Below are 121,896 nucleotides of genomic sequence, written 5' to 3' on the forward strand. Positions count from 1 at the left end.
AACCAGCAAACTACTGCCTGCATCATACATGATCGGCAACTGTGAAATACCTTTCAGACAAGGCCACCTTCATAGTAGCATGAGTGTTTCCCCAATAAGATAAGCAACTGGAGGCTTGTGGGGATCATAGAAGTTTAGCATCCATGTTTAACAGATTGTTTTGCCATTAGTCTCATAAAACAGATTTGTCTGTTTTAAAGTTGGAAACTGGGTTTTGACGTCCAGGCAATGGAAGTGGACCCCAGCCATTCCCCCATTTCTAATGATTCTGAGGGTGATGGGTCAAACCAGAAAAGTGCAAGCAAAGTTGGGTTTGGCGACACTAACTTGGAGATCACAAGCTAGGCTTCCAGTTCTTCTTCAACTTTCATGAGATTCTTCAGTCACTCTACCCAGTCTCTGATTGTTCTGAAAAAAACGAAAAACCCTGAGAAAACAACATCCTTTTGTGAAAGCTTGTCGCTTTTCCCCAAGTGTTAGGAGAATCTTGGGAAATGTTGGCAAGCACAGGTCCTTTCAGAATAAAATGCATTTTGCATCCAGCAAGCCTGATCAAGAGGGATCCACAATAAATATTTTCAGCCTAGAAACCATGATCTGGTCAGTGTGGGATTTCAGTCCTATGGGAATAGATGAATCAATGCCCTCACCTTCCTCTTCAGGTTGGCTGAAAAAGGGCTGGCTTTAGGATCCATAAATATTTAATGGTCTGACATTTCTCTACCACACCTTACGTGTGGCTGGAGAACATAACTTTGTTTGCTCACTTAAGCAGTATTCACCTATTAGTACTTCCAGAACTCCAATACTTCAAATTGGTAGAAATGAACATAGTTCTACATTTCTGAAGAAATGGCTTGCAAACAAAGATTTATGGTGGAAACAAATATCAATAAAGATTCATGTGAGTTTCCTATGTTTGCAGTATAGATTTAGAATAAAGGAAGTTTATTCTATAAGGTTTTTTTTATAAGTATTGCTATGAGGGCAAAATATAACACCAAATAAACGCCAAATACATTTTCTTATTTTAGTTTTTTCACTCCCTTTGTTATATCACATCTAATGTTCGAGTTATTGTTTACTTGCATAATTTACTGGAATTCGGGCCTGGACTGGTAAATAATGTATACATATTTTATTTCAGGGAATGAACAGAAACGTAAGTAGAAACAAAGAACAAATGATCGAAAGCAAGAGTGGCTGTGTGGAAATTGAAATTCATGTAAGTGACTTTTGTCTTGCTGGTCAGAAGTTATGGATTTTGTGAATGTAATTTTAGGCCATGTGACTTAGGGCCTCATTACAAGTTTGGCAGTCCAACAGTCGGACCGCCATGGTGGCGGTTTTTCAAACTGCGCTTGGCTGACGGTCCTAGGTCTGCCATATTACAAGTTCTACATGGGGTTGGAGTGACTGGCGGGCGGAGGCATGAGGCATTACAATGGAGCTACTGCCGGCCATGCCCTCTACTTGTCAGCACGATGGGCAGCCTGTTGCCCATGCACCATGCCATGCACAGTGTGCCCCTGATCCTGAAATTGTCTGGGGCCCCACATGGGCACCCACCTCACCCTCCATGCAGCCATACACCCGGAGTTCCCCGTTTGGGGCCTCTTACATGCCTGACCGCCAAGCTTTCCATGGTGATGAAATTTACAATGAAAACATGGCGGTCCAGCAGGACATAATAGCCATAGCGGTCCTGATGCTAGGATCTTTAACATTGACTGCTGCTGTGATTTACCGCTGACTGACAGTCACTATGACGGGACCGGCAAAGCGCTGGTGGTCTTTTGGTGGTCCCATATCCAAACTCATAATACGGCTGTTTGACTGCCAGAGATTCGGCGGTCGGTCCGCCTCCACCAACATGCCGGCTCATGGACCGCCAAACTTTCAAGGAGGTCCTTAGAGTTTTTGGCAATGTATACTCATGAGAATCAAAGTTTTATGTTGTTTTTCAAATGATACTGTGGTTTTCTAATTAAGAATATTTTTATTAATTTTGCAAAAAACAAAAGTATATTCATATAAAGTTATGAACCAAACTTGCACATTTTTCTTGGTCTCTTCATTGTGGCTAAATTGTAGGAAAGTGCAAACCTTAATCCTCACTTCTCTGTTCTAACAAATCTAAACTTTCTATCCGGAAAGATAAGAAATGTTGCATTCCAGGGCCTTGAGCCCTGGTCTTTGGAACACCTTCTATCCAAGTGAGTTGTGTTTGTAGACAAAAGCATCATGCATTTGGGATAAAGTTTGCTTGAATGGTAAGTTTTGTTAATTCTTTTGCCAACAATCGGAGACTGTTAGAAATTAGCATCATGGTGCTTATCCTACCATACCCCTGCCATTGTAGGCAACTAGATGTCACCTACTCCTGCAATGTGAAATAAGGCCAAACTTTGAGCCGGGGTTCTCGCCTCAAGTCCTTCTAATGCTCTCAAAGATTCCTCCAGATTGATGAATATGAGTCGGTTGAGCTTTAAGATCATGGCTCAAACTCTAGCTAGAGCATCCTGCCTGCAAGAGTGAGACACAAAGTAATTGGCAGCTTGTTCCTGGACAGTATAAAAGTAGCACATTCTGTTACCTTTCATAGTCATCCCCCATCCGAGCCCAATACTTTATTCCAGGGAACCTTGCATTCTAACATAGATGAGAAGGCAAGCTCCTGCCCTTCTAATCTTTTCATCCAGACAGTTTCCACTATCGGGAATGACAATTCAGTGCAAAAAAGACTGATGAAATCAAATGCATATTGCTTCCATTGTCTCTACTAGGACACCAGCATTAAATAGATTTAGTGTGCACGTTGTTTACATTTTATCCCAGCTTTTCCTTGATTTCTGTGTTTTGCCCAAACTGATTTTATACAGGTCTCCACAAGTAATATTGATTCCCATTCCCGAATGAAATATCTGTGTAGCACATGCATAAATGGAAAAGACAATTCCCTTTCCAGGATACAGATGAGCCATAAGGGGTGAGGTATAGACTAATTATGGGGCAACCGAGAATCACTGAAGAATTTCCCATAGCACTGGATTTGGGGTTTAACTGAACAACCCCAGCTATATCACCTATAATTTATTTAACAAAAAATACCTTATCCACTTAAGTGCTAGGCCTCGAACATGGGATCATCCAAATGATACACAATGATCTGTTTGTTGATGATGTTGAAAGCTGGTGATAGGCCTAATATTAACTGGTCAATGACACTACATCTAAAAAAAATCTCAATGGTACCTTTTTACCTAGACTCAACTTAATACCTACCTTTACTGATTTGAGGAGTGCATTTGCTTCCACACAAGTCTGCAACTGATTTTCAAATGTCTTTTTTAGCATCCTAGCAGGAGAGATTGTTACCTCTGAAAGGTTGCAGGTGTTTCTGACAAATCTCTCTTTTTGTTTATGCCTTTTTCTCCGTCTCATCTCAATAACTCCAATTGGGCAACTTCATTCTTCAGTGAATTTAAGAGTCCATTGCAATCGTGTTTGAAGCTACCCAAGGCATCTACTGTATTTATTGCCAAAAAGTTTAAACATGCCCACAAACCTGCTTGCCCACCATAGTGTAATGAATGGCAAGGAAGTTCATGAAATTTGAAGGATACAAATATGACCTACTTTCCCCTCACAAGGCGTTGGTGAATCTTTAGGGTAGCAGCATCATGAGCCTACATTTTGTTAATGGGATTCATGAGGTTCTGCTAGTCCTGACTTGAATATATTTGCCCCGCTCCCCTTTCATGAGAAGATGATCTCCAATGACATAGTAAAATGATCACTGTTTACCCATTTCATAGAAATGATTAAGGGGGTCATTCCGACTCCCGCCGGCGGCGGTAACCGCACGCCCGGCGGGAGCCGCCGAATGACCGCACCGCGGTCAAATGACCGCAGCGGCCATTCTGGCTTTCCCGCTGGGCTGGCGGGCGACCGCCAGAAGCCCGCCCGCCGGCCCAGCGGGAAAGCACCTTCAACGAGGAAGCCGGCTCCGAATGGAGCCGGCGGAGTTGAAGGTGTGCGACGGGTGCAGTGGCACCCGTCGCGATTTTCAGTGTCTGCTTGGCAGACACTGAAAATCAATGTGGGGCCCTGTTAGGGGGCCCCTGCAGTGCCCATGCCATGGGCATGGGCACTGCAGGGGCCCCCAGGGACCCCACGACACCCGTCACCCGCCATCCTGTTCCTGGCGGTGAAAGCCGCCAGGAACAGGATGGCGGTAAGGGGGTCGGAATCCCCATGGCGGCGCTGCTTGAAGCGCCACCGTGGAGGATTCCCTGGGGGAGCGGGAAACCGGCGGGACACCACTGGTTTCCCGTTTCTGACCGCGGCTGTACCGCCGCGGTCAGAATGCCCATGGAAGCACCGCCAGCCTGTTGGCGGTGCTTCCGCGGTCGTTGGCCCTGGCGGTCGGTGACCGCCAGGGTCAGAATGACCCCCTAAGACTTTATAGCCTTGAGTCAAATGTTGACTATATCTAGGACAGGGTAAGTGTGAAGTGTGTGTGACAGGTAAGTATAGAATTACAAAAAGACATTCACCTACCCATTACAGATACATACTTTTCACCAACTAAAGACCAGGGGGGTGCACAGCTGGTAATACAATTATAACACATCATTATTTGCCTTTCAGTACCATACAACCTTTGTTTGTTTATAACATTCCAGTCAAAATCAGAGAACCCATGGTCAGTGCACAACATGCATTATGTTAAGTGAGATAGTGAAGTGATCACAAAGCAGAGATGCTGTCTGCATTACCCAGTAGGAGTTCAGAAAAAGAAATTGCATTGTTCCCATATCCCTTCAACTTCAGACACTAAACTTTAAAAAAGGTCGGGTCATATGAATCTAAAATCATCCAAACAATCTGATGATTCATGTTCATGAAGGTTTTATTCTCCCTTGACTATCCTTCAACACAAAAAAATTACAACTGACGGACTGATTCTGGGCAATATTATTACCCGAAACACAGATTCTTTTTAAAATTTGTACATTCACTGACACTTTTGGAATGTTCCTCCACTCAAAATCGATTAGGGACACCCTAAAGTGCTGGAAGCCACCCTCTGCTCTAAGACAAAGCCTTACTTTCTTCACTAAGACAAATAATTCTCTCTGAACCTAAGACAATGGCAGACCTTCCATCTTCCAGTGGTCCAGATCAGTGAGCAAACAGCTGATGAGGGTTTTGTTACGCACGCATTTATACATTAGTTCTGGAAATCAGTGGCTGTTGTCACCAGACCTACAGTGGCTTGACTTACTCACTTTATGTTGGAGACATGTATCCAGTGGGGCAGTCCACCACACTTAACAGCAGTGTTCACCAGAAGAATCACCTGGAAAGAACTCTTCCAGGCTGACTCAAGGCACGTTCTCCAGTCACATAGTCAACATGGTTAGAAACAGAATGCATCACTTCAGCCAATAGTTTACATTAGTCAAGGACAATATCATCTGTTATATTCACAAGTGCAGCTGCAGGCAGTGACAGAATTCTCATAATTCCCCATCAGTTCTTCATGAGGGCAGAGTCCAGTCTTTTAATCGGGAGTGCTTCAAAGACACATCAGAACAAGTATTTGCAATGCAATAGGTCTTGCATTTGTTTGTGTTACAGCTATTGGTGTTATCAATGCATAACTGGACTTTTTTGCCACATAAATTGGTCAACCATGCCGCATAATGTGGTCCTCTCTGCCGCATAGTTCTAGTGGCCCTGCATATAACTAAAGCAGTTCCATTTTCCTTCTTCCTCTATCTGCAGCAAAAAATGAAAATGTTGTCATTATTTACTATATTTTTTATATTATTTAGTGTTTTTTCATAATACTTCTCAGATTAAGTTTTCAGACCAATTATTAATGTAGTAACATGGTATATTAACATACTTACTGCTGAAAATGAACAAACATGGTGCACATTAATGACGAAAACATGACCAAATAGAAACCCTAACACTTCAGCCCATCTACCACGTAAATCGCAAACATTGATTCCCTTTTCCATCACTAGTAACACTAGCTGCAACCAGAGACGCCCCTGTTTCATAGAAGAGGGCCCAAAATAATAGTTATTTGTGTGATAGTCTTACTTTGAAGCTCAGCACTTAAAATAGCAGAATTAAAATAAGCACAAGCTGGGATGATAACTTCACAGGGGCTCATAATTGGCTACAAAATTACATCTTGTAAAAGCAAGACAAGCATCTCTATTTCCTACGAATAACGCCATCGTGAATGGTGGCAAATCAACTGGGACTCATAGTTGAACATGAAGATTTACAAAAACAAGATCTGGAGGGATCCCATTTTACACAAGGTGCTCTGCTTTTGTGAATAGAGCGGCTGTGAGCAGTGGTATATGGGGCTGGCAGCAGCAGTTAATTAAGCAGGTTTTATCTGATGTCTGGTGGTTCGTGTTACAGCAGAGGAGCAGAGCACCTTGTGTTTAGGAAGAGCACTGCTCTTTACGCTCTCTGCCTGCGCGGCAAAGTACATGTTGAAAGCTGCATTGTGCATTTTATCCACCCCTCCAAGAGGACTCTTGCTAGTATGTTCCCTGTTTAGCGCAGTTACTCTTCCAGGCTCCCGGTCGAGTAAAAGTGAGCAGCTGTGAGCAGTGAGCTATGGGGCCGGCAGCAGCAGAGATAATTAAACTGCTTTAATCAGAGGTCGCATCGCTCGTGTTACAGCACCAAAACAATAATACAAACAAGCATTTGAACTGCAATGGGTCTCATGTTTGCTCGCGTTTCAGCTATTAACGTTTTCCTGCCACACAAACTGAAAATAAAAAGTAAAACAATTGACATCAGCGGCCGGTTGAAAGCGCTGCCGTGAGCTCGCAGAGACAGACAAAAGGAACAAGCGGGAGCTGGTGGGGAGGATGGACTGAACACACACCCACAGTGTAAGACAAACAGACAAATACTAAAAAAAAAGTCCCTTACAGAAGAGATAAATAGGACATAGTGGAATTCTACAGTACTTTGTGCTGCTCCCAAAGAGAAAAAGGCAGGACAAAGATGCAGAACTGATCACTAGCAAGCAAGGATTGTTAAAGGACAATGGAACCAACAAATGAAATGGCTTGAATTTGCTTGAACACATATTATTATAATAAATATACATAAAGGTATACAACACGTCGACCTAAAAAGGGGCAGAAGATCAGGCAATTTCAAAGAGGTAGATGCACAACTTTGCCATCTTGAATTTCAGAGTAATATTATTTGTTCCACTACACCTGAAACTTCTGGTCTGTAACTGGAGTGGAATCTCTGGTCAATTTGTAAAGCTAAGCACAACAACTTCATGATTTGGTTTTTGAAATAAGTGCCACAGTTTGTCTATTGAGGAAGCGGTACACTAAATCAAGGGGTTCATTCCCTCAATAATAGTATAGTAACAGTGAGACTATCACCCCTCCTGACTGGGTTTTCTTCAACCCAGCAGGAGAAGAGAGAAACTGTTAATAATATAGAAAAATTCCACTGTAAACGGGCATTTCAACAATGCCCCACTGCATGTGCTTAACAGGACAATCAGACGTCCTGTTGTGAGTTATGGTTACAACCTTTATTTTGCCCGCATTTAACTGCTGGCAAGTGCCACCTTTGATACAAATTCTCAGCAATGAACTAAAATTGTGGATTGTACCAATGATTTTGAGAGGTGAGGACCATAGTCTCACTCTGACTCTTTACATATCCAGACCGCACACACTTTTCCGTCTCTGCTTTTGGCACTGTAATGTTTTTCAATTCATCATAAATATGTACAGCATTCTTCAAAATAAAATGCTCACTGTGCCACTGGAGTCAGGCTAGTCTGGCAAAAATTAGCAAAACTTGCGAATAGTGAGCAGTTCTAGCGAGTTTTGCTATTTTTTTTCAAATAGCTCAGGCTGGATATCAGACACACTTTCCAAGTGCACAGGACCTAAATACACTTTTTAGAAAGCTCAGATCGGATGGTTTCAAGCGGCATATATCCCTTTTGGACTATATGAAGAAAAAAAATCACCTCCAGCCAAGTGAAAAACTTACACGACTTGGAGTTCCATACCCTTTGGTAGAAAAAGTGACTTTGTCCCCTTGAACCTGAACACTTCAAAATGTCCCAAATGAGATTCAACCAGGTACCAAGCGGCTAGAAATGGGTCCTAGACACCCCTGCCATGTCATCTGAGTCATAATATTGGGTCTTGGGGCCCACAAACAGTCATGAGGTTTGATCACAAAAATTAGCAAAACTCGCTAATAGTGAGCAGTCCTAGCGAGTTTTGCTAATTTTTCAAATATCTCAAGCTGGATATCAGACACACTTTCCGAGTGCACAGGACCTAAATACACTTTTTAGAAAGCTCGGATTGCGTGCTTTCAAGGGGTATATGTACCTTTTGCAATATACAAAGTTGTTTTTTATTTTTCTCCTCCGGCCAAGGGAAAAACGTACCCGACTTGGAGCTCCATAGCCCTGGGTAGAAGGAGTGACTTTGCCCCCTTGGAGCTGAAACACTCATTATATCGAAAACATTACTAAAACAGGTGCCTGGAGGATATAAATGGGCCAGAGACACTGTAGACCTAAATCTGATACTGTGAAGGTGCTTATGTACCTTATTGGACCATGGAAAGTGTTCTTTTGTTCACATCCAACCAGGGGAAAAACCTGGAATCTTACCCGACGTGGAGCTCCATAGCCCTGCGTGGAAGGAGTGACTTTGTCCCCTTGGAACTGAAACACTCATAATGTCGAAAACATTACTAAAACAGGTCCCTGGAGGGAATGAATGGGCCAGAGACACTGCAGGCCCAGATCTGATACCGTGAAGGTGCTTGTGTATCTTATTGTACTATGTAAAGTATTCTTTTGTTCACATCCATCCAGGGGGAAAAACTGGAATCTTACCCGACTTGGAGCTCCGTAGCCCTGTGTAGAAGGAGTGACTTTGCCCCCTTGGAGCTGAAACACTCATAATGTGGAAAGCATTACTAAAACAGGTGCCTGGAGGTTATAAATGGGCCAGAGACACTTCAGGCCCAGATCTGATACTGTGAAGGTGCTTATGTACCTTATTGGACCATTTAAGTGTTCTTTTGTTCACATCCACCCAGGGGGAAAACCTGGAATCTTACCCGACTTGGAGCTCCATAGCCCTGGGTAGAAGAAGTGACTTTGCCCCCTTGACCCTGAAAAAGTAAAAATGTGACAAATATTAGTAAAACAGGATGGAGGAGGTTAGAAATGAGCCAAACACATTGAAGGCTCAGATCTGACAACCTTTTTGGACCATGTGAAGTGTTTTTTGCTCCCAAGGGAAAATGTGAAACTATTCCCCACTCGGAGCTCCAAGGTCTAGGCACTGAACGGTGGGGGTGGGGAGGTTAAGCCCAGCCCAACCCATACCACAACCTCTCCCAGGGGCCTGCATGCCCATTACCCACGACTATTAAGTCCCCCATGAAGTGGGGGCTTATAGCACCTAGAAGGAAGACAAAAAGCGAGTAAGCCCGGCTGGCTGGCTGTCTGGCCATCTGGTCGCCCTCGTGTGCGAACAGATGGCCTAGCGCGATGCGCGACCAGATGGCCGGACAGCCAGCCAGTGGGGTTAACTCAACTCTTTGTTCCACCACAGGTTCTGTAAGCCCAATATGCAAGAATATGGGCAAGCATAAAGAGTGTGTGGAGTGGGCCTATGCCTCCCTGGTTTCACAGGAAAGGGATCTAAGAAGGTGGAAGCCACTCGGCAAAGGCAGCACCCTGAACCCACAGCACATAGGTGTGTAACTTCCCAGGGTATGGCTCTCCTACTCCCCTAGACTTGGTTTGGGCACAGCGCGTAAACCAGCCCGGCACGAACGCCGAGAACTCTCTGCTCCCCAAGACTGGGTGTAGGCCGAGAGAGCAGCCCAGCCCAGCCCAGCAGGAAAAATGTAAAAAATGGTATTGCACATACACAGCTCTATTATGACCCCGTGGGCGGCCATGAAAAGGGCCTTTTAGGTTGTTGTTTTTTTACGTTCTGGCCGAGTAGCGTTTGACCGCCAAATCCATAGAGAGTACTTCCCAGGCTCTTCAGGGTGTAGACCACGTCCATGGCGGTGACGGTCTTTCTCTTGGCTCGGTATAGGTGACGGCGTCCCAGATTACATTCTCCAGGAAAACCTTCAGCACACTGCGGTACTCCTCGTAGGTGTTCAGGCGACACAAATGGAACTTTGAAAAACACACCACCCCCTCGGTGGTTACTCTGGCCTGAAGTAAACCTAACCTTGGTAGCCTGAGAGAGACCAGTGTACAGGATCTGTTATTCACTGTGTATGAACAGTCTGAGAGAAACCGGTGCACATGGTCTGTTATTCACTCTACCTGCAAAGCCTGAGGGAAAACAGTGCACATTATCTGGTATTCACTCTATATGGCTAGCCTGAGAGAAACCAATGCCTGGATAGTGTGAGGGAAATAGGTGCGGGTCTGTTATTTACTATATCTGGATAGCCTGAGAGAAACCAGTGCACAGGATCTGGTATTCACTCTGTCTGGATAGCCTGAGAAAATGCAGTGCACAGGATTTGTTTTTCACTCTGTCTTGATAGCCTGAGAGAAACCATTGACAGCATCTGTTATTCACTCAGTCTTGATAGCCTGAGAGAAACCAGTGCACAGGACCTGTTATTAACTCTATCTGGATAGCCTGAGAGAAACCAGTGCCTGGACAGTGTGGGAGAAACCAGTGTACAGGATCAGTTATTTACTCTGTCTGTACAGCCTGGGAGAAACCGGTGAACAGGATCTGTTATTCACTTTATCTGGATAGCCTGAGAGAAACCAATGCACCAGATCTGTTATTCACTCTGTCTGGATAGCCTGAGAGAATCCAGTGCACAGGATCTGTTCTTCACTCTATCAGGATAGCCTGAGAAAAACAAAACAGTGCAGAGGATCTGTTATTCACATTATATGGGTAGCCTAAGAGAAACCAGTGCCTAGATAGCTTGAGAGAAACCCGTGGCTAGGATCCATTATTCACTGTCTCTTGATAGCCTAAGAGAACCCAGTGCACAGGACCTGTTATTCACTCTACCTGGATAGCCTGAGAGAAACCAGTGCACTGGATCTGGTATTCACTCTATCTGGATAGCCTGAGAGAAACCAGTGCACAGATTCTGGTATTCAATCAATGTAATCCGTACCTTATATGACCATGTAAAATGTTCTTTTGTTCACATCCATCCAGGGGGAAAACCTGGAAACTTAAACGACTTGGAGCTCCATAGCCTTGGGTAGAAAAAGTGACTTTGTCCCCTTGAACCTGAGCACTTCAGAATGTCCCAGATAATAGTCAAACAGGTACCAAGCGGCTAGAAATGGGCCCTAGACACCCTTGCCATGTCATCTGAGTCATAATATTGGGTCTTGGGGCCCACAAACAGTCATGAGGTTTGATAACCAAAATTAACAAAACACGCTACTAGTGAGCAGTTTTAGCGAGTTTTGCTAATTTTTCAAATAGCTCAGGCTGGCTATCAGACACACTTTTTGAGTGCACAGGACCTAAATACACTTTTTAGAAAGCTCAGATCGGATGCTTTCCAGGGGTATATGTACCTTTTGGACTATATGAAGTATTTTATTCACCTCCAGCCAGTGAAAAACGTACCCGACTTTTATTTCCAGAGCCTTAGGTAGAAAAAGTGACTTTGTCCCCTTGTAAATGTAAATTAGCACTTGTATAGCGCACTACTCACCCGTTAGGGTCTCAAGGCGCTGTACTCATACCGCTATGGAACCCCTCCTGGCTTTTCCCTGTGAGGCGCCCACTCCTGAGCACCCCCAGGGTGAAGCCAGGCATCCAAGCGCTGTTGGGGCTGTTGTGAAGATTAAGCAAGCTATTGCCCAGAGTTGCAGAGTGGGACCCATGAATTAGATTAGGCACCGAGGCGAGAATTATCTGGTCAAGGGGAATTGAGCCCAAGACCTGCCGAAGCTGGACTTGAACCCTGGTCTTGAGCCAGATCTCTGCTTCAGGGTCTGCCGCTCTAACCATTGAGCCACACTTCTCCACTATCTCCTTGAATCTGAACACTTCAGAATGTCCCAAATAAGAGTCAAACAGGTAGCAAGCGGCTAGAAATGGGTCAAAGACACCCCTGCCATGTCATCTGAGTCTTAATATTGGGTCTTGTGGCCCCAAACAGTCATGACGTTTGATGACAAAAATTAACAAAACTTGCAAATAGTGAGCAGTTTTAGCGAGTTTTGCTAATTTGTCAAATAGCTCAGGCTGGGATATCAGACACCTTTTTTCAGTGCACAGGACCTAAATACACTTTTTAGAGAACTCAGATCGGATGCTTTCCAGGGGTATATGTACCTTTTGGACTATATGAAGTTTTTTTTTCACCTCCAGCCAAATAAAAAACTTACCCGACTTGGAGTTCCATACCCTTGGGTAGAAAAAGTGACTTTGTCCCCTGGAACCTGAACACTTCAGAATGTCCCAAATAAGAGTCAAACAGGTACCAAGCGGCTAGAAATGGGTCCTAGATAGCCCTGCCACATCATCTGAGTCATAATATTGGATCTTGGGGCCCACAGCATTCATGAGGTTTGATAACAAAAATTAACAAAACTCGCTAATAGTGAGCAGTTTTAGCGAGTTTTGCTAATTTTTCAAATAGCTCAGGCTGGATATCAGACACACTTTTTGAGTGCACAGGACCTAAATACACTTTTTAGAAAGCTCAGATCGGATGCTTTCCAGGGGAATATGTACCTTTTGGACTATATGAAGTATTTTATTCACCTCCAGCCAGTGAAAAACGTACCCAACTTTTATTTCCAGAGCCTTAGGTAGAAAAAGTGACTTTGTCCCCTTGAATCTGAACACTTCAGAATGTCCCAAATCAGAGTCAAACAGGTAGCAAGCGGCTAGAAATGGGTCATAGACACCCCTGCCATGTCATCTGAGTCTTAATATTGGATCTTGTGGCCCCAAACAGTCATGACGTTTGATGACAAAAATTAACAAAACTTGCAAATAGTGAGCAGTTTTAGTGAGTTTTGCTAATTTATCAAATAGCTCAGGCTGGATATCAGACACCATTTTTCAGTGCAAAGGACCTAAATACACTTTTTAGAAAGCTCAGATTGGATGCTTTCCAGGGGAATATGTACCTTTTGGACTATATGAAGTTTTTTTTCACCTCCAGCCAAGTGAAAAACGTACACGACTTGGAGTTCCAGAGCCTTCAATAGAGAAAGTGACTTTGTCCCCTTGAAAATGAACACTTCAGAATGTCCCAAATAAGAGTCAAACATGTACCAAGCGGCTAGAAATGGGTTGTAGACACCCCTGCCATGTCATCTGAGTCATAATATTGGGTCTTGGGGCCCACAAACAGTCATGAGGTTTGATAACCAAAATTAACAAAACTTGGTAACAGTGAGCAGTTTTAGCGAGTTTTGCTAATTTTTCAAATAGCTGAGGCTGGCTATCAGACACACTTTTTGAGTGCACAGGACCTAAATACACTTTTTAGAAAGCTCAGATCGGATGCTTTCCAGGGGTAAATGTACCTTTTGGACTATATTAAGTTTTTTATTCACCTCCAGCCAGTGAAAAACTTACACGACTTGGAGTTCCATACCCTTGGATAGAAAAAGTGACTTTGTCCCCTTGAGCCTGAACTCTTCAAAATGTCCCAAATGAGAGTCAAACAGGTATCAAGAGGCTAGAAATGGGTTCTAGACACCCCTGCCATGTCATCTGAGTCATAATATTGGGTCTTGGGGCCCACAAACAGTCATGAGGTTTGATAACAAAAATTAGCAAAACTCGCTAATAGTGAGCAGTTTCAGCGAGTTTTGCTAATTTTTCAAATAGCTCAGGCTGGATATCAGACACACTTTTTGAGTGCACAGGACCTAAATACACTTTTTAGAAAGCTCAGATAGGATGCTTTCAAGGGGCATATATCCCTTTTGGACTATATGAAGAAAAAAAAATCACCTGCAGCCAAGTGAAAAACGTACCCGACTTGGATTTCCAGAGCCTCAGGTAGAAAAAGTGACTTTGCGCCCTTGAATCTGAACACTTCAGAATGTCCCAAATCAGAGTCAAACAGGTAGCAAGCGGCTAGAAATGAGTCCTAGACACCCCTGCCATGCCATCTGTCTCATAATATTGGGTCTTGGGGCCCACAAACAGTCATGAGGTTTGATAACAAAAATTAACAAAACTTGCTAATAGTGAGCAGTTTTAGCGAGTTTTGCTCATTGATCAAATAGCTCAGGCTGGATGTCAGACATCCTTTTTCAGTGCACTGGACCTAAATACACTTTTTAGAAAGCTCAGATCGGATGCTTTCTAGGGGAATATGTACCTTTTGGACTATATGAAGTTTTTTTTCACCTCCAGCCAAGTGAAAAACGTACACGACTTGGAGTTCCAGAGCCTTCAATAGAGAAAGTGACTTTGTCCCCTTGAAAATGAACACTTCAGAATGTCCCAAATAAGAGTCAAACATGTACCAAGCGGCTAGAAATGGGTTGTAGACACCCCTGCCATGTCATCTGAGTCATAATATTGGGTCTTGGGGCCCACAAACAGTCATGAGGTTTGATAACCAAAATTAACAAAACTTGGTAACAGTGAGCAGTTTTAGCGAGTTTTGCTAATTTTTCAAATAGCTGAGGCTGGCTATCAGACACACTTTTTGAGTGCACAGGACCTAAATACACTTTTTAGAAAGCTCAGATCGGATGCTTTCCAGGGGTAAATGTACCTTTTGGACTATATTAAGTTTTTTATTCACCTCCAGCCAGTGAAAAACTTACACGACTTGGAGTTCCATACCCTTGGATAGAAAAAGTGACTTTGTCCCCTTGAGCCTGAACTCTTCAAAATGTCCCAAATGAGAGTCAAACAGGTATCAAGAGGCTAGAAATGGGTTCTAGACACCCCTGCCATGTCATCTGAGTCATAATATTGGGTCTTGGGGCCCACAAACAGTCATGAGGTTTGATAACAAAAATTAGCAAAACTCGCTAATAGTGAGCAGTTTCAGCGAGTTTTGCTAATTTTTCAAATAGCTCAGGCTGGATATCAGACACACTTTTTGAGTGCACAGGACCTAAATACACTTTTTAGAAAGCTCAGATAGGATGCTTTCAAGGGGCATATATCCCTTTTGGACTATATGAAGAAAAAAAAATCACCTGCAGCCAAGTGAAAAACGTACCCGACTTGGATTTCCAGAGCCTCAGGTAGAAAAAGTGACTTTGCGCCCTTGAATCTGAACACTTCAGAATGTCCCAAATCAGAGTCAAACAGGTAGCAAGCGGCTAGAAATGAGTCCTAGACACCCCTGCCATGCCATCTGTCTCATAATATTGGGTCTTGGGGCCCACAAACAGTCATGAGGTTTGATAACAAAAATTAACAAAACTTGCTAATAGTGAGCAGTTTTAGCGAGTTTTGCTCATTGATCAAATAGCTCAGGCTGGATGTCAGACATCCTTTTTCAGTGCACTGGACCTAAATACACTTTTTAGAAAGCTCAGATCGGATGCTTTCTAGGGGTATATCTACCTTTTGGACTATATGAAGTTTTTTTTTCATCTCCAGCCAAGTGAAAAACTTACACAAATTGGAATTCCATACCATTAGGTAGAAAAAGTGACTTTGTCCCCTTGAACCTGAACACTTTAAAATGTCCCAAATATGAGTCAAACAGGTATCAAGAGGCTTGAAATGGGTCCTAGACACCCCTGCAATGTCATCTGAGTCATAATATTGGGTCTTGGGGCCCACAAACAGTCATGAGGTTTGATAACAAAAATTAGCAAAACTCGCTAATGGTGAGCAGGTTTAGCGAATTTTGCTTATTTTTCAGATAGCTCAGGGTGGCTATCAGACAAACTTTTTGAGTACACAGGACCTAAATACACTTTTTTGAAAGCTCAGATCGGATGCTTTCAAGGGGCATAACTCCCTTTTGGACTTTATGAAGAAAAAAAATCACCTCCAGCCAAGTGAAAAGCGTACCTGACTTAGAGTTCCAAAGCCTTAGGTAGAACAAGTGACTTTGTCCCCTTGAACCTGAACACTTCAGAATGTCCCAAAGAAGAGTAAAACCAGTACCAAGAGGCTTGAAATGGGTCCTAGACACCCCTGCAATGTCATCTGAGTTAGAATATTAGGTCTTGGGGCCCACAAAACAGTCATGAGGTTTGGTAACAAAAATTAACAAATCTCGCTAATAGTGAGCAGTTTTAGTGAGTTTTGCTAATTTATCAAATAGTTCAGGCTGGATATCAGACACCTTTTTGGAGTTCTATACCCTTGGCTTGAAAAAAGTGACTTTGTCCCCTTGAAGCTGAACACTTCAGAATGTCCCAAATAAAACTCAAACAGGTACCAAGCAAATAGAAATGGGTCCTAGACACCCCTGCCATGTCATCTGAGTCATAATATTGGATCTTGGGGCCCACAAGCATTCATGAGGTTTGATAACAAAAATTAACAAAACTCGTGAGCAGTATTAGCGAGTTTTGCTAATTTTTCAAATAGCTCAGGCTGGATATCAGACACACTTTCCGAGTGCACAGGACTTAAATACACTTTTTGGAAAGCTCGGATCGCATGCTTTCAAGGGGTATATGTACCTTTTGCAATATACAAAGTTTTGTTTTTTTTCGCCTCCGGCCAAGGGAAAAACTTACCCGACTTGGAGCTCCATAGCCTCAGTATTCATAAACTTTCCTTCCCATAACCCCTACAACCGATATATCCCAAATCAAATCAAATCAAATCATTAATATTTATAAAGCGCGCTACTCACCCGTGCGGGTCTCAAGGCGCTAGGGGAAAAAAGGGGGGGTTATCGCTGCTCGAACAGCCAGGTCTTTAGGAGTCTCCGGAAAGCGGAGTGGTCCTGGGTGGTCCTGAGGCTGGTGGGGAGGGAGTTCCAGGTCTTGGCCGCCAGGAAGGAGAAAGATCTCCCACCCGCCGTGGACCAGCGGATGCGAGGGACAGCAGCGAGTGCGAGGCCAGAGGAGCAGAGGAGGCGGGTGGGGACGTAGAAGCTGAGGCGTCTGTTGAGGTATTCCGGTCCCTTGTCGTGGAGGGCTTTGTGTGCGTGGGTGAGAAGTCGGAAGGTGATCCTTTTGCTGATTGGGAGCCAATGCAGGTGTCTCAGGTGTGCGGAGATGTGGCTGCTGCGGGGTATGTCGAGGATGAGGCGGGCCGAGGCGTTTTGAATGCGTTGCAGGCGGTTTTGGAGTTTGGCAGTGGTCCCGGCGTAGAGGGTGTTGCCGTAGTCCAGGCGGCTCGTGACGAGGGCGTGGGTCACGGTTTTTCTGGTGTCGGCGGGGATCCAGCGGAAGATCTTGCGGAGCATGCGGAGGGTGAGGAAGCAGGCGGAGGACACGGCGCTGACTTGCTTGGTCATGGTGAGAAGAGGGTCCAAGATGAAGCCGAGGTTGCGGGCGTGGTCTGTGGGGGTCGGTGCGGTGCCGAGGGCCGTAGGCCACCAGGAGTCGTCCCAGGCGGACGGGGTGTTGGCGAGGATGAGGACTTCCGTTTTTTCAGAGTTCAGCTTTAGGCGGCTGAGCCTCATCCAATCTGCGACGTCCTTCATACCCTCTTGTAGGCTGGTCTTGGCGCTGGCGGGGTCCTTGGTGAGGGAGAGTATAAGTTGGGTGTCGTCGGCGTAGGAGGTGATGATGATTTCGTGCTTGCGTACGATGTTGGCGAGGGGGCTCATGTAGACATTGAAGAGTGTCGGGCTGAGTGATGAGCCTTGGGGTACGCCGCAGATGATCTCGGTGGGTTCTGAGCGAAACGGAGGGAGGTAAACTCTTTGGGAACGGTTAGAGAGGAAGGAGGCGATCCAGTCCAGGGCCTGGCCTTGGATTCCGGTGGAGCGGAGGCGGGTGATTAGGGTGCGGTGACAGACGGTGTCAAAGGCAGCTGAGAGGTCGAGCAGAATGAGGGCGACTGTTTCACCGTTGTCCATCAGGGTTCTGATGTCGTCAGTGACTGAGATGAGGGCGGTTTCAGTGCTGTGGTTGGTTCGGAATCCGGTTTGTGAGGGGTCGAGCAGGTTGTTGTCTTCCAGGAAGGTGGTCAGCTGTTTGTTGACGGTCTTCTCTATTACTTTGGCTGGGAAAGGCAGAAGAGAGATGGGCGGAAGTTTTTCAGGTCGCTCGGGTCAGCCGTAGGTTTCTTCAGTAGGGCGTTGACTTCGGCTTGTTTCCAGCATTCGGGGAAGGTAGCAGAAGAAAAAGAAGAGTTGATGATGGTCTGGAGGTGCGGGGCGATGATGTTGTCAGCTTTGTTAAAGATGAAGTGCGGGCAGGGGTCCGAGGGGGCGCCGGAGTGGATAGAGTTCATGATGGATTTGGTTTCTTCCGTGTTGATGTGGGACCAGTTGTTGAGGGTGATGGCCGTGGATGCCGGTTCGGTGGTGTTTGGTTGGGTCCCATACCTTACCCGTACAATATTTTTTAAAAATGAGTAAAAATTTACCAAACTATTTAAAATAGTACCTAAGTATTAATAAACTATCCCACCCATAACCCCTCCATCCCATCTATCCCGTCCCTTATCCCACAATTTGTTTTTAAAAAACAAATAAAAAATTAACCAACAGTCTAAATTAATACCTAAGTACGAATACACTTCAACACCTATAAAAAGCTGCAACCCATATATCCCACCCCTTACCCACATAAATTCTTAAAATTACAATAATAAATTATCCCAAAGTATAAATTAATACCTGGGTATTAATACACTCCCCCACCCATTCCATCCCTTAATCCACACCATATCATATATATTTTTTTTTAATACTCAAAGTCCTAATAAAATACCCAAGTATTAATACACTCCCCCACCCAGATTTCACAAAATAAAAAAATACCCAAGTATATAAATTAATATACATTTAAACACATAATAATTAAAATCTAAACCAATAAAATACAAAACACAAAAGTTACCTTATAATTCGTTGTTAGAAAAGCACTTACCTTAAATTTTGTTGTTCTGGCATTCATTGTTAAGGCAAAGTCATTGCTAAGGCAGTAGTTGTTCTGAACTTCGTTGTTAAGACCTAGTAGTTGTTCAGGATTCGTTGTTAAGGCAAGTAGTTGTTCCAATGTAGTTGTTCAGGTTGTTTCCCGTATGAGACCTTTTGCTAATGAGAGAATGGGGTGAGACTTGTCTACCATGACTTCCCCATCAAAGCCATAGAGTGTCATGTTTCAGTCTGCCACAAAGCACCTTATCTTTCAGGTTTGGGTGAGGTGCTGCTAGCTAGACCCTAATCCAGCAGTCTTGTTCTAACAACGGGAGTCCTATGACACCAGACCTAACTATAATGGCACTTTGACCTTTGTTTTTTCTGTGAATTTCAAGGTTTTGTTTAACATGAAGTAAGAAATTATTACAAGACCTAACTACAGAGTCACTTTATCCTTTGTTTCTTTCAGTAATTTTTTAAGTTGTTTTAATGTAAAGTGAGCTCCTATTGCACGTAATTATATGTAGATATTCATACCCTCCTTGATCAAGTCCATGGTGGCTGAAATGCATTGGATACATTTTTGACACTGGTGTACACAAGAATAAAGCAATAAACATTTTTCAAATCATCTACATTTGGAGTGTCTACCATCTTCTGTTAGTAACAGTAACAGACCTTTGTTTGGATTGGAACGAGTTTACTTGCATTCCCTAGCTCAAACACTACCTCCTCGAGGAATGAAATAAGGGGTCTATAAGGAATAAAAGGGAGCCCCTGGATTATAAATATAAACATTTGCTAAAAGGTTGAAGTAATGCTATAGTTAGGTGAATATGTCAGTGACAACATTAACATTTTGAATAAAAAACACAGTTGTAGTTAGCAGAACTAATACCTTGCGTCCCCACAATGCACTGCTTATGACCCCACATATTACATCACTCATAAAATGTTCTGACTTAAATTATGACATTTCAGATGACATGTCAAATCACATCATTGATGCCATCATCCAATGAGTTTGTTACTTTGTTTTATAGTTTATATACATGTAACTACCATAGTACTTCTTATTACAGCCTGTGTCCAGCTAATGGGTGTATTACAAAACACATGTGCTCCATATGCAGCATAGCTATGTACTGGTACTGAATATGTTCTAAATGTTTGCATTGATTAGTAACCTTATGCAGGTGACGGTTGACAACTTGCATTCAGCATGTTTCACATATGTTTTTAGGCTCTGTAGAAAAGGGTTGCAACACACAGGGCAAAGATTCTACACACAACATACTAAGTACTCTCAGCAGCCTTCAGTTTTTAATCGTCTCAGCACGGCAATTTCTATGTAACTTAGAGGACTGTATGCACAAGGTGCTAGCTTATGTAAATGTACTTGTTTTACTTCGGAAGATGGTTTATCTGGAAAGATTTTACCACAATATGAAGGATGCAGGAAGTTTAATTTTTAGCATTTTCAGATGTTGCTATTTTAATTGAACAGTGTCTTTTTTGACAAGTGTTGCATAAAGTCTACACTGGTCTTTGCAGATTCTTTTTATTGCTCTGTAGTGTATTTCTTGTGACAGTTTCACTATCTGAAAACAGTGTAGCACAGAATAAACTCTCCTTATAGTGAATACTGTTTACTGTTCCCATGACTCTGCTCATATCAACTTGAAATTTATGTGACAGATAGTCAAGCAAATAAACAATAAATTCTCGCAAGCGGCCAGAGGGGAAGGCGATGATTAAGGAACAGGTTGCTGATGAACTGTTAGAGTATCAATGAACTTAATAGCCAATGAAGAGACTCCTACCTGGCTCTCTATTTTGAATCACCTGTTTGAATGAAATCTACTTTTAGAATTCATAACTCACTTACAGAGGCTTAGATATAGGAAACAGATAACTACATTTAAAACACATGTATTTTATTGGATTTCTTTGAGTTTTTGATTAATATTGTATGATGAGGGATGAGGGATAGTAATCTTATATGGATGCAAGCACTACTAAACCATATTCAACTTACAGAACTGATAGAACTGCAAACATATGTTTATGCACTTTGCTACTTTGAAGATACATGGAACTCAAAAAAAAAGTAGGGACGTCTACAACTGCATATGTATTTGTTAAGTTACTTGTTGCTAATATTATTGTTTTTAAGCCTGGGTAAATTTATGTCTGCACATTGAAATTGGATAGTTTGTTGCTTTTACAGTTTTGTATCTCTTTTGTAATGGTTTTAAATAACTGATACATATAAAAAACATACTTACTCATATCAACTTAATTTCTCAATGTAGGTTTGGTGACTTTCAGGGATTTGATACAGATAAAAGCTGTTCATAGTAGAACACTGGTTTTGGAACAGATGTTAAAAATGTTTAGGAACTTAGCTTTCTCTGAACAGTTGTGTACAGATTATACACCATATGCACTGAGGGTTTCCAATATGTCTGTGGTTGATTGTTAATGTGAACTACACTACCAGTGAAGTGCATGGTATATTGTCAATGTTGCACATAACCCATGCTTTCTAAACCTAAAGGACAAGTATTTGTTATGATAGTAATGATGCTTCCTGTTCCTCTGAGCTATTTTGTATTTACGTTTAGGCCTCTAATGCCATACTAATTTATAGAGCAATATGTGCAACAACAAAGCTTAGATGATGCTATCCGTGATATCATCAGTGATTTCATCAATGATGGAATTGAGATGCCATCTGTGATGTCATAAATAATTATCATAGAACATGTTGTGAATGTGTAATATGTAAAGTCAAAAGTAGTGCATGGAAGGCGCAAGTTATAATCAGCTTTGCTGACTATTTTAGTTCAAAATATTAATGTTGTCACTAACATAGTCACCTAATTATAATGTTACTGTTTTTTTCTGTGAATTCCTAGGGTAAGACATTATGGGCCTCAGGGAGCCCACCCTAAGGCCAAAACATACAAAAATGGGAGGGGGGCATGTGGCCCCCTCCCCAAGTCCCTTTAGGCGCTGGGGACCCCATTACCAGGGCCTTTGTTTTATTAAAGGGAGGGGGCCATGTGGCCCTAAGCTTTGTTAGGCCCTGGGGACCCCATCACCCAGGACCACTACTTAAAAGACAGTGGATGGAACTGCAAGGCCCCACTCCCTAAGCCTTAACTGGCATAGGGGACCCCATCCCCTGGCGCCCACATTACTAAAGGTGGGTGCCATGGTGTCCACCCAGGGGGCCCCACAGGCTCAGGCGGCTCCCCACATGCAGCGGTAGCCAGGATTGCTCATGCCTGCAGGGAGCAGCTACTTTTTCTGCTACCTCAAGGCAGATGCAATATTTTGATCTGTGTCCATACCAACATCAGTGAGGGCAGGTAAACAGATCAAAAGCCTCCTTCAACTGGCAGGAGCATTTCTCAAAGTTTCTGCCTGCTTGGAATAGACTTTGTGTTTGTTCCCATGTGCTGGGAGATTCAAAAATGTTCCCAGCAAACACAGGATTCCCTGCCCACGCCGGTGCGGGCAAAGAAACCGCTATGTCCCAAGGTGGGCTCCATGGGACACAGCTAGTGAGTCGTGGGATGGGGTCCCCAAAGCCATTAGTGGCTCATGGAGGGTGGCCACGCACCCCCTCCCTTTTACTTAGTCTAGTAGCCTGGGGAGAGGTCCCAAGAGCCTTTAGAGATTCCTCCCAATTTTGACTCTGGGTCTGGCTCCCCAGGGCCTGTGATAGCTCAGGGATGGGGGGTGTGCAGCACCCCCCATATTCAATAGATTCAGCCCTGGGGTGGACTCCCCTGGGACATTGATGGGCTGGGGAGGGAGCCCATGCTTCCCCCCTTTCATTATTCAATAATTCTGGCAGTATCTTCCAGGGGTGTATAGAGACTGGGCGAGGGGATCATTAATAAAACGAAGAGGACATGGCTGCCATTTTTTCCCATGTGATTGAGCAGAAATTGTTCTTTTTTTTTATTTTGGCCCCGGGAGGGTACCTTTGTGGACCCTATGGAGCTTAGGAGGGAGGGTATTCCTATCCTACCCACATATTTTTGGTTTTTGCATAGCGATAGGGGACTTAGGGCCAGATGTAGGAAAGGATTTGCGCCTCGCAAACGGCGTTTTTCGCCGTTTGCGAGGCGCAAAAGCCTCTCCGCAATGCAGAAATGCATTTTGTGAGTCGGATCCGACTCGCAAAATGCATTTCCGACTCGCAAATAGGAAGGGGTGTTCCCTTCCTATTTGCGACTCGCAACGCTATGCAATTTCATTTGCGACCGCGAAAGCAGTTGCAAATGAAATCGCAGTTACCATCCACTTGAAGTGGATGGTAACCCAGTCACAAACGGGAAGGGGTCCCCACGGGACCCCTTCCCCTTTGTGAATGGAAACAAAAATATTTTTTCAGAGCAGGCAGTGGTCCTATGGACCACTGCCTGCTCTGAAAAAACCCGAAACTAAAGGTTTCGGTATTTTTTTCCAAGTGCAGCTCGTTTTTCTTTAAGGAAAACGGGCTGCAGATGGAAAAAAAAAAAACTGCTTTTTTAAAAAGCAGTCACGGACATGGTGGTCTGCTGTCTCCAGCAGGCCACCATCCCCGTGAGTGCCCATACTCGCAATGGGGTCGCAAACTGCGACCCACCTCATTATTAATAATGAGGTGGGTCTTTGCAACCCCATTGTGAGTTGCAGAAGGTGTCTGAGACACCTATCTGCATAGCAAATTGTGACTTGCAATTTGCGAGTCGCACGGACTCGCAAATTGCAAGTCGCAATTTTCAGCCTACCTACATCTGGCCCTAAGTCCCTGGGTCATTTAATGGCTGCCAACAACATTGCTCTTATGTTGCTGGTAGCCACGATAGATAGATAAATAGATAGATAGATAGATAGATAGATAGATAGATAGATAGATAGATAGATAGATATATAGATAGATAGATAGATAGATAGATAGATAGATAGATATAGATAGATATAGATTTAGATTGATATAGATAGATATATATCTGGATAGTTTTAGACTACTTTTTATAAAAAGAAGGGATGCAGGGAGGTTTACCTCCCCAAAGCAACAATCTTGCATACATAAATTTATACGTATAGGAGTGTAAAATTAAATAACTAGTATTATATTTTAAAAATACATTTTAAGAAAAGTATATTGATTATTTTAATTCACAAAAAAATGAAAAAAGTTTTTAATTAATCTATCTATCTACGTATATAGATATACATTTAATTACACCTTAAATTAATGGAAGGTTATTTTACTGAGGTAAAATCACTTGAGGTAAAATCACTTGCAGCGAAATTATCACAAGAATGATTTGAGATGTATAGTTAACAATTGACATTCCATTCACATGCAGTGGATGAGGCCATTCTATTTCAGGAGGGCTATTATATTTCAGGTGGGGCTGTTATATTTCAGGAAGGAAAAATCATGGTGCCTTTCTGGGGTATTATTGTAAACAAACAATTGCCTGTGGGTGAGATTAGTCCAATCATTCCTTACATCACTTTATTGTTTGTTGCAGTAGATGCCATAAGTCCAATGGGAAGGTCCAGATATGGAGATCCTGTGCGCACTGTTCCACAGGACTCAAGCTATACATCACTGACAAGGACTAAATGGGATGAAACCAATTTACTAGTTCAGACAGGACTATTCCTAGTGGAGAAGAGAACCAAGAGTGATGTGCAAATTGCAGGTTTCTGTTCAGATATACTGGGTGAAATATGGTAGACTGGAATGTAGCCGGAGAGATTGCCAGTGGTAGAAATAATTTTAAGCACTCCTTCCATTACCTTGTTACCCCTGTCTTGATCTCTTTCCTTTCCCTACACTCTCTCTGTTCAATGCTTAGCAGGTTGGTTAGCTCATTGCTTGACATGTGAAGGGTGGATATCATTTCACTCAATACACCAAAACTAGTTAAAAGCTGCCAGTGACCAAAATCCAGCAAGTAGTTGGTGCATCAGGTGAAAGGATCCCCCCAACTAAAAGGCATTTTCCCTCTCTTCCCATAGTTAGTAGCAGCAACGTTATCAATGCAGAACATCAGTCACTGTAATAAAGGAGGCGAGATCCTCAGGAGTTACACCTCCCTCTTCATGTATTCCCCTGTCATACTTGCAGGAGCATGCATGAAAACAGTGGTCAGTCTTCTTCAGGATCTTGTAGTGTACTAGGAGGCAAATGAGTTAGCATTAAATATACAAATTAAAGTTTCTTGAAGCCCATTTGTGCCCACAAAAAGGACAAGGGATCAATATTGGAATTTAGTAGGTTTATTAAAAATTAGTGATCAATACCATATAAGTTCATAAGCACATTGTCAAGATATAAAATCAGAACCGGCAAACTGAAACATCTGAATAAATTCATTATCAGTAGCATAAGGCATATAAAGATTACATTCAGAGCAATACAGAAACTAAAAAATAAGAATTGATATTCTTTAAAAGAACTCAGATCAGTTCTCCTCAACAGAAACAAAATTAAGACCATCTAGCTAGGTGGTAAGCTAAATAGGATAAGGTCTCAAGGGTCTCAGAACAGAGAAAGGTAGATGTCAGCACCACAAAGACTCCACTATAAGTCTTCAAAGAAGGAAACAATGTTAGCATGAGGCTAAACACTGAAGGGAGAAAGGTTCGGAGAGATCTGCACCTCTCTAATGGCCATACATATGGCCCTAAGTCTAGAGAAATCTGCAGCAGCTCTAACAAGATGAACACTAACTTAAAGTAAATTGTTCCAGGCACAACCACATCTTTTGTCACAACATCTAGAGACTCCAATTATTTTGCATTCTCACAGAGCAAACGTGTAACATGGAGTGATTCTCCCATCCCACAGAATTCTAACGACCAGGTTAAACTTGAATCTCTTCTCAGATAGGCAATGAAGAGGAGGCTTCTTCTACTCAATAAATCATCCAGTCTGTGCCAAGATTTTCCTTCTCAGGCCTTGCCATCACTACTACAAAATGCAAAAGTAGAATCATGCAGAAGACGGAAAATACAATTCACGTTAAATGAAAAGCCTACTCATGCTAACTTAGCAAATAATGGTTAATGTGCACTTTTAATGCTCAATTAAATTGAAAGCATAACAATAAAATACATGCAAAACATAAACATTAATTCATGATTATAAATGTAATATACTTTTCAATAAATACAACATTTCAAAACCCAAGTGTGAGTATAAATGAGAAATACAATTTTCACACTAACGGTAAACATTAGAACACATACCCATACGTTAAATGCACCTTCAATAATATGTAGGTCACTTTACATTAATAACATTAAGTCCCACAGAATATATGGAATCAATTACGTATTGCGTTACTTCAGTAGCATGTGGGGTGAAGCCAAAATTATGTCTCTCCATGATTTAAGCACCGGATGAAGATGTCATTGTGCTCTGCCATGTCCCAGGAAGCCCCAGAATTAGGGCCTGCTAATTCGTCTTCTACTTTCCTGTCTTTCAGGTCTCCCTGATTTCTCATGACACGGTGGAGGTGTGTAGTACTAGAGATTTTCATTCTCAGGGTAATATAACAAAGAACTTGGCAAAGAAGCTGAAATATGAAAAGACATCTTTATTAAACTCAAATGAGTGAGACTACATCTCCCAGAAGCTGACCTATAGCAACTGAAAGAGGCAGTCTCCAGAAATGGTCTTAGCTCAGACCGTTTATATCATTTATTATGCCCTATGCATGCAAGGGGGCTGTACCAGTCACATTCCTAAACAAATGAGAAAAGCTAGAGAGGCAACATGTGAGTAGCCTTTGGGGTTTTAACAGGATTACATTTGACCATTCACATATTTCACTACAAACGAAATAGCAGGTTTATGATGATAAGCCCATATTTCAGTTTGTCCAGCCCCCAATCAATTACCCGGCAAGGCTTAGTACTTTCATCAGATATTGACGGACCCCCAACATAAACGGGCACCTCCTCCTTGTAAAGCAAGTCATAAAGAAAGAAACAGGGACAGGTGTCTGTAAGATTAGGCATGGTTTGTGTGTGATGAAAGGTTTTATGATGTGTTGTGCCTTGATACTAATCTCATTCGGCCACTGGGAAAGAAACTGGCTGAACAGGTTTGGCTTCAGGCAGTGGAGTCAGCTAGCCCAGGTCACAGAGGAGTCAGCAAAGGTGTACGTGTCCTTCAGACTCGTTTTCAGCATTAGACATTGGCCTATGTGAGGGCAATCATAAAATGGCTGTCGTTTAAATGGAACATGAGGGTTCAGGACGGAAACTCTGATATTCGGGTGATTTTGTTACCCGAATATGAATACAATGCTTGTGCATACTATTCTAATCATTCCCGGTCTGCTGATACCAAAATCGTTGTGATACGACGACGTTTATAACAGGGGTCCAGAATTTTCAGTACCACAGACCCTCCTTTTGCCCTTACATAGGCAACAACTATACTCATACTAATCTGAGTCCGGGTCTATATTCATAAGGCCATGGAGATGTTGCTGGAGCAAAATTCTAGTACTTGGTAACTCTCTCTAGACAGGTCTCCTCGAACATGAAGTAGCACAAAAGGCCACATATGGCAGGACAAAATAAGGAATACCTCTATCTGCAGTAGGTGGCATAAGATCACACACCCAACAATTAGTGATGTTCACTACTAACTAGTGTTGATGCAGAAGCTGTACAAAAGAATTGCTTACGAATTCTGATCTTCTAACCTGCTCATGTTCAGGAAAAGGGTGAAAAGAGTGCAAAGAAACAATAGTAGGAAAAGACATAGGTTGGGAAGTGGGTGCAGAAGTCAATTGAGTAGAGAAAAACAATCCCACCCATAAATGACAACGTCATGTTTAAAAGACACTAGAAAACACGTAATTAAGAACATATAGACAACGGGAGAAAGTAGTGACCACTATTACAAATGAAATAATAATTTTTCACAACCCTAACCAAAAAGCAAATCCTAAAATTATCTAGTGACATTTTTTAGGGCTCCTCTGCATTTCAGTAATTTTTGTATGTTCAGGTGGAACAGTGGTGACTCTCATCAATGCTCTAAGGTGAAAAGGGGTACTCTTTCCCCAGAAAATTGACTTTATTCTGCTTTTACTAAACAGAATAGTACTTTAAAACAATGGCAGCAAAACAATCAGTCTCCTAACACCTAGTCTATACAATCACACGGAAACCTCTTGTGAAACCAACTATGCCCAGAGTCCATTCAAAAAGCCTCTCTGGCAGGCTTCTATTGTCCATCAAATTTTCTTTTGTTGTTTTCTTTCGCATGGACCTCTCAATTCAGGCCTCTTCGTGAGAAAAGTACTGCTTAGTTGGACTGCCCTCCTGGCAAACACCCACAGCTCACTCGAAAGCCTCAATGTCTTAAAGCAATGCACCAGTGTCTCTCCTCTGTGGCAGATACTACAAACAATGTGCTCTTCATTGATCAAGGGCACAAATCATCTCGTGCAGACCCAAGCACCATTAATTGGGAAATAGCTCAAGCTCAGCAGCACTTTCAGACTCCAACACTCATTATTTAGTGTCAGAGGACGCTGAAGCTGCTCTTTCATGGGCACCACAATATAGTGCCTTTTCCCAAACTTGAAATCTCCGGTGCACTGCCCTTCTTCCGTTGGAGCAAAGAAAAGGGGGTGTGTGGCCAAAACTCAGGCCAAGGGGCTCAAGGGATTGCACACTGTCAGAGGTTACCAGCACATGACAGGTAGAGAAATGAAACCTCAAAACAGCTCTGCCATCAACAACAGGAATCCTTCTCTTTAGCTCTTTTACACTGAAACTTTGGTTTTGTGATGTCCAACGCCGTCTGATGGAGCAAGTACGATACCATGCGCTGGCGATCGCTGTCCAGCTTTGCTACTTTCTGGGTGCTGAGACTGTAGGGCCAAGACAAGTCTTTCATCTGTAGCTGTCACTGATGGGAATTAGGCTTAAATCAATGTCCTGCAGGTTATTATGACTTGATACCCGCAGAATCTAGTGATGTAGGAAATGTGCCACAGTTGTTAGTTTCCTTCAATTTAGTACAAAAACAGTTCATGGTTTTTAACAAGGGGACTGCAAGCAGGTGGTCTGCAATCTTCAAAGGAGTAGCCATACACCATGGGCATAAAATACAAAGACAAAGGCAGAAGGGCAAAACAGGGTCTCTGGCATCTTTAATTGGGTTCTCTCCATTATTCTCTGCCATCTATAGCTACATGAGAATTCTATCTGAATGGATTTCCTCACACAGTGGCATTGTCTAATGGGGTAAACACATATTTTCCTCAATGATTAAGTCTAGGTGTTCCACCTTATCTTAGAACATCTCAATAGAGAAATCACATGATACCGATTATCAGGGACATGTAGAAACCTTCCTTTAAAAACTGTGCATCAGGTGCACTATGCAATACACAGGCTAATAGTCAAATGTGCAAACAAAAAGACAAGAACTAGAGGGTCCTGATATTTGCATGATTAGGACACATCTGATCCCACCAAAAATTAAAGTAGCAGGAACAGAAGGGAACCGAAAACCAAATTAAAATAGACATTGAAAATTCGTCATGTTCAAAAAGGTAAACATAAGATATCTCCTATTGAGATGGAAAACTTGTCTTACTATAATATTGAGTCAGTTAACCAGTCTATCGCTACCCTGACAGTCAGGCTGGAAAACATTGAAGCAGGCCTAAGGCAAATTCTTGAAAACCAGGCTGGTCATACCAAAGGGAATTATACATAACATGGGGGTCCCTGGTACATCACTGCAGTCTGGAAATGTGAACCTGAACAATACATCAATAATAATAAAAGGGCTGACTGGTGAAAGGAATTTCGAAAAAGAGAAATGGGACTAGGACATAGCTAAAATCTCAATAACTAAGCATGATGCGACATTGGTCAGGGGAAGTAACAAAAGAAAAAATCTATAGGAAGAACAAAAAAAATTATTTGGGTGATAGTCAGGCATGTGACACAACACCGAGAGTACGGGTGATACACAAAGGCCAAAGTTACACAAATTTTAACTCTACCGTTGGCGACTATACCATATACGGTACTCCTAGCTAATGTTTCAGTTCCTTCTTCAGGAAAAAATTAAAACCTGGTTTTCTTTTAAGGAACAAAAGCCATATGCTACTTAGGAAACAGAACATCATTAACTAATGTAATATAGAAATTAGGCCACCTTGAGTCACAGATCTATAATTTCATCCTTAGGTCCAATCAAGGCTACATAAATGTAGGGCTGCCTGTTCCTTTAAGGGAAGGGGCAGTAACGTGACTAACTGAAGGTGACACACTTTGATCCTGTATATCTCTTTTTATTTTCCTTCAATACCATTATAGCCAAATAGACATGCACTGGTGAAGTGTTGTCTCTTATGTTCACAGCATGAAATATCATTATCTGTGGAATTTAGTAACCAGAACAAGTTCAACCAACTGTTGCGTAGCGATGGCCATCGTCATGACCATCCCCTCACAACACAGGGGAGCTTGTAATAGTATCAAAAGCAGCAACAAACATGCAAAAAACAAATAAAAAATAATAAAAACGCACAAAACGTCAAGCCATCAGATATACTTGCTGTGTATCAAGCACAAAAAGCATAGACAAAACAATAGCATGTGTGAATAAGCGGTGACACACAACACCATGTCATGTACTTTATGCACTGTAAACCTGCAGCCCAAAACCCAATATTTGGGCCTGTTTAATTTGTCAGGTTTAAAATCCTTACCCTCCTTTTGACAGTAGATCACCACGCAATGGAAATCTGCTGTCAAATATAACTTTACTGTTTCTCTTCTAACAAACAGGACCAGCAAGAACAATTCATGATAGGACCAAATACACGAAAATAAATTTCCATTACTTAACTGTTACCCTCTTGTCAGTTACTTCGCAACATCAAGCCACCTTAGTTTTACCTTTCTAAAAGTAAAAATTGTTACACTGACACTCCATATTAATTTGGCACCTACAATTTCCACTGTGAAAAATAAGTCTTAATTGGTAAATCGTTCTCATTAAGGCATGTAGCTTTCAAAATTTTAGAAAAGGGCTGCATCTTATTTTCTGTCTAAGACTTAATGCAACACTTCGTTTTCTGTCAAATAAAAGCAACTAGCAGGCATCATTTTATTTTTTTAGAGCGGAGACACAAATGTATCAGTTCTGCAGAGCATTTAACATGATGTTGGGACTTTCGAAGAAACCCCTTTTTTTTATATTTTCCCTTTGGAATTAAGTTCTTTAATTGTATTGATGTTCTTCTGGAGAAACCAGAAATCCCACTTTTAGAGGCCCGTAGGGTCATTCTGCATTTCACAGAGACAAGGCCCTAATTTAAAAGGTCACAAGTGTCAACATGACAGCCTCCTCCATTGTTTATGGGAAAACTAAAGATAGCATCTCAGCAGCGTGACTTGAGCCAGCCTCTGTAGCTCTCCTAGCTTCTGCCACTCTGAATCTGTCAAAGACAGTAGGCCTTCCTATTTTCCTTCTAACCTGCAATAATTCACTCTATTTAAAAAAATAATTTTTCCTTTTTAGGCACTAAAAAAAATTATCTCTATTTCCAGATTATTAAACTACATTTACTGTGAATAATTCACAAACCTTAATAACACACATACCAGTTGTTAGAATAAATGCTTGTTGCAATCCCATGCAATGGTACATATTTCATCAACCTCGAATGAATGAACGTCTCAGTAGGCCCAGCTGAAGTTAGAACCTTCAACCTCGATATTAAAACAAGCCTTTGTACTGGCACATTGACTCATTGAATCATAAGAAGGCACAACCTGCAAATATATATCAAACCTAAATGTATGCATTTACTGAAGCCTGAGACACTTTAAAAAGTACTCTGAATGAAAGAAAATGCAGTTTAAACAGTGCTTTTGCCCAAAACCGACTTTGATATTTTAGGCAATAAAAAATCAATATCCTACAATTTTCTTGCATAATATGCATTACCAGAATGTCTATTACACAATCCATGAGTCAGCCATTGAAAATATTAACTTATACTTTATAGAAATGAGCTTGTTTGCTCCTGCGCCAAGGGAAAATTGCACATACAAATGTCATTTTAGCGGTGCAACATAACTTAAATTAAATTTTAATGCTAGGAGGTCATGGTATAGGTATTAAGCTTTATAAATATAAAAAAACGATTTTGAAAGGCACTTATTTTTTTAAATAATTTTTCCATAATTAATAATTTTCTTTTTTAAAAAAATAAAAACCCAATTATTCTTTTTTTTGTGATAATTCCACATATAAAAGCAAGCTGCATCCCTTGCCTATTATTTGGGATACATTAACTCACAAGCCTAAGCGCATAAGCCTAACTTGAAATGCGTCACATTTTTGCGCCACTTTCATTTAAAAGGAAGGTTATGCAAAATTCCACCCATGTTTAACTGGGAAAGTGCTGGCTGAATTGAACATTCCTATCAAATATACTGCAGCTGAAAAGTTTGCCTGTGAACATCTAATACAATGCAACTAAGAAAAATGCTGTAAATTATTATTATTATTTTTTTTGCAAAAATAGATAATTTCGTTTTTTGGGGCCCTATTTATATCTATTGAATGTGTTTTCTAATTTATTAAGCATTTAACAGCAGTTTTGTATATGTGCACAATTGCTCATTCTATAAATTAAAGAGCAACATATAGCTATGTTAGCACATCACATGGTTCATTTCTGGATTTTTTCTAAGTTTCTACTTAATATTAATTAACCAACATTTTACTTAACAAACTGTAAACATCAAGAAGACCCACAAACACACATTGAGCTCATTTCAGATATAAACAGAAAACACTCAGTACACACAATACAGCGCGCTTTAGCCATTTTTCATAAATAGCGCTGTCGCAATTTACTTACAGAACCGTTTGCAGATCCTAGTTGTAAGTCATATTTACAAGAAAAAAGAAAACTTTTCTCAATTATTTCCAAGAATAGCGGACCCATACTTTATTAAACGTGATGGGGCCCATGCCGTGTTTAAAATAGAACTCATAATTTCGAGTTCCAATCGGAGGTATCAGACATGAATCCTCCAATCGGGAATCCCTGTTGCCACCAAAAACCAAACCAAGTACCAAATTTGCTACGATTAGGCATCTTCGCTCACTAACCGAGCTTCAAACTTCAAGGGGCTATCTCTATCGATTCACTCGCAAATGTACGAGACCCTCGGTTTTTGAAAATTGCAATCTTCAAATAAAACTAAGGACCAATACTAAGAACCAAGAACCAAAAACTAAGAACCAAAGGACCAAAGAACTAAGGACTGGGAGCGACCCACTTATACTTCAACTAAAGCAGATGGAGAAAAAGTCTCTTCATTACCTGCCTATACAAATTGCAATTCGCGTATACAAACCTATACAAACCTATCAAAGCTATACCAAACAAATAGTTGTCCAAATTCTAATTGCCAAGTTCTAAATGACCTAACAGTCTTTTTTTTTTTTTTTTTTTTACTTACGCCAAAAAGGTTCTCAGTCAGGGGTGACATCATGTGGAGGATCAAAATCAGGAAGATCAGAAATATACTGGGCTGCATAATCAAAGAATCTCCAGAATCCCTGCGCACAGAGTACCTTCTTGGTAGAATCCTGTTCTGTCCTCCTCAGTAGATTTCAATCTCCTGACAAGATCACTCCCACAGAAAGTCACTTCTCTGATGAGCCCCGCGTTGGCTGCGCCAATTGTAGTACTAGAGATTTTCATTCTCAGGGTAATATAACAAAGAACTTGGCAAAGAAGCTGAAATATGAAAATACATCTTTATTAAACTCAAATGAGTGAGACTACGTCTCCCAGAAGCTGACCTATAGCAACTGAAAGAGGCAGTCTCCAGAAATGGTCTTAGCTCAGACCTTTTATATCATTTATTATGCCCTATGCATGCAAGGGGGCTGTACCAGTCACATTCCTAAACAAATTAGAAAAGCTAGAGAGGCAACATGTGAGTAGCCTTTGGGGTTTTAACAGGATTACAGTTGACCATTGACATATTTCACTACAAACGAAATAGCAGGTTTATGATGACAAGCCCATATTTCAGTTTGTCCAGCCCTCAATCAATTACCCGGCAAGGCTTAGTACTTTCATCAGATATTGACGGACCCCCAATATAAACGGGCACCTCCTCCTTGTAAAGCAAGTCATAAAGAAAGAAACAGGGACAGGTGTGTGTAAGATTAGGCCTGGTTTGTGTGTGATGAAAGGTTTTATGATGTGTTGTGCCTTGATACTAATCTCATTCGGCCACTGGGAAAGAAACTGGCTGAACAGGTTTGGCTTCAGGCAGTGGAGTCAGCTAGCCCAGGTCACAGAGGAGTCAGCAAAGGTGTACGTGTCCTTCAGACTCGTTTTCAGCATTAGACATTGGCCTATGTGAGGGCAATCATAAAATGGCTGTCGTTTAAATGGAACATGAGGGTTCAGGACAGAAACTCTGATATTCGGGTGATTTTGTTACCCGAATATGAATACAATGCTTGTGCATACTATTCTAATCATTCCCGGTCTGCTGATACCAAAATCGTTGTGATACGACGACGTTTATAACAGGGGTCCAGAATTTTCAGTACCACAGGTGTTATTGGTGTCTTCTGTTGAGGTGCTATCAGGGCTGCAGTAGCAGAATTGTTGTTTTCTGCATGACAATATGGTAGCTGTTGAACCACGCCTCTACTCTTTCAGGTCTGCGTACTTACTCACCACCACTTCCTTAACTCCAGAGAAATCAGGTTTGCCATTTTGCCTATCAATATGTCAACTCTCATCATTATCTTGGTGTCTGCAATTTTTGCCAAGGTAGCATACTCTCTTTGGTAGTTTTGTAAGATGTCAACAACATATGAGGAGAAAGGTGTTCATTAAAGGGAGGAGTCTCAAACAGATTAAACCTTGGGCCTCCTTTTGAAATGTCTATCGTATGTGAGACAATCTTCAAGTGGGCCCAAGTGGATCATGATACCCCTTGCTCCTCAACCATGGTAATAAAAAGCTCATTTGGTTTATGCCTTGTTGTTTTGATATATTTAACTAGAAAGAATATGGGGTTTAATCATTCACATTGTGACTATTATAGCAGCTTACCATTGTTTAGAAATATGCATTTTCAAGGAATTCCATGTCAATGACACTTCATTATGATAATATCAAACTTTGAACTCTAGTAATAAATTTCTGAATGCACATTGATTGGTACACTTGTTCATGATAACATTACTGGGGCACATTGTTTTTACTGACACAGATAAAAATACATACTTTTGCCTCATACCTACCTTATTTGCTGATAAGATGGAATTTTAGTCTTGCCGACTCTAACTATACTTTAGGTAATACGTTCCAATCATAAAGGAGCACATAAAGTGGCAATACTTAATAACAAAAATGTCTTCTAAAGACCATAGGATATGTTCTGTTATCTGGCACAGCTAAATTTATTCTAATAACAACTTCAGTGGTCAATGGTTTTGCAGCAGATCACAATTTGTTTTATATATGCATATATTCAGAGACCTACTATGTAGCTCTCCGGCAAACATAGCCAGTGCCTTTATGGATTACAATAAGGTTACACTTGAAACTCAATTTTATATCTCTTATTCTTGAGGTGGAAGCCCACACTTTGGAATGTGGACAAGATAGGAGAGGATAGGAGAGGAGAGGACAGGAGAGGAGAGGAGAAGAGAAGAGAGGAGAGGAGAGGAGAGGAGAGGAGATGAGAGGAGGAGAGAAGAGGAGTGGAGTGGAGAGGAAAAAGAAAAAAGAAAAAAGAAAAAAGAAAAAAGAAAAAAGAAAAAGGGAAAAGGGAAGGCTAAGTTATGTTTAAATTAATCTTAAGTTAAGTTAATGTTGAGTTAAGTTAACTTTAAGTTAACTTTAAGTTAAATTTAAGTTAGGTTTAAGTTAGGTTTAACCCAAGTTTAAGTTAGGTTTAGGTTTAAGTTTAAGTTAGGTTTAAGATTAAGGTTAAGGTCTAGGATTTTTCCCTAATGGAAAATGGAGCACCCACAATTCAGTTTGTGTAGCAATCTTTAAGGATGGTCCAGCAAAGGTCGAATATCTCACAACAAATAGTGGCATTGAATGAAAGGTCAAATACTAATAGCCTGCAAGCATAAATTATAATGCTACAGAATAACTTTAGTGTAGCAGACAGGGTGTTTGGCTTTGCTGAAGGTCTAACTGGGTCTCAACCAGCCAGACTTTCCTGGATTGAATTCTTTGTTCCAGCATCCTTATTTGGTAGAGTTACTGGAGCTTGAAGAGAACTTGCGATTTCACTGCCTCATGTGATGCTAGCTGCAGTGAAATCAATTCATGTCCTTAACAGAAGATTCCTCAGGGTATTAGATCAAATGGCTTTACCTTGCCAGTTCACCAGATTACTTGGAAATTTGTTGAATACCGCCACTTACAAATTGGCTTTGGATGGAAAAGAGCCTGAACCCACCAGATATAACTTCTATCTCTTGCTGCTCCTCTTTCTGTTGTAAGAGAACGTCTGCCAATCAAGGCTTGGGTTATTGAGGTCCACGTGGCATCACAGAAGCCTACAAAATATTGTTGTATGCAGATGGCATACGTCTTCTAGAACCCTGTAGTAATTATTTTGAAAAAGTGTTAGGAACTATTTTGCAATTCATCAGGGATCAGGATATGTGGCCTAGGGGACATAATGGCTGACTTTTGAACTGGGGAGCTAGGTCTAAATCCCAGCCTCGGCTCAAGATCCTGTGATTCTGGGACAATCACTTTATTTCTCCATGCCTAAAAATTCTTAGAATCTGGAAAGAGCCCTAAAGCCCTTGGGCCAAGCTCACACCATATAAAATTGCAAACAATTACACAAATGAGCATTCCCTCAGTACTTGGAGTAAAAAATTAGGAACTACTATAGGATATCTTCCAGATCTTGGTTTAGATTGCCAAGCTTTATGAGCCAAATTATAAATGATTACTGCATTGAACTAAGGTTCAGTTTTCTGCCAGGAAACTTGTAAGTATCTCTTCTCTATAGCTAAAATGGTCAACACATATACATATATATACATGTTTTTTAGCCTGTCTTCAATATATCCACTTTCACAATCAATCAATCATTGTTCTTGTATAGCATACTAATTACCGGAGAAGGTATCCAGGCTCTGATTTAGCTGCGTCTGTCTCAGTCAAACAGCCATGTCTTGAGATTTCTTCTGAACCCCTGGATGGAGGGGAGGGTGATCACAAGGACGAGCAATGTGGGAAAAAGGAGCCTGGGAGGGTTGAAAATCCATGCAATGGTTGAAGCAAGTTGGTCTAGGGCTGTGGAGGGATTTGTACGCTAACATCATGAGGTTGAATTGGGAACCAGTAGGGGCATCGTAGGTGTAGGGTGATTAGCGTTCTTTTCAGTAGGTCCAGGATGAGTCTTCCTGCTGAGTTCTGGATGATTTGTATTTTATGTTTTAGTGTAGTGGTGAGTTTATAGACTAGTTGGCTTGTTATGAGGGCTTGTGTGAGAGTGCATCTGGTTTCATGTGGGAGCAATTTGAAGATCCTGTGTAGCATGCAAAGGGTGAGAAAACAGGTGGAGAGGATCGTGTTGACCAGGCGCTTCATGTTGAATTTGTTCTCTATGATAATTCCTAGGTTTCTGGTGTGGTTGCCGGGGGGTGGGTGAGGGTCCCAGCTTGGCTGGCAACCAGCAGTCATCCCAAGGTGAGGTGGCATTACTGAACAGTAGTACCTCCGTCTTGTCAGCGTTGAGTTTGAGGCATCTGTCCTTCATGCAATTCTGGAAGTCGGATCTTGTGGTAGAGGTGTCCTTGCAGAGCGAGAAGGCAAGATGTGTGTCATCTGCATAGGAGATTATGCTCAGTGCCTGGCTTCTGATGATGACAGCCAGAGGGGTTATGTAGGTGTTGAAGAGGGTGGAGCTGGGTGATGATCTCCGGGGGACACCCGAAGTGTTGTCTTTGGGCTGCAGAGAGGCAAAGGAGGATGAGGACAGCCCAGTTTCCTTGGTCCAGGAGGAGACTGATGTCACTCGTGGCTGTGATGAGAGCAGGTTCTGCGCTATGGTTAAAGCGGAAGGTGGATTGTGATGGGTCTAGGAGATTGTTGTATTCTCTGTAGGCTGTGAGCTGTAGGTTTATGGCTTTTTCAAGTACTTTCACTGTCCAAATGTCTATTTTTTAAAACTAAATTCAATGATCCCTAGGTTCATACTTGCCGATATAATGCAGAGAATTAGAATTGAGCAATGATTTAGGTAAGTGAAAAATGTTGAGTGAGCCTTTTCAGATCGTGTGGGGAGTAAAAGGTAGTTTTATGTCTTGGCAGCTTCCTATGTGCAAAGATTGATTGAACTGGTGTAGCAAGGGTCCATTTTAATGATGGCTTGAAGCATATGACAAAAGCTTACCTGCTTAAAGGATTTCTATCTAAATTTCAATACCAAAAACAAAAACATTGAATTTATGGTATTGCAAGTTTTGTTTAAAATCAGAGCTGCCTAGCTATCTGGTAGAATCCAAACATATCTGGTCAGGTTTCCTTAGAATCAAGTAGCACTTGGGAGTAAGCAGCTACTTTTTGTTTCGTCCAATTACTGAATTTGGGGCAATTAAAATAATTTTTGCAATAACAGGTGGAATTTGTGGGTGCTTCTTCAAGTTCTTGAAATTATTGATATTTGAAACCTCATTACATGTGAATAGCTAGGAAAATACAATAATTGTTTTGTTGACATATATGCTTCCTCATGACTCTTAGGGGCAGATTTATGATTTTTCACGAAAAGTATAGCGCCATTCCAAGACGCCGGCCGGGCGCCATATTTATGACTAATGCCCTGTCAGCATCCTTGGAAAGGACGCTAACAGGGCTGGGGAGGCGTAGGGGAAACCCGAGCTTGTGCGCCGAATTATGGCGCTACACTGTTCAGATACAGAAAAATTGCCTCTAAGCAGTGTAGCGCCATTTTCTGGCGCACAACCTCATGGGAATGGCTCCTGTCTTAGTAAAGACAGGAGCCATGCCCACCACCCAAATGGCCATGCCCAGGCGATAAATGTCCCCTGGGAATGGCTATTGGGGCCAGCGCCATGCAGAGGGCCCCGAGTCAGGGCTCCCGAGCGGTGTTGGATAAAAAAATATACATACTTACCGGGACTTACCTGGGATAGGTCCCCATTCCTTAGGTGTCCCCCTGGTGTGGGTGTGGGTGTCCCTGGGGCCAGGGAAGGGCACCTGTGGGCAATTGCCATGGTCTCTGACCATGGAAACATGCCTACAGGTCCCCTTACGCCTGCACTTACTCAGGCATTAAATAATGGCACTAAGCAAGCTTAGCGCCAATATTTTAGGCCCCCATTCCCCCTTGCTGGATTTTAGCAAGGGAGGATAAATATGGTGCAAAGGCCATATAGTCCTTTTCTAGACGGGAAAGCCTACCTTTGTCGCAAGGTAGGTGTTCACGTCCAGAAAACAACGTTAACTCCATAACTTTGGCGCTAGATGTGTCTAGCGCCAAAGTATAAATATTAAGTTAGCTTTGCGTTGAATTAGCGTAAAAGAAATGTTGCAAATTCAGCACAAACTGAGTATAAATATGGACCTTCATTTCTATAATATAGAAATTGATATACCCCATACCCTACTGCCAAATAGCGTGAATGTCGAACAGTTGAACAATTGAATCACGATCGGTGCACTTAAGAACTGTGCTAAAAATTAATGTAATATTATTGTACATATCCCCTATATTGAACTTCTGGGAATCTCCACAGAATATACTCGGGGTGAGTCATTTCTACCTCACTTGTGAAATCCAGGATAGCCTTTCAGGTGCAGAAAAAAAACCAATTAGCACTATCCAGTCTTACATCTCTAACTACATCCCTTATTGGTTTGACTCAATAAAACATTCTATATTAGGTCACTGTAGTATGGGGTGCTTTGCTCAAAGCGAGAAAAATGGAGAAAACTGGCTTAATGCGAAGAAAAGAGTCTCTTCGGAAGAAACCCACGACCAAGACGCAGCATCCGGCTCTCGGAACAACAGCAGGCTCAAACAACTTCCAAGGTTCCAGAACCAGATCACTACAAACAATGGCTGTGCAAGGAAAAAAAAGTGAAAAAAGAATATTCAAAACAAGAATATAATCATTAAATTTGGATGGCAATTTGACAGTTCTTAAACTATGGGTAGTTACAAGTTTTGATGAGGAATCAGCGATATCCAAAATAGGATCGCCAACTGTATTGTGCTGTGGTAGAAATTCATCTACAGAGTCAACATCATCATGTGTTACACAAGGAAGAGATCGGCCTGGAGAAGCAGGTGTGCCACACAAACGTTTATCATTAAGTAGGGAAGTTTGTTCATAACCCTGAGTTTTAGAATCCTCAGCCTCAGTTCATAACATTGAACTTTCACCAATCCTTACACAATACATGTCATTAAAGATTTGTACTTGTTCAGCAGCAACTGGAATGACACTATTCAGATGTTTTTGAGACCTTAACAATTTCTGAAGGCAAGGATTACTTAGATTCTCCTTTGCACACCTTAAACGGTTTTTTGATCAAAACCCAATCTTTCACACAGAAGTCAATAAGTTTAACATTTTTCTTGTGATCACAGTCATCTTTATGTTTCAGTTGTTTAAATGCAACTCTATTTCTTAAAGAGGAATAGTTCTCTGAAATTGATGTAGAAGACTTCCCCTGTATTTGACCAAACATCCATTTCGGTATAAGTTTAGTCCTGGGTTCTCTACCCCTGGGTAACCTGAAAGGAGTGACCCCAGTAGTAGTATTAGGGGTGGTTAAGTACGCCCACACTTTCTCCTGTAGGAATTCTGCAACATCAGAATTAGAAGATAAGGCAGTCTGAATTCCATCTTTAAAAATACGATTGACCCTTTCCACTAAACCATTCGAAGAAGGGCTATGTAACTCTACCTTTAGATGTTTAATATCATGCAGACCCAAGAAATCACTGACCTTGTTTGATACAAAATGTGTACCATTGTCAGTGACAATGGTATTAGCTGGACCTTCTAACCTGAATAATTGCTTAAAAACGAGATCACTACATCAGAATCTGCACTAGGTACAAACCCATAATATACCCACTTAAAAAAATAATCAATTACAACTAATAACTACCTCTGATCCCTAGGCAAAATATGAAAAGGTCCAGAGAAATCCAAGGCTATTTTTTCCCAAGGTTTCTATGGAAGTGGACAGGGTAAAGCAGTTTAGTGACAGTTTTCCAATGTTTGTCCGAAATGATACATTCAGGACACTTATTAATGAATCCTGCAACTTGTTTGTCTAAGCCTGGCCACCAATATGACAACTTTAACTTCTTGATAGTCGCTGATATCCCCATGTGACCTTCATGTGCAATACTAATGATTTTATCTCTAAGTACAATAGGTGGAACCACAATATCACCTCTCAAACATATATTATTTTTACATGATAATTCCCCGGCAATCTGTGCGAAGCATCTTAATTCATTTGATAACTTTTTCTCAGGTATCCATTTCATCTTCAAAAAGACTAGCACCTTAGACAACACCTCATCCTTTGTCATAGATGTCAACCAGTCTTGTTCAGTAATATGACTATCGGAAACAGCCAATACATCCATTAAGGCTACCACACATTCCTGTTCAGAATCTGTATCCTTTGAAGGATCACAAGGCAATGGTAAATGGGACAAACAATCAGCAGGAAAATTCTTTCCACCTTGTATGTATTTTATGATCAAATTATACTCTTTTAGTTTGTACAACAAATGAACTAAACGTGCTGACGCTTTACCTAATCCATCACCATTCAATAAGAATACAAGTGGTTTGTGATCTGTGTATAGATCACAAGTGGTTCCCCATATGTAAGTTTTGAACTTCTGAACAGCCCATATGCACGCCAGAGCTTCCCTCTCAATGGTACTATAGTGAGATTCAGCTTCAGACAAGGTTCTGGAAGCAAAAGCCACAGTATTTTCGTGACCTTCAATCCATTGACCAAATACAGCACCAATACCTTTCAAACTGGCATCAACCATAATGAATAGTTTTCCTTATGGGTCAAAAGCATGTAATGCAGGAGCATTAATAACTAAGGGTCGGATGTATCAAAAGATTTTACCCATTCTGTGTCAATGGGAAAATGCTTTGGTACATATGGCCCTAAATTCTTCACTTTACCAAAGACAGTGTTTAAATCATCAGACCATTCAAATCTTTTGCTCTTCTTGAGGAGGGATCTCAGAAGCTGTACCTCCATGGCATAACCTGGAACGAACCTGGCATAGCACTCACAAAGCCCTAAAAACAATCTTAAAGCATCTTTATCAGTGGGAGGGCTTGCATTTTTCATTGCATCCAAATTGCTAAATTTAGGTTTAATACCCTGCACGGAAATAATGTGACCCAAATATTCAACTTCAGTCACCATCAGTTTGCACTTACTGGATTTAACCGTGATACCTTTGTCTCTTAGAATGTTTAATACCTTAACCAGGACATCTATATGTTCTAGCTGTGTTTCTTTGTGAATTAAAATATCATCTTGAAATGCCTGAACTTGCGGTAATTCACAGAATAACTCATCCATGAGCTTTTAAAAAACACTTGCTGCAGAAGCAAGCCCAAACGGCAAGCGTAAATATTTGAAAGCTCCAAAAGGATTCATAAAAGTGGTTAAATGCTTAGATTCCTCAGACAAAGAAACTTGATGGTAAGCAGAATGAAGGTCAATAGTCTAAAAAAATATGGAGTGCCCAAGATTTGTGATCATTTCCTGGATATGTGGAAGAGGGTGACAATCCACTAATATATGCTGGTTAACAGATCTCAAATCCACACATAATCTTAAATCTCCACTTTTATTTTAGTGATCACTATGGGAGAAACTCACTAAGATGAATCAGTTGGAGTAATTATACCCTCATCTTGCAATTTACATAACAACTTTTTCAAATCTGTTCTGACTCTTAACGGAACTGGCCTAACCTTTTACACAACAGGAATTGAATTTTTTTAACTTAATTGAATGTTCAAAACGTTGTACAGTACCCACTTTATTTTTTTAAACTTTAGGGAAAGAAGTGACTAAGCGTTCCATAATGTTGTTAGACATATCGACATTTGCAATGTGATCATCCAAAACAAGATTTGGTACATCTCCTAAAATGACCAGATCATCATGTCCCAGATGAAGAATAATGCCCAGGCGGGCCAAATCCTTCCATCCTACAATGTCACGCCCTTTGACTGCAACATGGATTTTCGTAAAAATGGACCTTCCCAAGCACTGCAAATTGGACCAAAAGTACCCTAAAAGATCTATGTTGTGGTCACCAAATGCCTTGGGGTTGACGTCTGGAACATGTAGACTAATACTTTCATGCCAGTGTTTGAAAAAGGTATGATCGGCTAAAATGGTGATGGGAGCCCCTGAATCAGCTAAAACAGAAATGTTCTTATTGTGAATGATCACATCACAAATAGCATCTTTGATAACTTTCTCAGGTTTGCTACAAGATTCATTGACAAGATCAACAGTTAACAAAATATTAGAAAACTGATCAGAACATTGCACAATGTCCTCAGTCAAATTAACGTTGCTGATCTTCACTTTGTTTGAAACACTCTTATTATTCTTCTGTGCCAAACATACGTTTTGAAAGTGGTCAACTTTTCGACAAAAATTGCATCTCTTACCATTCGCAGGACATGAAAGATCATTCCCCAGATGCATTTCAGAACCACAACGGAAACACATCCACAAATGTTTACCTTCCTGACCACGAAAGGTTTTATCTTGTCTAACATGTCTATTATTACTTACAGAACAAACTAGTCCATTATTAAACACACAATTTAAAGTAGCATTCTGGTTAGCTAGAACTTTGGAAGTAGTAATAGATCTTTCTATTCCTTTAGCCAAATCAATACCTCCTCTAGTGTTGGATTGCGGCAAGCTAAAAGCCTTTCCTGAATTTTTTTATGGAAAAAATAAAAAACAAATTGATCACTTATATAAATATCAACATTAGGTCCAAATTCACAATGAGACACTAAAGCTCGTAGATTAGCTACAAACTCTTTAACTGTTTTATCACTTAACTGCTTACACATTGAAAAATTAAATCTCTCTAACAATACGCTAGAGTCATCAGAAAATTGTTTCTTCATTCTTTCTTTTCCCTCGATGTAAGTGTTCCACGATGAATCACCACTTCCAGGCAGAGGAATCATAGGTAATTATTCAAAAACAAGTTGGCCAGCCACACAAAGGTGATTAAAAAGTAAAGCCATCTTTCTCTGAGGAGAGAAGTCATTAGCGTCAATTGCCGTGAGATAGTTTTAAAAAAAGCGCAGCCATTCAGACCATTTAATGTCGGGCTTACCAGCCTTCTATAAAAATGGTGGCAGTTGAATGATACCTTGATTGGTTGCCATTATGAATAAACAGTTAAAGTGTAAAAACAAGCAAAATTTATCAACTCAGAACACAACAGTGTTAGATAAGCAGGTGTATAAAGAAAGTGGCGAAAAATTATATATATATCTATCACGTTAATATAAAATGTCACACTGGCTGTCGATACACTTTGATAAATTTTCCCCAGGCAACGTTTTCAAGAAACACTGTGAAGAAAGAAGACCATAAAATGGCTGCCGATTAACAAAAACAAACAGTAACCATGGAGAAACCAAGATACGATTGCTGGTGGATTTTCCAAAATGGCTGCGGGGAAAACGTAACCATAGCAACGTCGTAGTTCGGCCTATGAAATGGCTGCCGGAATTGCCAGAATATCATTTGCCTATATTGCCAAGGCAACGTTAAGGGCAGCGTCATTAGACCTGGAATGGCTCAGATCAGCGTCGCTGGAAGGCCAATGAAACGACCCTTTTGAATTGCGTCCGCCTACGCGAACCAAGGCGTAACTGAGTAATTGTGTACGTGAGGCCACAAAGAAAGGTTAGACATCACCAGGTTAAGAGCGAGTTGACGGTGCAAGGATCAGCAGGCTGTTGACAGTGCGAGGATCAGCAGGCTGTCGGAGGGTCCTTCTTCTTGTGGCACAGCGAGTCACCCCACTCCTGGTACCAAGTTGTAGTAGGGGTCGCTGTGCTTGAAGTGGGAAAAACGGGGAAAACTAGCTTGATGTGAAGAAAATATTTATTAATCTCTTTGGAGGAATCCCACGACCAAGACACAGCGTCCGGCTCTTGGAACACGGGCAGACTCAAACAGCCTCTAAGGTTCCAGAACCAGATCACCACAAACAATGGCTGTGGAATACATACATGTGTTACATCCAGAGACATAAAGGTAAGACTATAATAATACACTACACTCCCTTACTGTGATGTCATCATGGTATTATGATGCATCAAATCAAATGTGATGTTACCTTTAGCTACCCCTGAGTCAACGTCCATAATAGCGCAACTGAATTTCATTCATTGATTGATCTTCTTTTTCAGTCTTGAGGTTTTGAGTTATTTGTGTAAATTAGTTGTTTAACCTGTTTCCATATAGTTTATAAGTTTCCGTTTTTATTAGCTATCTGGTTACTTGGATCAGGACACCGGTCACTCTAAATAGAATATAGATAGAACCAGTTGAATTCCTGCACCTCTATGGGTTTGGTGGCAGAAATTGTACTCGTGGTTTAGAGTTTTCTCCAGAAATTAAAGGCAGTTTGTTTTACAAGGAACAACATTATGCATCCATACGCACTCACTGAAGTGTAGAGGCTGCAATGTGGCAGGAATTAACAGCTATTTGGTCTGATTTAGAGTTTGATAAGTAGGATACTCCATCAGAAATGTGGCAGATATCTTGGTCGGCATATTAAAGGTGCATTACAGCCTATGTCCTTGTAATACAGCAGACAGGATCCATTACATTTGTGATGGAGTATCTGATGTGCCAAACTCTAAAATGGGCCCCATGAGGAGCACTCTCCTTAGGCCTCCTGGCCTGGAAGGGTCCCAAATGATAGGGGTCCAGTCCTACTGACTCCCTGTGCCAGCCTTTGCTCTGGGGGCCCTCCTTTCCTTCTGGGCAGCTAGCTCACCTTGCCATAGCCCAGTCTTTCCCCCAAATAGTCCTATGGGGGAGCAAGGAGGCCAGCTTACCTGGATTGCGCTTCGCTGGGTGTGGAGTCCTTCAGGGGCAGAGTCCCTGCCCCATGGGGCAGTCAGGAGGTCTTCTTTCCAATTGTCCATGACACCTGTCTGCAGTCCCAGGGTCCAGCAGTGAAGCACACCCAAGAGAGAGAGCTCTCCCCTATGCAGGACCTTTTAAGTGGGAGCGGAAGTGTCCAGAAGGCCTGCACCTCTGGCCAATCCAGACGTGCCACATCACTTCCTTGCCTCTGTCCCCTCCTTCCTGCACAGTCTTTTGGGATAGTTCCAAAATGGCGTCGTCCAGGAGGTTGGGCCACAGGTGCTGTCAAACTCAGCCCCTCCCTCTTAGCATTCCTTTTGGGGCTTCTCCACCTATTTCCTGGCAGGGGCTGACAGCTGGCTGGTTGATCCAAGGCCCTTCTCAGGCAGCTGGAAAGAGCAGCAATTGACCCTAATTCTGAGCTAAGTCAGAGAAAGATGACATTCCTGGATGGCCCATAAATTGTACAACTATGCTTTTTTAAGCTACTGCATCATTCTTTTCATACAGGTGACAATGTACATTGGTGCCACTCTCGTTTCTGTGGGCCCTAGGGGACCTGAGTTATGCCCTAGGCCACTCTTTCCTATTGACATTGAATGGAGTGTCGCTACAGTGAAAAGACAGTAAGCACACTGATGTTGACATGTACTGGAGAGTCCCTACAGTAAAAATACAGTAAGCACACTGACTATCCCTCCCCTGGGCACACCCATCTCATGAGGCCTACTCCAGGTCACCACCCCCCCTGCAAAGTTCCTTCTGCGCCAGGCTCCCTAAGCGCAGTTCTTAAGCTGTGCACACCAGGATTCCACCCCGCGCATCCATTACAGGGGTGCAAACACATGTGCACACATGATCACGTTTATCCCACCCGGGGACTCCTACTCTTGCTGCGCCACAGCAGCCTTTCTTTAGCAAGGCGGCACCGGGGATAACACATGCAGTCCATATTACCATGAGCTTACTGTGAGGGAGTCCCTGACTAGGAGGGTCCCTCACAGTAAAAGGTAAAAAAACAGGTGGTCAAAAAGTGAAAAAAATAAGGGCAGACCAGATGGTGAGAACCATCTTCTCACACACGCCACGCCCAGCTGATTCCTACGGGGAAGATGTAGCCCCCACACATGGGTAGTTTTCCTTTGATCAGCGATAACAAGTGACAAGGGAATCTGACCAGACACCTCCCTTACCAGTTGTCCGCAACAATCCCAATACTTTACGTTGGTCATCTGCCCCTAGGGCCACCTCCTTTGCCCAACCACAAGATCACCTTACAAGGTCAGAGCAAACTTAGGCCTACCCTTGCCCTGGGTCGTGCAAGACTACGCCCTCCCTGCCTTTGGACAAGAGCAGTGTATCCCTGAACTGCTGCCTCCACATTGGGTAGGTGTAGAACCTACTTTTTGGGTCTCTGGCTGGTCTCCCTTCTGGAGTTTATTCCATCCAGTATCCTCTTTCCTCTGGGTCCCTACATCCTGAAAAATGCAGACTCATTGGACCCCCCCAGCATGCCATTGGGGTCTTTGCTGCCACCACCCTTTTGGGGCGGCTGACTCCCCACACAGAAGAACAGCCACTCAGACTCTCAGTACCTCTCCCTCACAAAGAAGCACACCTGGTCTGGATCCCAGAAAGGATACCAGACCAGTCTCACTGCCGCACCTGCGGTGTTGGGGGAGGAGCACTGGGGGTGCCTCGTCAGTCAACCAAGACATCCCTCCCACCATCTTGGTAGCTCCACACGGAATCCACCACGGCGACCTAGACCCTACCTTTGTTCTACACTGTGACAACAGGGCCTAGCCTCGCCTTCTCTAGGGAATTAGCTCTAACCCCTAGAGCACTATTGGAGGACCCTCGAGCCCTGGGTCAACTTCACCCAGGCCCACTTTCTTGGGCCCTCCTAGGTCTCCTAGCGTCACGTCAGGAAACCTTCCAGGAACCCTCCAGATCCCTGGCTAGCTAGCGACACCCTGCACAGGGTGCACAGGGTCCCTTCCTTAAGATAGGCCTCACCTGTCTCCCGGTGACTACTAACCGTGCCACTGCGGGTGGACCCGCTTTTGGCACCTTGCTGAGGGGACACTCCCCTCAGCCATCGCCGCCTTACGGGGTCCCAGGCCTCACCCTTGAGCTGGGACACCAACAGTGCCCCACGCAGGGATCCGCTAAGTAAAGGGCTCTGTAGCCAGTCCCTCATCGACAGCTCAGAGTGCCCCTTAACAGACATGGCCCCCTGCCCCCTTCCTTTTTGTCCTGGGGTCTGACCCCCAGGACCTACCTGGATGGTCAGTCGGTTGGGCACCGCCTCAACCACCACCTCAGGTTCCATCTGTCTTTGCTCAAGGATAACATCAGTTCGCTTCCTTTGGGTAGCTTCCTACCCTACCTTGATACCTCAGAGTCCTCTACTAACTCCTTTGGAACTCCTCAAGGTTAGTCACTTAGCCCACATAGGGAACCTAGGGGCTAACACTACCCTTACTTTGGGGCCACCCACTGCCATCAGTCACCCGTGGGCCACTCGCCTTCGCCTTCCTCACCAGATTACCTAGGGGGAACAAGGGGTTCACAACTGCAGGAACTCCTTGGGATTGTCACTTCCTGTGGGCATGAAATCTCCAGCCCCCCACCCTTCCAGTGGATTAGGCCTGTGCCAATGTGCCAGTGGTGGGAAAACAGAATATTTTCGTGAAGAATGACAAGCTGGGGCCCCTTCTCTTTGGGAACCAGTCCTGCCTTCAGCACCATAAATGCTTCCTAGAATGGGATACTATGTTTCCCACCGCTGAACACCAAATGTTGGAAAGTGGGTCCGTTTTGGGGAGGCAAAGATGAGGCCGGCTCCTGCAGCAGCAGATGGAGATAAGGCCGTGCGGGGAGCCGACGTGAGGGGCCGGAGGTGGGCTCCCTGAGCCGCTCCCCCAATACCACTCATCTGACAGGGGTGTCCGGGTGGGACCGGGCACCCTCCACTGATGCGGGCAGCCGGGGTGGGCTCCCCGCGCTACCCTCCAACAAGCAAGCAGCATGACGCCACTCGGACTCCCCCCATCAATAAGGGCAGCCGGGATGGGCTCCCCACGCTGCCCTCGCCCCAGAAACGCGGTGCGAGGCCGCAAAACAGAAAAGGAAATGTGAAGCAGCTCTCCCCGGCACAGCGGGAGACCCGCTCATTAAATATGCATATGGCCCAAAAGGCTTTGCAGGCCTAGGGCCTCCAGGACACCTTGTTCAGCTCGTGGTTCCCCAAGGAAGATGGGGTCACCATCAACCAAGTGCCCATTGTCAGGGGGAGCTGTAGGAATGGTGCAGCGTCTCCTCAACACCAAGTTTAAGTCCCCCACCCTAGCTTAGGTGGACCAAGGAAATATAACCCTCCCCCCAATGGTTTACATGCATATGTAAATCAATAGAGTGTTAGAATTTTTGTTTTTAGCTTGTGTAATTGTACTCTCTAGGGGTTCAAGTTAGTATTATACCAAAATTATCAAATGTGTGAGGTTGTACCAATGTAATCTGAAAATAATCTAAAAGTAACCCAAAGTAATGTTTATGGTTTAAAGTGTTTAATCATGTCTCCAGGTGTTCTTAATAATGCTGAGTTGCATAATAAGACTAATACCCATGCTCCTGTACAGTAATTGTTGATACCCACTATCTTGTACAGTAATTACAGTTATTATGCTCATTGTCAGACTTTGATGCATTCACTCTATATTACAGTCAAATGTTGCATTGGGTACCAGGGACTGATTTGCCATGTAGGTGGCTGGATTATATGTCCCCTAGAGGGCAGCATGAGAGATTACACAATGTCATCCCAGGGTACTTCCATCCATTTGTGTGTATTTGTAAATTGTTGCACAGTATTGAGTAGTGTGTGTGTGTAATAAATGTACTTTTACTTTATCAAAAGAAAAAGCACAAACTGGAGAATAATTTATTGAGTGCCATGCTTGTGTGCCCGGGAATGGGGATTACAAGCCAACACCACCTCCCTTTGTAAGCCTTGGACTGCTCAGCAACGCTACCCTATGAGAGTCAAGCGCTACAATGGGATGTTTCTTTGCCAGTGGTGGTCGTGTGCAGATCCATTACTTGTGCAGGCCACACAACTAATGACGCACTTTCCAACACCTCCAAAATCTAAATCCCATTATACCCTATGAAATTTAGATTTCGGCAGACAGGATATCTGTGACCTTTGTGATGAAGTACATCATCCACCAAGTTCTAAATATGGCCTTTAGTTGGGCTGTCCTGTAGGACTTTGTTGGTGGTGTACGAAAGGTGCTTAGGCTTTTGTGAGAAGGTTGGGCATCTCAGGAATAAATTTATGGTTGAACCTGGGGTTGGGGTGGTAGCTGAAGTGGAATGCAGCTTTGTTGCTGATAGATGGAAGACAATGAAATGTGTGTTCAGCAACTGCTTCCTTCAGGATTTATTCTTCATGCTACTCTGAATTTTGCATTAGACAAAACCGAGGCATTGGTAAAATGTCATCTCCTTGTCCATGACTGAGCATTTCCAGAAGAATGTCTCTCATCCCACATTTTACCCCCATCTGACTTCAGTGACGCTCTCTCTTCAGACCATAGACCTCCACCTCACACAGTGAAAGGGATTCCTTCCTCTCCGGGATGATGACACTGATATACCGACCCACCTTCCCATTGCAGCAGAACTCAACAGCATGGTAAACGGAGCTCTTACTGAAGGTGCCACAGCTACGGAGGAAGAGAGAAGAAGTCTCAATTAATTGGGTTCACTTTCATACTCAAAAAGTGTCAGTCAGTGTTTCATTTTGTGCAATTTTCTTTACAATAGGAGAACACAGGCTACATCAAATCAGGTTTACATTGGTTAAATAGATTAGCTTCAATCCAACATTCTTTTCTATACCTCAGACTGCCTTTTTGTAAATGGAAGGACCTTCACTTTCCAGCTTTATAGATCTAGACTGTTTTTATCCATACAGTGCTGTAATCATAGAGGAGGTAACTCCCATCATTTCTTTCATGAAGAGAGTTGCAGATCAGCCCAATGTCCACCATCTACCATTGCCAGAACCCCTGCAGAATTCAGGATCTACTATGAAACGTAAATGACACACAGTAAGATGCACATAAGAAAGCTGTCCCTTCTAAGAGTTACAGAACACAGAACAAGCTGTAACTAAGAAGCAAGGAGAAAGAATGAAATAAAACAATCATACCTCCTCAACAGTTGAACAGTTCATCTCTTTTAGAGAATGGTAATAATAGAATAACTAAAAAATGTGATGCACATTACCTCTGCTCACCTTTCTCTTCCATCATCTTTTTTAGGTCAGGAAAAACACACTTCTTCCTGGATCCGAGTTCCCTCTGGCTGTAATATATGGGACTTACACTGGGAGAAATGGCATCACAGTGCCTGTTATACGTCAGCACCTATTCCACTAAGAAATACCATTTAAGTCACTGTGGACCAGAGAGAAAACAGTCTACAGGTGTCTCCCCTATAGTGGGATCATGTCCCTGCACAGGGGAGATATTAATTATGTTTTTAGGATGAACACCATGCTTTTAGGGATTGTGAAAAGAATTTGGCCCTCATTACAACCCTGGCAGTCGGTGGAGAAATGACGGTAATACCGCCAACAGGCCAGCGGGAAAAAAATGGCATTACAAGCATTGCGGTGAGCGCCATGCTAAACCGCCATTTCTCCACTCCGACCGCGAGGGTGGTAACGACCGCTGGGATGGCGACTTCAGTCTCCAGACCAGCGTCTGTCACTACACCGCTGGCGGCATCTCGGCCCTGTATACTGCCATGGATTTCGAGGGGTTTTGTACCGCCACAAAATCCATGGCGGTAGGAACTATCAGTGCCAGGGAATTACTTCCCTGGCACTGATAGGGGTCTTCCCCCTCCCCCACCCCGAGTCCTTCCTCCACACCCCTGCCCCCCCTACCGCCACCCAAAGGTGGTAGTACCCCTCTCCCCACACCCCCCATATCGACACACCCCCCCCTCACGCACACAGACACCACCACCACAAATACCCGCACACATACTAACAAACATTCCAACAGACACACACAGTCATACACGCACACATACATACAGTCATACACGCACACATAGATACAGTCATACATGCACACATATTCACAGACAAACATACAGACACACACACATTTCCAAACACACAACACCCCCGCATGCATACCCACACTCACACACCCCCTCTATACACTCACACTCACAACCCCATGCACGCACACAACACACAACACTCCCCACCCACCTCCCCTAACAGACGATCACCTTACCTTGCCCTGTGATCCTCAGGGAGGGATCAGGATCCATGGGGGCTGCTCCCCCACCAGCATCCCATCACCAGAACACCGCCACACCGAATCATGGGACGTGATTCGGTGGGCGGCGTTCTGATGACGTGGCCGTGCAGGTGGAGCAGCCTCTACTTCCCCGCCGACCGCCAGTATGGCTGCTGGTGGCTCTGCATCTGAAAAAGGACAGAGGGCTCCCAGCAGTCATAATACGCTGCACGGAAAACCGCCTGCACTGGCGGTCTTAAGCGCAGCGGTACCATGGCGGTCTTTCAAAAAGACCGCCGAGGACAAAATGAGGGCCTATGTTTCTACTTGAAATCTATCCCATCGACGAAGTGGGAGCTGCTTAAAGGGACACAACGGCTGCCACTGAGGCAGAAAATTATAAATGTAGCCTAGGGTAGTTGAGATAGTTCTTGTACTACCTCATCCATACAGTGCCCAACCACCAAACTTCAACTGAGGTTTGAAGTCTTTAAATGGAGTGGTGTTCTGTGATTTCAAGAATTGAGTACCAACACTCATGTATCCTCTGTATCCTGCTGACAGTCTACATAAGTCTCTGCTTCCACGTTATGCTCCTCCCTCAATGGCAGCCCTACTGCTTTCATCCACATGTTTGTATTTCAGAAATGACCATAAATGCCAACATAAAAGAGTTAAACTACTTCACAGTACCATAGAAACAAATATCAGGATGAGGTTAAACCATGACCTGTGCCTACTTAAGTAACACTCAACAAGCACCAAAGCATTTTATTTATAATGGGAAAAAACTAAAATTGTACTAGTAAATCCACCTTATTCTTCCCACAGTTTTTTGGGTAAGGCAGCAGCCTGTAGTGGACACCGCCTAGCCTGAGATTGTTGAGCATTTCTTCAGTGAATAACACACCCCTTTACTCTTTTATCCAATCCATGGGTGCCAAAACAAAACCACACAACCATTTAATGTGTAAGGAACACACCAAATACCTATCACTGAATGAATCCACATACACAAACCTTCAAGCGACACATGATGATGAGATATGGTGTAAAATGTAAAATTATTTTACTCTAGACTTCAACACCAATGGAAAAAATTGCAGAAATATGCTCTCCCGAATCTACCTCGAGTGACTCCAGAGTATATAAAATCCTTCATCAAGAAAGCAAAATATCTTGACTACTCAATCCTATTCTCCAATGCCAAATGCCCTGCCATGAAACTACATTATTAAGCAGAATTTGACCCTAGCCCCCTGGGACTTATCTGCTACCAGTCCTCTCACCGATCAATGCATTTCAGACCTGGCACCAGTGACTCAGAGCACCTCGGACCGTCCGTCTCACTCTTTCTCTTCATCTCCACTGCAATCACCTGTTTCTGGACTTTCTCTCATCTAACAAGTATGTTTTCACTGCATTTCAGCGATCTTTGCTTTTTTATCATTTTTTTCTCTGCCTGTTTTGTGTTTCTCACTTCTCTTACCAAGTTTTTTTCACTGTATTTAATCTATCCTTGTTTCTTACCACTTTTTCTGCACCAGCTTAGTCTATCTCGCATCTCTTGCTAAATTACTTTTTACTGCTTTTAACTTGTTTTGTCTTTCTCTCATCTCCTGTTAAGTCTCTTCTGACTTATTGTCACATTTTTTCTGCCTTTTGCCTACCAGTATGCTTTTGTTTTTAACCTTGCTTTCATTTGTGTGCTTTTTCACCCATTTTCTTGACCTGTTCCCCATTGCTCCTTACCTGCTCCTCGTATCTTTTTCCACCTCTCACCCTTGTACTTCTCAGCCTTTGCCACCACCACCTGCACTCCTCCCCCTCTCCCAGAACCCACTTAATGGCAGCTGCAATGCAGACGCACGGTGAACACACTGGCGGCATGCCAATGACATGACAAAGCAAGCCATTTCTGCCTGCCCATGCCTGAAGCACCCACAGCAGAAACTATGGTCCCCCAACCCACCCTTATCCCTCTGCGCTCCTCCACTCCTTCAACACCGGCAGCATTCACAGCGCTGGTGTCTCACCTCACAATACAGAGGGAGGCTTTGCCTGCATCTCCTGCCATTTCACTTGCATTGCCACATCCACAACTCTCACACCCACAAAAACAACACAACTACTCTCAACACCCCACCCACACACAAATGGACACCTGCATCTCATCCCTCGATGTCATGCGTGCTCCTCAATTCCTAATCCCGCAGTATACATGCCACATAGATCTGGAGCCTACTGAACAACTTCTCCCTGGACCTCCATTTCCTCATCAAAACATGGCTGACAGAAGTACCAACACCAGACATCGCCTAAGTCATCCCTGCCGGCTACAAGATTATCATGCAGGACCACCATTGCAAACCCAGAGAAGGAATCACCACCATTACTAAGGACAATATCAGCTGCAGCAACAACACAGAAGCTGAAACTGACTACATGGAGCACCTCAACTTCAAGCTACACAGCCAACTTCACCATAAGCAGAACTCTGATCTACCAACCCCCAGCACCAACACCTACCTTTACCAGCAACATCCTGGACTTTGATGCCCCACCTCAGTGTCTACCTCCTTCTAGTAGACCTCAACTTCTACCTAGAAGACCTAATGACACCAACTCAGCCACGCTCATCAAGCGCCTCGGACACCTCAGACTCACCCAATGAGTCAGCCCACACCCATGTTATTGGACACATCTGGGACCCGGTCTTCAACTCATTCAAGTATATCATAGTCAACACACCCACTCCCATCACCCTGACCATACCATTGTGAGCTTCTCAATCAACTTTTCCCACCACATGAGAACCTCCACAAACAGCCCCCCTATCAAGCAACATCAACAGCTTCAACAAGTGGATCACCATCTGCTCTGATACCCTGGCACATTGGAAAAAAAGCCAAGCAGCAAGAATGCAAATGTTGAACAAGCAAGAACTCTGGATGACCAAAAGGCACTGCAAGCAATGAGTGCAAAGATGGAGAGCAAGCCAAGCAGAATTGCACAAGGCAATATTCAAATCTGCCCAGGGACAATCAGGAAATCTGGGAAACTAAAAGGAATGTCCCAGCCAACTACATTAACAACAGCTCAAACAACAGAAAACAAGTTTTCTCCATTATCAAGGACTTCACCACACCAGCAACAACCACCAGTCTCATCACATGAAATCAAACTGTGCAACGACTTCTACCCACAACCAGACCACACCAACCTCTCAAGTTTCTCTGTATCAAACAAAAACACCCTGAAAACCTGAAACCTATGAAACCACAGCTATCATGATGACCATCTACTAAGGGGCTTGTCCCACCCGACTCTCACCCTTCCCCCTTTTAACAAACTCTCAACCCACATCAGCAAAATGCTCACCACCATTCTCAACAGCTCTATCAACACAGCCACCTATCCAGATGCCTGGAAGTCCTCAGCTGTCAATGCCATCCTGAAAAAGCCCTCAGCAGGCTCAACCAAACTTGAAAACTACTGACCATTCTCCCTCCTTCCAAACCTGGCTAAGGTTTTAGAGATCCTCAAGACAGGAGAAACTACAGCCCTCATTCTACTTAACCTCTCTGCAGCCTCGACACAGTCTCCCATGAAATGGATATACACTATTCTTATTAGAAGAACACAAACAGTCAACAAACAGTCAACATTCTCCTTACTCCACAGAAACCCAGAAACTCATTTGCAGAGTCCTGCAGGGTTCCTCACTCAGATCAACTCTCTTCTACATCTTCATAAAGTCACTGGCAGACATTATCTGCACACAACATAAATATACTCACCTACACCGAAGACACACAATTGATATTATCCCTCTTAGACAAATCACCAAATACCAAGAACAACTTCACATCATGCATGACAGAAGTCCGCCACCTGGATAAAGTCCAACTGGCTCAAACTCAACAGCGAGAAGACTGAAGTGGTAACCTTAAAAAAAGTACGCATCACTGTGGAACTCTGTCTGGTGAAATATGGACTTAGGACACATTCTCACCCCCAGTACTTAATCAAGAAATCTCAGGATCATTATCGACAGCAAGCTGGACGTATCTCCACAAGTCCACGCGATCACCACAGCCTGCTTCCACATCCTAACAACGCTGGAAACAATACTCAACTGGTAATCCAACAACACCAGGAAAACCATTGCTAACCCTCATCACCAGCAGACTAAACTACAGGAACACCCTCTATGCAGGATCACCAACGAACCCACAAAAAGGCTTCAGACTATCCAGAACACAGCAGACAGACTGATCATCAACCTCCCATGCCAGGCCCTCCGGAACCTTCACCTAAGGAAACTATATTGCCTCCATGTACATCAGCAGACACAGTTCAAGCAACCTATACATACAAGGCACTACACAACACAGGACCAGCTTACCTAAATAGCCGCATTCAGTTCAGAAACACAAAGTGATTTGGGCCTGGTCTCTGCCTATCTTCAGACTTAAAAGAAATTTCAAGAAAAATTATCTGAGTAGGAAAAGTTCAACGGTCAAAGCAACTGGCTGTGTCTGAGAAGGAGCCCTCATCATTGGAGAGCCGTTAGGTGAAGTCGCTGTGAAGAATCCTTCAATTCGACTTAGGTGGTAATTTTGACATTGGTAAAAACCACCTGCCGCCACGGTGACGGCCGCCAGAATACCGTCACAGTGGCTACCATCCGTCCGCCATATTATGATCACTGCCAGACTTCTGCCACAAGAAGGGCGGTAATCTGGCAGTGATCATGCTGGCGGATGGTGGTAGGCTGGCGCTGCTACCACCAGCACAGCCACGCCAGTTGAACGCCGCCAACCATAATATGACAGTTCATACGGCCTAGCGGTGTTCTGCTGGTGGGGCACTGCTGGCGGTGGCAGAGCCCCTTCCCGTTCTCTGCCGGATGACCTCCTCGCTGGACATGGTAAATCGGGCGTCCGATAGGGGAGGGGGTGTGGTCATTTGGGGGTGTTGTGTGTGTGTCTGAGTGTGTGAGTGCATGTGTGAATGCATCTGTGTGTGTTGTGTAGTTTGCATGGTTGTATGCGTGTGAGTGAATGCGTGTAAGAATGGTGAAGTGAGTGCGTGTCTGCATGTCATTGTTGATTGTGTAAGAATGTGTGTCAGTTTGTCTGTAACTATGCATGTATGAATGTGTGTATGCAGTGTGTGCATGAATGCGTGTACGGCAGTGTTAATGAATGGGTGTATGCGTGGTGCGTGTGAGTGTCTGTGTGCGTGTATGTGGGGAGGGGGATATGGGGTGAGGGGTGCTGTGACTTATGGGGGTGGGGGGGTGATTTGTGTGTGTTTGGCTGTGGGGTCAGTTGTGTGGTGTGTGCGTGTCCGCGAGTGTGTGCGTGTATGGGGGTGGGAGGTGTTTGTGGATCAGAGGGGGGTGGGAGGCTGTTTGTGGATCAGGGGTTTGGGGGTCTGTTTGTGGATTGGAGGGCTGGAGGTGTTAGTCAGTGTATCTGGGCTGGGGGTGTTAGTGTGTGTGTATGAGGGTAGGGGGTTGAGTTTGGATGAAGAGGGGTGGGGGGCATCGGATGATTGTTGGGGGGTGGGGGAGCCACCTACCAGTGACAGGGAAGGAATTCTCTGCCACCAGTAGGGCCTACCACCATGGTTGCTAATGCCACAGAAACCATGGTGGTAGGTCAGCTCATAATGCCATGGGCGGTACTCTGTGGGCCGCCGGGCTGGAGATAGATATCTCTGGCCCTGGTGGCTCATACCACCATGGCGGTATGAGTGGAGAAGTGGCGGGTTGGCTGCAGCCAACCCGACAATCTCATAATATGGAGGTATGTACCACCAGCCTGCTGGCGTTACTACTGCCATAGTAACGCTGACCGCCAGGGTCATAATGGCCACCTTAGTCTCTTTGTTGAAAATCTAAAATCTCCAGCAGGCAGAAGTTGCAGGCTGTAGCTGACAAGGGTTCCACAAGGCCAGATACAACTTCTGCTAAGAGCCATCAAACAGGTTTTGTTGGGGAGGAACAGAACTCAGCAGGAGCTGTTGCAAAATCAGGCCAATAGGTAATGCACCTTGGGTGGATTGACGAGCAGGTAGGTCTGACTCTTCTCTTGGTTCTCAGGACTTTTTTAGGCAAAGTTCCAAGTTTTGGTTGTTGGCATAGTCCCAAATTTGGAGGGGGACAGAGTGCAGTGAGACAGATTATTTTGGATTGGAGTGGGGTAAATTGTTCTGGATTGCAGTGGGTCAGATCAGAGTGGGGCAGATTGTGGAGTGGCAGATTGGAGTGGGGGTGGGTTGGGTTGGGTGAGTGGAGTGGGTGGATTGGGGTTAGGTGGACCAGACTGGAGTGGGGTGGATTGGATTAGAGTGGGGCAGATTAGATTGGAGTAGGGTGGATTGTAGCCTGGCGGATTGTTTTGGAATCGAGTGGGGGATACTGTTTTTTATTGTAGTGGGTCAGACTATTTTGGATTGATGTGGGGCAGATTGGAGGTTGTTTTGGATTGGAGTTGGGCATATAGTTTTTATCAGAGTAGGGCAGACTGTTTTGGATTGATGTGGGGCAGATTGGAGGTTGTTTTGGATTGGAGTGGGGCACATTGTTTTGGATTGGAGTGTGGCAGATGGGAGTGGGGCAGATTGTTTTGGTTTGCAGTGGGGCAGATTGTTTTAGATTGGAGTGGAACAGATTGTTTTGGATTGGAGTGGGGTAGATTGTTTTGGTTAGCAGTGGGGCAGATTGTTTTTAATTGGAGTTGGGTGTATTGCTTTGGGGCAGATTGGTTTGAATAGGAGCAGGGCAGACTGCAGTGGGGTAGATTATCATGGTTTAGAGTCGGGCAGATTGTTTTGGATTAGAATAGGGCAGATTGTTTTCATTTGGAGTGGGGCAGATTCTTTTGGAATGGAGTGGGGCAAATTGGAGAAGAGTAGATTGAATTGGGCTGGATTGGGGTGGATTGGGTTGGTCTGGATTGGGGTGGATCAGTGTGGGATGGATTGTGGTGGATTGGAGTTGGCTGAACTGGGATGGAGTAGGTTGAACTGGGATGGAGTGGGCTTGACTGGATTGGGGTGAGGTGGACTGGACTGGAGCGGGGTGGTCTGCAATGAGGCAGACTGGGGTGTGGAAGATTGGATTGGATTGGAGTGGGCAGATTGTTTTTTATTGAAGTTTAGCAGATTTTTTGGGATTGGTATGGGGCAGGTTGTTTTAGATTGAGTGGGGCAGATTGTTTTGGTTTGGGGTGTGGCAGATTGTTTTTGATTGAAGTAGGGCAGATTATTTTGGCTCACAGTGGGGTAGACTCTTTTTAATTGGAGTGGGGCAGCTTGGTTTGGGGCATATTGTTTTGAGGGCAGATTATTTTGGATTGAAGTAGGGCAGACCATTTTGGATTGGAGTAGGTAGGACTGTTTTAGATTGGAGTGGGACATAGTGGAGTGGGGAAGAGTATTTCGGATTGGAGGGAGAGTCAGGACTCATTCAGGCAGGGTCCTCGTTCTGGTTCAAGATGTGCAAGCCTTTTCTGCCCCTGAGGCTCTGATCAGGAGGCCAGCCAACTAGCCCTTGGAGTCACTCTGGGAGTTCTGGGTTCAAGATAAAGTGCAGCAGGATAGATCTTTGCGGTTCAAGGCAGGCTTCAGGCAGCAAAACATTCTGTCTTGGTCAAGCAAAACAGTCTTCTGAAGTGCACAGCAAGCCACAGCAACAGGAAAGTCAATTGAAGAGTGGGTCTCGGGGTCCCCTTTGAAGTGCCTTCTTTGAAGTGAGAGAATCTTTGGGAGCCCCTTCCCCCTACGTGTTTGGAATTTCCCGCCTCCCTGCCTTGGATCCAGCCTATGCATAGGCACAAAAGGCTAGTGTGAAGTTCTTTGAGAGTACAGCACAGCCTATTGAAGTGTAAGAGGGGCTGCGCCCAGCCCTTCCCTCTGTCTTGCTTGAGATGGTCCACCCAGGCACACCTATTCCCTCTATTATGTGGCTGCCTGGGAAGAATCTATAAAAACCAACTGCCACCCACACCTAGTCATGTGACCTGCAGCCACCAAATGGTTAGGGCACAAAAAGGCTAACTTCCAAAAAGTGTCATTTTAAAACTTGTGACTTAAAAGCTGATTTTACCATTAAAGAGGTTTTCAAATTACAATTCCTCAGATACCAAATATGACTTTCCTACCTGTTCCCAATTGAAGGTCAGCACGTATTAAATGTAATAAGGTAACATAATTATATCCTATGGGGTAGTTAGGCCTCATAGCAGGGAAAACAAATGTAGGTTTTTTTCACTACCAGACCATGTAAAACTTACAAATACATGTCTGACTTTTAAATTACAATGCACACTGCCCTATGACCTATTTCAGGCCTACAAAGAGGTGACATATCTATTAAAAAGGGAGGTTTAGGATTGGCAAATGGGTTACTATGCCAAGTTGAATGGAAATTTCAAAACAGCTAGCAGGCTGCAAGGCCTCTTAAGTGGGTGGCACAATAAGTATTGCAGGCCCTCTAGTAGCATTTAATTTACAGCGACTAAGTACTAATAGGTACATTTAATATACCAATCATATGTGAGCCATTTTTACCATGTTTTAGGAAGTGAGCACAAGCACTTTAGCACTGGTTACCCCTAGCAGCATTTAATGTACAGAGACTAGGGACTAATAAGTAAATTTAATATGACAGTCATATGGGAGTCATTTTTACCATGTTTTAGAAAGTGATCACAAGCACTTTAGCACAGGTTAGCAGTGGTAAAGTGCACATACCCTAACTCCAACAGAAACAAATTCAGCAACATAGGAGGGGTGAAGGCAAAATGTTTGAGGGAAGACCACAATAAGGCTGACAGGTATAATCCATGGCCCCTCAGCTGAAAGTAGGGAGAACTACACAACCTTGTGGGAGTTCTCATCACTGAGGTAAAATAACCTGGACAGACCATCACTAGAGGAGTGGTCTGACCCACACCGGTGTTCTATTGTAAACTCCATTCCCTTTAGGGCAATGGACCACCTAAACAGTTTGGGATTCCCACCCCTAATTTGCATGAGCCATCTGAGGAGTCTGTGGTCTGTCTGAACCCAGAAGTGAGTCCCAAACAAGTATGGTCTCAACTTCTTCAGTGCCCAGACTACAGCAAAGGCTTCTCTTTCAATAGCACTCCATTTCTGTTCACTAGGGAATAACATCCTACGGATGAAGGCTACAGATTGTTCTAGGCACTCCTCATTTAGGAGTGACAGTACAGCCCCTATGCCATGTTCTGAGGCCTCATACTGTACAATGAACTCTTGAGAGATGGCAGGGGTCCTGAGCACAGGTTTCGTACATGTGGTTTGTTTGAGGGTGTCAAAGGCTTTCTGGCAGGCTTCTGTCCGCATCACCTTCTTGGGCTGCTTCTTAGAAGTCAGCTTAGTTAAAGGGTCAACAATGGTGCTGTATCACTAAACAAACCTCTTGTAATATCCAGGAGTCCCAGGAAGGTCTTCATTTATTTTTGAGTTTTTGGGTGCTTCCAAGCCAGGATAGTGTCTATTTTGGCCTGGAGGGGCTGCACCTTACCTCTGTTCAAGAGGTGTCCCAGGTACACCACAGAACACTGCCCTATGTGGTACTTGCTGGCCTTGAAAGTGAGGCCTGTCTATTACATGGCCTGAAGTGCTTCCTGTAGGTGAAACAGGTTGTTCTCCCAGCTGCTTCTGTAGACAGCTATGTCATCCGGGTAAGCCAAAGGACTCCATCCTGGCTAGGACTTGGTTCACTAACATCTGTAAGGTGGCAGGGGCTTTCTTGAGTCCAAAGGGCATCACCCTAAATGGGAAGTGGCCCTCTGGGATAGAGAACACTGACCTGTCTTTCTCCCCCTCAATCAGGGCAATCTGCCAGTATCTTGAAGTGAGGTCAAAAGTACTCAGGACCTTGGCAGCCCCCAATCTCTCAATGAGCTCATCAGGGCAAGGCTGCAGGACATGTCCAAGAAGGGAACTTCATCGTCGGATGGCCTTGGGTCGAAGCATCAGTGAAGATTTTTACATTCATGCTTAGTCACCCTTATGGAAGTAAAAAAACTCCAGCTGAATGAAGCGGAGGGCTGTACCTGAAGATAATTCCTTGAGTCTGGATACCCCTTTAGTGAAGGACCGCTGAAAAGGATTTGCTGCTTTGGAGAATAACGTAGACGGAGAAGCAGCAAAGTCAATTCGACCAGCAATGCACCTCAGGCGGACAAGCAAGCAGGTTGGTCCTGATCTCCTCCTTGTTCTCAGAGCCCTTTTTGGCCAAGTTTTGTCTAAGCCCTCAGTTTTGGAATTTGGCCATCTGGGCATCTTCAGCACCATAATCAAGGGTCCAGAACTGGTGGGACACATCTTGGGGGTTCAGGACTCACTCAGGCTGGGTCTAGGTGCTGTTACGGCTCTGCCGTCCCATCTCTAGGGGGGGCAGTAAACAGACTATCTGTAGCCTGGGAATCATCATTAATACTCACCCAGAGTCCCTTTCTGACTCCTGTTTGCTTCCCTTTTCGATATGGCACGCTATAGAAGAATTACATTTGCTCCCATGGACTCCAGGTCCTATAATGCACTGCCTGGTAGTTGGTAAGACCTGTAATCTTCTGTCCATTGCTACCTATGGGAAAAGTCTGGTTGTTCCTTTATACTGGATTCTCTCCTCCAGGACTTGTGAGAGACTGGAACTGCACACACCTGTGACCTATCTTGTGCAGCCCAGCCATGTGACTCCACCCTGGGCTTGCTACTGCCCGGAACTGCTTGTAAGCTGCCATTTCCTGAAGCTCCCCCCGTGCATTAGAGTTTGATTCCTTTGTGTTCCAGACCCCTTGTTGGATTGTGTTCCAGTCCTGTTCCTGTTCTGCTTCAGCCTGAACCTGCTGTCTGATTTCCCAGTCCTGTTCCTGCTTATTCCAGCCAGAGTCTGTTCCCTGTTTCTTAGCCTTGTTCCTGTTTGTTTCAGCCAGAGCCTGCTCTCTGTTTCTCACTCCCGTTCCTATCTTGTTTCAGCCTAAACCTGCTTTCTGGTTCCCAGCCCTGTTCTTGCTTGTTCCAGCTCCCTGTGTTCCAGTCCTGTTCTTGCTTGTTCCAGTCAGAGCCTTCTCTCTGTTTCCCAGTCCTGTTCTTGCTTGTTCCAGCCAGAGCCTGCTCTCTGTTTCCCAGTCCTGTTCCTGCTTGTTCCAGCCAGAACATGCTCCCTGTTTCTCAGTCCTGTTCCTGCCTTTGCTTTAGCCTGAGCCTGTTCCCTGTTCCTGCCTTTGCCTCCTAGTTTGTTCCTTCCGTTTCCTCTTGGGTTATCATGTCTGGTAAGTGTACTATCAGTCCTCACCTGTGTATAAGCATTTTCCTTTGTACTGGGGTGGGCTCCTTGTTTCCAGGAGGCAATGTTAGCCCCATCCTTTGTCTAGTGTTGTATGTAGTCTTTAGTGCCTAACAGTCACAGTGTGCTATTGCTGTTTTCCAGGAATTGCCACTGTGCTTCCAGCTGGACCCAGAAGGGCTTGTCTTGTGTATGTAAGTACAATCCTTGTTTGTGTCCTAAGAGTCCAGAGACAGAATCACTTCTGCTGCCTCCTTACTATGGGGCTTGCAGGGTGACCATCTGTAAGAGTAATCTACACAGAGGCATTGACGTTCCCTGTTGCTGTGGGAAGTTCTGAGCCCTACCCTGTGTACAACCATAGTGATAACCCCACTGTGTTTGTCCATTACTGATCCGGTCCTTGTTTGATCACACTAAGGGGGTCATTCTGACCCTGGCGGCCGGTGACCGCCAGGGTCACCGACCACGGGAGCACCGCCAACAGGCTGGCGGTGCTCCCAAGGGCATTCTGACCGCGGCGGTTCAGCCGCGGTCAGAAAGGGTAAACCGGCGGTCTCCCGCCGGTTTACCGCTGCCCCATTGAATCCTCCATGGCGGCGGAGCGCGCTCCGCCGCCATGGGGATTCAGACACCCCCTACCGCCATCCTGTTCATGGCGGGAAACCCGCCATGAACAGGATGGCGGTAGGGGGTGCCGCGGGGCCCCTGGGGGCCCCTGCAGTGCCCAGGGCCCCCGTAAGAGGGCCCCACAAAGTATTTCAGTGTCTGCTTTGCAGACACTGAAATACGCAACGGGTGCAACTGCACCCGTCGCACCCCTGCAACTACGCCGGCTCAATTCTGAGCCGGCGTCCTCGTTGCAGGGGCATTTCCGCTGGGCCGGCGGGCGCTCTTTTGGAGAGCGCCCGCCGGCCCAGCGGAAATGTTAGAATGGCCGCCGCGGTCTTTTGACCGCTGCGCGGTCATTTGTCGGCGGTACCTTGGCGGACGGCCTCCGCCGTCCACCAAGGTCTGAATGACCCCCTAAGGTTGCTCTGTCTTCACTTTCCTGTTTTCTGTGCCTTAACATAGCTGTCTTTTTGACAAGACCCGCCCAAAACCATGAAAGGTGCTGGTTCAAGATGGTGGAAGCCTCCTATGTCCCTGTGGCTCTGAACAGGAGGCCCGTACGCTAGCCTTTAGAGTCACTTTTGAGAGTCCTGGGTGCAGATGAAGATGCAGAGCCCAACAGCAGGACTGGTCTCTGAGGGCTCAATGCAGGCTCCAGGCAGCAAAGTAGTCCTTCCATGTGCAGCAGCAGTCTGACAGGGTGCACAGCAGGTCACAGCAGCAGGCAGCCTTCTGAGAGCCCTTTGCAAGTCCAGTAGTGAATTGAAGAGTTGGTCTGAAGGTCTTATTTTTATACCCTGCTACTCTCTTTCTCGAAGGTGGGAGAAGCTTCTGGAAAGGTTCTTTGAAGTGCATAGAATTTCCTGACCACCCCTGCCCTAGCTCCAAGCTGGCTGCAGTGACAATGCAGGGTTGTTAGCTGTTTGAGTGAAGGCAGAGAACATGCTATTCAAGCATAAGTGGAGCTGTTCTAGTACGGCCCACCCATCTTGCCAGTAGATAGCCCATTTAGGCACACCTAATCCCTCTATTGTGTAACTGTCTGGGAGGAATTCACTAACTCTATATGTCAGCTACACCCAGTAATGCAACCCATGATAGGCTGCATGTACAAAAAAGCTAAGGGATGGAACATGCCAACTTTCTAAAAGTGGCATTTTCAAAATTGTAATGAAAAATCTGACTTTACCATGAAAGAGGGTTTACCATAAAATGTTTATTGGCATGAAACATAATATATTTACCTACTCTCAATTAGGAATTACAGCTTATTAAATGTACTAAGGAATCCCTAATGTTATCCTATAGGAGGGGCGGGCCTCATAGTAAAGAAACATGAATTTGGGAGTTTTTCATTGATAGGAAATGTAAAACTTAAACATACATTTCCAACCTTTAAATTACACAGCACCATGACCTATGGTCTACGTAGGGGTGACATATATGTTTTAAAGGTCTACTTAGGTGGTTGGCACAATAAGTGCTCCAGGCCCAGTAGTGGCATTTAATTTACAGGCCCTGGGAATGTGGTATACCAGGGTACAAAGGACTTACAAGCAAATTAAACATGCCAATTGGGTATAAGCCAATTTAACCATGGTTATGGGAGTAAGCACATGCACTTTAGCACTGGTTAGTAGTGGTAAAATGCATAGAGTCCTAAGAGCAACAAAAAGAAATTCAGAAAAAAGTAGAGAGTAGGAGAAAAATGTTTTGCGGGGGGACCCTGCAGAGAGGGTCAGGTCCAACATGCATTTTATTACATACACTTGTACGTTTCTGCACACTATAGGTTTTAAAGATATTTTGATAGATGGTATTTTTGGTGTATGACATAGCGATAAAAGAAAATAAATATTTTTCTGTGCAATATTAAGGCACAAATAAAATTGTACAACTATATTGTTGTAATCATTATTGGGTCACACTAGTGTGTACAATGCCAAGTCTGTGGCCTCGTGCCTTCACTTAATGGACTCCTTGGAGCGCCCACCAAAGATAGCTGCATAATTCACTTTTTTAACCCCTTTTATTGAGTATTTTGACATTCAAGTTCAATAATGCACATTCCTAGTGATTGTTCCTGTGCAGCTTTAGTTTGGCTATAGAGCATATACTGTAGTTAAAGCAATTTAGCACCTTTGTTCATCCCTATGCACTTCGGATTCCCCAAAAGCCATCTGACTTAAACTTTACAATACAGACTAATACAAATAGCAGGACGGGCTTTAAGGCAGTGCGACCAGTGCAACCGCACTGGATGCTGATCTGGTTGGGAGGGCGCTGACCTCAGGGGGGGAGCTGTGTTCAGCAATAACTTACAAACCTTGCGATCTAAAAGCACCTGCTGAAACGTTGCTTGTGCTTCTGGCCTTCAGGAAACAATGAAAACATCAAGATAACTCTTGTGATTAATATTCTTGCTAGAGAGAGAGATCAGAGTTTTTTTTCTAATGACAGTTTTGACTCGCCATAAAGTAGCGCACGGGGTTAACATACCTGCTGGAAAGAACAGATCTGTATTTTGTGTGGATAGCTGAGTGAATTAGTAAAGCCAGCCTTTACCAGCTCTTTAAAACAAATGAAATGTATATGAGAGAGGAGCTCTGGAGGGATGAGGGGCACTTTTGCCTGGTTGTAGTGAGGGAATCCGAGGAGGTGGTCATGGGGTGGAGTGTCCCAAAAAAGACTGTTGCACAGCGTGCCACCAGCGCTAAAGCAAGCCCTGTCAAATGGTAAATATTTTCATGTATGCATAAAGGTGTCTTTTACACAGTTTTCTCCTACACCCATGCAGAGGCATGCCTACATGATCACTGTGGCCTTGAGCAACCGCTGCCCTACACACAAACCATAACAAGTCCCATATAGTTTAGACTGCACTCACAGACTTTCCATTAATTCTTACACCTGAATCTAATATTATTCCTCATTCCGTTTCACTTCAACTTGTACATTGCCACAGTGACAAAGCATGTGAAGAGCACAGCCCTTTTTTTTAAAACATTTGTTTTATTGAGTTACAACATTGCAGCAGTGGGGCATAGGTCATATACATACATAGGTTGTTGTCCAAAGAGGGGAGACTCTTGTTCATAAGTGCAGAAATAAAGGAGGAAAGAGAGATAAAAGAAAGAAAAGGCAAATAAGAACAAAGCACGTGCAATGGCACTGGGACATACCATACAGCATTTCTGCATGTTTCAAGCATATGCTGTGGAGGAAAAAATTGAACAACAAGGCACTTGTCCAAAAAAAGGTAAACAAGTAATATATATGTAGATAAGGATACACATAATATACAAATAAATTAAAACTGAAAAGAGCACAGCCCTTGACCTCACTCATGACATGGGCACATTCAATACATAGGCTACATGAGAAGCAGCCACTCTTCCATTCATTGCACTCCCACAATAGGGCCTTGCTTACCATCAGAAAATATGGTTTGGTGCCTCGCCAGTAGGAAGAAGCGTTATATAACTGCAACTACAGTAAAATGCAATAAGTAACAGTAGAATACAGCTGCTCAGCTCTTCAGGGTTTTCAGGAAGGACAGATTGGAAGTCATTTGCATGCTTTGAGCTGAAACTGGGTGTGAATGTATGGCCAATTCTTGTTGATGGCACCAAAGTCTGAATTGAGGGGGCATATTTAACAAGTAGTTATGCCACCCTTCCCACGCATCCACCTATGGATTCTGGTGCATTCCAATATTTACCACTACTGGTAAACCCAGAAATGCATTGACATACTACACCCCCCCAGGTGAGGCGTAACAAGGAGAAATATCTTTATTTCTCCTCATATTTGGCTCTTTCTATGTGTGCAGCATCCTGCAGCACACACATAGAGAGAGGGAAATGCCTCGGAGCTTTGTGTTTTGTACAGGAAGGTGACAAATGTTCAACACTCCACGTCTATAATGTGGATTATTTTTATTTTAACTTCCTCTTCCTTGATCACATGTGTTCCATATTTAAAATTTTGGAGTACACTACATTCACATACCTAATAGACATGCTACCTGTGCCTCCCTCACCCTCCCTAGATGGCTTCTTCTTGCACAAAAACAATCCTGTCTGCAACGTAGGCACCATTGCACCACAGCGCAATGGTGCCTACATTAGAACTAGGCAACCAATAGGTGCTGGAAAAGGAAAAGAAAGGAATGTGCCGTTTTATGTTAAATACAGCACATTTCTGCCCATTCCCTTTCACATAGCAAAGGAAGGTGACTCACTGTACTGCATGAAATATTGATAAATGTGCCCCTTGATTTAGTAAAGTGTCCCAAGCCTATGTTATCCACATTTGCTAACCTTTAGCGGAAAGTTTCATGTTGAAAAGCAAATCTGTGTGGTTGCATTTTAAGGTGCTTCCTGAAGTGCAGTTAGGTTCCTTTCTTACTTCTGTCTGGAGAAAAATACCTCCCAAGCTATGGGATATTCTGAAATGCAAGGTTCGCTTGTGAAGTCAGTGACCGATCAGGTGTGAGATGGCCAATTATAAGGTCCTGACAGGATTGTAATGGCCTGCTCACTTTTGCAAGTATACCCTTTGCTTCTAAAAGCCTGATGCAGGTCAAGGATATTTGAAATAAGTTCTTCAGCTCCACCAGGAACCAGTGGAGAGAAGTGAAGTTTGATTTCACATGGTCGTTTCCCTAGGATCAATTGTATTCCTGTGATCTTGTTCTGCAAATCTTGCACCATACATATTTCTGTGTGTGAGCCAGATGAAGGTTACTTTGCAATTGTACAGGTGATCTAGCATCATGGCTCTTGCAGATGCAGCTGAAGGTTTATGAGGGTGCACAATGTCATTTTTAGAATTAGCAATTAGCAATGGATAGGACTTTAAATTAGTGCTGTGCTTAGATGAACAGTCTGCACCAGGTTTTAACTAGAGGTAGCTGTCCATGCTCACCTATGAGCAAAGTGAATAGAACATGCAAAACAGGTGAAATTACTATTTGAGGCTGTTACACCACATTCATTTAAAGAAAGGTTGTAGATCAAATGCAAATATCTATTGCAATGTAGGTAAATGTGCAATTGTGGAAACTAATAAAACTGCAGAAAACTGTTATAATGACTTACACAGGATTGTGGTGTCCAAGAGTGTTTCCAACACGAACCTCAGCTCCAATCAGTCGGGTTTGGCAGCAGTCCTTCCTGCCGTATACTATAATGGACCCTATTCTTCGGGACTGCTTCAGATCCACCATCCACCAGGGGGACATCTGAAGCTGTGTGTGGCTACAGGAGGATTTATGAAAGTCTCCATCAATCTCTCCATCGATGGCACGTGAAGCTGTAGCCCATAGATAGCCAGCATGCCTTGAACTTTGACTGGTGCTCCCTTTCCGTGCTAGGTTCTTTCCTGAAAGAGTGATGGGAATCAAGTACTTTGACACAAACACAGTCCTCCATGCAAACCACATCCACAAGTTCTAGGAAAACTTAATTAAATGTTCTGGGAAAAGAATGAGAAATATTATACAACCATACAATTATGTGACTTGTGCCACAGTTGATGCAAGATAAAGAGATTCTAGTTGACCTAGGAAAACATACATGTTCAATAGCCCATGAATTCCCACAAAGATGCAGGTCAAATCAAAGGTTCAACTTCATCTTGCATAGACAGCCAGCACTTGGATGTACGTTGGACTCATGTCTAGTACAAAAATATTTAAAGTTAAGGGAACAGGAAGGGGTAGAAAGAAACTTCTCCCAGTGCTCTTAGTGTTTTGGAAGAGGTACTGTATACATGGGCCACAGGGCAGTTATGGTTCCAAACTGATGGCTGTCACTGTTGACTACGATTTCAGTGCTGCTAGAGCACAAGAGGAACTGGGTCATAATTTGCTGACATAATAATCCAATTATTCTAGCTGACACAGCACTGCCTTTATTATGATCAATACACTTTGAAACCAATCCACAAAAGTATTTATGAGAATGGGAAATAGTGTTCAAAGAGTATTCCTGCATGCCTTTGTGAATCAACTCTTTATTCCTAAAAGTGCACATAGGGTGCAGCCCTTTTTGTTTGTATTAATTGTCTATGAATAATCCATGAATATTTCCATTTTTTATGTTTTGAGTCTAATCAACAAATCTATGTAATGGTATGTAAAAGAGTACAGACTTTTAAATTGCTTTGAGTATTAGCATTTTCCCATTCATGTTGATGGAGCTTGGAATGTGCTTTGCCTAACATCAATGTGGATGCCTTGGTTAAACAAATTTCCATTCCTTCTCCCTCTCTCAAATTCATCAATGGTGGCACAATCGTTTCCAAAACCACAAGTAGTTCACTAAATTTGGCACCTAGTAAGCATGCATGACATGCTTTAAACAGTATTGTAAATAATACAACTTATATAAAAATCTCATGATTGTTACTTATCATGGATTGACTCATTTAGTCCTAATACCTCACTACTTTTAGAATATGTGTTCACTGGTATTTTATAGGATTGTCTAGATTCTCAATAATGACATCCTAATCTAAAGTAAAGAGTGCAAGTACGTTGAGGCAGACAAGGTATATATAACAAAGGGGGTCATTACAACATTGTCGGTAAAAGCCGCTTCCTGCCGTGCAGAAGACCGCCAACACACCGCCGAGGCCGCGGAATTCCGCCACTGTCATTATGACCCACAGCTCGGAATCCGCCAAAATCCAGACACCCACACAAGCCCGCCACACCAAAGGTCAGTGATAAACTGGCGATAACAAAACCTCCACCGTCACGCCAACACCCACAAACCCTTACGTCAACAATTGCGACAGAAGGCCAGAGAGAGACACCACCAGAAATAACACTAGCATCCACAGGCACCCTACACCATCACTCACACAACATCCAAGCACCTCACACAACACCTCACACAACACACCTCTAAATATCACCCCACACATCACAACACACACCATCCCACACATCACCCACACCATCCCATGGCCCCGCAAAGACCTTCCCCTGTAGGTCGTTCCACCTCTTCCTGATGTCATCCCGTGTTCTTGGGTGCTGTCCCACTGCGTTGACCCTCTCCACAATTCTGCGCCATAGCTTCATCTTCCTAGCTATGTTGGTGTGCTGCACCTGTGATACGAATAGCTGTGGCTCTACCCGGATGATTTCCTCCACCATGACCCTGAGCTCCTCCTCAGAAAACCTGGGGTGTCTTTGCGGTGCCATGGGTGGTGTGGGTGATGTGTGAGGTGGTGTGTGTTGTGATGTGCAGGGTGATGTTTAGGGGTGTGTGGTGTTTTGTGTGTAGATGTGTATGTGTGATAGTGTTGTGTGCCTCTGTTTGCTGGTGTTGTTTTTGCTGTGCTGTCTCTCTGGCCTTCGTCAAAATTTCTGGTAGTAAGGGTTTGTGGGTGATGTGGGCGGGTGTTTTATATTGTATTGGGTATGTGGGAGTGGTGTGTGTATGTGTATCAGGTGTGTGTATTTGGAATTGTCCAATGTGGTAGTGTTTTGTAAATGTGTGTGTATTTTGAGCGCGGCGGTGTGTACCGCCAATGGAATACCGCGGTTGAAAGACCGCCGCGTGGATTCGTGGGTCGTGATAGTGTGGGCGTAATCCTGTTGGCATGATGGTGTCAGTTTTGTTATCGCCTGTTTATCTCTGACCTTTGGTGTGGCGGACTTGTTTGGGTGTCTAGATTTTGGCGGATTCCGAGCTGTGGGTCATAATAGCTGTGGCAGAATTCCACAGCGGTGTGTTGCCGGTCTTCTGCATGGCAGTAAGCAGGATTTACTGCCAATGTTGTAATGAGGGCCTCTATTCTGGCTTGATTGTTGTTTTCTTTCTTTTTGATCCTATTGAGAAACGTTTCTTTCGTTTTGATTTCCTAGTGAAGATGTAGGTGTCAATTCGCAGATGTGTAAAGTCAAATGTAGTGAAAGGCAGAAGCTCAATCCATAATTCAATAATCTTGCTTGATTTGATGTCAGTTGGATGAATGAGATGGTAAGGATCAATGGTTTCTCCTTAATTTTGTTTTCCTAATCAGGATCCCCTCCCACTATGTCTTTGTATAGCCCCTTCCTTTCACTCCTGTCCATCCTGTTTCTATATTTCCTTTTTCTCAATTCATGTGCTTGCCTCTGCTACCGAATTGTGTTGTCATGTGGAAAAGGCTAATTTTCCTTAAAAAATCCAATCTCTAATGAGTTACAGTTACCTTTCTTATACTGAACAAAAGTTAAAGTGACAGTCTAGTTAGATAAAAATGTCAGCTAAAACATAACATTTTAAACTAAAACAACACTGAAGTTCACTAGTTATACTTGACTAAAGAAATTAATTAACTCATGCCCCTGCTATCGATAGTGTTGTAATTTCAGATGTCATCAGTCAACAATTATGTCCTAGAACATTTAATGAGTGATGTAATATGTGAAGTCATAAGCAGTGCATGTCAATATTCTTTGTAATTCCTAAGGGTTACCAGCTGATGACATTATCAAACAGGACCGCCAAGTATGGTAAAGAGGAGGTTGCCCCAATCCAGGAGGCTTTAACTGTTCAGAATGTCAAGTTTGCTTGCAAGGGACCATATTCCATTATACAGGGTTTAGTTTGGTTCCTAGCCAAATCCAGCTGGGACATTAGAACCAGGCTCTAACAGATATTTCACCCCATTGATATATAAAGTAAAGTGAAAAGGGGTGAGCATGCAGCCCTGTTGTGTTTCCCTATCCAACATGATAGGCACATGGTTTCCCCATTTGGACCATATCTCACACTAGCAGGGACATTGACATGAAACTATCTTAAAAAGCCTAAATGTGCATATCAGTTCCCAATTCATTCAGGCTACCTCAGAGTATTGACCAGTTAGTAAGGTGAAATGCGGACCTGAGGTCCATGAATGCCAAGCATAGATTTAATCAGAATGTACAGGTTAAGTGATTGCTCAGCTGTGCTGAACCTGGGACAAAAGCTGTACTGCAAGTCAGACAGAATACTTTCTACCGCAGTCCATTTTTCCAGCAGATCTAAAAGGTCTCTACCAGACTTTTGCAGTTGAGTCAATAAGTGAGATCTGGTGGTAGCACCTGGGTTAGTCATTATCTCACTTATTACTTATGAAAGATTGCAACAATGACCGACTGAGACCAAGACTGCGGCAGGCCGCACTTTGCAGCATTTCTCATCACATTGGTCAAAAATGCGTCCCAAAGTGGCACAGTTATTATCATGAAAATTAATCAACAAACCAAAGCACTTGACAGTGTGGTGAATACAAAGAAGTCAAAGTAATTTTACCCTCAAAAGCAACTGCCACTAAGGTAAGGAGCCCCCACACTCTTGTTCTACTGGAGTTTGAATCAATGGCTGGGGTATGATAGAAAGTATAGCCATTGATATGAACAGGACACAACGCCCATGTCTCTTGGAAACAAATCAGGTCATACCCTCTGATCCGTTGTACCCAGTGGGGATTATTTAACTTTGCACTTAACCCAGCAATATTCCAAGAGGCCACATTACCACTTATGTGCAATACAAGTGAAGCAAATACCACTAAAGCCTCCTCATTATCGTTTTCAGTGGTATTAAAGCATTCATTCACTATCAGCTGGGATAGATTGGCAGGTAAAAATCCTTCAGTAAGCTCCAAACAGGATAAAAGCTCCACAGATAACATACCATCAAGTCACGCAACAACATGAAGTTCAGCCAAGGGAGCAAATCAGTTGGCAACAGTACATTGAGAAAAAGGAGCAGCAAATTTATATGGAACTTGGTGTTGAATAGTTAATGATTGTAAACATATAGGGGTACTGTCTTGATTGAACTGCAAGAGACAAAAGAAGAGTTAGGGTGCCTCATGTAATTTGGGGCTTGTTTTATTGGCACATAAATTGCTAAATTTATTTCACAAAGAGAATATTCTTAAGCACGTTGTACTGTTATTGCTGATAATACTCATGTTGCATATGGTACATGGTAGTCCTATACCTATTGAACTAGGTGGCTTCTACAAAACACAGTTTAAATCTGGACACTGCACAGAGGTATTCTCCACTAATTGTTGTCCCTGTCCTGTGACTGTGTTGGGGTTTGGGTGGATCACAATATTATTTTGCTTGTGTGGTTGTGAAAGTTTCCCTGGCATGCCATTTAATTTCTGTTGATATGTTAGGACAAAGCTGTATTTCTTCTCACTTTGTTTTCCTTGCTTGGGGAGGAGACCATTACACTTACATTTTTGAGTATCCTATGTTACATTTAGATGAATCGTTGAGGTACACACCTTGTGGAGTCTGTGTTTCACTAGTTGAATTCACAGGGTCTTTGTCCAAAAGAGTGCCCTCCAGTATTCTAAAAAATATTATCATCCCTTTTTGATTGAGGTTCATGTTGTAATATAGATTATGCATGTGGATTTCAAGACAGTAGGCAATGAGTATATATTTTCCTTCAGATCCTTGTGATGCACTGTTTGTAGGGGGATCTGCGGTCTTGCTTTTGTAGAAGGCTAGGGAGAACTATCATTGTGTTTGGTCTAGGTAGTCTCACTAATAATTCCATTTATTTTAAACTTTTTGTAGCTGGTGTGTTTTAGATGAGTGATCAGATAGTGAGGATCACTGCGGTCTTCTATTACCTATCTTGCTGATTTGATTGTGCTTCATTGTGTTTCCTTGACACCTGGTTAGTAAGCAATTCTCATTTTAAATGTATGTGGTTTTTTGTAGCCACTTAGGTAATTTCTTGCAGTGGCCTCCTGCATCCTTCTGCAGGACCACCCTTATGCATTCAAAATCTTTCTTTTGAAGAATGTTTTTTATGACGGTGCCAGACAATGTAATCACAGACACTTTTGGTCTAGTTTTTGCTACTATGTCCCCTCTAGGAACAGCCCCTATGATGTACTGCATCTGTTTCACATTCTCTCTTACACTTTACCTTGATTCTCAGACCATTGTTTTTTGCCTTAAGTTCACTTGTATGGACTTTGAAGCTCTCACATATACCCTTAAGCTCAAAGTTTGATTCTCTGAACTGATCTTGTAGGTATTCTAGTACCAGATTTACTACCTATATAGTTAATGAGCTGTGTTTTGTCAAAGAAAAGGAGAAAACTGCAGTGCATCTATTAAGATATGAGGCTGTTGCTCTTTCCTCTAGAAATTGCTCCACTGTTGAATCTGCCAAAAGGGGCCTACTATTTTAGTGAAAATCCCTGTCTTCAAATGTTGGTAGATAGGAATTTCCATTAAAACCCTTGGGCGGTGCCAAAATAATGCCCAGGTCTCACCAATGGTGTGCTGCCTTGAAGAACAGTATCTCACAGAGCTACTTTGCATTACTTCAGGCAATTTTGAAAAGCAAATTGTGAAGTTGACATTATTCTTCAATGAACAATTAGCATTAAACCCATTATCTGGCTGTTCACTTCATATATCAAATGTATTCACATTATTTTATATGAAATAGTAATATTTACTTTTGACAAGTATGTTTCTTTTTCTGTAAACTTCAATATCAATATAAATGTATTTAAACATAAAAGAGATATTTAGTTGTACTTTTCCTATTTTACTATCACCTGGTTGGTTGGATAGATAGCAGGGCATCCATAGTACTAATATTTAGCAATAGAACACCAGTAGTAATTAAATGGTAGGTGAGAGATGGTGAGCTGGATACAGATGTGCACTGTATATAATGATTTGCCCTCCATAGTTTCAAACATAACATAATAGGACTTGAGTGAGCATTAGATTGGGGTGGCGTAGCCATTCTTCCATCATTTGTTTTCTGTGTTTTTCTCCAAACCTAGGTTTTTAATCGTAGTTCCCAAATAAATATAAATTGCAATGTTCTGTTATATAAATATTTGGACTAATTAAAGGATAATTAAAAGTTACCCAAAAATGTTACATTTTGTGACATACTTTCAAATAAATGTATTTAGCTGAAAAGAAACATTTTAATTTTTTTAAGTTACTTACATATATTGAAACATTTTAGGTTTGACAACAACTTTTGCTAATGAATGGGACAATTGGCTTAGATTTCAAGTTTTGTCAAATTAATGTCCAAGACTAGCAATCCAGGTTTCTGGACACATAACATGATAACATGTTGCCCTTTATCTCAGAAGTTTAGCCCTATTTTAGAATAAAGACAGTTTGTAACAAATCATTGCTTTGTTTACCTATTTGGCCAGGTAAAACACTCCCTGCGCACACAGCACCACAAGCTGTGTCCGTGTCTCCTCCTCCCCGCCCTTGCTGCTTCTAGGGATCGAGGCCATCCTGGACCTAATACGCTAGAGTGTTCTCTCTGGCATTTTTGCAATCCTTTCTGCTTGTTTCCCTTTTCTTTGCTTTCTACCTTTTCTCAGCTTTTTTCACTCATTGTTTGCCTTTTCTTGGCTTTTTTCACTCTTTGTCTGCCTTTTCTCCACTTTTTTCACTCTTTGTCTTTTCACCTTTTAACTTTCGGGCCTTTTTCGCCCTTTTTTACTTTCCTAAGTTCTGCGCCTTTTTTCCCCGCTCTCTCCCGCTGCCCCCACCCCCGCTCCCCCATTCGCCCATGCCTACTGCCTCCCAGCTGCTCTTCCCTCCCCTCTCCCTTCTTAATGGCGGTCGCGCGCAGCGGGTGCGCCGTTGGCGCGCCGGAAGCATGCCAGAGGCAAGCCCGTCTGCACCTGTCCGCGCCTGGACCGCACCGAGTGCCAGAACCCCTGGACCCTGCAACAGCCACTTCACCAGCCTCCGTTACGATGCCAGCACCCTCCTCGCACTCCACGCCGGCCGAGACACCACCTGCTTCCAGGCCACTCCGAAAAACACACACAGACCCTTTTCCTGCCACAATTGCAGCTTCACCTGCGTCAGAACCCATAAACCTCCCAGGACCAAGACCAACTACCTCGGCTGCATACTCCTTAACACTCGCTCCGCACGCAAGCACGCCATCGAGCTCCGGGACCTGCTCAACTCCACCACCCCAGACGTAGCCTTCCTAACCGAAACCTGGTGGAACGACTCTTCAGCACCTGACATCGCCATAGCCATTCCAGACGGGTACAAGATCTCCTGCAGAGACCGCACCAACAGAACCTGAGGAGGTATAGCCATCGTCCACAGGGCCACCCTTGAAGTCAAGACCCACCTGGTCGACTCCCTCAGCTCCGACGAACTTCTTCACTTTCAAATCCACACCGACCCCAACACTACCCTCAGAGGAACACTCATCTATAGACCGCCTGGACCCAGGGCATTGTTCAGCAATGCCATCGCCAACCTTGCCAGCACCCACGCACTCGCCTCCAAGGACTACGTCCTCCTCGGGGACCTGAACTTTCACCTCGAAAACAATAACAACATCAACTCCACCACCCTGATCAACAACCTCGCCAACCTCAGCCTCAGACAGCTTGTCAACGCACCCACCAACACAGCCGGTCACACTCTAGACCCCATCTTCTCTACAAGTGACCACGTCATCTTCAATCACACCACCGAACTCTACTGGACCGACCACCACTGCATCCATTTCACCTTCAAGAAACAAACCAAACACCACCTCACCGAGCAACCACCCCGACGAAGCTGGAGCAAAGTCACCGAAGAACAGTTGACCAACGCCCAAGCCCTGAAACCACCCACCGAACCCACCAACCCTGACATCGCCTCCCACAACCTCAGGCTATGGATCAACGACTGCGCCAACCGCCTTGCACCACTCAAGAAACCCTCCAACAACCAAACCAACATAAAAGCTACCTGGTTTTCCAACGACCTCCAAGCCTCAAAACGCAACTGCCGTGAAACTCAAGAAGAAATGGCTCCACAAACGCACACCCAACAACCACACAGCTATGAAGGACGCCACACGCAGCCATCACCAACTCCTCAGGCTAGCAAAAAGATCCTCCTTCAAAACTTGCCTGGAGAACAATGACCACGACTGCAAAGAACTTTTCAACATTGTGAAGGAGCTCTCCAGCCCCAGCTCCACCGTCAACGTCATCCCCCCTCCCAAGAACTGTGCGACGCTCTAGCCACCACCTTCCACCGAAAGATCGCTGACATCCACAACAGCTTCAACACCTCCACCATCTCTAACACGCCTGTCCCGCCCCCCCACAAACTCCACCCGCACCAACCGTCTGACCACCTGGACCAGCATCAATGACAACGAAACTCACAAGACCATGAACTCCATCCACTCCGAATCACCATCAGATCCCTGTCCGCACCACATATTCAACAAAGCAGACACAGCCATCGCACCACACCTACGGAAGGTCATCAACATCTCCTTCCAAGATTCCCGGAAAGCTGGAAACACGCCGAAATCAACGCCCTACTCACAAAACCAAAGGCGGACCCCAAAGACCTGAAGAACTTCCGGCCCATCTCCCTGCTCCCATTCCCGGCAAAAGTCATTGAAAAAGTCGTCAACACACAACTCACCCGATACCTCGAAGACAACAATATCCTCGACTCCTCCCAGTCCGGCTTCAGGCGAAACCATAACACCGAGACCGCCCTCCTCGCCACTACAGATGACATCAGAAGCCATCTCGACAATGGAGAAACATCAGCCCTCATCCTTCTAGACCTGTCAGCCGCATTCGACACAGTCTTCCATCACACTCTGAAAAACCGCCTCCACGAAGTAGGGATCCAAGAACAAGCCCTCAACTGGACCACATCATTCCTCTCCGGAAGAACCCAGAGAGTCTGCCTCCCCATTCCAATCCGTAGCCACCAACATCATCTGCGGCATACCACAGGGCTCATCCCTCAGTCCAACGCTGTTCAACATCTACATGGCCCCCCTCGCACAAGTGGCCCGTCAACACAACCTCAACATCATCTCCTACGCCGACGATACCCAACTCATCCTCTCCCTCACCAAGGACCCACACACTGCCAAAACCAACCTCCACGAGGGCATTAAGGCCGTCACTGACTGGATGAGAAGCAGCTGATTGAAACTGAACTCGGACAAAACAGAGCTTCTCATCCGTGGGCCCAGCCCCTCTGCCTGGGACGACTCGTGGTGGCCAGCCTCGCTGGGTACCCCCCCCGATACCAACCGACCACGCACGAAACCTCAGCTTCATCCTCGACTCATCCCTCTCCATGTCTAAACAAGTCAACGCCATCTCCTCCTCCTGCTACAACACCCAACACATGCTTTGCAGAATCTACAAATGGATCCCAACCAAAACAAGAAAAACAGTAACTCAGGCCCTCGTCAGCAGCAGGCTTGACTACGGCAATGTACTCTACGCAGGCATCCCGTCCAAACACCTGCAACGCCTCCAACTCATCCAAAACGCCTCCGCCCGACTCATCCTCAACATCCCCCGCCGCAGCACACATCACCCTCCACCTGAGAGACCTACACTGGCTCCCCGACGACAAGAGGATCACCTTCAAACTCCTCATCTACGCACACAAAGCACTCCACAACACCGGACCAGCCTACCTGAACAACAGACTCAGCTTCTACACCCCCACCCGTCAACTCCGCTCAGCCAACCTCACCCTCGGCTCCATCCCCCGCGCCCGGCACAAATTCTCTTTTGGCAGATCCTTCTCCTACCTCGCCGCCAAGACCTGGAACACCCTCCCGTCTGACCTAAGACAGATCCAGGACCTGCTCACCTTCAGGAGACACCTTAAGACCTGGCTCTTCGAGCAGTAGTATCACCCCCCCCATCACCTTGAAACCCTCACGGGTATGTAGTGCGCTTTTATAAATAGACTGATTGATTCATTGATTGTTGAACAGACAGATGCTGTGCATTGTTTGGTATTTCCTGAATTGCATTTAAAAATGAGTCAGACGGACAGACACTTATTAGAGAGGCTATGTCCAAATGTGAATGTTCAGTTTCAAGACAACTTTTGTTCCTGCGTCCAACCCTTAGTAGAAAGGGATACCAATAACACTGCAGCTCTTCTAATACAAGTTTCTGATCCAATAAAGCATTTTTTAGGAAGGAGACCTACCCATATTTTCATTTTATTGGAAATTGTTAGAAATGGGGTCTTTGGTTGACAGTCAGGTTACCCCCTGTTCAAGCAAGGACCCTCACTCTAGTCAGGGTAAAAGAGAATCACCCTCAGCTAACCCCTGCTTACCCCCTTGGTGGCTTGGCAGAGCAGTAGGCTTACCCTCAGAATGCTAGGTGTAAAGTATTTGTACCAACACACACAGTAACTTAATGAAAACACTACAAAATGACACCAGTTTAGAAAAATAGGATTTATATATATTAAAACAAAACAAGACAAGTTATGAATTGTTTTAGATTAAACTCAAAAATAGCGCTTAGAAACAAAAATGCTTAGATGAGATGTTAACACTGCGTCGTGACGGAGTCGTTCCCAACAACCCGACACCAGCGGCGCCGGGCACGGAGTCATGTAGACCCCCAAGTACAGTACCTTTGGTGAAGAGTGAAAACAAGCTGATGCGCGAAGTCGGGGATCGCGGCGTCTGTGTGAAACGTTGAATCCACGCACTTCGAGCGGTATCGGTCACGACGTGGTGCGGTTACTTCTACGGAGTCGTGGACTTCAGTGGGACTGCAGCGGCGTCGGGCCTGCGAACAACGTCACGTTCCAGCGAAGGTCACGGCGTCGGTGCAGGAGGAGTCACCGGATTCAGCAGCGGCGTCGGTCCGGAGTCGTCTGAAGTAGATTTCCTTGGATGTCTACCAGCTTTCCTTTCAAGGGCCAAGGGACTGGATCGGGCTCCACTTGTCGGAGCAGGAGTCTCTCCAGAGACTCCAGGTGCTGGCAGAGAGAAGTATTTGCTGTCCCTGAGACTTCAAACAACAGGAGGCAAGCTCTAACTCAAGCCCTTGGAGATTTCTTCACAAGATGGAAGGCACACAAAGTCCAGTCTTTGCCCTCTTACTCTGGCAGAAGCAGCACTGCAGGAAAGCTCCACAAAGCACAGTCACAGGCAGGGCAGCGCTTCTTCCTCAGCTATCAGCTCTTCTCCAGGCAGAGGTTCCTCTTGGTTCCAGAAGTGTTTCTAAAGTCTGTAGATTTGGGTGCCTTTCTTATACCCATTTTAGTCTTTGAAGTCACCTTTCTTCAAAGGGGACTCACACCTACTTGTGAAATCCCGCCTTGCCCAGACAAGGCCTCAGACAAACACACCAGGGGGTTGGAGTCTGTATTGTCAGAGGCAGGCACAGTCCTTTCAGAGGAGAGTGACCACTCCACCCCTCCCTCCTAGCAGAGATGGCTAATCAGGAAATGCAGGTTACACCCCAGCTCCCTTTGTGTCACTGTCTAGTGTGAGGTGAAAAACAACCCAACTGTCAAACTGGCCCAGACAGGGAATCCACAAACATGGCAGAGTCACAGAATGGTTTAAGCAAGAAAATGTTCACTTTCTAAAAGTGGCATTTTCAAACGCACAATCTTAAAATCAACTTTACTAAAAGATGTATTGTTAAATTGTGAGTTCAGGGACCCCAAACTCCACATGTCCATCTACTCTCTAGGGGAATCTACACTTTAATCATATTTAAAGGTAGCCTCCATGTTATCCTATGAGAGAGACAGGCCTTGCAACAGTGAAAAACGAAGTTGGCAGTATTTCACTGTCAGGACATATAAACCACATTACTATATGTCCTACCTTATCCATACACTGCACCCTGCCCTTGGGGCTACCTAGGGTCTACCTTAGTGGTGCCTTACAGGCTTTAGGCTTGGCAAGTGGGCAAGTGGGCTTGGCAAGTGGGTACACTTGCCAAGTCGAATTTACAGTGTAAAAATACACACACAGACACTGCAGTGGCAGGTCTGAGACATGATTACAGGGTAACTTGCGTGGGTGGCACAACCAGTGCTGTAGGCTCACTAGTAACTATTGATTTACAGGCCCTGGGCACCTATAGTGCACTTTACTAGGGACTTAACAGTAAAACAAATATGCCAATCATGGAGAACCAATTACATACACATTTTAAACAGGAGCACTTGCACTTTAGCACTGGTTAGCAGTGGTAAAGTGCCCAGAGTAACAAAAACAGTAAAATCAGAGTCCAGCACACATCAACAACTTGGGGAACAGAGGCAAAAAGTTAAGGGAAACCACGCAAAGGATGAAAAGTCTAACAGAAATGATGCACACAGTAAATCTATTACAGCATTATTTAGGATGGAATAACTCGGTCAGATTTAGAGTTTGGTAAATGAGGGACATCAGCTAACATTTGACAGATGTTTCATCCACCCTATATACAGAGCATTGATGCCATTCAACTCCAATTAGAGCAGACAGAACACCCACTGCTTTTTGGCAGATCTATCCAGCTGCCTTAAAGCCATAGCTCTTTCACAGGTACTATTAGACCCCCAGATGTGAACTTTGAGCGAAATGTGTCATTTACAAACTTGTGACTGCATCTATGTTGCACCGGCTCCTTTCTGATAATGTAAAGTTTGCAGTCTTGATGGATATATTGAAGAAATATTAAGAAATAAGAATAAAACAAGGTTACTAAGGAATAAGTGGCGAATTTAAGATCGGGCAGATCATAGCAATATGACCTTTGAGTCGAGTGAGCACCTGGCCATAAAAAGAAGTCAGAGTATTTGATGTGACTCCGACCATGAATAAATTATGCCCACTCCCTTGAGACAAATTTACTAACAGAAGATCTGGGTTCCTGATGAAGGCTATGTAAAATGTTTGCAGTCACAGGACAGAGAATTCTAAGGAGCAATAGGTAATGATTGATTATTCTACTGTTGAGCTGGGTTTTAATGATTATATTGATTACAATTGAAAATATTAAATAAAATAAAAATATTTTTGATAATAAATAACATTTGTTGAAAAATGTACTGCAAAGAAGTGTTAGGATCTTTATTGTATGTTGGTACTTTAATCTCCTGACAAAAGTGATATTAGTCCCCACACATGCATGTGTGGATGACTCAATTACAATGTCACACTGTTTTTCTTTTTAATGTTTAATGATTAAATCCTGCAAACAAGTTAATGGATTCCTTTTGGTATTTGCTTACCACCAGGTTCTGGAAAACAGCTCTCAGTTTCTTGAATTGTTACCCCAAGCAAAATAATCAGGGCAGCCAGCATTCTATGGGAGAAAAAGAATCACATGGGTGAACATATAATATCTGATCCCACTGATCACAATCCTCTCCCACACTATAATTTAAGAAATAATACCATTAATCCATGTCAGCCATCAGCTCTGGACTGGCTCCTTATCAATTCTGCCCTGGTTACTTATTGGTAATCTTCATACATCGGAGTCCTGATCTTCCTTGTCTTTCTACATAATGTAGGCAGAATTTATCTAAATTATCCTAGAATAACTTGATTTTAAGTTGGGAAACCACACTGCTACAGTCCATCCCTTCCTTTGAGCAATAATGAGCACCACCCATAACCAGAATTGTAATTACAACGCTTGCAGAACATAAAGGCCCTCATTCTAACCCCAGCGGTCTCAGACTGCCGGGGCCAGGGTCGGCGGGAGCACCGCCGACAGACCGGCGGTGCCCCGCAGGGCATTCTGACCGCGGCGGTTTGGCCACGGTCAGAAAGGGTAAACCGGCGGTCTCCCGCCGGTTTACCGCTGCCCTTAGAATCCCCCATGGCGGCGCAGCTTGCTGCGCCGCCATGGGGGATTCTGACACCCCCTACCGCCATCCTGTTCCTGGCGGTTCGCCCGCCAGGAACAGGATGGCGGTAGGGGGTGCCGCGGGGCCCCTGGGGGCCCCTGCCGTGCCCATGCCAATGGCATGGGCACGGCAGGGGCCCCCATAAGAGGGCCCCGCAAAGTATTTCAGTGTCTGCTAAGCAGACACTGAAATACGCGACGGGTGCAACTGCACCCGTCGCACCCCTGCAACTCCGCCGGCTCAATTCTGAGCCGGCGTCCTCGTTGCAGGGGCATTTCCTCTGGGCCGGCGGGCGCTCTTTTGGAGAGCGCCCGCCGGCCCAGAGGAAATGTCTAAATGGCTGCCGCGGTCTTTTGACCGCGGTGCGGTCATTCAGCGGCGGTACCTTGGCGGACGGCCTCCACCGTCCGCCAGGGTCATAATCAGGCCCAAAGTGTTCATCTACCCTCCCAAAAAATCTAGGACTGTGACAAGGGAGATGTTTTGTGACCCTCACCAGCTGATCTGGATAGTCAGTATATTGTTATCCGCTGATGTACTAATGGTCGATAGCCTCATTATCGGGGTCTTACCTCTACCAGCAGGGAGAATCTCTTAATGTAGACATAAAGTGGGATCTGTGAAAATGTGAAGTGAAATAAAATTACCTCCTATCCTGAAAAGGTGCTGTTTTTTTAGGAGTGAACTAGGGTAGGGGCAAGATTGACAGAAGTGGGATGTGATAGTGATGGATAACATATCCTTCAGATCTTTAAAAGTAGTCAACATGTTTCAGCCTACAAAGGTCACCACCTTTGTTCAGGACCTCACTCCAACTGAAGTTGGAAAATTATACCGTGTAGTCACGGATGAAGGAGCCCCATAGGATGCGGGCATGAGGTGGGACAATTGCCTGCACAGAGATCTAAAGGAGTTCCTCTCTTACTACGTCCTCCACATCCTGCAAGGCTACCAACATTGGTGCTAGGCAGCACATTGTGCCTCAGTGTACACAGAGAGCAGGAAGCCCCTATATATTGGTAAATATGGTGCATTCCTGCCCTATCCCTTTTACACAGCTTAGTTGCTTTGCTGCATTGCATGACATTTTGGTAAAAATGGCCCTGAGTGGCTTACTCAATGTTTTCTGATTGGAAAACTAATTTTCTGAGGTCTTGACCTGCACCTAAAATTTTCAGTCACTAAGCAGTGGCCAGCTTGCAGGAACAAGATGTCAGTTTTGGACCCTCATCTCAAGTTTATGCAATATATTGAATAATCACATGATACTTCGACCTGTGATGTAACAAGATGGACAGCCCCAAATAATATGCTGCCAGTTGCCCTCACCCTCTTTTAAACATCTGAAGCATTTCAATTGTATCTGGGGGTTAATCTTGTTTTAAAAAACTGGTGTTCTGAATAGCAGCCACTTAGGGCCACATGTACAAAGAGTTGGAAAAGCGATTTCCAAATAGTGATTTTATTCAAATCGCTATTTGTTAATCACTATTCCTTATGTATGAAACGTTTAGTTTCATACTTGCAACTCCAAATGGATTGCAAATCAACTTACCTCATGAATATTATTGAGGTAGGTCACGTGTTGGGACCCATTAGGAATGCCTGCCATCACAGGGATGGTGGTCTGCTTAAAGGAAAACGGGATCCATTTAAACACTAAAATATTAAGGCCCTCGTTACGACCCTGGCGGTCAGTGATAAAGTGCCGGTAATACACCGCCCGCCAGGGTGGAAACAACAAATGCAAAAAGAACAGTTGATGGACGGAATGTAGACCAAATCAAACATTCATCCCCAGTAACATATCTGGGTTTAATCCATCAGTTTTTTTGCTCACCGTGCCATTCCAGTTTGGACCCAGCCATATGCAAATCAGTCTTGACCCTGTTCCCCATGGGAACAGTTCAGCCCAAACTGCCAGGCCAGGTCCTCCCTGGACCAGAAACAAGCATCCTGAGACCGGCTTCAGGGTATCTCCCCTCTTCAGCCAGGCTAACTTGAATCTGGCGACATAGTGAGCACGGGGGTTGAAACAACAGTTACCACGGCGGTAGCCGCCAACAGCCAGGCGGAAGACCACCATATTATGACATGCCAAACCGCCACCTTTTCCGGGCGGTACCAACGCTATCAAAAGCCTGGCGGAAACAGAGCTCAGAAGTCAAAAGACTCACCATTGGAGACACAGGAAAGAACCATGCCGCCATGGAAATCAGAACTGCAAGTCTTTCCGATGACCTTCTACTTTATGCTCCACCATGAACACCAACGCCGGCAAAGACGACGACGGTGAGTACAGCCGCGTAACACACAAGGGAAGGAGGGAGGAAAATGAGAATGACACACACACGCACCATACACACCCCAGACACACACACCATACACACAACCAGCTGCACCAAAAAAACAATTTATCCCCATAAATCGGCTGAATAATGCAAGGACAACAGGAATTGACTAAAGTGATTGTAATAAGATCAACATCAAAATTCATTATTCGATTTTGCAATCCAACAGATATGTACAAATGTACAAAAAAGGGACACAGCCCAGTCCTCAGTTCACATGTGCCACATGGCAAAGTCCCAGGCCCCACTCATTCCCTGCACCAATACGGAGCGAACACTGCAGGGGCATCAGTGGGCAAATAGGCAGGCACCTCAGGGGAAGGGGGGATACCTCAGCCGGATGCAGAAACAAGACCACTGGTTCTGGAGGGGACAACATGCTCTGTGGTCTTTGTCCTGGGGAGTGCAAGGCCACTGTCTCTCAAGTGGGTGACTTGCCTACTGGTTCTGAAGGGGGGCAACATGCCCTGTGCTCTTTGTCCTGGGGAGTGCAAGGCCACAGTCTCTCAATTGGGTGACTTGCCCACTGGTTCTGGAGAGGGCAACATGCCCTGTGCTTGGTCCTGGGGAGTGGAAGGCCACAATTTCTCAAGTGGGTGACTTGCCCACTGGCTCTGGAGGGGGGAAAATGCCCTGTGCTCTTTGTTGTGGGGAGTGCAAGGCCAAAGTCTCTCAGGTGGGTGACTTGCCCACTGGTTCTGGAGGGGGAACATGCCTTGTGCTTGGTCCTGGAGAGTGCGAGGCCACAGTCTCTTGGGGGGGTGAATACCCCACTGGTTCTGGAGGGGGAACATGCCCTGTGCTCATTGTCCTGTGGAGTGCAAGGCCACAGTCTCTCAGGTGGGTGACTTGCCCACTCGTTCTGGAGGGGTCAACATGCCCTGTGCTTGGTCCTGGGGAGTGCAAGGCCACAGTCTCTCGAGTGGGTGAATAGCCCACTGATTCTGGAGGGGGCAACATGACCTGTGCTTTTTGTCCTGGGGATTGCAAGGCCACAGTCTCTCGGGTGGGTGAATACCCCACTTGTTCTGGTGGGGGCAGGCCGCACAGCAGCCCATGGAGGCTGGACCATATGGTGTCCGCCTGCGGTGACGGCTGCAGTGTGGTGGTGGTAGTGGGAGGATCCTGCTCAGCCCCTGCACTCTCCGATGGCTGCACTGTGGTGGTGGTGGTAGTGGGAGGCTTCTGCTCAGCCCCTGCACCCTCAGATGGCTGCACTGTGGTGGTGGTGGTTGTGAGAGGCTCATGCTCAGCCCCTGCACCCTCCGATGGCTGCACAACCACGGCTGGCAGTGGAGGCTCTGTGACAGTTGCTGGTGCAGGCTCCTTCCCCTTCCTGCTGGATGGTGCAGGCTCCTTCCCCTTTTTGATGGCTGGTGCAGGCTCCTTCCCCTTCCTGCTGGATGGTGCAGGCTCCTTCCCCTTTTTGATGGCTAGTGCAGGGTCCTTCCCCTTTCTGTTGGCTGGTGCAGGCTCCTTCCCCTTTCTGCTGGCTGGTGCAGGCTCCTCCCCATTCTTGCTGGCTGGTGCAGGCTCCTTCCATTTTTTGATGGCTGTGCAGACTCCTTCCCCTTCCTGCTGGCTGGTGCAGGCTCCTTCCCCTTTCTGCTGGCTGGTGCAGGCTTCTTCCCCTTCAGTATTTGTGGCCTGGAATCCTTTCCACCACAAGTAGGTGCTGATGAAACTGGGCCCATGGACTGTTTGGCTGAGGTGCTTTGCTGGGTTCTTGATACCCTGGCCATACGTGCAGGACGAGGGGGAAGGGGAGGGAAGAGGTCAACGGTGGAAAGGAAAAGCTTTTTAGGGACATTGGGGCAGGAAGAGGGAGAAGTAATGGGAGTGGAGGATGAGGGAGCCCTGACCACTAGTGGATGCTTACAAGCTAGGGAGGCAGTAGTTCCCCTTCAGACTCTTGGCCACCAGAGGACATACGCTGCTATGTCTGGCCTGGCCTAGGGGCACCCACTGACAACCACCCACCACCCGGATACCACCCCTTCAGCCATTTCTTTCAATGAATGCCACTGTACTCACCCCCTTGTGGCTGCTGTGATGCCCTCAAGCACCCATCTAGCTCTGGATAGGCCACCGCTAGTATGCATGCCATCGGGGGGGTCAGGGTTCGAGATGCACCCCTTCCTCGTTGGAAGGCCATCCCCAGCTGGGCCTCCGCAGTATTCCGTGCCCAGCGTCTCAGGCCTCCCACCATTTGCAACAGTGGGTGCTCTCCCTGCCATAGACCCCCAGGGGCCGCACCTCCATGGCGAAGGCACGCCATATACCCATCTTTTGATGGGTGCTGATCTGCAGAGGCAATACAGACCGGAGAACACCATTAGACAAACAGTCCAGCCGGTCACACAAATGACCCACCATACCGATTTCCATCACTATTGGCACACACATAGCCCAGCACTCAATGTGTACCCAGCCAAAAGGACATCCCTCCCCGCTTATACGATGCCTTCACACACACCTCCATACATTCATGCCACATGCATCGTGCATACAGTGTACTCACCTGTTGGTCTGGAGGCCCATACAGCAGTCCGTATTGGGGTAGGACCCCATCCACCAGTCTCTCCAACTCCTCTGAAGTGAAGACTGGGGCCCTTTCCCCGGTCACACGGGCCATGGTAGGTTCCAGACACAGGTCACAGCAACACATGTAGTGTAGGTCCTCTCCTATAGAAGGTCAGGAAACAAGTGAGGAATCAGATATAAAATGGCAGCCATGTCTGCGGCGGTGCATACCGTCACCGCCGGCTTAGATCACCATTGGCCACTCTACCCCATAGGGCTCAATTTTAACCAATGATGAATTGCCCGGCAGTTCCTGACTGCCTCCCGCCACGGTGCACAACGTCTGCGGCATTACCTCACTTCTACCTGTCCCTCCACACAGGAGAAGCGGACACCATTTCACTGGGGAGCAGGCCTATGGAATAATGCTGCATCACAGGAGAAATAGGCACATACTGGACAAATCACACTGACCCATTACTTGTTTACGGATTGCAGACTACTGTTGTGGCTCCATTGTTCAGTTTGTGACAGCCTCCTCACTCATTTGTCCCTTAGATTCCCACCGTTGCAGATGAATAGGAGATGGAGACATAGCCCTGTGTACAGACCCTGGTGGACTTGGCTACACTGGAGGACAGGCACATAATACTCACCTATAGACTGGACATGGCCACAATTATAGAGCTGTGTGCCCAATTGGAGCCTGACCCGATATCTGCTATCTGTCATCTGACTGAGATCTCCCCTCTTATACAAGTGCTATCAGTTCTCCATTTCCAGGCAACTGGTTCTTTCCAAGTGACAGTAGGCTTGGCAGCAGGAATGTCACAGCTAATGTTCTCAATAGTGCTGACAAGAGTGTTGTGTGCCCTGATAAAACACATGTGCAGCTACATTGCATTCCCCCAGGTTGAAGATTTGGCCACAGACAAGGCTGTGTTTTATGCAATGGGACACATCCCCAATATAATTGGGGCAATTGACGGAACACATATTGCATGTGTCCCCCCGCCAGAATGAACAGGTGTTCAGGAAAAGTCAGAGTTTCTACTCTATGAATGTGCAGATGTTGTGCTTGGCCGACCAGTATATCTCCCACGTCAATGCTAACTACCCTGGGTCGTTGCATGATGCCTTTGTCCTGAGGAATAGCAGCATCCCAAATGTGATGTCCCAACTACAGAGGCACAGGGTCTGGCTAATAGGTGAGCCCTGGTTCCCAACCAGTATATGCTGGTGTATGGCTATGATGTTGGACACACAGGATAGTGTGTGGCTAAATGTTGTCCCTCAATATTTGCAGGTGACTCTGGTTACCCAAACCTATCATGGCTGCTGATCCTGTGAGGAATGTTAGGACAAGGGCAGAAGAAAGTTGTAATGAGGCACATGGGCGAACCAGAAGGATAATTTAAAGGGCCTTTGGCCTCCTGAAGGCCAGGTTCTGGTGCCTCCATCTAACAGGTAGATCCCAGTGCTACTCACCCAAGAAGTTCTGCCAGATAGAGGTGGCATGCTGCATGTTGCACAACCTGGCCCTCAGACGCCATGTCCCTTTTCTGAAGGAGGAGGAGACTGAAAATGCCCCTGTGGCATCAGTGGACCCTGTGGTCAGTGAGGAAGAGGAGGCAGAGGATGAGGATGTGGAAAACAGAACATCTGTAATCCGTCAGTACTTCCAATGACTCACAGGTGAGACAGTGCAACTTTACATTTTTATGACTTTGGTTGTATTCTGCGTGGCATTGGCAGGCTGGTATTTCCCACTTCTATGCCCACGTACTGTTCCCTCTCACTATTCATTTTGCAGATGTTAGTGATTTGACACATACTCCTGGTGTGATCACGACAGCCAGCTACAGGTCCTTAATTCTATGCTCATTCTATGTACAATTCATTTGCAACGGTTATATCTGTTTCAATCGATACATATCTGAAATACATGACATACTCGAAATTGATTTTTATCCAAGGCTGTTTATTGAAGTGCTAATATATAGAGGGAAAAGTGCAATGGGATTGGGTGATGATGGAGGAAAGTCCAGGGTATTGTTCCAGTCTGTTGGTAGCACAGGTACATTGTCCAAGGGGACACAGGAAGGGGAGCAATGTCAGTTCAAGGTCGACAGGGTGACTGAGTGGGACACAAGGGGGACAATCAGGAGAGTCTAATTTCCTGGCGGGGTCTTGGCAAGTGTCTCTGGCTTCTGTCTGGATTGCAGGGAATGTTTGCAGGGTGGTTCACCTTCTGCAGGGGGAGGGGTGCTGGTAGCCTGTGAGTCCTGGGATGGGGCCTCCTGGCCACTAACGGCAGTGGAAGTGGAAGGCTGTTCAGATGGATGGCTAGTGGCAGGGGCCGGCTGGTGTGACACTGCCTCCCTTATAATGTTGGCCATGTCTGCCAGCATCCCTGCTATGGAGATCACGGTGTTGTTGATGGCATGCAAGTCCTCCCTGATCCCTGGTACTGTCCCTCCTGCAGCCACCTGTTCTCCTGCACGTTGTCTAGGATCTGGTCCATTGTGTCCTGGGAATGTTGGTAGGCTCCCAGGATCTCAGAGAGTGCCCCCGGAGAGTTGGTTCCCTGGACCTGTCCTCCCACTGGCTCACAGCTGTCCTCCCAGTGTCCCTGGTGGCCTGTGCCTCTGTCCCCTGAACCGTCTGCCCACTGCCACTGACCCTAGGTCCGTGATTGTCTTGGGTGCGAGGTGTGGTCTGCGGTCCCTGTACAGGTGGGCACACTGCTGATTGACGTGTCCTGGGGACAGAGGTTTGGGGACTCTCGGTGGGTGCTGTTGTGTTGGATACTGATGGGGGAGGCTCTGTGGTGGTCTGTGGCTGGGCTTGGGTAACCGGCTGTTCAGTGGTCCCCGATGGGCCAGGTAGATCATCCAGATCCTGAAGACCAGAGTTACTGTCATCACTGTGGGCCTCTTCTTTTGGGGACTGGGTAGTGCTGGCACCTCCTCTCCGGTGACATTGGCTGGGGTACCTGGGGGGATGTAAATAATGTGTTATGGTTAATGTGTATGACATATTGTACATCCCTGGTTTCCCCTCTATGGTTGGTGTTGCCCTGCCAGCTTTTACTTGTGTATGTTAGTGTATGGTGGGATTGTTAGTTCTCTATGCTGTGCATGCTTTAGTGATGAGTGTCCATGCAGGGCTGTGAGGGGTGTCCATGCATTGGTACAGAATGCAGAGCTTGGCATTGGGGTTAGTGAGATGTGATGGTGGAGTGTGTGGGAAGGAGTGGAGTGATGGGAGTGACGGTGAGGGTATGTGATGGCATGCAGGTATGGGGTGATAATTGTTGGAAGTTGGCTTACCAGAGTTCAGTCCTCCTCTGACTCCAGCCAGGCCCTCGGGATGCAGTATTGCCAAGACTTGCTCCTCCCATGCTGTGAGTTGTGGGGGAGGAGGTGGGGGTCCACCACCAGTCCTCTAAATAGTGAGTGGGTGTCTTGCTGCTATGGAACGTACCTTCCCACGTAGGTCATTCCACCTCTTCCTGATGTCGTCCCTTGTTCTTGGGTGCTGTCCCACGGCGTTGACCCTGTCCACGATTCTCCGCCATAGCTCCATCTTCCTGGCTATTGATATTTGCTGCACCTGTGCTCCAAACAGCTGTGGCTCTACCCTGACGATTTCCTCCACCATGACCCTTAACTCCTCCTCAGTGAAACGGGGGTGCCTTTGTGGTGCCATGGGTGTTCTGTGATGTGTGTTGGTGAGGGTGTGTTGGGTAATGTGTTGGAACGTGTGAAGTGGGGTGCATGAGGGTTGTATAGGTGTATGTGGTGTGTGTATGTAGTTGTGTCAGTGGTCTTGGTGTCAGTCTCCCGCCAATTAATTATATTCATAAAGGGTTGTGGGTAATGTGTGTGTGTGTGTTTCATAATGGTGTGGGTGTATGGGTGTGGTGTGCGTATGGGTGTCACGTGTGTGTTGTTTGAATTGTCCAATGTGGTGTTGTTTTGTATGTGGGTGTCCATTGTGAACGTGGCAGTATGCACCGCCAATGGTTTACCAACGTTGAATATCCGCTGTGGTGATTCTTGGTTCATAATGTGGTGGGCGTTGTTCTGTTGCCGTAACGGTGTGGGTTTTGATACCGCCAGTTTATCACTGACCTTTGGTCTGGCGGATTTGCCTCTGTGGCTGAATTCTGTTGAATTGGTGTGTTTGTATCATAATATGGTGAACGGATATCCGCCGCAGTGAGTTGGCGGCCGTCACAATGGCGGTAAGCGGGATTTACCGCCAATGTCATAATGAGGCCCAAAATGTTTTGTTTTCTTTTTTTAAGAGCAGGCACTGCCTGCTCTTAAAACATTTTTTTCACAAAGGGGAAGGGGTCCCTATGAAATGCATAACCATCATCAACTTTGAGTTGGTGGTAAACAAAACCAAGGTTTTGCGACTGCATGTCAGTTGCAAAAGCTTGACACAACACTGGAAATTGCTATTTGGAAGAGATGCCCTAAACACACCCCTTCCAAATAGCGATTTCAACACCCAAGCTTTGATTCTGGTGAATCACAGTTTGGATGTTTGTAGATCTGAAAAAGCATTTTTGGCATCACAAATGGCCCAATTCTTGTTCCAGACCTCTGCCGAAATTTGCACTACCTGCTCAACTGTCATTTCTGTCTGACTTTACTAAACAAAATGTGGCTATCCAATACCTAACTGGGCTGCATGTCCTTAACTAGATCAGTTCTTCCACTGATTCAAGGCTGGCCTTCATTTTCATTGAATCCAATTCTTAAAAAGTCAGTCTGTCTACCCTTAACTGCCCTGTCCCCTCTATGGCCTGCTGGGGACTCTCCCTCTCTCGCTGGAGCCATGTTTTGCTCTTTTGTAAACTCTGAACCATTAACCTTGTGGGTGTCCAATCCTGCCTTTGGTAGCTGAATTGCTGAAACTCGTAATGCCACCTCTGAAACTGCCATCAATGACCATGACCAGTTCGCAAGCAGCATTTCTTGAGGTCTCTCCACATCTTTCCCCTTAATGCTACGTAGCCAGCTCATACTGGAGCCTCTCAGACCTCCCCCATCAAATGTGCATGCTTCCCTGTGGGCAGTCACCTTGTTAGCTTTGATGCTGCCTTTGAGTGATTTTATCAGCCTAGTCTTCCTTAAACTGCCTCAAAGCCCAGAACTTCAGACACATCCCTCCCCTGTCAAATATCCTGCTTATCTCTAGCACTCTGGGAGCATAGTCCGCCTTTGGAGAAGTGGCCACCGGAGCTGGCTGGCTTCGTTGCGGGGACTAAACGATCCACAAAGATGGCTCAAGAGCCTCATAGTTTGTCAGGCTGGATCTGCCAAACCACATCATGTCATGGTGCACAGATGGAGTATTAGTCTTCATTAAACAAACTACTGCTGGATACACTGACTGCTGTTGATCATCACACACCAGATCTCACCATATACCTGCTCCCAGGAGTGGGCTAGTAATTCAGCAAGCCAGCAGTCTGAGAGCCTTTCTGCGCTGCATAATGGCCACTGTGCCTCTCACTGGGCTAGAGTGGCAGCGTCTGGGTGGGGCACAGGAAGCAGCCTGTAGCACACTACAGGAGAGGCCTATGTAGCATTGCAGCCCAGTGGCACAACTGGGAACCCAGACACTACCATCCTGGACATCCCATGAGGGGACTCCAGAGACTATTCCCCATGTTCCACAGCCAAAGTGGGACACTCTGAGATCACGTGTGGAAATTAATAAAGGTGTGTCTGGTAGGCGCGGTCGGGCAGTAACTAAGCAGGACCCATCTAGCGTACAAACATTCACCAGCAAAAGTGTGTCTGAGTATTTATTACTGTGGGTACATTGCCACGTGTATGTTTGAAAGCCACTCATTGCAGCGACATAACTGCCTAGACGCCATCCAGCCAAAAATGGGATTATACCTGTTGAGTCAAGCCTGGTTAGAGTGAAGTAACACATGGGGTTGGCAAGTATTACGAAAGCCATCAGAATAAACTCAAAATAGTGTGATGTCATGTGTTCATCAATATTTCAGAACAGGACCATGCTATGGGCACTATACAGCATGCGCAGTTTTTAGTACCCCAAATTGTATCAACTGAGTATTTGGAAATTCCTCCCCTTACTGAAATTTTGCAAAATGTTAGGCCTAAGTGTGTACTTCACAAACAATTCTAGAATATTCATGGCTGGAGTTTAGTTTAGTTTAGGAGTTTGTAAAGCGCATGGCTAACCGAAGGCCTACCAGAGCTATGGCAGAAGCAGAACGACAAGGAGGCAACTTATGCTGTGAACAGAGGTGTCTTCAAATTCTTACAAAAGGAAATTTCTTGACTATTCTGGCGGAGCTCCAAAGAAAGGGAATTCCAGAGATTTGAGTCTCTAAATGCTAAAGATCAAGCTCCCCATCTTGCTTTCTTAATCTGTGGAACGCTAATTAAAGAGGCCGATGACGATCTAAGAGCCATTTGAGGGATGTAGGGAGTTGCAATCTGTTTAAGAAAGGCCAGACCCTTTTAAGCAGAGCTCTGTGCAAAGTGCAGAGGGCCTTGAAGATGATCCCTTGTTCCACAGGCAGCCAGTGAAGGGAAACTAAAGCAGGTTTTGCGGACACGTGTCTGGGTATGTTCATAAGTAGGTGTGCTGTGGCGCTCTGCACCACCTAAAGTCTTTTTAGTACATACTGAGGTGAACTCAGATAGAGGATATTTCCATAGCCCAGGTGTGTAGTTATTAGAGCCTGAGTGATTAGTCTTTTGGCTTGAAAAGGACATATCGTAAATACTTTCCTAAGAAGCCTAAATAGACTAAAACAGGTGGCTGCCAGCATTTTAGATTGATAGTCCATAGTCAGGTAGGAGTCCAGCCAAAAATCCAAGGACTTTGGGGGTCATTCTGACCTCGGCGGTAAAAGGCTCTTACCGCGGTCAGAAGACCGCCATTCTACCGCCGCGGCCGCCATTCTGACCTCCAACTGTGAAACCGCCAAAAACCCGACATCCACGGAAGCCCGCCTCATCAGCGGGCAGCGATAAACTGGAGATGACCAAACCTCCACCGCCACGCCAACACAAACACGCCCAAATATCTGAGAGAAGGCGCAATACACTTAGAGAGAGCACAGGGAACGCAAAGCACAACACACACAGGAACCCAACATCATCACCCACACCACGTCTACGCACACATCACCACGCACATAACCACAAACACCACCGCACACCTCATCCACACCACCCCATGGCACCCCAAAGACTCCCCAGGTTCTCGGACCAAGAACTCAGGGTCACGGTGGAGGAAATAATTAGGGTAGAGCCCCAGCTCTTCGGCACACAGGTGCAACACACCACAATAGCCAGGAAGGCAGAGCTATGGCAAAGGATCGTAGACAGGGTCAACGCTGTGGGACAGCATCCCAGAAATCGGGAAGCCATCCGAAAGCGATGGAACGACCTACGGGGGAAGGTGCGCTCGATGGTGTCAAGACACAACATCGCTGTGCAGAAGACTGGCGGCGGACCCCCACCCACTCCACCCCAATTCACAGCATGGGAGCAAGAGGTAGTAAACATCATGCATCCTGATGGCCTCGCTGGAGTACCCGGAGGAATGGACTCTGGTAAGTCGATTCTCAACTATTTCACCCCCCCCCAGCATGCCAAACCACACCCCCACCCTCACCCCCAATCTCAACCCCCCAGCACACATCCTCCCTGCCAATGTCTCACCAGCACAACCCACCCTAAACAACACCAACCCCTGAATGCCAACACAAACCATAGACACCCATCACCTATGCATGACCACTGCACATACCCATCCACCCCCCCCAACCACCCTCACAACACCTCCCACAAGGGAATGCCAGCACTGGTGGACAAGGGCACTCACAAAATGCACGCTATGGCACACACAAAAGCAATAACCATACTCTTTTACCCCTGCAGGGCCCGAACGCCAACACATCGCCACGGAGGGTCCAGATTTGTCCATCCCACCCTCAGAACAGGCCCCCAGTGAGGACAGCAGCTCTGTCGACCTAGAACCTGATGACCAGCCCGGACCATCGGGGACCTCTGGACAGTCGGTTCCCCACACACAGATACAGGCCACAGCAGACCCAACCCCCTCTGGAAATATCAGCACAGCCCCCACCCAGCGGGCCCATGCCTCTGTCTCCAGGACGAGTCAATCAGCGGTGTGTCCGCCACTACAGGGCACCCAGGCTAACCCAACACCCCAACAACAACAGGGACCTGGGGGCACTGGTGGTGGGCACACCGTCCAGGGGACAGAGGCCCGGGGAAACAGGGCAACTGGGAGGGCTGCAGTGCGACAGGGGGGGGAGGACAGGCCCAGGGAACCGACTCTCCAAGAGGCCCTCACCACCATCATGGGAGCATACCACCACTCCCAGGAGACGATGGCGACGGTACTGGCCAGGTTCACGGAGATCCAGGCACAGCAGGAGGAACGCTACATGGGGTTCAGCAATGAACTCAGGAACATCGGTACCGCTATGGGGACCATAGTCCAGGCCCTCAACCGGATAGAAAACACATTGTGGGACCATGTGGCACCCCAAAGAGCCCCTGTCACTAACCAGGACCAGGAACAGCCTACCACCTCCGCCGGCGCTAGTGGACAGGAGGCCCCACCACAACGACAGGCCACCAGAACCCCACCTCCTGCTGAAGAACAACCACCCCGCAAGCGGAACCTGAGATCTCACAGGAAGACAGAGTAGGATGCCAAGACACCCGCCAGCCTAAGATACCCCCTGATGTCATCCCACTGTCCCACATTGTCACCCTGTCCAACCTTAAACAGCCCCTGCTCCATCCTTCCACAGGCATATGGACAATGCACCTGTGAAACTGAGAACTGGACTCTGCCATGGACATTACTCCACCATCATCCATCACCGTTTTAATATCATGTACCAATATCTAGCACTATAAATAAATCACTCATTGCACTGAAATCATTCAGGAGTCAGCCTGTATTTTTTACAAATGTATTACATATTACTGTTCAATAATGTTCAGTCAATTTGTGATGACAACATACCGATGTCAATAAGCTTTAGTCCATGGGCTAACCAAGCAGAAGTCACGCAGTGGGTCATACAGCACTGAAAAGGGAAGGGAACATCAAAAATCAGTTAAAAAGAATTGTGGGGAAATACACAAAGTAGAGATGCAGGAGGCTTTAAGTAAATGTTAAATGGCGTGGGTGATTCTTACCTGTGTGCTACTGAAAATACTGTTGGATAACTGTGTCCCTGTTGTCTGTGTCGTCCCCGTCGTCTTCCTCCTCTTCACTCTCCACAGGCTCCACAGCTGCTACAACACCACCATCTGGACCATCCTCCTGCAGGAAAGGCACCTGCAGTCGCAATGCTAGATTGTGCAGCATACAGCAGGCCACGATGATTTGGCACACCTTCTTTGGTGAGTACATCAGGGATCCACCTGTCATATGCAGGCACCTAAACCTGGCCTTCAGAAGGCCGAAGGTTCTTTCTATGATCCTCCTAGTTCGACCATGGGCCTCATTGTATCGTTCCTCTGCCCTGGTCCGGGGATTCCTCACTGGGGTCAATAGCCAAGGCAGGTTGGGGTAACCAGAGTCACCAATTAGCCACACACGTTGTCTCTGTAGCTGTTCCATCACATAAGGGATGCTGCTATTACGCATAACATACGCGTCATGCACTGACCCAGGGAACTTGGCATTTACATGGGAGATGTACTGGTCAGCCAAACAGACCACCTGGACATTCATAGAATGGTAATTTTTCCTGTTTCTGTACACCTGCTCATCGTCTTTTGGGGGTACTAAAGCCACATGGGTCCCATCAATGGCACCAATGATGTTGGGGATATGTCCAAGGGCATAGAAATCACCCTTCACAGTGGCCAAATCAGCCTCTTCAGGGAAAACAATGTAGCTCCGGATGTGTTTCATCAGGGCAGACAACACTCTGGACAAAATCTTAGAAAACATAGGCTGAGACATTCCAGATGACATGGCCACTGTTGTCTGGAATGAGCCACTTGCCAAAAAATGGAGGACTGACAGAACCTGCACTAGAGGGGGAATTCATGTGGGTTGGCGGATGGGGGACATCAGGGCTGGCTCCAGCTGGGCACACAGTTCATGTATAGTGGCACGGTCAAGTCGGTAACGTAGTATGATATGGCGTTCTTCCATTGTCGACAGGTCCACCAGCGGTCGGTACACGCGAGGATTCATCCTTCTCCTCGCAAGTCCCAGCGGACGGTGCCTAGGAAGGACAACATGGAGTATGGAGTCAAGCAAATCACAGGTACGTTCACCACAGCTTGCATAGCACACGGTTATCTATGTATTGAAAGGCGTGTATGTGTGGCAATGCAAGGCCTAGGCCTGTGTGATGCAGTTTAAATTAAGCCATGTGGGCCCTTGAAATGGCGGCTGCCTGACCTGTGAAGTGGGACAATGGGATGTGAGGTCAATGCGCTGGCGTGGCACACCGTGGCGGTAGGCGGTGGAAGACCGCTGTACGAAGACGCATTGGTTAACATTGAAGCCTATGGGTTTCAGGAGCCAATGAGGATGTGCGCCGGCGGTCGCGGTACGCACCGCCGCGGGCGTGACCGCCATTATCTATCTGCTTAATCACTCGAGATCTGATCATCCACAGGAGAGGACCTATACTGCAAGTGCTGCTGTGACCTCGGTCTGGAAGAGACAATGGCTGCTGCGACTGGGGAAAGGGCCCCTGCCTTCACGTCTGAAGAGTTGGAGAAACTTGTGGATGGGGTCTTCCCCCAGTATGCGTTACTCTACGGTCCTCCAGACCAACAGGTAAGTACACTGGGTGCACATTGAATGGGCTATGCCTGTGTTGAGTGGGGTGGATGTAAGATGGTGGGGTGGGGAGCGAATGAGGAGTGCAACGCACGACAGATGAGAGCATGTGCCACATGGCAAAGTTGGGGAGGGGGGGGCAATCACATCTAACATGCAGATAAATGATGATATTTACTTTCCCACCCTGTACATGTCAAATAGGTCAGCGCCCATCAGAAAGTCGACATTTGGCGTGCCATCGCCAAGGAAATCCGGGCCCTGGGGGTCCACATCAGACGGGGCACCCACTGCCGCAAGAGGTGGAGGACATCTGCCGCGGGACCAGGAAGACCGCTGAGTCACTGCTGGGGATGGCCTCCCAACCTAGGAGGGGTGCCAGTCGTACCCTGACCCCCCTGATGTCCCGGATCCTGGCGGTGGCCTACCCTGATTTGGATGGGCGCTTGAGGACCTCACAGCAGACACAAGGGGGTGAGTATCAGCACATTCTGCTATCTATATGCACAGTGGAGGCATCTGGGTGGGGGAGGAGGGTTGTGGGTGACATTAGGCCAGGGCGCTTTCTGTAGTGTAGTCCTCTCCTTTAGGCATGGCCCAGTGCCCCCGCCCCCCACCTCTGTAGGGGTCCAAAGACAGCACACCTGACTCTCCTACAACCACATCCTCTTCCTCCACTCCCATCACCACTACTCCCACCCTTTACCTTGGTCCTAAAAAACTTTACCTTTCCAATCTTAACCTCTTTCCCTCCCCTGACCCACCCCCTCCATCTGCTAAGAGTCCGAGGAGCACCTCAGCCACCACCAGCCCAGCTACAAGTGTCACTGTAGTGCATGGGTTCTGGAGTCCACCCTTTGGCAGCAGTGACACATCTGTCAGCAGCAAGGGGACAGCCAGCCCACCCCCTGGCAAGAGGACACAGAAACTCAAGGGCCGCCGTGAGAAGACTGACACGGCTGCCCCCAAGGACCAAAGTTCGGCCACTTCACCTGCAACAACATCCAGGGGAGGCAAGGCCCAGAGAGCCTCATCTAAGGAGCGAAAGGGCAGCAGGGCGGAGAAGTCAGCCAGCAGGCGTGCGGAGCAGGAGGGCACCACAAGCCCAATCTCGGGTGTAAGGGAGGACACCCAAGGGCCCAGGACTCCGTCACCGAAGGGTCCAGCAACTGCATGGTCGGAGGGCGACTTAGCAGGGAGTCCAGGCCAGGTCTGGCTCCCTTGAATTACTGGACAAGCAACGCTGAACAGGGCCCCGCCGTGCAGAAGAGCACCGCTGAACAGGGCCCGCCGTGCAGAAGAGCACCGCTGAACAGGGCCCCGCCGTGCAGAAGAGCACCGCTGAACAGGGCCCCGCCGTGCAGAAGAGCACCGCTGAACAGGGCCCCACCGTGCAGAAGAGCACCGCTGAACAGGGCCCCGCCGTGCAGCAGAGCACCGCTGAACAGGGCCCCGCCGTGCAGAAGAGCACCGCTGAACAGGGCCCCGCCGTCTCAAGCACCGCTGAACAGGGCCCCGCCGTCTCAAGCACCGCACCGCTGGGCCCCGCCGTCTCAAGCACCGCTCCGCTGGGCCCCGCCGTCTCAAGCACCGCTCCACTGGGCCCTTCCTGTCAAGCACCGCTCCGCTGGGCCCCGCCGTCTCAAGCACCGCTCCGCTGGGCCCCGCCGTCTCAAGCACCGCTCCGCTGGGCCCCGCCGTCTTAAGCACCGCTCCGCTGGGCCCTTCCTGTCAAGCACCGCTCCGCTGGGCCCCGCCGTCTCAAGCACCGCTCCGCTGGGCCCTTCCTGTCAAGCACCGCTCCGCTGGGCCCCGCCGTCTCAAGCACCGCTCCGCTGGGCCCTTCCTGTCAAGCACCGCTCCGCTGGGCCCGCCGTCTCAAGCACCGCTCCGCTGGGCCCCGCCGTCTCAAGCACCGCTCCGCTGGGCCCGCCGTCTCAAGCACCGCTCCGCTGGGCCCCGCCGTCTCAAGCACCGCTCCGCTGGGCCCCGCCGTCTCAAGCACTGCTCCGCTGGGCCCTTCCTGTCAAGCACCGCTCCGCTGGGCCCCGCCGTCTCAAGCACCGCTCCGCTGGGCCCCGCCGTCTCAAGCACCGCTCCGCTGGGCCCTTCCTGTCAAGCACCGCTCCGCTGGGCCCCGCCGTCTCAAGCACCGCTCCGCTGGGCCCCGCTGTCTCAAGCACCGCTCCGCTGGGCCCCGCTGTCTCAAGCACCGCTCCGCTGGGCCCGCCGTCTCAAGCACCGCTCCGCTGGGCCCCGCCGTCTCAAGCACCGCTCCGCTGGTCCCTGCCGTCTCAAGCACCGCTCCGCTGGGCCCTTCCTGTCAAGCACCGCTTCGCTGGGCCCCGCCGTCTGAAGCACCGCTCCGCTGGGCCCCGCCGTCTCAAGCACCGTTCCGCTGGGCCCTTCCTGTCAAGCACCGCTCCGCTGGGCCCCGCCGTTTCAAGCACCGCTCCGCTGGGCCCTTCCAGTCAAGCACCGCTCCGCTGGGCCCCGCCGTCTCAAGCACCGCTCCGCTGGGCCCCGCCGTCTCAAGCACCGCTCCGCTGGGCCCTTCCTGTCAAGCACCGCTCCGCTGGGCCCCGCCGTCTCAAGCACCGCTCCGCTGGGCCCCGCCGTCTCAAGCACCGCTCCGCTGGGCCCGCCGTCTCAAGCACCGCTCTGCTGGGCCCCGCCGTCTCAAGCACTGCTCCGCTGGGCCCCGCCGTCTCAAGCACTGCTCCGCTGGGCCCTTCCTGTCAAGCACCGCTCCGCTGGGCCCCGCCGTCTCAAGCACCGCTCCGCTGGGCCCTTCCTGTCAAGCACCGCTCCGCTGGGCCCCGCCGTCTCAAGCACCGCTCCGCTGGGCCCTTCCTGTCAAGCACCGCTCCGCTGGGCCCCGCCGTCTCAAGCACCGCTCCGCTGGGCCCCGCCGTCTCAAGCACCGCTCTGCTGGGCCCGCCGTCTCAAGCACCGCTCCGCTGGGCCCCGCCGTCTCAAGCACCGCTCCGCTGGGCCCCGCCGTCTCAAGCACCGCTCCGCTGGGCCCTTCCTGTCAAGCACCGCTCCGCTGGGCCCCGCCGTCTCAAGCACCGCTCCGCTGGGCCCTTCCTGTCAAGCACCGATCCGCTGGGCCCCGCCGTCTCAAGCACCGCTCCGCTGGGCCCCGCCGTCTCAAGCACCGCTCCGCTGGGCCCCGCCGTATAAAGCACCTCTGGCACAATGACAGTGCTGGTTCTGTGTCGAGCTACTGTTCACGGTTCACTGTGCCCACCATGCCTCCTCCATGACCAGTGGTCTCTGTAATCCACCTGATGGACTGTGGCTTTGCACTCCCCAGGATTGTACAGTGGGCAAACCACCCACTGTAGAGACATTGAGAGACTGTGGCTTTGCACTCCCCAGGATTGTACAGTGGGCAAACCACCCACTGTAGAGACATTGAGAGACTGTGGCTTTGCACTCCCCAGGATGGCACAGTGGGCATGGTGGCCCCTTCGTGGAGCTGGCGTCGTGGACTCATGTGGCTGTGGTGCCCCCCCTTCCCTTCCCCCTGAGGTGCCTGTAGTTTTATCATCAGATGCCCCAGCAGTGTTCTCTCCAACGGACTCAGGTCTCCTGTGTGGGCTTTGCCCTTGTGTTGATACACTTTGGCCCACGGACACTTGGAATTTCGTTAAATGTGCAGGACTAATTGTCTCGGTTTATCGATTGCACAAAATATTTATTTTCTTTTGTATTATTTTTATTGCTATTTGACCATGACTTAACAGAGGCTATTTTTTACATAAATTTTGTTTCTCTATTTAATTATGTCTTTGCATTTTTCCGGGGGGTTTGGGTGGTGTCACTGTGACTTGTTGCTCTGCATTGGTGTGTACATAGTTTGGGGGGGGGTGGGGGTCGCATATGTGTTTGCCGTAACCTATCCTCCTCCCCCCTCCCCTGTGTCGTAGGTGCAGTACTCACCGTTGTCGTCTGCGCCGGCGTTCGTACTCGTGGTAGATGAGCAGGTAGACGAGAGCAGGTAGGATGTTTAATTCGGGTTCCATGCTGTCCTCCTTCCTCGTGGAGTGCATAGAGGTGAGCGTTTTCCCGTTCGTAGTCTGTTTCCGCCGTGTTTTTATCGGCGGGGCTCCCGCCCCGGAAAAGGTGGCGGATTGGTGAGTTGTGATAGGGTGGGTGGTACATTGTCTGCCGCCTGTCTGTTGGCGGTGACCGCCGCGCTGTTTGTTTGTCCCGCCGTGGCGGTCGGAGTGTTAAAGTGGCGGGCTGTGTTGGCGGTTCCCGCCAGGGTCAGAATTCCATTTTTTGGACCGCCGGCCTGTTGGCGGGTTGACCGCCGCTTTATCACCGACCGCCAGGGTTAGAATCACCCCTTTATGTTGTCTCTTGGTGGGGGCAGGCCTTCCAACCCATGAGGGAGCAGAGAATGGGATTTGAGTGGGCCATAATTACACACCAGCATTTTTTCTTCATTCAGCTTAAGTTTACAGCTGGCCATTCATCTAGCTGTTGCTTGAAGACAGGGTGTCATGTTGGGCTGACCTGTCTTAGAGATGGTTGAGAATGAGAAGACCAGCTGTGTATTGTTAGCATAGGAAACCATTGACAACCCGTAAGGTTCCACAATCTCAACCAGAGGGGACATATAGATGTTAAATAACGTAGGGTTGAGAGAGGAGCCCTCGGGCACACCACAGCTGAGAGGAAGGCTGTTGGGGAAAAAAGGAGCAATCAAGAACTTGAAATGTTCTATCCCTGAAAAAGGAGGAGACAAATTTCAAAGCACGCCCTTTGATGCCTGCATGGAAAATTCAGTGAAGCAGAATGTTATGATTTACGGTGTCAAAAACAGCACTTAGGTCCAATAGAATGATGGCAGCAGCGCCCCCTAAATCCAGTCGTCGTTGAACATCTTTTTCTACTGCCAGAAGGGCAGTCTCTGTACTATATTGGGGTCTAAAGCCCATTTTAGTATGATGAAGAATCTTATGTTCTTCATGAAAACTTGCCAGATGTCTATTGACATATTTTTCAATCAATTTAGCTGCTATATGCAAGAGAGAAATTGGCCTATAGTTTCTCAATAGGGCTGTATCTAGATGAGGCTTTTTAAGTAAAGGTTTAATGATAGCATGTTTCCAATGTGACAGAATAAGGGCTGGTATCAAAGACTCGTTAAGGCCTTAGTCAGAGCAGGGACAATCATGTCTGAACCTAATGCCAAAATGTGAGGAGACGCAGGGTCCAGTGGAGATCCTGATTTTATAGTGTGTAACAAGTTAGTTACTGATTCCTCAGTAAGGGGTGGAAAATCTAATAGAGGATCTTTGAAGTTTAGAGCCTGAGCCTGGCCTGCAAGGTTGTCATTCTGGGTAGTCATATCTGGAAAAGCTAAATAGATGTCTAGAATTTTCTTTTGAAATAAACACGCCCAATTATTGCTATATTCCTTGGAGGCTTCAGTGAGATTGGTGTGAGAGGGCACTTGAATGATTTCTTTAACTATTGAGAAGACTTCTTTGGGAGAGTTGGAGGACTGATATATGTTAGGTGCATAATATGATGACTGTGTGACTATAAATATCTGTATGGAAGTGTCTAATTGTTTTCCTAAATCTGTTTTTTGCAGACATATCGTAAGTTTTCCTCCACTTTCATTCGAGATGTTTACACTCCATTTTTAGCAGCAATAGCTGAGGAGTGAACCATGGTGATTTTTTATGCCCTGCATTTCGGGTGACAGTTTTTATTGGTAGTACAGAGTCTAAGGATGTGGAGATCCATTCATTGAATTTGCCTGCTGAACTTAGGGCAGAATTAAGGAGAATGGCTCTAGTGTTCTCAAGGGCGGAGGTCCATTCCTTGCAATTTAGCTTAGACCAGTGCCGACCTGTGTCAGTGGTGGTATTGGGTATCATGAGCCTAATTAAAAAGTATTCGGACCATGACAGAGAAAGGGGTGTCTGAGATGAAAGTTCTGAGATGTTGTTGTACACACGGTCGATCATATGACCTTTGGTAAGTGTAGGGCCATTAATTATTTGTGTGAGACCTAGCGCCTCAAGGTCTGTAGTGTTTTAGCCGTGTTTTAGCCATGGCATTACTTGGTTCATCCGCATGAATATTAAAATTGCAGAGAAAAGTAAAGTTAGATTTACTAACAACTAGATCAGCAACTTGTTCAGGAAGAGCTTGAATAAAGCTATCGTGAGGGCCATGGGGTGGTAAATAAGAGCCCCAGAGAATGTGAATGTAGGGTTCACTGCTATGGAGTGGTTCATGCTTTCACAGTCAGGAATTATCAGAGGTTGAGAGAGACATTTAATAGAGTCCTTAAAGATAATGGCGATCCATCCACCCCTTGTATGTGCCCTACCTAATCGGTTCATTGAGTACCCATGAGGCAGGGCCAAGGTGACATTCGGAGAAGGTTACTCCCTGTTGGAAAATGGGTTATTGGTAAGGGCAGGTAAGTACCTACACTTAGCAATAGGCCACTAACCTCCACTTAGGTCCAGTTAGGTCTCAGTAAATTAAACCCAGTTCCAGTCTTGGTAGCTTGGCAACGACCGACAAGGCTTAACATAGGAGACAGAGTGTAAAGCATTCAAATATCACAAAACAGTAATTTAACAAAACACAGGAAACAGTTTAAAAATCCAAAACCAATTCAATTTATAAAAATAGATTATATTTTTATCTTTAAAATGACTCAAAAACGAATAAAATCTGATAAGGGGAACCGGAGATATGAATTTTTAAAGAATTATTGTTTTCTACCGCCTAAAACCAAAAAGCGCCAATTTGGTCATCTGGTCGCACCTCGACCGGGGCAAAGTCAAAGATTAAGGCCGACCACGATAGAGCACGGCTCGGCTACAGCCTGCTGGATGCCCAGGTCAAAAGTTTACCTTGGCACTTAGTTGTTTTTCTGAAGATTTTCTTTAGCGGGACGAACATGCCAATCCAATCCGACCTCCTGGAACTGTTCTCTGTATACGCGTGGTGGGAGCCCTCCGTGTAGATTTTTACTTTCAGACTGAGTCATTTTTTCGAGGTGAAAATCCTTCGAAAGGGGTAAACCTGGATCTTAATCCAACGTCCTTGGAGCCCTCCTCGGAAACACTGGCTGGGAGGTCCCGGTCAACTTCCTACGTTCGGACTTAGGGCCAGATGTAGGTAAGTACGGGATGCGAGTCGCAATCCCATATGCAGGATGGTGTCCCTGACACCATCTGCGAATCGCAAGGGGGTCGCAAAGACCCACCTCGGGGGTCTCAATTTGCAACCCCCTTGCGATTCCCTGCACTCACAGGGATGGTGACCTGCTGGAGACAGCAGACCACCATGTCTGTGACTGCTTTTTTTAAAAGCAGGTTTTTCTTTTGTATTGCAGCCCGTTTTCCTTAAAGGAAAACGAGTTGCAATACACTCGGGAAAATGAAACCATTTGGTTTCATTTTTTCAGTAGTAGGCAGTGGTCCATAGGACCACTGCCTGCTCTGAAAAAATATTTTGAGAGCCATTCACAAAAAAAGGGGAAGGGGTCCCATGGGGACCCCTTCCCTTTTGCGAATGAGTTAGCACCCACTTCAGATGGGTGCTAAATGCAAATTGCTTAGCAACCGCATTGGTGGTCACAAAGCAATTCTGCATCGCGGTGAGAATCGCAAATAGGAAGGGGAACACCCCTTCCTATTTGCGTGTTGCATTCCCATTTTGCGAGTCAGTACCGACTCGCAAAAAGGGAATGTGCATCGCGATGCGCATTTTGCATGGCACAAACTGCGAATTTAGCAGTTTGCGCCATGCAAAACGTTTCCTACATCTGGCCCTATGTCTGTTTTTTAGAGATTTTCTTCACCGGGATGGACCTGCAAGTCAGGCCGGGTCACGGTTGAGGAAAGCTGGCTAGAGTTGCCATGGTGGGTCGGTCCCTCTATGGAGCTTTTTTTTAAAAAGTTCTCGAAACTTCTCCAAACTTCTGGATCTTCTTCCAGATGTTCCTTTAAGGTTCTTTTGTGGTCCACAGCTCACACCAAGGATCCAGAAGCTCTGAGACGCTCCTTGGGGGTGTGGACTACAACTCCCAGAATGCACCTGGTGCAAACTCCTTTTTGGCCACTGGACAGTGGTCAGCTGGCTGGTTTCTTCAGGGGACTCTGGTTAGCAATGTTTCACCTGTAGCAAACAGGGAGTCCCTCCTTGAACCAGTTGAAGCCAAGCAAAGTCCTTCTTGTGGTGAAGCCCAAGTGTGCACCTGGTGCAGTCCTTCAGGGTGCAGGGTCCAGGTGCAGACCAGGGGTTCAGCAAGGCAGTCCTTCTTCTCCTGTAGCTCTTCCTTGTTGGAATCTGATGGGGATCTGGTAGGGAACTGAGGTGTGGGTGAAGGTCTGCCAGTTTTATCCCTGCTCCTGGGCGAAAAACAGGGGGGTTCTGGTTCTCCAATCAGGTGCAGGGTCCTTCCCCCTGTGATGACCACTTCCTGGGAAGTGTGGCAAAAATCAATCCCAAGGAGCAATATTCCTCAAAAATCCATCATGGCTGTAAGTGATTTTTGGAGGTTACATCTGGCTGAGCCCACCCACTGGTGTGGTTAAAAATCCTAAACAGACCCCACTCCTGCCCTCTCCTAATCTAATCAAGGGGGCACCTAATTGTCTGGGTTTGCAGGATGTGGAAGTGTTGCTGGGTTGCTCTACATGTCCTTCTCTGCCTTTGAAGACCAGTTTGGCAGCCCTCCCCCTTCCTGCTCACCCATCTGCTGAGGGGAGATCTCCTCCCACAGGCACATCTCTTTGTGTGAAGCCAGGCCACTTCACACCTCATCAAGGCAGCCTGGCCAGAGGGTGGCCAATCAGAGCACAGCAGCAAAAACACTGCAGGGCTGGAGTTGGTAACTTTTCAGGTAAAGTTTAAAACTCTTTACCTGAACAAGTTATATTTATTAGTTTAGATTTATTATAACAATAAATTTGATACCAAACTCTTTGTATCTGTTACTTAAGGGGACTTTTAAAATTAAAATAAAGTCTCCCTATTCTAGCCTATGGAGGCCATTCACTACAATGAGGGAAAACGAATGTGGCTGTTTTTACCTCACCAGGGCTTATAAAACTATTTTTATAAGGTCCCAGCTTATAGTTACATTACACCCAGCCCTAAGGACACATAGGGCACACCTTAGGGGTGTTTTATATGTAAAAATAAGGTAGTTTAATACTTTGGAACTACTTTTAATTCCAAAGTCGAATTTGCACATAACTTTTGTTTAAAAGCAGTCAGCAAGGAAGTCCTGCCTTTAAAATGACACTGGGCACCTCAGCAGTGCACCTACCTATGCTGGGGTCCCTAAAACTACATGCCCTACCATATACTGGGGACTTATAGGTAGGTTGACTTAGCCAATTATAATTAGCCTAATTTGCATACTGATTTTACACAGAGCACAGGCACTGGGACTGTTTAGCAGTACCCAGGGCACCATCAGAGTCAGGAAAACACCAGAAAATGGGGGCAAAACGTAAGGGGGGCTCTGCAATCAGCCCTGTTCTCTCACACTCCCGGAGCCAAGTTTCTTTCAGAAACAAAACTTCTGGGACATATTCACTCATCAGTAAATGCACATCAATTTTGTGGGCGGGTAGGGATCGGCAATTGACTAAAAGGAACCACCTGCTGACTGACCCATTGTACTTCCTTAGGAGCTGCATGACTACACTCAGAGGAGTCCATAAGCAGTTGTTGCAGACCCAGTGTGGGAGACCAGGGTCAAAAGAGTGCTGGCAGCAGTCCAAAACAGGCGTTCTAAGGGGAAGGAGTTGACTAGCTGAAAATGTTATTCCATCTATGCGTGAGGGGGGGCCATCAACGGCCCCTAATCCCGGCTGGGTGCAGACAGGAGCAGATAGGCTTGCCTTTGGAGCGCCAGTGACGCGACTGATGTTTCATGACCCTTAAAAAGTGGTCAGAGAGGGAGCAGACAGTGCAGCTAGACCGGCAACCAAAATGGTATCTCCTCAAGGCACAGAAGCCTAGAGGAAAAATGGCGCCCTTCCAGTCTTAAAAACAAATAAAAGGAAGCTGCAATAGGTGGCTAGCACCACCTGCAGCAGGGGTCAAATGAGGAACGAGAGAAGGAGGGACAGGGAGAATAAAAGGTATAAAAACAATTAAAAGTAAGCCCCTTAACTAAATACGGCTATTGTGTTTGCGGGAAAGTAAGATGATTTGGGGGTATTCTACCAGAATATCAAATACAAAATATTGTTGGGCCAAAATATTGAGGCCTACATTTCGAGGACTAACATTTTGTGAATGCAAGGAAATACAGGTAAGTCGAGGTTTATTAAATGTAACTTTACGCAAATGTACCTTCATTATATATATATTTTGGTTCCACAATATATTTGCTCTTGATATTCTGACATATAACTCATCTGTGAATGCAGATTGACATGATGTCCTCTTATATTTCAAAGTCTGTATAACATCTTTCCGTATTTTTAAATCCTAGCTCCTTTTAAATTCCTATCAAGTCCCTCTTAAGTGCATTTCAGTCTCTGCTTTGGAGTACACAAGATGGTGACTCTAAATGGTCATAACATCAGACAGGAGACAAAGACACCATACCTCCTGGTAGACAGAGCTCAAAGTGTTGTGTATTGATGGTACCAGGGCATATTTCTAACTCTTTCTGTGACAGTGGTAGATATTGAAATATTGTGTCTACTTTAGGTTTGCTTTGGTTGATATGACTAGAATATATCAGGCTGCAGAATGTAAAAGATTGCTTATTTATTTGTGGGAACGAGCAAAACATGTTCATGTTTTCATTCTGTTTCAGAATATCAAGGCCATCCAGTCATGTCTCTGTTAACAGATGCAAAAACTTTGTATGTTTCTCTCTTCTGAAACAAATTATGCGCACTGTTAGTCAATGCAAGTGCATGCTGTTTTAAACAAATAATGTGATTGGTGTGGCACAAGTAACATTTCAGTACTGCACATTTACTGTGAAAATTGTGTGCTTTCTTGTCTAAAACATTATTAAAGGTCGGTCACTTGGGGATAAGCATTTTATCTTTAGCTTCAGAGCATGAGACAGACCTTGCGTCAGTCTGCTTGACATTGAAAGAGGGGTAGCCTATACTTTTGCTTATTATTTGACTGTGCTAATCCCCTTGGTGATTAACTAAGGTTTTCCTTTTGTAATGATTATTTCTTTATTTGACTAAATTAACAGAACTGAGACTATTGTCTGAAGCCTTCTCTTTAATGTTATACTATGTTAAACTATACACACCCAGTATTTGTCACTTTCCTGTGACTAGACCCCCATAAGATTAGATACGTTTGAGCATCATCAGTGGCACAGTGCATGAGCATCTTTTGATGTGGGTGTGCAGTTAAGGTAGAAAATCTTGGCCACCTATATGGATATGCTGCTTTCTTTATGAGTTTACTGGTCTCCAGGGCAGCAGTGCTCAGCGTGAAGTGGGAGGTTAGTTGGGTGAGTCCCCTTAGAAAGAGAAGGCATCCATCACTTACAAACCAGAAAATACATACATAGGTAGCACCAGGTTTACCGGAATTAGACATGATCGATTCCTGAGAGGGCACAGGAGACCAGTTTCATTCATTGGAGGGAGGAGGGAGTACAGTGAAACACGCCTCCAGGGATGCTCATGGAACAAGAAATACGTGGAGAATGAGGTCTGCTAATTTAGGGTGAATGCCAGGTATGGGACATTTCTATCTGTGATTAAACATCACAGGATGAACCCAATCTTTGAAAACCATAGATCAATCAATTAATCAGGAATTTGCAATATCTTGAATATAGGCGTGTGTAGTGCCTCAAACGTCTATTTCTTTGCAGTGACAAAACATGTAGATGTAGATATTTATTAATATTTGGTTTACTCATGAATATGCATAAAGGACATGCACCCATAATAAGTGTAGTTGGGAAGGGACTAGGGTGTGCCACGGTTTTCTGCAGGCGGAGGGTCATAGAGGATGTGTGACCAGTGTTAGAACACATGAAGGAATGGGGCATTTAGAGAGTGTGCCAATAGGTCTCTATAGACATGTGAACATGGCCAGTCTCTGCCTCTGGAGTTGGGAGGGGTTATGTCAGGGTTGAGGGAAACAATGTTGGGAGTTTCAGCACAGCCCAAGAGGATTACGTGTATCATGTCCCTGCACATATGGCAGGACAGGGACCTCGGGCATTAGATGACAAGGCAGGCAGTGTTTGGTACAGGCCACGAACACCTGCGAAGAGACAGGTAGGGTGATGGGGGTCTCAAAGCAGAAAGGGGAGACGGTACATACACCTGGTGCATCTGGGGTCTCTGCACAAAGGGCACATTAGTAATTCTGCATCAGGCGAATTGTGAATTGTATTTCTGTTGATACACAGGTACTCAGAGCCATCATCCTCATTGACCAGGCATAAGCTAATCAGGAGGGTTGTTCCTGTTTCAATCACCTTCTAAACCTCTGCTTTGCACAACTTGGGGTAATTCATTAAATACATCCCATTACATATATACCACACGTTCCTTTATTTAGCTCTGCTGTATGTCAGAACATTCATTATCGTCTGCCAAAAATATTGTGGCCTTAGTATTGTTTACAAAAGTATCACTCCATTGTATGTACATTTTCTATTATTAACTCGGAGGAGGTTATTTTTTTTGTAAGCAACATTTAGTGGAAGCTGTTTATGTCAGACTATATTTATGTCACATTATTCTAGTATCATACTACAGTGGGTGATAGTGCCACTTAATGTGTCACACATAAGGAACTGAAATGTCACACATAACAGCTCTTCAGACATGGAAATGTCTCACATCAGTTTGCCTCCCAACTTTTGTCGAGGTGCGTTAAAGTATCCCCCAGTGACATATATTGTTATATATATATATATATATACATATAATTAAACAATAATTAAATAAAGTATACCTCTGAAACAGAGTTGGGGAAGTAAAGAAATGATTGGGCACAGACTACATAAATGTAATTTTAGAACTTGTGAACCCAGACAAGATTAAAATATAGGCACTGGGCCTTTTTAGGGTTTCTTTCAAAATCTCACTGTATGTATGTATGTATGTATGAATGTATGTGTATATTTGTATATGAGTGAATGTTCAAATGTGGCATTTGTAGAGCATTAAGGGCCATATGTACCAACACATTTTCCCATAGACACAGAATGGGTAAAACCCTTTGATACATCTGGCCCTAAGCTACTTAAAAGGCAGGAGACCTTGCACAAAGTCCAAAGCAAACAACATAGCCAAATTTTGCAGGGGTGGCTGGATTATAAAGGCAAAAGTTGACTGAACATCACACTTCCCCTGTGAAGCTCTTAAAGTGGTCAACCTTAGAACATGTCCACACTTGCACCATCGCTCATTCCTCTTTACTGCTTGTAATAATTTGCTGTCAGAAATCTTCAGTTCAATTTGCACCATCAGTTAACAGACCTGCCTTGATGCGCACATTTGCACCATCATTCATAAATGCTAATGTATGTTGAGATTTCCACCATCACTCAGTAATACATTGGCGTATTATGTGATTTTCATAAATGACTCCTCATTCATGCCCATATTTTTACTATCACTCAGTAATACTGTCACAGTAAATTTGAAGAAAAAATCATATTTGGTCAGGATTTCAACTATGTGAGTAAACGGGCAAAAGGCCATGGACATTGTAGCTTCTGGTCTAAATGCCACACTTAGTTTGACATACGTTTAGGATGGACCTCTAATACCAATGTGCTCCAGCTAGTTTTGCCATTAGGGATGGCACTAACTTCTTTAGAGCTATAAACATTGCACATCCAGGAGCCCCTACATATGTGCCCACCCTGACAAATCACTCATGTCAGGAGATTACCCATTAAATCAAACTTCCACAGGAGCAGATGCCTTTTACCCAACTCCCTCCAACAGATGCGTGCTCAGACTTTACTGATTATCTGTACCCTGCATCCGCTAGGGGGAAAGGGGAATGGGAATAGAAAAAGAAAGACCTCCTCCAGATCCAGTTCCTGCCTGTGCTTCCACCTTGATGATAGGATATTCAGTGTGTGCTTCTGTAACCTGCACCTTTCTTCTTATTGAGATTTATTTAAAGGAAGGACCTGCAGTCGGGTGATAAGAGCATAGACAAGTACATTACTACTGCACATTTAACTGTTCAGCCATTCACATTCACCCAATTCTATTGTTCTCCTAATCTGGATCTTTTGAGAGACTAGCCTCTCTCAAATAGAACAATGTTAACTTGATATCTTCTTTTCTCCAGGAGTCAGATGTATCCAAGATTTTCTAGAGAACAGTTCAAAGGTTCTCAAATATACAAACTACTAATGTATTTTACAGGAAGAGAAAACCTCTCCTCAAGGTTCATTTTTCTCAATCACAGTCTCTAGGAATTAGTCTGAGCACTGAGGTTTGTCTCTAAAACTGGCAAGTCTGCAAGGCGAAGAATTGTTGAATATATACATATATATATATTGGCAAGTCTGGAAAGGATTCCTTACTGCAGTTCCTTGAAGTACTGGAAACCAAAATGAATTCTCCTCAGAAAAGCCGATAGCCTGTTGTTGGAAGAAGGAAGAAATTCAGCTTCTCCAGAAGGGAAAAAGTAGCTGGTGTGCACACCGTAACAAGAAAAATAATAATTTACTCAAAACTGGAAGAATTCCCTATGAAATGAAGGACCTCGGGAACACTGCTCATTCTCCTCAGGATGACAGCTGAAGTGCACAGCTCCCAGAGAGAAACAGCTGGAGGGAAGCTTCAGAACAAGACTAAGGTAGAAACACTAGAGCATAGACCTCACAAAGATCTGCGGCCACCATCTTGAGTGGCAGTTAAACCTGAAGAAGCTAGTTCTGAGAACAGCCTCCGCAAGAGCCACTGGGAGTGAGGACGCCGCTGCAACCAACGTGGGTACAAGGAAAAGGGGAATCGTTTTTGCTGAGGGAAGAACTTAACAATACTGGCATTAGTTTTCCTGACAACTCATGTGTCGGTATGAGGCGCTGACCCTATGATGAAGCATGCCACCTTGGTGAGTGACGGTCTTGCCAGGAGGCGTAGATTGGTCAGTCAGATTGGTAGGGAGGTGTGAGCTTCAGATTTTCCCAAAATCAGGTTGGCATATAGGGCCTCATTATGACCCTGGAGTTCACCAGACTGCCAGGGTCACAGTCGCGGTCTGACCACCTCCAAAGCAGTGGTCTGACCGCAACATCATGACCATGGTAAAAGCACCATGGTCGGACCGCCAGTACCCCCATTTTTCACCCACCAGACAGCGTGGCGGTGCCTGTGGTCCCAATCCACCAGGGCAGCACTGCAAGCAGAGCTGTCCTGGGGATTATGATGACTCTCTCTGACGGCATTTACATGGTGGTTTTATTGCCATGTAAATGCTGGCGGAGACAGGGTGCCAGGGGGGCCAAGGGGGGCCCTGCACTGCCCATGCACTTGGCATTGACACTGCAAGGATCCCCCCTGGCAAACACTGTCACGCAAATCACTGTCTGCTTTGCAGACAGAGATTTGTGAGACAGGTGCTAGTGCACCCGACTCACAACAGAGTTGCGGATGGTCGTAGTATGAGTCAGCGTCAATGTTGTTGTGCGTTTCCTACTGGTCCAGCAGGAAGCTCATAATAGGGCCAGCGGGAAGGAGACAGCACTGGCAGTCTCCTGACCTGTGGGAGTTTGGCGGGCGGCCTTTTCCACCCGCCAAACTCCTAATGAAAGCCATGATGTTTAAATACTGTATACAACAAGCAGGATGCATGAGAAAAGCCTGTGGGGCAGTGGAAAGGGAGAAGATGACGATTGGTAGGAGAACTAGGAGAGAAAATACAATATTTTTCAAAATAACAGACATTTCTGAGGACGTTCATAATAGAGAGGGAGTGTGAGTGTGTGCATTTATGTCTGTGTGCATGTACAAATTCCTGGAGAAACCTGGCCGGCATCTCACCATACCCGACTAGGAGAACCTGTACCCAACTATTTACCAGAAAATACATTGTTTGGGGGATGTTACACCCCATACAACCCCCTGAAGCTACACCCTGGGTGTTGCATCCAAATAAAGAACATATCATGCCATCACCCAGTCAGGCAGGGTTACTCTCTCAAGCACAATCTCACAAATTTGGTCCATTATACCTTTGGTTGTTTGTATTTTGAGTTTTCTCAACTGCACTGGCAGCCAAAAGAGTGCTTGTAGAGCTGGTTTAACATGACCATGCTTCTGCACATTGCTGCATAATTTGGCTGCTGAATTTGTCCCCTTTGCAGTCTTTCAGTGAGTTTCCATGGGAATCTCATATAGATTACATTGCCATGGTAAAGCTGGAATATTATGTAGGATCAACACTGCATAATGTGTTAAAATATAAGTGCTGGGCCCAAAAGCTTTGCTCAGAATCCCATGGTCAGTGCTATCGAATGTCGAAGGTGCTGATAAAATATTGCTGCATATTCTTGATTCCACATCATGTCTCTCTGATCCACCACCAAACACTCCTGGCACCATTATCTCACTCTTTCATGTTACCCCTGCTTTCTTTCTTTGTGACTTCTTTTCCATCGTTCTCTTCCTCCATCCTTCTCCATTTTCAGTTTTTCGCCCCCATGCTCTGCTTCAAAGACTGATGAGGCAAAATATGTGTCGGTTCCCAAAATGAGTGCTGTTGGGGCTGAGGTCTGTGAGGATCGGACCAGCTCTACTGAGTGGTTGGCTTGCAGTAATGAGAGTATTTACCCGAGTACAGAAAGTTGTGGATTCGTCACTGTGACTACTGAATTGATTTGTGGTTATAATTACAGATCTGTGTGGAAAATGACATCTGAAGCATATTAGCCATTCAAACAGAAGCGTCTCAGTGACAGTGCTTTCCAATACCTGGTTCTTTGTTTTTGATCACTTTTGATGTTTTGAATTGAATACAGTTACTTAAAAAATCTTACATTATATGATAAAACAAAGAATTTTTAAAACCAACAAACTTATTAATAGTGAAAATACAAATATTGAAAGTGCTTTTACCTCTGGAATTAAGCAATTAAGTGAGCAAATAGTGCAAATGAGCTGTTCCCGGAGAACGTTTTAGCTTGAAGTGCCTGTGCCAGCACACAGAGATATGCAGTGTTAAAAAGCACCCCCTATCTTTGGGAGTGCAGCTGTCTTGTACTGTTGTTCAGCAGAGATGATTAACTTTGTTTGGCATGTCATTACTTGGGGTGTTTGTCCCTGCAAACAGAATAACATGCCTTGGAAGCACGTTCGGACTCCATTTACGATAAACAAGTTCCATAGGATCTTTCTGCCTGCCGTTAGCAATGTGGGGTAAATGCATATTAAGTGCATAAAGGATTGCTGTGACCGAGCCATAGCCTGCATGACAGAGTGGCAGGCTTTGGGGCCCATGGAGTTGTTGAGTCATTCGTTGGAAACAGGCTGAATTGGAGTGCTACAAATTTCGACTTATGGTAGCCACTAATGGCTGCAAACAGATAGCCCTGGGGAGTTAGGTTTCTGGAGGTGTTGATGCCTGGCCATGCATGACTGCTTTTGCAGGAGCGTTAGTTGTCTTGCTTCCAGGACAGGAATTGACCTTGTTAATTCATTGCTAGTCTGAAAGCCTGGAGTGATATTGGCAGATCCCACAGGTGCTACAGCAGACAGTGTTTTCAGGGCGCCTCCGCTCGCCTTGGCCCAGTGATTTGAGTGTCTGTGATCCTGGGTCTCTTTCCAAAAGAGGGATTTCAGTGTATTTGATGGACTCCTTTGGGCAGAAGACAGATATTTAAGGAGTACCAATTGTTGCATTAGTTCTTGGTCGAGAAGCCCAAATTCTAGTCGATAAGCTTTGCTCTTGGCATTGTTAAGGGAATAATCACACTGCCCTGAAAGGTCACTGATCTACAGGAAAGCATTGGAATCAGTTTTGATTTGATTACTGTTAGAGTGGGTTTTCAGCTTGGCATGACAAATTTGCTGTGTAGTGTTTGAAAGGACGTGATCAGCGAGGCCAGACGTTATTTCAGGGCATTTAAAAGCAGCTTGGAAGAGGTCCTCTCTTGTAGCCAAACCCCCAGATATTTGTAGCTGGGAATTCTTTCTACTGTGCTGCTGCCCAGGTACCATTTACCTTCCTTTTTTGCTTTTTCCCAAAGATGACTATTTTGTTTTATTCTAGATTGACTGTCATCTGGTTTGTTTCACAATAAGATGCCAAGGTGTCCAGCAGGTGTTCCAGACCTATCAGTGTTAGATTCATGATCACAATGTCATCTGCAGACTGTAAGGATGTCATCAGGTGCTGCCCTAAATTAGGGGGGAAAGAATGTGCTTCATCCAGTGCCAGACTTAGGGCTGAAATAAACATTTTGAATAGTGTTGGGGTGAGGACACAGCAATCAAATAATTGGCCAAGTGTGCTATTCCAGAACCCTGGATCTTGTTTGAATATTGAGACGGGTATGCTTTTTGGGCCAGGGGCCCCTGAACCTCCTATTGCCTTTATTTTTTTGACAGTGGTGGCTGGAGATATAGAGAGAGCCCACGACGTCTCTTTCAGGTTGGGATGTGGCGTTGTTGGTTCGTTGCAGCAATATAATGACCTGATGTGTCTCAGCCATGCCTGTTAAGGAACCTTGCTGCCAGCATCACGGGCACGGCCACACTCTAACTGATTTATCAGGGTCCACAGTGGATTGCTGTTTTTTCTTTTTCAAGCGTATAAAATTTCAATACATTGTTGTTCATTGATTGCACTTTTTTGCTTTCCAGATGGATTTCATGGTCTCTTCAAACGAAGTTACATTTCATCCAATGAAATAAGTAGTCAGATTCTTATATACCCACACTAGTGCTATGAAGTTCAATGGGCGCGTTCGGCTTTTTTAATGGTGTATTGTTAGACACATCTGAAAGGCCTGCGGGTGTCTTACCTCCCTCAGTGAGTGATTTCTGACAATGGCATTTCAGTTGACAACATTCTTTTTGCATCTAACTCAGTTATGCATTTTACCACCGGTTGGTGGCTTTCTGTCCTGAATGAGTGTTTGCTAGAGGCCATCTTCTCCAAAATGTGCTGATATTTCAGTACAGGCTTGTCATCATAACCCCTTTTGTATGGACACTGCAGGGTGGCTCAAGGACAAGGATAAAGTAAGACTACTCTCAAATCCCCCTTTGCTTCTATATTTATCAGTGGCGACTGGCAGCTTTAGGAGGGAGGGGGCGGGCGGGAAGCACACACACACACTCATTCATTAACGTACGCACATCCATTAACACTCATAACATTCAAACATGCACGCACACACCAAACATTCATTTTAAAACATCACACACACACACACACACTTACCTTCAGCCTCGAGGTCCCAGGATGGTTGGGACTGCTGCCTTCCCTCATTGGCTGACCTTAGGTCAGCCAATGAGGGAAGGCAGCAGTCCCAGCCTCCTCACAGCGTGGGATGGGGTGAGTGAGACTGCTGACCCCACCCCACTCTGTGACGAAGTGTCACTGATTGACATTCGCCCTGGGCGCTTCAGGGCTTAAACCTGAAGCGCCCAGGGAGAAGTCAATGGGTGACGCTTTCCTCATTACCCAGGTGAGGGCCTCGAGGCACCTTTTCTGAGCCAAGGAGGTCACACCCCTAGGAGCTGTGACCTCCTCAGCCCAGCAAAGTTGAGCTCAGGCAGCCAGGAGTCTGCGCAAATTGCGCATGTCTCACTTCTGGCTGTCTGAGCTGAAAATGGAGAGTGTCTGTCAGGCTGACCTTTGTTCAGCCTGTCAGACACTCTTTATGAGGGGCGAAAGGTGGGGGGGTGTGGCCCCTCTGCCCTAAAGGACGGGCCGCCACTGATATTTATGAGTATTACCCTAAAACTCAGGATCTGCCCATCCATGCTTAATCTGAGCCAGTGATTGCAGTGAAGGCAAACCAACACTCATTTTTCTGCATAAGACATTAACGGGAGCAATAAGGGGAAAAAATACAAAAAATAGAAAGACGGAAGAAGAGAAAAACAGAAAGCTAATTACAAAGCGAGAAAGGAGGAACCTGCAAGAGTGAGAGAAAGGGACAGGGAGTGGTAGCGGATTAAAGTGGCAAGCTTGGGTTTAAGGCTATGCAGCCTTGGTATTAGGCTTGTCAACATTTAATTGCACAAGCCATGAGCTTCAGAGCAGAGCCCTTGCACTGACACTCGTTGTTTACAAGCTAAGCACTGAGCTCATCACATATGGTTAATGTTTTAAGAGTTAATTTTAGGACCTGTATTCAAAAGGTGTCCAACAGCTTGTGAAGCCTTAGGCAGGTATTCGGTCTAGGGGAGGCGCCTCCACAATGAAAGCTTCCTACATTCATCTCTGCAGCCATGAAAAGTTTAATTTAGGCCAATGATGCTCTGCTATCAGATCACACAGTGGTTCCATATCCTTCCTCCAATTGTTATTTATCCTTGCAAATAATGTAGGTAGACAGAGCAGAATACTTGGGCAGTGCAGCTTCAAAACTCAAAACTACCCTTTGTTTTAAATATTTTGAGAGTAGAACTTTAAATTGCTATCTAGCTTCACTTTGCCTTGCATGTGACAATCTGTGAGGTACTCCTTCTACAATCATTAAAAATAGGTAAGTGCACAATATGGAACTGCACAATTCTTCTGTGAGCTAATACAATATGCAATAGACACTTCAAACATGCATTGGCTGAAGAGGGCTGACCTAAGCCTCCTCTGTGTACGTTTGTGAGTGTTGATGCCATGGGGTCTGGCAGGCAGCTTGAGCTGTCTGTTTCCTGACCTAGTCCACTCATCTCATAAGTGCATTCAATGGTGCATCATAATCGTTCCCAATAATGGATGACAAACCAGCCCTTCCTGTATTGCCATCCTCCAACCAGGGACATGCATGTCAACAGACCTTTACCTGCCCAGCTACTGGGAGCAAAGACAGTGAGTGAGCAAATGACACACAATCAGAGCTGGCATGTCTGGAGCCCTAGAAGAAGTCCTGCCTTTATTGCTGATTTCCACTTTCTGTCTTGAGCATGGATAGCAGTGTAGAGCAAAATCAATAATCTGTTAGCACATGAGAACAACAGATGTGAACACTCACCCTCCTGTCCCCATGCTCCGGTCTGGTGTGTGATTGGATGCCCGCGTGGATTCCTTGTTATAAACCTTGAGGAGTTTTCTGCCCTGGATGTTCCGGACATAATTTAATTTCATTGATGACAGAGTGAGAGAACACAATTGGAGCAAGCTATTGGCAGGAGGTGGGAACAGAGAGACACAGTGTTCCTGCCGACTGTGCCAACAGATATTTAAACAAGTTATCCTAACAAGTGACTCAGTGTTTAATAAGAGCTTAACAGATGCATTTATATTAAATGAATCAACTGTTAAAATGCTTGGTAAATAAACATTTTACATTGTTATGTTATTTTATTAAGCGCACTGCTACCTACACAGGTGTCCTAGCACTGAAGGGAGGCCTGAGTGAGGCGGATGGAAGGTGGTGGCAGAGGATAGAGCCAGGCCTCTCTGAGGTGCAGCAAGTGTTGCAATCTGAGGACCGGTAACAGAAGGGGGGTCAACAGGTTGGTCACAGCGACTGAGAAGGCGCTGCCGCCAGAGTCCGGTTCAATCTGGATACTGACGGGAAAGGAGCATCAGTGGACCGAAGGGTGCAGGCCGGGAGCATAGTGTGTGAACTTATTTCTAAGGTAGATTGGGCACGTTTAATGATGGGCTCCGTGGACGACAGAGAGATAAAAGCAATTATTTTCACATGTGAGAG

The 121,896-nt window shown here is 45.5% G+C and overlaps 1 protein-coding gene across 1 annotated transcript; it reads right to left on the reverse strand.

The window, feature by feature from the left end:
• Nucleotides 1-43,215: 43,215 nt before the first annotated feature.
• LOC138282978 (fucolectin-like) lies at nt 43,216-121,312 on the reverse strand. Its single transcript, XM_069221068.1, has 4 exons — nt 121,213-121,312; nt 83,677-83,750; nt 69,716-69,998; nt 43,216-51,073 (listed from the first exon to the last, which is right to left on the reverse strand). The coding sequence occupies exons 1-4, from the start codon at nt 121,224-121,226 to the stop codon at nt 50,917-50,919; spliced, it is 528 nt and encodes a 175-aa protein (XP_069077169.1). The 5' UTR covers nt 121,227-121,312; the 3' UTR covers nt 43,216-50,916.
• Between the last annotated feature and the right edge of the window lie 584 nt (nt 121,313-121,896).

The sequence above is a fragment of the Pleurodeles waltl genome, chromosome 2_2 (genome assembly GCF_031143425.1).
Source record: "Pleurodeles waltl isolate 20211129_DDA chromosome 2_2, aPleWal1.hap1.20221129, whole genome shotgun sequence".
In the NCBI taxonomy this organism is placed as follows: Eukaryota; Metazoa; Chordata; class Amphibia; order Caudata; family Salamandridae; genus Pleurodeles; species Pleurodeles waltl.

Coding starts and splice junctions, on each gene's coding strand:
- LOC138282978 (XM_069221068.1), bottom strand. Junction 69,999..83,676: donor CTGTTTTCCAGAACCTGGTG/GTAAGCAAATAC, acceptor TCACTCTTTCAG/GAAAGAACCTAGCACGGAAA. Junction 51,074..69,715: donor CTTGGACACCACAATCCTGT/GTAAGTCATTAT, acceptor CTTCCTCCGTAG/CTGTGGCACCTTCAGTAAGA.